General features: G+C 29.1%; 1 protein-coding gene across 1 annotated transcript; it reads left to right on the top strand.

Moving 5' to 3' along the window:
* The first annotated feature begins 15,611 nt into the window (after positions 1-15,611).
* Positions 15,612-110,885, top strand: LOC107437247 (alpha-2C adrenergic receptor-like). Its single transcript, XM_071188108.2, has 3 exons — positions 15,612-15,973; positions 74,261-75,212; positions 106,589-110,885. The coding sequence occupies exons 2-3, from the start codon at positions 74,296-74,298 to the stop codon at positions 107,448-107,450; spliced, it is 1,779 nt and encodes a 592-aa protein (XP_071044209.1). The 5' UTR covers positions 15,612-15,973; positions 74,261-74,295; the 3' UTR covers positions 107,451-110,885.
* The last annotated feature ends 19,177 nt before the right edge of the window (positions 110,886-130,062 follow it).

Raw genomic sequence — 130,062 nt, forward strand, 5'->3', positions numbered from 1 at the left:
TTCATGTGGGGCCCCCTTAACCGTCGGGGCCTCGGAGCGGTGCCCCGGCGTAGTTACGGCCCTGGAGCGAACTAAAATGAACTTACGCGTACCGGAATCTTTCAAGAATGATACATATTTAAAATATTTTAGTAATAAGATTGCCAGATTACAAAATATGAAAACAGAAGAATAAATAAAGTGATATCTTATGGCACGTTCTTACTGCAATACTGCAGCGCGTCTAATTTGTTAGTTACCTTGGATGGGCCCGAAAATGGATGTGTGCAAGGTAATAATATTATACAGGATAATTTAAAGTTTGTAAAAATCCTAGTTCTTTTTTTTTTTTTAAATAATTATTAATTTTTCAAAATTATTTTATATCAAACTTATTAATTTTATTTTATTTTATGACCGCAGTTGAACAGTCGACCGATTTGCTCGTTTTAATTGATTTTTAGCAGGCGGCAAATTATTATTACTGTTGAAATGCAAAAATTAGGCTCAAAGAGCAATGCCCTAAACACACGAAATTAGAAAACCGAACTAAAAACGGAAACAAAAAGAAAACGAAAGTAAGTTAATAGTAGATATTATCAAGCGCTAAAGCTGCTTTAAATATGATTACTATAACATAGCACAATAAAAACAAAACCGAACTAAGAACGGAAACAAAAAGAAAACGAAAGTAAGTTAATAGTAGATAATAAGTGCTAAAACTGCTTTAAATATGATCCCTATAACATAGCACAATAAAAACAAAGAAAAAAACGAAGAAAATTAATAAATAATTATTAATTTTCTTCGTTTCTCTCTCTCTCTCTCTCTCTCTCTCTCTCTATATATATATATATATATATATATATATATATATATATATATATATATATATATATATATTATATACACGCACACGGGTCTTGCACAAATTATTGGAAACACTTCTATACTAATGCATTTTTTCATATTTCTCAAAAAATACTGAGAGAATCATTTTATAACTTCAGAACTGTTTAAATCAAGAGATTTCTCAAACATATTAATGAAGTTTAAAGCCTTTAGAGGCTTCAGGGACCGACAATAAATTACAAATGGAAAATAATGTTTTTGAACACCCTATGCCAAAAAATATAGCAATAGATTTTTAACTTATGACAGTTATTTTGGTAATTATATGCTGTAATTACACAAAATTTTGTAAGCCTAGCTTAAATATATAAGGAGATATAGACATTTTTATAAAAAAAAATATTTTTGTCCTACTTTTTTTTTGCTATAACTCTAAAAATATTCAATAAAATTAAACAAATATTTTAGAGTAATTTTCAATTTATAATTAAAATAGCATTTTTAAATTGGAAAAAAAAAGTTCGTTTAAAACTGTGCAATATATAAGTGTTTAAAGTAGCTATTTCATATTACGCATTCGCGAAAAAAAAATGAATATTTCTTTTTGCATAATTTTGTAATGAATCGTATTTGGCAACTAATGAAAAAAGTTCAATTTAAATATCTGAAAAATTTCAAAAGTTTCAAGCAATTTTCTAAGTATTCTTTGTAATTTTTGAAAGAAAGCTCAAAATGATAAAGGGTTTTCTACAAGTATTACTTTGTATTATAAGACAGAATTTAATAATGAATGATAATACTTTACAATAAACATTCATACATCAAAATGTGATTTTTAAAAAAAAAAGAAACCAGAAGAAATAAATTATACTTTTATGGGAATTGATTTCCAACAATGCCGGTGTCAGGTTTGATAAATCTCGCTTAATAGTTTGAATTGAATTATGTGGAAAACCCCTTAATATTTTGAACTTTCTTTTATGAAGTACGAAAACTACTTAGAAAATTGCTTGAAACTTTTTAAATCTTTAATATATTTAAATCTGCCTTTTTTATTAGTTGCCAAATACGATTCGTTATAAAATTATGAAGAAAAAAAAACTAATTTTCCCCATGCATGCGCAGTTATAAAGTACTTATGATATTATACTACTTTAATTACTCATATCTTGCTCAGTTTGAAACAAATTTTTCTCAAACTTCAAAGCAATAATTTTGTAATTAATTCTGTATTGCTCCAAAAAATCTTTTTTTAATTTTATTGAATAATTTCGAAGTTATAGCAAAAATATGTGCGACAAAAAAATTTGTTTTTTTATAAAGATATCGACATCGAAATAAATATTTAAGTTAGGCTTACAAAATTTTGTGTAATAATTGCATATGATGAACAAAATAAATGTCAGAAGTTACAAACCTATTGTTACTTTTTTTGGCATAGGGTGTTGAAAAACATTTTTTCCGTAAGAGAAATCACATACCCTAAGCAATTCTAAATTTATACAATGATTATAAAAGAATGTTTTGAGGAACATCAAAAAATGTTTTAGTATAGTAGAGTTTCTATTATTTTGTCCTACCCCTGTATAAGCAGATAAATGCTGGAACAAAATAATGGAAACATTTCAATATTAATACACTTTTTTCTCATATTTCTCAAGAAATAATTAAAGAATCATATTATAACTTCAGAAGTGTTTAGATCTTGCGATTTATCATACTTCTCAAGGAAGTTTAAAGCCTTTACAGCTTTAAGGGACCGACAATAAATTACGAAAGGAAAATAGTGTTTTTGAACACCCTGTGCCAATAAAGTAGGAATAAATTTGTAACTTGAAACAATTATTTTGGTTATTATATGCAATAATTGCGCAAAATCTCGTAAACCTAGCTTAGATATTTATGGAGATATGATCATTTTAATAAAAACTATTTTTTTTTGTCTTACGCTTATTTACTATAACTTTAAAAATATTCAATAAAATTAAACAACATTTTTGGAGTAATTTAAAGTTAATTACAAATTGATTACTTTAAAAAGTTTATGAAAATTCGTTAGAAACTGCTCAAGATATGAGTAATTAAATTAGCTCTTTTATACTGCTCTTGAGCGGAAAAAATGCAACACTTTTTCCTCACAATTTCGTAGTGAATAGTATTTGGCAACTAATGAAAAAAGTCCGATTTGTATATCTTAAAAATTTAAAAAGTTTCAAGCAATTTTCAAAGTAGTTTTTGTATCTTTTAAAAGAATCTCAAAATTATAAGAATGAATAATTAAGAATTAAAAGAATAAAATATTCTACAAATATTATTTTGTATCGTAAAACAAAATTAAATAATCAATGATAATTCCGTACAATAAACGTTTTTACACTGAAATATGATTGATAAGGAAAGAAAACAGGCAAAGGAAAAGATGCTTTTATGGGTGACGATCCCCAACAAGGCCGGTGTCCTTTTATATTAAATCTTGTTTAATAGCACAAAATGAAATTTGTGGAAAACTCCCTACCATTTTGAGCTATATCTTAAAAAGTACGAATACAACTTAGAAAATTAATTGAAACTTCTAAAATTTTTAAGATATTCAAATCAGACTTTTCGTTATTAGTTGCCAAATTCGATTTTTTACAAAATTATGAAAAAAGTGCTAATTTTTTCCGCACATGCGCAGTATAAAAGAACTACTTTAATTACCTATATATTGCAAAGTTTTTAACAATTTTTTTTTCAAATTTTAAAGTAAAAATTTTGTACTTAATTTAAAAGTTATTAAAAAACGTACGAGAAATAAAAAATATTTCTTAATAAAAATGTCCATATCTTCATAAATATTTAAGCTAGGTTTACGAAATTTTGTGCAATTACCGCATTTAATAATCAGAACAATTGTTACAAGTTACAAATTTATTCCTACTTTTTGCAATTGGGTGTTCAAAAACACTATTTACCGTTTGTAATTTACTGTCTGTCCCTCAAGCCTCTAAAAGCTTTAAACTTAATTCAAAAGTATGAGAAATCGCATGATATAAGCACTTCTGAAGTTGTTAAATTATTGTCTAATTATTCTTGAGAAATACGGAAAAATGTTTTAGAACGGAAGTGATAGGTGGGAGTTTTTAATTACGATGGAAAATTATAAAAAGGTAGAAATTCGAATCGAAGTAACCTTCAATTCAAGTAGGACAGTTAAATGGCATATAAGTCAAGAGGATTTTGTTTTTCCTGCCACAAATTTGAAAAAAAAAATAAATATAAAAATATTCTACATTAGAGAAAAAATAAATAAAATTTATCATTTCTTACGTAATAACTAAAAAAGTTAATTAAACTTAATTTAGTGAATTTAATAAAACTTTTTATTTTACTGCATTTATGAGTTTATTTTTTTCTAAGTAATATATTTTTTAGTAAATATCAAATTTTTTGGTATTATTTAAAGCTCAGGTCTCAGGAAGTTAAAAGCAATTACCTCCTGAGACCTGATTTAGATTTGCATCATTAACTAAATATAAAAAAGATTTGTATCCATAATTAAAGACAATTCAAATTTGTGCCCAAAACCCAAAACAATAACAAAATATAATATTATAATCATTTCAACGTTTTGAAATTTATTTCATTATACTTGAAAAATTGAGTAAATTTCGTTAACTACAAAAGCCCTTTAAATAAATAAACAAAAAAAAAAATTAATCAAAATAAACTTTAAAAAAAGAACAAGTATGGTTAACTGTGAAAAGAAGTTTAATGTTAGCTTTTAGCTTAAGTACATTTTTCAATATTATTTCCCTAATTTAGGGAAATTCTAATAGTTTACCTAATTTCATGAAAATATTCCAGAAATTTTTTTTCTAGTTAACTTATGAATGATTTGAAATTACATTAGTAGACAAATTTGATTTATTGATAACATACAAATGGTTAAGTTACGAAGGTTTTACTCTCACATGGTAAAGTAAAATTATTTCTAAAAATTTAGCAAAAATGTGCCAAACTAGCTCCGAAACAATTATGGTCGAATTTAAAATCTTCATGTTTTCCTTATTGATTATTTCTCACCGATCATGTATTCATTATTGAGCCTGTCACTACATTCAATAATGAATGCATAGGCTTTTCAAATTCAAGATTTTTCAACTAAATTTTTTTCGTAACTATTTTGACGCGTGTTTGAAAAATTCATATTTTTCAGTGCATATGGAAATATTTGAGTTCTAAATAATAGAGATCAACTTAGTTAACTTTTGAGGGTATTAACAAAAAGTTTTATCTCTGATAATTACACATTTGAAGAAGTATAGTTTCAGGAGAAGAAGTGAATCGCCCAAATAGGGCGTGATGAAAAGAATTGAAAGAACATTATCGCCGCTATTTTTGGTCACGAATCATCGATCCAGAAAAAGATTCTTTTGCACACACACCTACTTCAATGAGTGTTTCAGAACAAACAAAAACTTTCACAGGCCCCCAACTTCAAATAAGATCTCCCAGTAAACAATAAAAACACGTATAAAAAATATATATACTTTAAAATTAATGTTGCGATTTTATGCATTTCTAATCAAAATTAAAAACATTTCATTTATGACTTTTTTCTAAAACATAATTTTTAAAAGATAAAACTAAAAATTTCAGAAATAAACAATAATTCTCACAGATAGTAGTAGCTTCATCCTCCGAAATTCAAATCAATAAAAATACGTTTGAAATACATTGCTTTCAAATAACATTTTATATGCGTTTGAAAAATTTAAAATAATTTTTCATACTTTTCTAAATAAAATTAAAACTATTTCATCATTAATAATATTTTATAAAACATGATTTTTAGAAGACAAAACTAAAATTGTAGAAACGAATAATAATTCTCACAGACAGTAGTTACTTTAAACCCTAAGTACAAATAAATTCTCTTTATTTCAGATAACAATAAAAGCACCTTTTCGTTTAAAATAAAAATTAAGGCTACAACTTTTAAAACACTTCTAGGCAAAATTAAAAATAATTCATCCATGATTTTTTTTGTAAATTATAATTTTTAAAAGATAAAACTGAAATTGCAGAAATAAACAATAATTCTCACAGATAGTAGTAGCTTCTGCCTCCAAAATTCAAATTAATTCTCATTTCATTAATCAATAAAAACAGGTATAAAATATATTGTTTTGAATTACATTTTATACGCGTTTAAGAAAATTAAGATCATAATCTTTTATACTTTTCTAAATAAAATTTAAATTATTTCAGCATTAATAATATTTTGTAAAACATGATTTTTTGAAGATAAAACTAAAATTGTAGAAATGATGAATAATTCTCACAGACAGGAGTTACTTTATCCCCCAAGCACAAATAAATTCTCTTTATTTTAGATAATAAAAACTTCTCTTTATTTTAGATTTTAAAAAACAAATTAAGGCTAAAATTTTTGAAACACTTATAAACAATTTATAAGTGTTTCAAAATTCAAATTATTTCATCGATGATTTTTTTGTAGAACATAATTTTTAAAAGATAAAACCGAAATTGCAGAAATAAACACTAATTCTCACAGATAGTAGTAGATTCATCCTCCGAAATTCAAATAAATTCTCAATTCATTAATCAATAAAATCACGTATGAAATATATTGTTTTGAATTACATTTTATACGCATTTAAAAAAATTAAGATAATGATTTTTTATACTTTACTCAATAAAATTAAAATTATTTCCTCATTAATAATATTTTGCAAAACATGATTTTTCGAAGATAAAACTAAAATTGTAGATTATAAAAAAATAATAAATAAATAAAAGCACCTTTAATAATATGTAAAATAATAATTCTCACAGACAGTAGTTACTTTATCCCCCAAGCACAAATAAATTCGCTTTATTTTAGATAATAAAAACACCTTTTTTTTAAAAAAGAAAAAAAATTAAGGCTACAATTTTTTTTAAACATTTCTGAGCAAAATTAAAAATATTTCATAGTTAATAATATTTTGTGAAAGCTAATTTTTAAAACTAAAATTACAGAGAATTAACAAAGCTAAAATTTGTATTATCAGAATGTAAGTGGGAGGGTAGGTGGAATAATCAAAAACAGTTTTTAACTTAAAATTATCAAATTATCTGAAAGTATCTATCAAAGTTTTTTCTTTACTTAAGTTTATTTTTATTTCACTGTAACCACTATAATTTTTCTTTGTATTTCCCTAAAAACAATTCGAAATAATTTTATTTGCACATATATTTTTTACTTTTTTTAGTCAAAATTCAATGTACCAAGCGCAAAATAAAAAACGGACCACACGTAAAAACTTTTGATCTAATGATTGGATCTTCACGTTCTAAAACTCAATTTTAAAGGTTCGAAGGGGTAACCTTAAATATGCTAATTAATTCGTGCGGACGATTTTTTTTAAAACACGAAATCTGACACGCAAAATCGTGCTTTCTATGAATAAACATATATTTTTTCCCGACTGATTCGAACTTCTAAAACCCGTAGAGTAGCCACAATCTGAGAAATATGGTCCCAATAGTTTGGTCAGGAGAGAGGTCCAAAGTTTGAACCCCTTAATGTTAACTTTACCTTTGGCGTATTTCGCCATATCACGAGAACTTCTTAAGCGAATTGAACAATTTCTGCTCGCAATTATAAAATTCTTTTATTCAAAGATAATTCCATACAAAATGTAACTTTTCGTAAATATTTATTTTTATTACTTTATTTAATAATAGTCGAAAAGCTTTTGAATTGTAAGGTATGTAATTTTTAACATAATGTAAAAAATTGTATAGGGTAAACTAACCAGTGAAGGAACACTTAAGCTTCGCTTGCCGTTTTAAAAATCATATTAATTTCAAAATTCGTAATTTTAGTTAAATGACAGTGTCAATATATTTATTACTAATTGCAAATTATGTAAAAAAAATTGTAAAGAACTTACACAATGTTGTTTTAAGGTTTTGGAGGTTCAAATAATAAGTAGTAAGAAGACCAAGTGAAGGAACAGCTCTTACCAGTGAAGGAACACAAAATTGCCCAGTAAAGGAACACTTAATTTTGGTTATTTTTTAATGCTCTTTATGAATTTATATGCCATACAAATATTTAAAAACAAGCCTTTTCTTAAAATAAATGCTTGGAAAATGTTAACTTTTTTATGTAATCATGAATTGAAAGTTAAAGTGTCAACATATTAACACATACTGCTCATTCACTGGTAAATCTATGCCAAGTAAAGGAACATGCCTGTTTCCTCACTGGTTAGAAGTTTTTTTTCTCGTATTTTTAACATACTTTTGATGCGGGACATCACTAAAGGCACAAGAAAATTAAAGTTTATCATTTATTTTCATTAACTAAGAAGAAAAAACCAGTTAGGGAACACTTGTTCCTTCACTGGTTTTTCATCGTTTGGTGATCCAGTGAATAAGCACCCCTTATTTCAGTACTTTATTATGCTATGATGCTTGAAAAAAATAATAAAACGAAACTTCAATAACTATATTTTGAATTATCTTTTTCCTAGTGAAAAGAATAAAACTATTACATGCAATTAATTCCACTTTAAACATATAAATACAAACAGTTACCTTATAATTTTTTCAAAGAAACAAGGTGTTGCAGAGATAATAACAAATTCAAGAATTTTTCCAGAGAAGTCTATTTGACCAGGTAATCCTAAACATTGCTAGATGACTTCCTATTGTTTGGCAGTAAGCTATTGTTACCAATCAATCTAAAGAAAAACATTCAAATTCTTATTTTTAATCAATATATGTGAAGTGTTCCTTCACTGGTTGGTTTACCCTACCTTACAATTCAATAGCTTTCCGACTATTATTAAACAAGATAATAAAAAATAATAAACATTTACTGAACATTATATTTTACACGGAATTTTCTTTGGATAAACGAATTTTATAATTGTGTGTAAAAAATTTTCTCCCGAAAAGTTCTTCAGATATTTTGAAATACGAAAAAGTAAAATTAACATTAAGGGATCAATATTTTGGGGGGCTCTTCAGACCAAACTATTGGGACCATATTCCCTAGATTGCAGCTACCACCTATATTTTGGTGTTCAGAAATCTGATTTCAACGAGAAAAAAAAGGTATACTTATTCAGAGAAAGTCGAAAGTTTTGTGTCGAATTTATTAGCTTTAAACATCATCAGCACTAATTAATTAGCATTTTTGCAGTCACCACCTTTAATCATGAAGATTGAGTTATACTTCAGCCATAGAGATCGATCATTAGATCAGAAGTTATTCAGGGTGGTTCGTTTATTTATTTTATTTTTTTTTTGCGCAAAATACAGAAACTTACATATTTAGATAATATTTATTAATAGAACTTATTCATCGAACTGCTTTAAACAGTTTGAAAGCTGTGATGGCTTAAGGGGATAGAGAGCTCGCCTCCCAATCAGGTAACCCGAGTTCGAATCCCAGCGAGAGCTAGTCGACACAAATTCCGCCCCAGCTCGCACCGACCCTGGCTTATGAGTTAAAGTCCCCTCTCCGTCAGGGTAACTATGGGAGGTTTTCGAGGTTTTGCCCTGAATGTAACACGGGTTATTTCCATCAAAAAGTCCTTCACGTAGGCAAATCTCTCCCAATACTTAATACTTCCCTCATCTTCTGGATTGGTCTCAAAATTACAAGCTACGGAGTTAAATATTAGTAGCGTAAACTCAAAATAGGGTCACCTGTTCAACGACGATTACAGAAAATTAAAAAAAAAAAAAACAGTTTGAAAAATTTCCATACTGAGTTATTGTTCGTCTTTATTCTTACTTTTTTTTAATGGTGGGTAGTTAGGTCTATTTCTCATTGACCACAGAAATGCTAGAATTGCTTACTCTTATCGGTACCCAGTGGGCACCAGTGGCTAAGTCACGGTGGGGTAGCGTCGCCCACATCATACAGCCACAAACCCGTTTAATGGGGGGTTACACTCATACAATTCCTAGAAAGAACTAAGAGAATAAATTACAATATTCTGATATTTTAAAAGGAAATGAAATGGTATAATCACAGTTTAAAAATAGGAAATTTGGGCTATATAGAGAATTAACTAATTAGCTATTTTCACAATTGACCAATTGTCTTAATCTAGCACAATTATTTTCAAACTTAGCATATTAACAAAAGTAGTCTTCAATTTACTAGTATTGCGAACTAATTAAACTAAAATTTTGTTTATAATAAAAGCAGTTAAAATTATGAAGTTAAAATTAGTAATATGTTCATTAAATTTCAGTCTCACTAAAAGGTACTTAATCGTCGTACCGGAACATTACGGTCTCATACTACGCCCTTGAGAATGAGTTGTCGTGAGTGGCATATTTTTTCTTGAATTGGAGTGGTGGCATAAACATGGTTTGTTTGAGAAAGTGGAAGTATTTGTTTAAGGGAAAGTATAAGCGAGAAATATTAGAATAGGGGGAAAATATTTACAGTTGAAGTGGGAAAAATATTTGTCATTATCATTTTCGATGCATCCTTAGGCACTTAAGAACAAATATTTTGAGAAACGATGTTACTACGCGTTGCTCTCCCACTAAAACACTGATTTTAAATTTGCTTGTCTGATTTTTTTTGTTGATTTTTTTTAATTTGAGATCAAGCAAAAATAGAAAAAAATTTCCCTCCAAAAAACATTAATTTAAAAAAAAAAAAAAAAAAAAAAAAAAAAAAAAAAAAAAAAACAGTTTCTGTTTAATTTAACCCCTGGTTATAAATGAACTTTTCTCTGTTCTTATCCTTTTCTTGTGAAGTAAAAAATTAAATATTTAATATTTCTGACTAAAGAAAATAGCCTCGCAAAAACTATTTTAAAATTAACCCCATACAAACATTAAAAAGTATTGTATCGAGTGCTTACTTGAAGAACCAGTTATCACAAAAAATGACATTGTGTAAAAAATGTGTACCGCAATCATGGAAGCAAAAGGATATGCAACGAAGAATTAAAAAAATACTATATTTTCTTACCTTAATATAATTAATTTCAATAAAAGCTTAGGAAAACAGAATTGTCTCGAAACTTTTGATTTAAATTTTTAAAAATCTCGTTTGTTTAATAAATAAAAAATTTCCACATCTATTATTAGTTGCTTCCCATGTAGTATGCTAAAGCTGCAAGTTGCTAATTAACACCAGCAAGACATTTTGCTTACAGAGGCACATATCATCTCCAAACTTTTGCGCCCTACTGTATTTGCTTAGGATTTCGCTTGCTTTGAACGAGCAAAAATGTTTTATATATATAGTCAATTAGTATTTTTAAATATATATGGCCATATTCTGATCATATTAAAATGAAACCGGTTTCCAATAAATCGAGGGGAGCAAAAAAAAAAAAACAATTTTGAAAATTTATAAGTTATCCTTTTTATTACTGCTGTGTCTGCATGGAAAAAAAATTCAGGTAAAATCACTGTGTAACCGTAAAGAAAAATATATCAAGAGTGGTAACACAACAGTATATGTAAGTGGTTTCAAGAAATTGAAATATTTTTGAATTTTGACTAAAATTAAGAAAAATAAGACCATACGAAAACTGCAATTTCCTTAAACGGTCTCTTTTTTAAGTGTTAATAAGAAAAAAAGTGCGAAAGCTAATGAATAATTTATTTATATATAGCAAAAAAGATAAAAAAAATAACAGTGCGTATGAAGAAATCGAGTAAGTCTTTTTCTATGCAAAGTAGTTTTTTTTGTTACTATAACATGAAAAATCTTTAATTATTGATTAATTTATTCTTCGGAATTTAGAAAATATTTGAGTAATGACAAGCGTTGAATTTCTCAAACATGACTTTTTCAAATAAACCTAAGGGAAATGAGTTTTTTGAGTAGTTTTACACTAGATTTATTACACTGGTTATCATAAACTAAGGAAAAAACTACAAAAATGATCATATCATAATAATGTGATAATGCACATGATAATGTATTAAATAACATAAAAAGTATTAACCAGACTATTATGTTGTTACAGAAATTGGCATATGTAGGAAATCAGATATGTCAGTTTTCTCTTTTTCTAACCGTCGTTGAACAGCAGACCCAATTTTTTGGGTTTACGGTAACTATTGTTCAACTCCGTAGCCTTGTAATTTTGAACCTAATCCAGAAGACAAGGGATCTCCTGGATCAAGTATAGGGAGCCTTCGGGGAGGACTCTCTTGATGGAACTGACCCGCATTTGTGTTGCATGGAGAGGAAGACCACGAGCTTCTCCCACTGTTAGCCTGATGGCAAGGGGACTCTATCCCATGATTCGTCTACCACTGAGGATATTTCCCGTCAATTACTGTGGTCAGCAAGAGCCGGGTGCGGAATTCGAATCGACCAGCTATCGCTGGGATCGAACCCGGGTCACCTCATTAGAAGGGAAGCGCTCTGTCCCCTGAGCCTCCACGGTCAGGTCACATATGTCATTTTGGAAAAGAAAAGGTATCTTCAATATGGATTACTTCTAGCAGCACATGCAGCGACGATTGATGCGGTTTACTAGTTCCGCTGGAGGTGATTGTTCTTGCAAAGCAGTAGTAAGAAAGGGTCTGAAAAGGAGAGTAGTTATACGGCTTTCTAAGGCATCCCAACATTCTCGATAGGATTCAATCCCGATGATCAAGCTGCCCCCCCCCCACGTACAAAATTGTTTACTGCTGAAAATAATCATGCAAGATGCAAGCCTTAAGCAGCGTCGCGTTATTGTTCACCTATTGAACCAGCGTAAGGGCTCTCATAAAAATCATTGATATTATCTCCTTGCACTTGAATTTTCACGGTTGCACGTGGAAAGACATGCGGTCTGTGTGTCCACCGAAAGAGATACGAACCTTACGAAAGATACGAAACCTTACGAATGCCGAACCTGTGGTTAGAAATTGTTGCCAACGTTTATGAGCCTCAGAAGGACTAACATTTAACCATCTGGCCACTTCCGTCTGATTTTGCCCTACCTCTTGTCTTCCAATAGATCTCCATCCTAGTTCTTCGGACAAGGAGGACATTGTTACAAATTGGCTATCTCAAATTTCTAATTTCCAAAACACAGAAAAATTCGCTAACTTTTGATCAAACATTCAATTTATGCTCATCGCAGATAATTCCATTGCAGAGTCACTAATTTACATATTGAAGTTTTACTTAGCAACTCTTATTTGACGACATAGTCAAATTTCATTGGATTTGGCTTTTTTATGGGAGAGTTAACACTATTTTTGTAATTCTTCCTTAATTCGTGATAGCCTGTGTATTAATAAGCAAATTAAAATTGAACATTAATTAGTTCATGTTTATTAACAATGGTTAAAAAGTTCATTAAAATAAAATATAATAAAAGTATAAATAAAAGCCTCTAATGTTTAATAAGCAAAACTTAAACTAATGGAATTTTTCAAGTATAAATAGTATTTTCAAGAATTTGAAAAACCGGATTAAAAATTTTGAAAGGTAAGAAATAAAGGGTGCCTGCCAATTTAGGGAAATATGTTGCTATATGTTAATGGATTAAATGTTTATTTAAGCATGAATAAAAGCATGAAAAATTTGATCATCAAAAATATATTATATAAAGCAAAACTGAATCAAATTATTCTAAAAATTAGTAGTTTTTTATGAATTAAAAAGAAAATCTTTTAAAATATTAAAATGCAAAGGAAAAAGGATGTTTTCCAGTTCGGGGGAACTTTATAAAATGAAAAATATGTTCAGGCTTCTGCATGAACAAAGCTAAACGCATGCAAATTTGATCAGCAAAATTATTTTTTTTTAAATTTAAATTTATCCAATCATTTTAAAAAGCAAATCGTTTTTTTATGAATTCACAGAAAAAAATTATGAAGTAATAAAAAACAATCGAAAAAAAGTACATTTCAAATCAAGAGAAAAATTTATTAAATGAAATTTGCGTTCAAGTCACTCACGTGCACTAAACTAGGAATATTAAAATTTAATCAGCATAAATAGTTTTGATAAATTAAAATTAATCTAATTATTTTAGAAACCAAATATTTTTCATGAATTAAAAGAAAGGGTTATAAAATAATACAAGAGAGCAAGAAAAGACACTTTTCAATGAAAGGGAAAATTCATAAAATGCAAATTGTGTTCAAGCATTTGCATGTTCGAAACTAAAAGTATTTAAAATTATCTGCAAAGACAATTTTTCATAAATATAGGATAATGGAATTATTTAAAAACTGAGTAGTTTTTTATGAGTTAAAAGAGGTTATAAAATAATAGAAGCAAAGCGAAGTAAGTCTTTTTTCAATCAAGGGCAAAATTTACAAAATTAATATTATGTTCAGGCATTTGCATGTATGAACATACTTTTAGCATGCGAAATTTGATTTACAAGTACGAAAATAAAAGTATGTGAAATTTAATTTGCATGAACGAAACTAAAATTTTGTAGAGTTTGGTCAGTAAATATATTTTTTATTATCATAAATGAATTATTTAAGAACTAAATGTTTTTTTTTCTAAATAGTTTCGAAGAAAAAGCTATAAAATATGAAAGTATTATAAAATGTATACAAGAAATATTATTAAAAATAAAGAAAGGCTCTTTTCAATAAAAGGGAAAAGTTATAAAATGTAAATTATGTTCAAGCATTTGCATGTTCGAAACTAGAAGTATGCCAAATTTATCTGCTTAGTGACTGTTTTATAAATATAAGATAGTGGAATTATTTAAACTGAATAGTTTTTTATGAATTTGAAGAGGTTATAAAATAATAGAAGCAAGCGAAGTAAGTCTTTTTTCTATCAAGGGGAAAATTTACAAAATGGAGATTGTGTTCAGGCCTTTACATGTATAAATATACTTTTAGTATATGAAATTTGATTTACAGCGAAAATAAAAGTATTGCTCGAAAATAAAAGTATGTGAAATTTAATTTGCATGAGCGAAAGTAAAATTTTGTAGAGTTTGGTCAGTAAATATATTTTTATTATAAAAGCTAAATAGTTTTTTTCTACATAGTTTCGAAGAAAAAGCTATAAAATATGAAAGTATTATAAAATTTGTACCTAAAATATTATTAAAAATAAGGAAAGGCACTTTTTAACGAAAGGGAAAATTTATAAAATGTAAATTGTGTTCAAGCATTTGCATGTTCGAAGCTAAAAGTATGCCAAATTTATCTGCTTAGTTAATTTCTTATAAATATAAGATAACGAAATTATTTAAAAACTGTATAGTTTTCTATGAGTTTGAAGAGGTTATAAAATAATAGAAGCAAGCGAAGTAAGTCTTTTTTCAATCAAGGAGAAAATTTACAAAATGGAAATTGTGTTTAGGCCTTTACATGTATGAACATACTTTTAGTATGTGAAATTTGATTTACATGTGCGAAAATTTAATTTGCATGAACGAAACTAAAATTTTGCCGAGTTTAGTCAATAAATATATTTTTTATTATTATAAATGAATTATTTAAAAACTAAATAGTTTTTTTCTAAATAGTTTCGAAAAAAAGGCTATAAAATATGAAAGTATTATAAAATTTATACATAAAGTATTATTAAAAATAAAGAAAAGCACTTTTCAATGAAAGGAAAAATTTTCAAAATGTAAATTGTGTTCAGACATTTACATGTAAGCTAAAATCTTGCGAAATTTGATTTACATGTACGAAACTGAAATTAAATTTATATATTTTTTTATAAATATAAATTTATGGGAATAATTAAGAACTAATTTTTTTATGAATCCAAAAAAAAAGAGTGTTCTAAAAGGTGAGAGGGTGGGGGAAGATTTATAAAATGAGGATTGTGTTCAGGCATCTACATGAACAAGAACATTGAAGCAGTGCGCTCCCGATCTTGCGGGCGCTTCCATCGATCTGGAGAAAACTGGATCGGCATTTCGGAGCAAACGCCCTGCATAAGCACTGGCGCTTTTCTCACGCATTATCGTCACTGTGAATTTGTCAATTCCATCGTTTAAATTCCGATGCACATTTAAATGATTTTAAAACGCCACAATTTCAGATTTTTAGAGCAAAACCTTCTATGTGTGAAAAATGTATATGTGCTGCGTCAATGAAAAACATCATGATATGAAAGGAACTTAAAACTGCAAAAAGCGATGCATATCACTTAGAAACTTAAAAATGGGTAAGTATGCAATTTCTTTTCGAATAAATCTTATTCTACTTCATGTTTTTTGTGATGTGCAGCTTTTTTACATTTGAGCAACCCGCTGACATTGCTCAAAAACTGATAAAAGTTTTGCAACAAGAAAATCTCTTAAGTGTAAATTCACACTTATTACTTAATATGCAATAAAAATAATAATTTTTATCTAACACATTTTGTATATTAATATATTTTATTCAATATCCAACAAAAATAAAATGTTTTAAGTGACAAATTTTGTAAATTAAAGTTATTTAATAAGCACCGACACTTAAATGTTTTATAAGTCACATTTTGTAAATTAACATTTATATTTCATATGCATCAACAATGAAGTGTTTTACGGGAAAAGATTTAAAAGTTAAATATTTTATAATATGCAGCATCAATAAAATACTTTATGTGCCGCATTTTGAAAACCACAAGATTTTTTAATGAGCAACAATAATAAAATTTTTATAAGTCATATTTTGTAAATTAACATTCATATTTCATCTGCATCAACGATGAAGTGTTTTACGGAACACGATTTGAAAGTTAAAAGGATTTTATAATATGCAATATCGATAAAATACTTTATGTGACGCATTTTGAAAACCACAAGATTTTTTAATGAGCAGCAATAATAAAATGTTTTATGTGACGCATTTTGATAAATAACATGGTAATTCAATGTGTAGCAACAGTATGATTTAGACGCTATATTTTGTAAATCAGCGTTTTCTTTAATATGCAATTACAGTAATATGTTTCATGTCACACATTTTGTTAATTAGCATGGTTATTTAATATGCAACAACAATGATATGTTATATATGACTAAATTTTTGAATTAAAAATTTTTTTAAAAATTTAATTCCAATAAAAGAATTGTGTATGTCCCATTTTATTTAATTGACACGGTTATTTAATTTGCACCAATGGACAATTGGTATTTTGAAATTTAATTAAACAGATTATATGCATTTAAGAATATAAAGAACAAATACTGAATAGCTAAAAATGATAAGAAACGAAACAGGTATAAGATTTTATATCAAATAGCGTCATTTTCTTTTTTAAACATGAAAAGAATTTTAAAGCAAAAATTATTATAAAATGATTAATAGCCGCGATTCGTTTCTTACCACGCATGAAGGCGGAAATACGGAATTTTTCGCATTTATATATTGACTTTCAGTTTGCATAAATTGCTTACAGAGAAATATAATGGAACTCTTTTATAACGAGCTTTTAAGGACCAAAACAATTCGTTTGTTAAATCTAAAATAAACATTTATTTCAAGTTTCAGAGATATTAAATATTGGGCTTTTGATCTAAATTTGATAAACCTTTGTTCTAATGGTCTGATTTTAACGAACGGTGATGTCATTTTAATGGTTCGGAAGGTCTGAATGGTTCAGCTGACTCTAAATATGCTAAATAACTTTTGTAGACAATTTTTAAGTTATGAAACCAGACTTAATAACGTATTTTATCTTAATAAACATACTTAATTTTCGTCAGATTCAGATTCTTGATCTTCAAAATAAGAAAGGGGTTGCTACTATCCGAAAAATATAGTTTCAAGCTGTCAAAAGTTCGGACGCCTTATTGTTAACAATTGCTTAAATTGTTACACATATATTAAATTTTCAAAGTGATTAAATAATCAAATAAAATAGTATAGAATACATTTCTATTGAAACCTGCCAAAAATTTTACGCTACATTTAATAGAATAACTGCTAAGTAATAAAAAAACGGTATTTCATGTGAAATAGAATTTCTTACTTAATTATAAGGACAATAATCATTGCTAGTTAAACAAATTTTACTTAAAAATGTATGTTTGAAATAAGGCAGAATTCAGGCATTTTATTTATTTGAACGATCAGTGTTCTTATTACAACCATACATAAATTGAATAGACAGTTCATAATTACAGAAGTCAGAATGGGTTCTATTGCGCCAAACATAGAATTCTAGACAAGCTGGTCAAAATGCAATAAACTAACCATGACGCCAAAAGATAGGAAAATGAAGAAAGGTCACTGAGCTATCTGGGCTATTTCTGACTTGATCACGAATGTTCACTTTTTGTTTGGGCAAATTTTATACAAAAACTTCGTTGATTTAATGATGATAAATTAATTCGTTATCAATAGTAATTTTGGTAGTATTTCAAACTCCTAGTATTGGCAAAATGTATGCTTTAATAATTGATTTCTAGTTTTTAAAAAAAAGACATTCCTAAGATAAAAGACGTTTTAAAAAGGCATTCCTAAGATTAAAAATATTTTTTTTATCAATCCAACAGTCTCAGAATTTATGCTTTAATAATTGACTTTTAGTTTAAAAAAGTGCAAGACATTCCTCAGATAAAAATATTTTTTTTTCATCCCAGTCGTAGCAAAGTTGTTGTTGTTGTTTCTAATGCTACATGCCAATACCAGCAAGCCTGCTTTTTCATTATAAGAGAACTATTTATATGCTCATAGCTAGCACAATTTTAAACAGATTTTTCTTACAATTTTAAAATAATAATTTTGCTTTAAATAAAAAATTGTTCAAAATTTTTTTGAATATTTTCTAAAAAACTTAAGACAAAAAAATTAGTTCCTCAAAAATTTCCATATCTCCGCAAATATTTAAGCTAAGTTAACAAAATTCCGTGCAATTATTGCAAATAATGAAAGTAATAGATGCAATTTACAAGCTTTTTTCACTATATTATGGTATAGAGTGTTCAAAAATACTTGTTTTCGATCATAATTTATCGCTGACTCCTCTGAAAACTTTAAAATTTATTGATAAGTATGCATAATCCAAACACATTGAAAGTTATAAGATAATCCTCTAAACATTTCTCGAGAAATTTTAAAAAAAAGTTGAAACTGAAAATGTCTCTTCCATTATTTTAGGACAATATATGTTTAGTATAAAACAAACAATTTCACTCTAATTTTTTAACATTTACTCAAAAATGCATTTCAATTTTTGTAATTTTATCATGTAAGAAATTTTTAAGCATGTCAAAAGGCACTTCAAAATTTAACAGATGCCAGAAAACATTACGCTTTAAAATATTCCTAAAAATTAAATTCCTAAGCATTTAAAGTAAAATTTGACATTTATATAAAATCTTAAATATTTTCGAAATATTAAATATATTTATCAGTGAAAAACCCTATTTTCTTCTAGTATGAAAAGCAATTCTCTCCTTTTATTTCTCTTGAGTTTAAACAAAACAAATAAAACATTTTTCGCTTTTATTCCTTCTCGAGATTTCTATTCGTAGTCAGGAGAAAGAATTTGTTTTATTGATAATGTTAATTACTTTCGACGCATTTTTGTAAATTTAGATTTACAAAGAATTTTCTGCATTTAATGACTGTGAAAAGAAAATGACGACTACTTACGCAATTATAATTACTATCCTTTTCTTTTTCCTAAAGCATTTCTTTGTACAATGTTTTTATTGTATTTTATAGCCGTCGTTGAACAGCCGATCCAATTTTGGGTTTACGATTACCAATGTTCAACTTCGTAGTCTTGTAATTTCGAACCCAATCCAGGAGACAAGGGAACTCCTGGATTGAGTATCGAGGGAAATTTGCCTTCGTGGATGACTTTTTGATAGAATTAACCCGCATTTGCGTTACATGGAGAGGAAAACCACGAAAACATCCTACGGTTAGCCTGATGGCAAGTGGATTCTAGCCCGTGATCCGTCTACAACTGAGGATAGTTTTACGTCAGCACTGTGGTCGGTGCAAGCCGGATGCGAATTTCGTATAGATCAGCCATAGCTGCGATTCGAACCAGGTTCACCTCATTGGAAGGCGAACACTATATCCTCTGAGCCATCACTGCTCGAGCAAAAATGTTGTCAAAAGGACGAAATAACTATCATCAATAGTAAAGAAATATTTCGTCATTTTATTATTCTCCAAAGGAAAAAAAAAACCTCGTTGGGCCTACACAACAGGGGCAGATAGAAAAGAACGATAAATTACACCCATGCTCGAAACGGTATTCGAACCTTGAATCTTACTAGGATGTGACCAACTCCGTTGGCTTATTTCTTCACTTTATTTTCGATTGTCTAGTCTTTATTACCGTTCGGTCATTCTAGTTACCAATCTTTCACAATGCACTACTATGAGGTTTGGAGATGAGGAAATATTTTCGTCATATATTTGAAAGTTCGAGCTTCGTCACAAATTACATGATTTTCAAAATTAGCAAAAGGTTGATTCACAAAATTAATGAAATACTGCTCCAGAATTGCTGAATAGTAAACAGTGATAGTTTTATTTCTGAGAGTGAGCTTGTTTAATTGCAAGGAGTTAAAGGGCAGTAACTACAAAGATTTTTCATCAGGAAATCAGACCAGTTTTGTCATTCCCCCCCCCCCCCCAACTTCTGGGTTCGACAGATTTCGATGATGGCGTGTTTCTTCCTTGCCTAAATACTCTTATTTCTTTCCTTTTTTTTCGTTCTTTCTTTTCTTTTCTTTATTTGTTTACTTCACTTATGACAGGAATTCTATTATTATTATCTTAAGGGTAATAATTACAGGGCCTATTTACGTTTTAAAAATTTATTTTTGTCAGAAATCATATCGTTCTTTAACAAAAAAATTTTAAAATAAACTACAAATGTCATTTATAAATATAGATTCAAAAAAGGGGAAGAAAGTCGTTAAAGTTATTATAGAAGTCGAATATTTAAAATTCAATTTCTCAGGAACTATTCGACAGAGTTCGCTCAAATTTTGTATTTTGCCATGTAAAACGTACTTTAAAATGATGTCAGAAACTGTTTACTTTACAATTCGAAATTTTTCCCTCTATTATTTATCAAAATAATAAAAAATAATATTTATTTACGAAAAACATTTTTTAGCAGGTGCATTTTTTTTGCATTTGTTTATCTAATTATCTTTGAATAAATAAATGTTATAATTGTGTTAATTGTCAGATTTCAAAACTTAAAATATTGCCTACTGTAATTAATTAGCATATTTGAGGTCACCTCCTCTCTGGAACCTTTAAGATTGAGTCCTAGAACGTGATGATCCGATCATCAGATTAAAAGTTATTTATTAAAAAGATATTTATGACTTTTTTTGGCACCCTGTGCATTCCCAGGTGCTAGAAAATTTTCCAGGGAGGGCAGGTAGTTGAGATGGTGGACGGGGAACTTTTTTTTATATTTATTTTTTATTTTATTTATTTATTTATTTGCCGGCTTACTTGCAGGTTTCTGCATAATTTTATGGAAAAATTAAAAGCATCAAGGAATATAATTTAAATTAGTATAAAAAATTTAAAAAGTTTTTCTTGTTGTTTAAGTCTGCGTAACTTAATATTTAAAGACAATATTGTACACGAAAGATCGTCTTGTATTTCAAAAGAAAGAATTATATATCGGCTGCTCCAAACTTCTTATGCAATATTTTAACCAACGAAATAAGAAACGAAAATGTACCTTTTTTGCATAAATATATCGTTCATACCGTTTTTTTACAGGTTCAAGATTTTGACTCAATAAAAGAGGGTTGACCGTAATCTGAAAATACGGTGTCTTAGTTAAGTTAGGAGAGCGGTCAAACAATGAGACTCCTTAATATTAATGTCACTGAAACTATTTATTCTAAAAAATGTTTGCACAAAGTTATAAAGCTTGCTTATCTCATGAAAATTCTATGAGAAAAATAATTATTTTATTATTATTCATTATTTATTTCACAAATGATAAAAAAATTTTAAAGTATAACATCATTTTTGGCTATATTTGTCTTAAATAGCAAGGACAAAATGAGTGGACTAATTTTTCGGCAATAAAACGTCCATTACATTGTATTTTTAAATTTAATTTCTTTGTTATTTCTCATCTTGTCATTATTTTGTCATTTAAAATGACATTGAAATGATGGAAGTATCAATTTGGATACTGTCTAATGAAAAGGTTTTCGATATTATTACTTTAAAAAATAATAATAATTTTACAGGAAAAAATACTTTTTGTCTAGACTTATCTTTTAATAAGCGAGTTTTGAGATAGCGTACAAACTTTTTTTCAATTCTCTTACCAGAGATACTATGAAATACGTAAAAAGTAAACTTTCGACTGCTCGCTTAACTTAACTATTGCAAGCATACTTTCCAGATACTGACCAAATGTTTTATTATTATTCATTATTTATTTTATTAATGATAAAAAAAAAGTTTTAAAGTATAGCGTGCACAAATTTTTACACTATTTTAATCTAGGTAGTCTTAAATAGCAAGGACAAAAACAGATTTTTTCGGCAATAAAACGCAATTACATTATATTTTAAAATTTTTATTTCTTAAGAACTATTCCAGCAATCTTTTGTATTTTGTCATTTAAAATGACATAGCTTGGAATGATGCAAATAACAATAATAATAATTTTACAATGCAAATGATGCAAATAACAATAACAATGATGCAAATAACAATAATAATAATTTTACAATTGGATACTTTTTAATAAAAAGGTTTTCGACTTTATTACTTAAAAAAATAAATAATAATAATTTTACAAGAAAAATCACTTTTTGTGTAGACTTATACTGGGATAAGTGAGTTTTGCAATTGTGTACAAACGTTTTTCAATTCTCTTACCAGAGATATGATGAAATACGTAAAAAGTAAATATCCGACTGCTCGCCTAACTTAACTATTGGGAGTATACTTTCCAGGTACTCCCCAAATTTTTTTGGATTAAGAACTCAATTCTATCTATTCCAAAAAACATACGCTTACTCAAAGCAATTTCGTAACTTACAATGTCATCGCAGGCAAATTTTATTGAACGAAACAGAAAATAGATAAGTTCAAAAGTATATAAAATTAACATAATTCATCACCAAAATTATATATCCAGTCCAGGTGATTAAGAAGACAAATACTTAATAAATTTATAAAAGTAAACAGGAAAAAAAGCCACGGAGAATTATCATATATTTATACGTATAATATACAGATACAGACATGCAGACATACAAGATACAGACATACTGAAACTTGTACACACATATTTGAAAACTAAATATATACATACTCAATAGGGTGTAAATAAAACAATGATTATAAGAAGTATAAAATATTGTATATTTAAACAGTATTTAAATAGTATAGCATTTAGCATAGTGGCAATTTAGCACTTAAAAAATCAGATGATTAGTTCAAAAAAGTTTTTAAGATGTTCATTTTTCTACTCACATTTGTCCCTCTCTCACTCTCAGTATATATATATATATATATATATATATATATATATATATATATATATATATATATATATATATATATATATATATATATATATATATATATATATATATATAGATAGATAGATAGATAGATATATACAACAAAATAAATAAATTCCAGAAAACACGAAGGAAGTTAAGAAAAACAATAAGTTTCTTTACTGCGCATAAGCTGAAAATGAAGATAAAACAAAGGAAAATTATAGACGTATGCAAAAGGGGGGAGGGGAAGTAATAATGAAAAAAAATATCAAACAACTGATTTTTTTTTTAAAAAAAAAGGCTGAATTTCTTAAAAAAACCGGAGAATGAAAGATATAATCTTTTCATCAGCCCACAGGATTATATCCGCAAAAAAAGAGTGCTTTCTGATATTGTATCAATATAGCCAAAGCAAAATATATTAATACAATAGTGTGAGGAGCACTAAAAAAAATTTTTATTTACAAAAATTACAACAAATAAAATAGAACACAATAAGTAAAAATAACACGTAAAAACAGAAAATAAAATAAAATAAAGAGAAAAAACAGTATAAAACAAAACAAAAACTATAAAGCGAGTAGCGAAATCAGATGTACTTACTTGAACGGGAAATTTTTTATGAATGATTTAAAAATATTTCCACAACAAGATTGCCAGATTACAAAATATGAAAACAAAGGCGCAAATTGAGTGTAACTATAGGAATTTAAAGTGCCGTTCTTACTGCATTGCTGAAGTGATTTGTTATGCTGTGCATTGATTTGTTAGTGACCTAGGATGAACCCGAAATCGATGTGCGCAAGGTAATATTATACTGGATAATTTAAAAAGTTGACCACAAATAATATTAGAAAATAAATATTTATTTAAGAAAAAATAGAAAATAGAAAAGAGAAACATAAATTGCATGTTTTGCAAATAATTTTAGCCACGGATTTGCCCGAAATGGATTTGCACATGGAAAAATTATATAAATTATCAAAGAAAAAATTTTAGTAGATAATTTTAACACGAATTTACCCGAAATGGATTTGCACATGGAAAAAATAATACAGAAATTTTTAGTAAATAATCTTACCCACGGATTTGCCTGAAATGGAGCATGGAAAAATTATAAAATTTAACAAAGAAAAACCATTTTAGTAGAAAATTTTGGCCACGGATCTGCCCGAAAAGGATTTGCACATTGAAAAATTATAAAAATTAACAGAGAAAATATTTTAGTAGATAATTTTAGCAACGGATTGGCCCAAAATGGATTTGCACATGGAAAATTTATACAAATTAGCAAAGAAATTATTTAGCAAATAATTTTGGCAACGGATTTACCCGAAATGGATTTGCACATGGGAAAATTATATAAATTAACAAAGAAAATATTTAGCAAATAATTTTGGCAACGGATTTACCCGAAATGGATTTGCACATGGGAAAATTATATAAATTAACAAAGAAAATGTTTAGTAAATATATCCACAAAAATATACGATTAATTCAATGATTTTAATTAAAATTTTATTACTTTAGTTGGGTATCCATTGTTTTTTATCAAATTTTGAAAGAGTTTATGGATTTGTTTTTTGGATAAATAAATATTACTACATATTCTTTTAATTCTGTTCATTTCATTAAAAGTGGTATTTAAATAGATGCTCCTAGAAACATTAGAATTCCAAGTAATTAGTTTACTAATATTAAAATCATTTCTTTTATCGTATAAATCAACAAAGCAGATATTTTGAACTTTTATAATACCCAAATTCAAATAATTGAAATTACTATTATCATCATGATTACGAAGCAAGATTAAATCCTCAGGGTAAATATCATTTAATAAAATAGTATAATCTTGAAAATTAATGATAATTAAGTCATAAATATATCTAAAAACAAATTTAATACTAAGAGTATAATTTTTGTCATAATAATGCAAAAATAAGTTAGCTAAGAGAGATGAATAATTGGATCCTTGTGGTACTCCATCAATTTGAAGAAAAATATCCTTTCCATTGTAAAGATAATTACTAAAAAGACAAAAATTAATCAGAATTTCCCAATAATCAAAATCGCAACAAAGGATATTTTTAAAATCATGGTAATAATTCAAAAGGACATCTTTTAGTTTAGAAAGGGGACTGCTATTGAAAAGATCCTGGAAATCAAAAGTCGCAATAGAATTAATTTTATTATGTTTAATGAAATCTAAAATCGGTTGATTATTAGTGATAATCCAAAAGAAACCTTCTTTAGAAATATTGTTAATAATTTTATTTAAGAAGTTAGAGAAAATGGAGCCAGGTTTAGTTAAATAAGTATTAGATCCACATGTGATAGCTCTGAATTTTACAGGATTTTTATTAAATTTAGGACTGATAATTAAGTAAGGAAATTGTATATTGCTAATTTCTTTTTTTAATCTCTTATAAAAAGCTAAAAAAATTTTTAATGACAATATTATTATTGAAATTACTAAGTTTAAAATTTTTACTATTTTTAAATTTCGTATTTAAAAGTTCAGCATAGAATTTTTTACAGAATATATCGTAATTATTGTTAGCTTTGTCTATGGGAGTAATTACAAAATTTTTGTAGTTGCTTAATTGATTGAACAATATTAGAAAAATTTATTGGATTGTTACTCTTATTTAAATTATCCTTATTATTGAAAACAAAGTTTTTAAAGTAATAATAAACTCCCCATTTCCATTCTGTTAGCATACCTAAAGGTAAGGAGAATCTATTTGATATCTTTAAGCAAAAACTATTGAGATCATTAAGAAAGTATTTTAGAATTTTATTGATTGATATATGGTATATGGGTCTAAATTTTGTGCCTTTTATCATTAAATTCCTAAGTTCCAAGTTTTCTATAATATTTAAAATATCAGTAATAATATATTTATGATGTTTATCAACGAAATCAAAATATTTCTCTTCCACACTGTGACATTCATAATCGGATATCTTAATGGTAGACGGAAAAAAAGGTCCCGGAAATAAAGGTACGGAAAAAAAGGTCCCGGAAAAAAAGGTACCTGGAAAAAAAGGTACGGAAAAAAGGGTCCCTGGAAAAAAAGGTCCCGGAAAAAAAGGTCCCGGTAAAAAAGGTACCTCCATAGGGAAAATCTGTAGGGATATTTCCCCTCTCGCTTTCTGGGCAACATGAATGCATCTCGCTGTTTCAATGAATATTCTTTTTATCTGTAATAATTCAGATTAGATCATTGAGGTAACGAGAAGGGTAAGGGGGGGGGGCACTTATAGGCTGGTTGTATTACGCTTTTTTTTAAATTTTATTTCACTTATTTATTCTTCTTTGATTATTTTTTAAAGCAGGAAGATACAATTTAAATTTTTCAATAATATTTTACTTTTTTTTTAAATTTTTTTAAGCGAAAAATGTGTTATTTTCTATTTTAAATTATATTTTGTGAAGAAGTTGCTAATGTGGGGCTTAAAGTAGCCAATCGGGGAAGTTGGGAGGATTTATGTGTTGGATGGTTATTCGTGATTGGAGGTGTAAGTATTGGTGCCTTTTAATTAGAGTAGCGGTATTTCTTTTTTTTATAAGCTGGGTATGTTTAATTTCTCTATTTATTTTATTTTTTTAGGGCAAGATTTAATATAAAATATGCTATTTTTTTTTCATTTTAAATGATATTTTTTGAAAAGGGTGTTGATATTTATATGAGCCGATTAAGGAAGGTGGGTGGATTTCTGTGTTGGATGTTTATTCTTTAATTGTGGAGAAAGGAAAGTATTGCTCTTTTTTAATTAGAGTCACGGTATTTCTTTTCTTAGAAGCTGGATGTATTTAATTTATTTATTTATTTTATTTTTCTAAGGGGAAGATGCATTTTAATATGCTTAATGTAAAAGATGTTATTTTTTTATTTTAAATGATAAATTGGAAAGAGGGTATAGATATTCATATTAGCCGATTGAGGAAGGTAGGAGGACTTTTGGGTCGGATGCATTTTTTCTTTCTTTTTATAAGATTTTAAATTGTTATAAGAGGTTTCGTCTTTTATTTATTTATTTATAGGTTTTTTATTTCTTATAAGAGATACGTTTATCTCTATTAACTTATTTTATTGTCGAAAATTCTTATTCGGATGGTTGGTGTCATGGAAATATTTTAAGTTCATATTAATTGATATTTAGTTTTGCTAATTGAGGTAAAGGAGGAAGAACATTTAAGCACAATGTTACTTTTTTCTCCTTCCTTTATATGATAGAAAGACGATTTAAATTTTTTGTTGTTGTTTCTGTTACGGAATGTGTGTTATTCTTTATTTAACTAATAGTTTATAGAAATAGTTGACACGACGCTAACGTTATGAATAGTTTTCTTGCCGTTTCATAATTTTGATTCAGATTCGTTAATTAGTGCAAGTAGGAGGAGGAGGGATTTGATGCAAGAAATTTTTTTCATTTCTAAGAAGGAGTTTCTTAAACTAGATATTTTTTTGTTAAATATATTTCTTTTCTTAATTAAACAAGGATTTTTTTAAAACATATGTCAGTTTTTAAGTAATTAGTGGAGATACAATTCTCTGCAAAATTGTTTTCACCCTATTTTAACAGTTATGATTCATTTATTTTGGTAAAATGAGGAGTCTTTTACCAGATAGGTAGTCTTTTAAGGGATTATTTTAATACTGAATTTTATTAAGAATATTTTTTTGTTAATACATTTCATTTTAACACGGTTAAGATTTAATTTAAGATTTCGGCATAAAAAAAATTTAATTTCAAAGAACTTATTCAAACACGCGTTATTTTGCGCTGATAAATTACATTAAATAGCCTGTAACACATTTCTCAGCTATTTTTAGGAAATATATAAGTAAATTTCGCTTTGTTTAAAATCTATTATTTATTATTATTTCTGTTAAGAAATAATAATAAATAATAGACATTTCTGTTCTGTTATGTCTATTTTTATTCAGTTTTAAATATTTTTTTTTATTTCATTAAAGACGGTTTTATTTTTAATTCTTTTTAAAAACAGCATTCATGAAACTACATTTTTTAATAAAAAATCACTTTCTCTATGCACTTTCATTATCAGAGAAATGTTTTTAAAAGGACGATTCTGTTATAATGGTCTAAACAGGGGTTTCCAACTTACATGAGGCCGCGGGCCACAATTAAAAATTCAAATCAAATGGTGGGGCCACAACTTTATCAAAATTTTATGAAGGACTTTTTCATGTTTGAAAGAACATTAAATATTATTGTCAGATTTTTAATAAGTTGTACAAAACAAAAGTATTGAATTACAAATTAAAATAAGAAGTAGATTTTTAGAAATATTTAATTCTTATTAATAATATTTTTAAAAATATTAAATAAATAATAAAAATTCGGGCTACAATAACTTAGGTTTTTATTAAAACTTACATAGTAGCACACAAAATATTCAATGAGAAAATTGAGATTTGTCTGCTACAACCACCAGAGAATAGATATTTACATTTAAAATTTACAAATGTGTGTGCAAATATTTTCGTCCAAAATGAGTGGTCTCAAAAAGTTAAATCGGATAATTTCTTCGAGAAAATTTCTGATACGCACATGCTAAATTATATTAACAAAATGCAAAAAGAACTGAAATAAAATAGAGCTACATACATGATTATTTTTGCATTTGAATAAATATTTTCCTGGGTGTAAAACCTGAGAAATAAATTTTTTTGCACAATTGGTATGTTAAATTTCACAGATACGAAGTAATTAGGTTTTTATTAACGAGAAAAGCTTTTTAAACCCATATTGATTCTTTACGAAAATTGTCCGCAAAAAAATTACAACTAGTAAAGTTTAGTCCGCGGGCCACAAAAAAAGGCTTCGCTGGGCGGATGCGGCCCCCGGGCTGCCAGTTGGAAACCCCTGGTCTAAAACAAATATCATTTTAACAAAGTGAATAATATATATTATAAATCAATGATTATCAAATTCAATAAGGTATGTTACAGATTGAATCATGTTAGATGCACTGAAGTGTGCCTTTACCAAAAAACAAGCATTTGTGGCTATATTAAAATTTTTGCAAACAAAAGGAAATTGGTGTTATAAAAAAGGAAAGATGTTTATGTACTTTTTTGTGAGTCTACTGCTAGAATCAGTGCATTTCATTAATCTTGTAAATTTCTGAAGATAGCAATTACTTTGACGTATGTGTACATTAGTGTACTGCAAATAGATGTCCTTGAGGTTTCTTGAATACACCTACAAGAATAAGAGGGGGTTTCACTCTAACAACCCTTTCAACCTTTTTCTAAGAATGTTTCAGCCATTCTTTGTATTTCAGTTTTTCATTCTTTGTCATTCTTTGTATTTCAGTTTCCAGCAAATCAAAGCTGGAGTGCATATCGCACATAGAAAAAAGAGGAGCTATGGAACTCTTCAAAAAAGGTTGAAAACACTTTGCGTTAAGTTTTTAAACCAAAATCTAGACATCCCAGAATTTTTAAGTTCAATAGCTAATAATCTAAGAAAGAAAAACATGTAAATTTAAAAACTAACTAAATTTAAAACCCCTAAAAACTCAAAATTGTCAACATACAAAATTTTCATTCATTTCCAATTTCATATTAAAATCTGTATTCATTACTTTAGCTTATTAATTTTTTTGAATAGCTAAAAATGATACTACATGGCAGTTTTAAATAAAGCAAATTTTATATTTAAATATTCCTAAATATAAGTTTTTAATTTTCTTTAACATCTAAAAGACATACCATTTAAAAAATTTATTAGATATTTTAACGATGATATGTAATACCTTTTTTGCAGAGTTTCATAGCAATGAACTATTTATGTTTTTGTATATTGTATATTTGTGAATTTGTATATTTTAAACATCGAAATCGTCATTATTTTACAAAAAAATAAAAAAATTTCCTCTAATGTATTCCAATCAAGTTATTTTTTAATTTTCTTGTGTTTTCAAAAAATAATGTCATAAAAAATGATGTTTATAAATATATTGTTGTAAGCAGAAACAAAGTTCTCCATATACGTCTAAGCTGAAGTTTTTAGAGGAATAGTTAAAAAAGTTGTCAACTACGTCATAAAAGGTTTGTGATATATTTTATTTTAAATTGAAAAAACTGATCTACTTATAAAACACATCTTATTTAATTCAACTTTATAAATATTAAAATAATTTAAATCCAATGAAAATGTAATAAAAATAATTACATATTTCAGGCAATATTACTGTATTATAAATTACTTTCTAGCAAATGCATAATGGATGCAAAATTTTTGTTCAAACTAATTGGAAATTGAATATAAATGAATCACAAAAAAATAAAGAAAAATACATGAAAAAAAAAATGAAAAAAAAAACAAATCAAGCATACTAATTTTTTTTTATTTACTTATTAAAAAAGCAATCCTACTTTAATGAATGGTTTCTTTTTTTCTGGAAATTTCATAATTACAAATTAAAATATGTAAAAGACCAGATATTATAATACATATATACATTAAATGACTAATATATATTTAAGTATTAAAATAACATTCGATTCAATACGAAACAATGATATTTTCAAAAAAACCAGCTGACTTAAATCATGATTAAATCAATGAAATCCTGCTAAAAATATTCAATAAGGTTTGCTTCTGATAAGTTTCCAGCATTTTGATTCTAATTTGCTCTTAAATATAGTACATTGAATAAATGTTAATTGTGAATGTAAATGAATGTGAAAAAAAATTCATTAATTATAATACTACGTTGTAATGTAACGTTAAATAACCTTTTACGCTTCAATTAGTAAATTAATTACTAAAGATGTAAAGTAATTAAAATGATAGTTGTTACTGTTTAGATAATTTTTTAAGTTGTTCTTATTGCCAATTAAATAAATAAGAATTATTATCTATTTAAAGAGAGAAATAAGCGAATAACACCACCATTACCACCAATCAAATGCTCAAGAGCCGCACCGGGTTCGAATGCCAGAGCCGGCGGGTCAATATGAAGATGCAATCAGTTCGCACTGATCACAGTACCAATGTAAAATATCCTCTGTGGAAGACAGATTATGGGTTAGAGTTCACTTGCCGTCAGTCTAACCGTGGATGGTTTTCGTGGTTTGCACTATATGTAACGCACATGCTTTTAAGTTCCATTGAAAAGTCCCCACGAAGGCAAATTTCTCCCAATGCTTGATCTAGGAGTTCTCTTTGTCTTCTGGTTGAGTTCACTTTTATAAGACTACGTAATTGAACATTAGTAGCCTTTTAAAAGCAATTAAGACATTACAAATATTTATAATTTTTAACAAATTTCAAAAAATAATCGAAAATAATTTTTAGATTTATTCACTAAAATAATGAAAATAAAATATCACTAACAGAGAAAAAATCTTTAAGAGAAATGGCACCGAAAATTGAAGTTTTTAAAACCCAAAATATAAAAAAGAAAAATATGCTCTCGAATTCGATAGCAAATGATATTTAAACATTAACCAGATAGTGGATATAGAATGCTCTGCCTTGTTTATTGCAATATCTTTTTAGAAAAATTATAATTTTGTCATATTTTAGGGTTTAAATTATAAATTCAATAGTTAGGGGATATTATGTTTTAATAAATCAACAACTTTAAAAAAAATTTAAATCAAAAACTTTTTTTAAACTTCATTTTTTTCCCCAATATCGTAAACAAGAGGTGGCAAACAGTGGGTCAAGTAAGACCGTCAATGCATAAACCGATTCCCAAACATGCCATTGGTTAACTGAAACGGTTCTGTGCTATGTTATCAATTGTAACTTATTACAAAATAAAAAAAAGCGAAAAATGAAAGAAAATGACACCTGTCAAAAAATACCTGTCGAAAAATTTCTATTAGAAGCGTTATAAGCGAAACACATTAATTTTACTCCCCCTCCCCTAAAAGTTTCATGTAGCCTGATAACACTTTTTCAATAGATAAGAGTCAAGATTCCCGGTAGAATCATGATCTTAGAAAATAAATAAACAATTTTATTGAACATTTTCATATTTAATTAACTTTTTAAGAATAAATGCATAAATAAGAAACAAAAGTTGGATAAAAAGCTCTTTGAACACGCGCGACACGCAAAAAAACATGCACGGAACAGCAAAAAGCGCTTCAATCCAATCTTCTCATTTAAAATATTTTCCCCTACAGAATTTTCCCTACACAGGTACCTTTTTTACCGGGACCCTTTTTTCCGGGGACCTTTTTTTCCGTACCTTTTTTTCCGGTACCTTTTTTTCCAGGTACCTTTTTTTCCGGGACCTTTTTTTCCGTACCTTTTTTTCCGGTACCTTTTTTTCCTAGAATCATATTAATACTCCCTAAATTTTTGCTTATATCTTTATAATTAAATATAGTTCTACCAAGAGATTTATTATATTTAAAACTTTTAATTATGTTAAAATCTTTTAATGGAAACAAAGCTTTAAAATTTTCAAAAATCTTGCGAAATTTGATCTTATCGAAAATAGGATTTTGAAAGTTAATAACGAAATATAAATTATCTAAACTTTTCTCTTTAGTTTTATTTTTATTTGACTAAAATTTTGCTCATTTTGGCTTTTATGAGATCGAAACAAAGAATTTTGAAATTTAAATTAATAAAAGAAAAGTTAATAATGAGATCGTAGAACTTATATACATCATAACTCTTAAGGGAGAAGACAAAATCTTTAATTGATTTAATGTTATAATGTTTATTAAAATCTTTTTCCATATTAGAAAGAAAATTTATATTTAATTTGTCACTATTAAGAGAGTTTCTACTACTTCTTGAACCCCGTTTACCTCGATTTGTACACTTATCTTTAATATGAAAAAGTGAATAAATTGAGGGGTTATTAAAGTTAATCTGTGTATGTTGGAAGGTATCGTTTAGCCCATACGGCAAAATTGTTTTGCATAAAAGCATGTCGTAATTTTCTTTCTGTAGTTTTAAATCTAAATCTTCTACAATATCTAAAATATTAATTTTGACACTGTTAAATTTATGTACTCTAAAATGATTCAATTCCAGGTTATTGATAGTCTTATTACTGTTTATATCAGAACGGTGTTGATTAATTCGAATGATGAGTGAGTTACTGGTTTGTCCAACATATTTCATATTACAGAAACCACAGGTTAGCATATAAATAACATTTTTAATTTTACAAAAGGATTTGGAGCTAACGTTATAAAGAAATGTATGTTTTTTGTCAATATTAGGGCAAGTTTTTCATCTTTTGTCACCACACGCTTTATAGGACGGTAAAGTTTCGGGAATATATATATATATATATATATATATATATATATATATGTACATCAGATTTCAAATTTAGAGACGTAGTACATCACAGTTTTTAGAGTGTACCACAAGTTCATAAAATAATTGAAAAGGGGTAGAAATTATTTTTAATAAAACTAATATCACGGCTATTTTTCTACTTTTTTTTTTAATTTCTAAGTTTTTTTTATTTAACACCACTGATTTTTTTTTAAAGCTTATACTTCGATAAAATTACACTTTAAAGAAATTAAGCATATCTGTTGCTATTTATCGTAAGAAATGCAACCAAAGTTTATTTGTCTTTTTAAAAACAACATAATCTGAAGAAAATTGAAAACAGTCAACTTCTGTCTTTAAGGCTGTTCATTGAATCCTCTGTATAAACAGTTATTTATGACCATTCTGATTCGTTAAACTTAACTTCAGACAGTACACTCGATGATAATCATTAAAATGTTGCAAAATGTCTTGATGAAGAAAAGCTGCAATTTTATAGGAATGTGACACGTTTGTAATCTAATTTTCTAATATTGTAAAAAAGTACTGCTTGGAATCATTAGTGCTATACTGCTTATATTTCCAAAAAAAAATTTATAATAAATAATAATAATGGATTGCACTGCGCTGCAGGGAAAAAATGCCCTGAAATCATTGTCGCTAATTTTAATACAATGTCTCAGGGCCATTCCCCCTACCTTCCATTGAATTGTGACTCCTATTTTTTCTCCCAAATTTGATAATTTTGCGACTTTGAAATAAATTTGAAGTGGGGATTTTTTAATTGCTAATTGTCTTTATTGGAACTCGAGAGATGAAAGGTTCCAAAACAGTATCAGCAAGGAGGACAATTTTGAAGGATTTAAAAAATAAATTATTTAAAAAAATCTTTTGTGTTTTGGAGATTAAGGAAATATTGGAAAATTTCGATGGTTCACAAAACTGACATATTTCCTATATTTATATTACAGGTAGCATTTGCATTTGAGCAGCTTGATATAAATAAGTTCATTTGCAATGTCTTTCGATGTTTTTTCTTCCTAAATGCTCCAAAAGGACAGGAAAAAAACTTTGAGTTTTGGGGATTAAGGGTATATTGGAAAATTTTGACGGTTAACAAAAATGGCATATTTACTATATTTATATGCCGGCCCGGTGGCCGAGCGGTTAGCGCACCTGACTGCGCTATAAACGGTTCCCACCCTATAAACGGTTGCCCACCCTATAAACGGTTTTGTGGCAGTGTGGCGTGGGCAACGTTGCTCGCCTCCGTGACTTTGGTTTACAGGTGCCCACTGGGTAACGCTAAATGAGTAACAATTCCGGCATCTTCATAGGCAAAGATTCAAATTCAGTGCCTGCCATTATTAAAAAAAAAATTATGGAGATTAAAATGGAGATTAAGGAAATATTGGAAAATTTCGATGGTTCACAAAACTGACATATTTCCTATATTTATATACAGGTAGCATTTGCATTTGAGCAGCTTGATTTAATTAAATTCAATTGCACTGTCTTTCCTTGTTCTTTCTTCCTAAATGCTTCATTCAAATAATCATGCAGTTCTTTGTTAAGAGTCACATATAATTTAATAATTAAACAAAAATTACTGAATATAATTCCTTTGAAGTTAAGTGTTTTTCAGAAATCTGCTAAAAACGCATGATATTATCTTTTTTTTATGAATTTAACGTAGTAATGTCTTAATGTATTTTTATGAATTGCTAACCTAAGAAATTTAAAAAAATCGTTAAGCAGAATATTATTTAAAAAATTTTTTTCCAATGCCAACCTGGAGAATGACCTAGGTCATACAGGCATTTACAGGGCAGATTTGTTGGCCACTCTTGCAGGGGCACCATATTAGGTGGGCCAACATTGCTCCCACGGTACAGAAGAGGAAAGAGCATCCATACTTTGCACGGGATTCGAACCCAGAACCTTTCTGATACAAGGGCAGTTCCCTAAACCCTACACAGGCCGGTGGGCTTATTTTTTAAAATATTCTATCAAATATTAAGCAAATAGATACTACAAAAAATTTAGCAACCTATTAACTATAATACTTCTTGCAAAAGGTCTTTGCTTCTTCCGCTAAATGCATTAATCTGCAGGCCACTTAGGAATTATAAATCTTTCCAACATTTTCTTTAAAAAAAATCAGTCTTTACCCCACTGCAACTTTATAAGGGTGATTCTCACCAAGTACAACAATTTACTGCAACTGTCACAGAAATCTAAAACCATACATTAAAATGATGCATTTTTTTTACGATATACTATTTTCTATTTATTTTTCTTGATATATATTTGTATTTTCCGTTAAATTGATACTCACTTTTTTATATAAGAGAAGTGTCAAAAGATTTCCTCATTACAAAAAATTATAAAAAATTTGCAAACTGTCCGCTTTATGAAATCGATGCATACGAGGCCTGTCTAAAATGCATCCGACCTTTGGCCAGAAAAAATATTTCGAATACCTGACGGAGTTGGGACCCTAATCCCTTTCAAAGTAGGCCCCTTGTGCTTGCACACACTTAGCCCACTGATCCTTCCACTGCTGGAAACAAATCAGGAAGTCTTCTTTTGGAATGGTGTTCAGCTCCGTCGTCGCGTTCCGCATTATCTTTTCTCTACTCTCAAAACGGGATCCTTTCAGTGACGTCTTCAATTTTTGAAACAACCAGAAGTCGTAAGGAGCCAGGTCTAGAGAGGTTGGCGAACGGTTGTAATTCCATGTTTGGCTAAGAAAGTGTGGATCAATCGGGATGAATGTGCAGGGGCGTTGTCATGATGCAGGAGCCAGATGTTCGCTCTCCACATGTCTGATCTTTTGCACCGAACTGCGTCACAGGGTCGCCTTTGTACTCCTTTGCCACTGTTTGTTCTTCCGGTGCGTATTCGTGATGCACAATTCCACGGACATCAAACAAAACAGGCAGCATCACCGTGATTTTGCATCACACCTGCCGCACTTTCTTCGGCCTTGGAGAATCGGAAAGCGTCCATTGCGACTTTTTGTTTCTGGGTCGTACCCGTACACCCATGACTCATCTCCAGTTATCACGGTGTTTGGAAACCCAGGATCAGTGTTGGCGGTGTTCAGAAGATCCTGCGCAACGTCAAAACGGGGGACTTTTTGTTCCGGAGTCAACAACTTGGGTACGAATTTCGCAGCAACTCGGTACATGTTAAAATCTTCACTCAAAATTGCATGTGCAGAATATTTACTAACTTCAACCTCTTCTGCAAACGACGATCAGCCATCACTAAATTTCGCAACCTCTCAACATTTGCTGCACTCCGAGCAGTTTGGGGCCTACCACAACGCTGCTCACTCTCCGCTGATGTGTGGCCATCTTTGAATCGGTTGAACCACTCCTTAATTTGTATTACACCCATCGCTCCTTCTCCAAACACCTGCTGAATCTTACGAATTGTTTGGCTTTGAGAATCACCAAGCTTTTGACAAAATTTGATGCAGTATTTTTGCTCAATTTTACGAACAGCACCTTACTTGGCGACCACCAGCCAGCATGTGCATTAAGGTTCCTCCATCCACTGTGCATTGTGGCTCCGCCTTAGAATCACTACTTTGTGCGGGAAAAATTAAGGTCGAATATTTTTAGACAGGCCTCGTTCTGAAACTAGCTTGTTTTGGACAATACAAAACTTTTTTCTTTTAAAAAATTATTTATTTTACCTGGCATATATTTGTATTTTCTGTTAAATTGACGCTCACTTTTTCATATAAAACATGCTACAAAAGATTTCCTCATTACAAAAAATTATAAAAAATTCGCAAACTGTCCGCTTTATGTTATGATTAAGACTGGGCGATATTAGAAATTATGTATCGTGATGCATCGTCAGTTTTGCATCGCGATATAGCGATGTATCGTGATATAGTATTTTTGAATTTCATTTACTTGTAAGGCACAGAAAGTCAGATTTCTATCAAAACTCCATACTCAGATTGATTTAAATCAATTTATAAATTTGAAGATATATATGTTTTGCTTAAGAAAGATATTAAATAAATTGTCTACAATGTACAAATCTTACTTAAAATATTTGTTGAAAAAATGTTTGTAGATACAGAATGAAATATTGGCACCTCTTTATCGTTTATAAGGTATTAGCAGTCTTAATTTAAATTAGATACTTTACTAAGCTTTTAACTAGAAATCAAAGAAAGTTTAAAACGATAGGTTTATGAATTATTTGGAAATCAATTAGTTTAAACGAATTAAATTTTGAAAAAAAAAAGTTTAAAATCATAAAATTTTACTAAATGAGCCATATAAAAATAACTTTGATAATTGCATAATTATTAAGTTCGATTGTAATGTTCAAATTCTAAATGAAAAAGTAAATGCAAGTTTTATTACATTTTCTAAAAATGATCACGCAAATAATGAAAGATTTCTTATTTCAAAAATAAATAATTAAAAAATTTATAAAATTGAAATTAATCAATATATTTACCTAACAGTATAGAAAGAAAATTTGAAAAATAAGTTCGTTAAAAATTATTTGTATGTTTAAAACAAAGTGCTAAATAAATTTTAGATTTTTTTTTTTTTATAAAAAAGCGTTTTTTTTTATTATTATTATTTTACATAAATAATTAAATTAAATTGAATAATGACCGAATTATGAACGAAAAACAAAGTAAGGTTAAATTTCTTAAAAATAAAAACAAAAAAATTGTGATATTCGATAATATATTTAGCTAATTAACTAATAATATTAAAAGAAAATTTTAAAAAAAATGATTATACTCTCTAATAAAACGAAGTGCTAAATGATTAAAAAAAAAAATTGCAAACCTTTCAAATTTTTTTGAATAAACAAAGTTGATTGACTTATGCCCAAATCCAAGTAACAAAAAATAAGTTTTGTTTTAACTTTATTTCTAAAAATAAAAACAGCTCAAGATTTATAAATTTAAAATCAGTTATAAAAACCCATTAAATTATTAGAAGTTTTATTCAAAAAGTTTTTAATAAATTCAAAAAAAGTAAAAAAAAAATAACCTAACAAATTTAATTACTTTGTGATTTAATTCTTTATGGGCTTCTTAAACTAGATTTCCGATAATTTTCCCATTTAAGAATTAAAAAGAAGTTTTGCTAAAAAAAATTACCTAATTAATGAAGAAACTCTTCTTTATACAGGGTGTTTCATATTGAATGGGACAAAAAGAAAACATGATTGTAAGCGTTATAATTAATATATTTAGAAAATTCAAATTTACTTAAAAACTACATTTATTCAAGTTTCTTCAGGTGTTCAATATGTGCCCCTCCGGTGACACGACAAATGTCTACACGGTAATCAAGCTCCTGCCACACTCGTGATAGCATATCCCCTGTGATGGAGTTTCTTTTCATCCTGGGCTTTTGTTCTTGCATAAGCAGCCGGTATCCTGGAACTGCTTCACCCACCTGCTTATGTTATGCTGATTCGGTGGTTCTTTATGAAATTTCGTGCGAAAAAGTCTTTGCACAACAGTTACCGTGGAGGTTTTGGCATATTCGAAACCCAAGTAGCACCGAATATTAGCTAACATCAGAAAATAGGTAAAATCTAACGTTATCTTACATAACCTCTAATATTAGAAAGATACAAAAGGTCGCTGTTTGCTCAGCCTTATATAATATTAGATTCTATGCAAACTAATATTATCTAGCGTTCGCCATATTATTATTTTGCATTAGTTTTGATGCTATATAATATTAGATTTTGTATTTTCTGATATTATTTTGCTTTGCTTTTTATTTTTTTGGAGTAAGCAAGAGGAAGATATGGATGGTAGTAGAATAATTCGGCGATATAATTTTACTTAATTTTCTGTATTGTTGCCAAGCACTAAAACATAGAACAATAGTTTTATGTCATTCCATGCATTATTTACTTATCAATACAGAAATACTAAATAAAGTTATATTAGCAAATTCTGCTACCTTCCATTTTTCTCCTCTTTACTCCAAAGTATATCTTATGTTCAGCTGATTTTTTTTAATATTTCAAACTTAATTAGGAAATATTTTGTTGCAACTTTTATTGATATTTTTTTTTTTCATTTCTTCATACAATGGGTATTAAAGCAAATTTTATATCATTAATAATTTTCAAGTCCCAATTTAAAATGTATTCTTAATTTTTTTTTTTTTTTTTTTTTAAAAAAAAGAGCCTATTTTATCAAAAGCTCAATTGAATTTGTTAGTTTGTAATATATATATATTTTAAAATTCGTAATTTAAGCCATTTGTAATTTTACAATTATCAATCATTATTTATATTCTGAAAATGTAAATTAAGAAAACCACACTACATAATTCCTAAGTTAAATTTACATTTAAATTGAGTTGAAAATTTACCTGAATTTTTTTTTCTACTAGTATATAACTAAGTTATTCATTTCCAAAAATATTAAAATAAAATTATATCTCAAATTTTTAAATTGTTATTTTTTGTAATAAAGAAAGAAACGGAAATACACAATAAAGAAAATTGAAAATTATTCAAATTACTTACTTGCATAAATTATTTCACTTCTATCATTGAAATTAAACAGAGAAATACTTACGTAACTTTATCCTTTTACAATCTGAAATTTTACTTACGAAACACTAGAATCAAAACCTAAAGGCACCTGTAGAAATATTATCAGGGAGTGGAAACAAAAAGAGCTTTTATGAATTTTAATTAAAAAAATTTGCAATTATTTTTTGTAATGTAAAAATAATTTTACATTGGGACATCAGAAATTTTTAACGATTCAATAATTAGTTAAAGGTACTATGTACTTTTATTTACTTGAAGTTTAGATAACATTTATGTCAAGACCAAAAAAAAAATTAGTAAATATTGTATTTTATCAGAATTAAATTTTCACAAACATTTAATTGCATACAAGAATGAGACGAAAAAACATAACATACTTTTTTACTATAAGTTGCTTTTGTATTGATCCAAATTTGACTGCCATCAGTTACTTTTTCAAAACCCTGCTATCACAAAATTTTTCTTTAAAATCAACTAATTCATTGTTTGTATTTCACTGATAAGAGTTTATGCTTCATGAACATAGTAAAAACAAACATAACATTATAGGCAAATGTCTTGAATGAGACTTTAAGAAAAAAAAAAAAAGAAGATGCAATTCTACACGTTTTCACAAAGAATATACAAGACCTTAAAGATGAAAGTTTGAGCAATATTCTTTTAGGAATTTTAATCATGATATAAATGTTATTCAGTCAAAAGAACTTTTCACGATTATAATTATTTTACAATAATATGATTTTAAACATGATAAAAATAAAAAAGCATAAATTCTTGTCTCAAATTTCAAATAAATAAGTATGTGAAAATTTCCGAAATTAAAATAATAAACTCAATGTTGATAATGAAAATCCTCAAGAGTTTCAGTTATACTTTAAAATCAGCATTAAAAAAAAATTGCTTCCGATATCATAAAGAAAGATTAAAAAAAAAAAAAAAAAAACAACAACAACAAATTTTAAATATTCAACTGTTACAGTAATTAAGAAAAAAGAAATCCATAATAAATATAACTATTTCACAGCATAATACTTTTATTTAAAAACAAAACACACTGTAATATAAATTTCATCCAATTATAAATGTAATACATTACCTTTATTGTTCAAAATTAACGTCGACTACTTTGTGGTAAAACAAAAGTTAAAAATACTTAATTGTTATTAATAAAATCATTTTCTTTTCATAACTTTAAACTGTTTGATACAGTTTGAGTTCTAATTATTAGTCTATATTTGCTTAAAAATATATTTCCAAGTGGTCGTTAAATGCTTTTATGAAAAATTCAGCAACAGTTTTTGTATGCACCACAAAAAAACAGGGATGAACTTCACAAGTTTCCCTCTTTCTCCAAACTTCAACATGACAGCATCTTTCTTCAACATGATGACTTAAATGGTAGATTTAAAGTGGTCCTTGCTGAATAATCACTGTTAAAATCATTCGCAGTAAGGATCGAACTTAATATTCCATCAGAGTGTGCCATTTCCATTTGTAGTGTCTTGATAGTAGATTTCCTTGAAGATGAAAAGCTATACTGAAATTTAATAAGAAAATACATCAGATTTTGCAATAGAAAAAAAAATTTATAACTATTAAACATTGAATATTTATTTGATACTTTAATTATTTAATTTGAAAATGTTTTTCAGAAATTGTAATATCCTTTATGAAATTAAATGGTTTAATTGCGGTATCGATACCAGCGTAAAAAAAATTTCTTTAGTGTCACACAAAAAATAACAGTGTGAGAAGGAGATCAACAAAAAGAATTTAGCTCAAGCACTCCCAAGCAAACTATCATATATTTAAAAAATAAAAAATAATCAAATTGCAAAACCTTTCAACTTCTTTTATTACAACAGAAAATAACTACTCGCTATGTGGCAAATCAACAAAAAGAGTGCCGAAAAATATTAAATAAACAAATGCTTATTTTAAAAATCGTATAAGTACATAAATGTAAAAAGATACTATGAGAATTACAAAATCATCAATTTATGGTTGAAAAACTCATGTAGAATGAGAATTCTTTAACAATTCACATATTTCAAAGTTGTAATATATATATTAATTATATTTTGCCCTCCCCATTAATATGTTTACATAACGTTCTTTAAAAGTCAATATGCATAATATTTATATTTTATTGTTTAGTTAAATTTTTAATCTCAGATCATATCTAATAGAAATTTATTTAAAAACTTTATTAAACAATAATTATTTATTAGACTAATTATTATTGTAATAATTATTTAATAAATATTTATTAAATTAAAAGAAACATTACAGAATAGGACAAACTCGAGAGGTATAACTCCGGGCAAACATATACATATTTTTTAAAAAAAAATTGCAAGTTTAAAATCTATTTGGCGATTGCAGTTGGCGGGACAGATCACGATACTGAAATATCCCCAAGAAATTTAAATAAAAATGTTTAATTATTTTTTTTACAATATTTTAGACATGAAATTTTAATACGGTAACAATATTGTTTGTATTGAATGTTAAACATTCCAGAATGTAATGGTTTAAACTGAGTTAAAAGTAGCTGATCATTAATTTTCTAATTGTTTTAACTTGGCTAATTTGTTTACAGACAACTATTTTTATCTTTTTCATTGTTGCAGAAAAACTTTGTCAGGGTCAAATTACTTAGCAAACATTGTTTTACAAGCATATTTTGAACCAATTACATTACTTATTATTTATATTTAAAAAAGTGGTGAAAAGTGTTAAATAAACAATTGCTTATTTTCTTCTGTTGTATAATTTAAAATCTGATTAATGTAAAAGAACATCAATGTAAAAAGATACTATGAGAATTTAAAATCATCAATTCATGGTTGAAAAAATCACATAGAAGGAGAATTCTCTAACAATTCACATAATTCAAAGTTGTAAATATATAAAATATAGTTCGCCCCTTCCCCCAAATATTTTGACATAGCATTCTTTAAAAGTCAGTATGCATACCCAACATTTGTCAAATATTTTTTTCTTATAGTTTAACTAAATTTTTACAGCATTAGATTATTTCTAACAGGAATTTATTTAAAAAATATAATTTAATCAAAGCTCTACATTCACCATAATCACCATTTTGAATAGACCATATTATTGTTCATTTTTTAATCATTTACAAATTAATATAAATAATGATACATCAAAAATATACAGATTAGCCTATATTCAAATAAAAATCAGTCTATATTTAAAGAAAAATGCTTAATTGATTGTTGTACAATATTTTAAGCATGAAATTTTAATATGCTAGTAATATTGTTTGTATTAAACATTCTACAATAGTATAATGGTTTTAACTGCGCTAAAAGTAGCAGATTATATATATATATATATATATATATATATTTCTTACTTAACAAGGCTAATTTATTTACAGACCATTACTTTTGCCTTTTTCATTTTTGCAGAAAAACAGTGCTTATTACTTACAGCTAGACAATACGTTTCAACAAAGAAGTCAACAACTACGAGTGAACAATAATAATCACAATATAAAATATTTACTGACCTTATTGAATACATGATCAATAAATTAATTCTTAAATGTTTTAATTTAGCGGTGAAGTTTATTAAGTAGGTACACTGAATGTTTCTACAACATCTACAATCTCAAACATATTGTGCTTTAAATTACTTTTCTAGCTGATTTTTAACTCAAGGAAAAAACATTACCTACATAACTAAACATAACTACGATACTAATTTATCATGTAACCATCATTGACATTTATAAAGTTTACAAAAAACTACTAAATTATAAATACCTTAAATAGTAGAAACGAAAGCTCATGAGCGGAGACAAGATCGCCATCTTGTCGTCTTGTAAACAAGCAGAAGGAGCAGCAGACAACTCAACAGAAACAGTTGAAAAAGTTTTTCGAGTTTAATCGTTCGCAAACTACCACTAATATTATCTGCCATAAAATAGCATTGGCTGAAAATGATATTTTAAGTAATATTTAATTTATCGTTTTCTGTCATAAATAAATGTTTATTTATTAATAATATGGGATAACCTTTCGCAAAAATGTCGCGCTGGACCAAAAGTAATGAAATAGATGATAATTTTGAAAGTTCGAATGTTAGATCGAATACTTTTTAATTTTATATAATATTAGCTCTAATATTAGAAGATAGGATTCAATAGTATTGCGTTTTCTAGCACGGCAGTATTATACTGCATCTTTCTAATATTAGATCATATCTTTTTGCTACCTGGGAAACGCAGTACGCTTTCTCCTGCATGGATGACATTTTGTTTAACAGCGCCTCTAGCGGCGAGTTCGTCATTCGATGATTTTTCCCTGTTGCCAAATAAAATTTGTATAATTGTAGTTGCAGAATAAATTTGTTTCGGCTGAATAAATCCATTACGGCAGTCACACTGTGCTATTCTTTTTGTCCCATTCAATATGAAACACCCTGTATATTCTTTTCAATAATAGATTGCGTTCAGAACAAGGTAACAGCGGCGATCACGAAGTTAATCCCACTGAAAATGATCTTCAAGAAATGTCCGAATTATTAAAATGCTTTTAAATTTTATCTGTGCTACAATTAAACTTGACGTGTTAGTATTTCTTGTTTGTATTTTCAGCAATGAATGTGGTTACGAATTATTAAATGCTGAAATATTTTCCACTCAATTATATAGTACATAGCTTTCAACTCAGCTCTTATTAGCGACATAATATGGATTACTGCATTTATTTCAATGTTGAGCTCTAACTAAGGTTTCTCTTGCAATCAGTAAAAAGGTCTCTCTCTTCTCGACCAAACTTAATTGTCGAAGAGTTGGCGATCGAGTAGAAAAATTCTAAATATGCTTTTTATCTGAATAAAAAACTAGTGCCCAAATTGCTAAGATTTTGAATAATTCTCAGCTAAAAATCGTTTTCCCCCCTGTAAATAAAATAAATTTCACCACTATTAAGAACCCTGTTGCTAATAATAATAGCTGGGAAATTTATCAAATTTTGTGTCTAAAGTGGTCTTGCGTATATTGGACAAACATAAACATACGCTTAAACTTCGACTTAAAGAACACGAAAGATATGTCCTAACTCAGAACATTAACCAATCTTCCATCGACTTAGTTGTTGTTCTAATCACATGGATATAATATAGTTGGGAATTCTAATTTCAGTTTTCTTCCGCTAAAATCATTCAACACTGCTCTTCATCTACCAAATTTGATTTCTGGGAATCATTCCATAACTCGAAAAAAAATCTAATAATTTAGTTAACGATCTTTCTAATTTACCACCGTTTCCCCATTTTTGGTAATCTATTCTAAATTATTTATTTATTTATTTGTTTATTTACTTATTTATTTTTTCTTTATTTATTTACTTTTTTTTTTTGGGATTTTGGCATTTTGGGATTCCCTGCAATCTTTCTAACACCTGTTTCTTATCTCGCTTCTTTGATTATGTGGTTCAAACTTGTTCCTTCTATTGTTTTAACCACTTTGCACGCGTTTGTCTTTATTTCTCGACTACCATTTGGTGTTTAAACACTGAGGAAGGTTCTAGTTTATAGAACCGAAACTACAGTATGTTTTTTTCTGCACTTTCATTTGTACTTCTTTCACTTTTGTTTTAGTCTACATAGCACCTGGATTATTTTAATCCTCTTTATTTAATTTTTACTAATAAACTGATGGTAAATAATTACTCTAGTAGGTAATATCTTTCAATTCGTGTAAAATATAAGGCCATCACCCAATCAGAACTTGAGATATTAAGAGTGTGTTATTTCAGATTCTTTATTTATTTTTTCTGATAAAATTACAATAAAAGAATTCTGAAATGAACAGTTTTTTAGGCTTTTAATAAATATCTTTCCTTTTGAGCAAATTGACGTTAAAAGAATTTTTCAGCATCATGCAAATCAGCTTTCATTGGTTCAAACTATAATAAAATTATGTTTTAAAAATTCTAAAAACTGACAAATGTGTAGTTTTAAAGGACTTTGATGTTCTGCATCGTCCACAAAAGTACTAATAGCTCAAGTATATTTCTTATATATCTAAATACTATGAATCTAAATTAAGTGCTAATAAGGGCTATTATTAAGCGCAATTTTTTCTAATCTAATAAGGGATGTTCTTGCCATCTTGTTTCGATAATTTTGTTGCATTGAAAAATAAATGATCTCTTAATTTTAAAATACTAAAATTTTGTGAATTCGATTAAATGATGCATTTTTACTTGACGATTAATTAATATGCGAATTTGATTAAATAATATTATATATATATATATATATATATATATATATATATATATATATATATATATATATATATATATATATATATATATATATATATATATATATATATATATATATATATGAAAGGGTAGCAGTCATGGTGAGTGTTGTTAGGCCACGCAGATAGCAGTTGGAAGGCAAAAAATATTTTATTAGCTTCACATAGTATATTTAAGGCATTTTCTAGCAAAGGCGGAGCTCAAATTCGCACTCAAAAACTGTGTGCTTAAGTTTTTATCTTAGGGAAAGTAGCAAAGGAATTTCCCTCTATTTTATAATATTTGAGGGGGAAAGGGAAATCCCAAGGATTACTATTGGTTTATGAAAGAGATCGAGCGTTTCCCACACAGAGCAAAGGGAAATATGTCCTGCTCTTAATTAAATGCATAGTTGAGCCAAAAATAGATTTAAGAACAGGATGTGGCTTTTAAAAGTGTGAGAAAGAATTTCGAATAGAATAATTAATTAGTAATAAAGTAGGAGTTGTTTTATAGCAAAGAAACTAACATAAAAAGATTAATAGAAGCTTTTTATGTTACATCCCCCCTCGCCGAAAAATTTTAACTAACATCAAAAAAAATTTTAAAATTATCCCTTTGCAAAACTTTCCTTATGATGACACAATTAAAATAATAATAATAATAATAATAACATTTGTAATATCAACAAGATATAAAGTAACATGAATTATAAAAAAACACATTTGCACACTATGTAAAAAAAAATTTTCATACAGTGTTAGAGGAAGAAAAAAAATTTGAAGTAGCGCTACTATCAAAATGAAGTGTTAGATCTCCATTTTCAATAATTTTTTGTGCTTAAGTTTTTTCAGTCCTTCTTGATAATCACAGTAAATAAAGTTATTCCTCATACTAACACAATTAAAATAAACTTTTCACTTAAGACAAGAAAATCTCTAAAATTTTTCTAAAAGATGTAAATATTCATATTCAACAACATGAAAGATAAAAAAGAAAAAAGTAGGAAAATGCAAGTTATATTAGATATAAAAATACAAATTGACACTTTTTATCAAAAAAATTTCAATATAAAATTTAAAAAAGTTTGACACAATGGTCTTTAATCTGAAGTTTAAGACTTCAGTGTTATCATTTCAATGAGAGAATAAAAAGTTTGACACTTGGTCTTTAATCTGAAGTTTAAGACTTCAGTGTTATTAGGAGAAATTGTTTTGCTGGATTAGGGGCTGTATTCCCCAAAAGGAGGAAAACAGTCCCTAGTCTCAACAATAATGTGCTGGAAGATCCTAGATTCAACAAGGTGCATAAGTATTTATTTTTTTGGTTTTCACCGCAGACAAAAACTGCTATCGCCCCATATCCTACTAGATTTGGGTAAACGTTGAACTTGAAGAAAATTTGAAAGGTCGGATTTTCCAGAAAAAAAAGGGGTCCACATGTTCATTGAACCATGTGTAATGTTGTCATATTTGGTGCTTTTAATTTTATTTTCATGAAACAAAAAAAAATTGACACTGGAAAATTTGATGGTTATTTTACCCTTTGAGGTTCAATTTTTATTGTCTCTATAAACTATTTATTTTTAGCAAAAATATCTGAAAAATTTCTTAAAATTCCTGAAGCTGGAAGTTTTTTTCATTATGTTGAATTTGCAAAATTCTGTCAACATGATCTTGACAATGCGGCCCCACATTATCACAATCAGTCTCAAGAACACTTGAAAATTCAAGATTTTTTCAGTTTTGCTATTTAAATCTTTATTTTCAGTCTATCTTTTGTTTTATTTTTCTTTAAACTCACTTTGTTAACATTTTTCTTTTTACTACTCTTTTTTTTAATATGCCCAAACTTTTATTTTCTTCCTTTCTTTTTGTTTTTCTTAGATTTGAAATTTTTTTCTTTTCTATCTACTTTCTTTTTTGGTACTTTTATTGCAAACATTAACCAGGATTTCAGGAAAAAAATGTGTAAAAACAAATTGCTTTTATAATCCGAAGAAGTGATCAGTTTTCTCCGATTTCACATTACAACCCGTTTAACACAATTAATTATTAATTGAAATCCAAAACAAAGCTCTCAAATTCAATATGGTATTAGGTAAATCAGTTTTTTAAAATTTGACTGACCTAGCTATTTTCCTTATTTTTAATTTGAAGTGCAAGTTAGGTTAATTTGCAAATTACTTTTTGTTTGTTTTCATTTATCTTTTTTTTTTTTTTGGACACATAACTTTTCGAAAATATTTGTTGGGTTTATTTTTAAAGTACCACCTGTGTTAGTATTTAGCAAGATAGTTTTCTTAGTCATCATCGGGTAGTTGTTACTTTTATTATTTTTATTTTGAATGTATTTTGAGTGTATCCGGATACTATTCATTGTTAATTTGTTGTTTGGTCACTTTATGTTGGATTTGACTCTTTCTCTTATAAACTTGATCTGTTAATGCGATTGCCTGAACCTTCTCCGGGTCTAACTTCATTTAAATTCTAATTTTGAAAAATTTTGTATTGATTTTCAAAATTATTTGTTGTACTATTTTTGATTACCATCTTTAATTTGTAATTTTTTCCACTCCGTAAGGGCATTCAAATAATCAAAATAAATTTCAATAACTAAATATAACATTTAGAAGGAAAAAAAAATTTAAATTTATGAATAGCACATATTTTGCTTTTTTAAGCACCATAATAAAATAAAAATTTAAATTTATTTTCTACAATCAATATAATATACACTGTGATATATAATGCAATATAAAAAGTGATTCCTTAAATAATAATTAAAACTATAATCATACTGAATCATAAGTGGAAAAAAAAATATGTGATAGCACTAAATTTTAATATCATTAATTAATTTAAACAAATAATATTATAAACCATTGAATAATAGCATCAATAAATGGAACTATTATCAAAATATAAATATCAATAGATAAATATAAAATTACTGAAATAAATATTTGGAACAATAAACATAAAATTATATGTTCCTATTTCAAGATATGAGCGTAAATGATTCAAAAGTATTCACGTTTAGAAAGTTAAACAGGTATAGAAAATTTTGAGAGTAAATACCAATCACATCTGTATTTAATCACCAATAAATCACTTCTAATATTTGATGAATCACGCGCACACGCGAGCGGAATCGTAGCCATCACTTGAGATCACATTTTTGGTCATCTTCCGTTCAGGGAAACACAGAAGAACACTCGAGAAAATCGCCAAAAAACGAAATCAATTCGATCATATGCTGAACCTTTATCAACCCTCAATGAGACCGACAAGCAGCAATCAAGTAGGGCAACACAGCAAGCACCTGCTGTAAATCAGCAAAAGACTATTTGTTGATGGTAACACACGGTAGACGAAAATGAAACAAAACAGCGATGACATCAATTCTCTAACGGCGATTCCGGTACAACGGTAGAGGCAACGTCTGGATCCATTATGAAGGAAAGTCCCGAAATTCTCTTCTTTTAATTTTATGGCATCATATTCTTTTAGTCAGGATAATATCTGTTACACGAGCAACGCCGGCATCTACCAGAACTTCACTCGATTGTTTTCTTCTTTCATTTTATATTTATATATTTTTTTACTTATTTGAAAAAAGCATTTTTAAAATAGAACCAGTGAAAAAAAAAATGCCAAACCAACTGCAAAATTTATCCTGCAAGGCTTGGAAGGGTAGCAGTCATGGTGAGTGTTGTTAGGCCACGCAGATAGCAGTTGGAAGGCAAAAAATATTTTATTAGCTTCACATAGTATATTTAAGACATTTTCTATCAAAGGCGGAGCTCAAATTCGCACTCAAAAACTGTGTGCTTAAGTTTTTATCTTAAGGAAAGTAGCAAAGGAATTTCCCTCTATTTTATTATATTTGAGGGGGACAGGGAAATCCCAAGGATTACTATTGGTTTATGAAAGAGATCGAGCGTTTCCCACACAGAGCAAAGGGAAATATGTCCTGCTCTTAATTAAATGCATAGTTGAGCCAAAAATAGATTTAAGAACAGGATGTGGCTTTTAAAAGTGTGAGAAAGAATTTCGAATAGAATAATTAATTAGTAATAAAGTAGGAGTTGTTTTATAGCAAAGAAACTAACATAAAAAGATTAATAGAAGCTTTTTATGTTATATATATATATATATATATATATATATCTATATATATATATATATATAATAAATAAATAATAAATACAAGAAAACACTAAGAAAGTTAAGAAAAACAATAAGTTTCATTTATTGCGCTTAAGCTGCGAATAAACAGCACTCATTAGATAAGTTCAAAATGAAGAATAAAACAAAAAAAAATTATCGACATGAAAAAAGGGAGGTGGGAAATAATAAGTAAAAAAAAATAACAAACAACATTTTATTAAAAAAAAAAAAGATGAAATGAAATGTTAATTAAAAAACCGGAAAAAAAGCCGGAAAAAAAAGATATAATCTTTTCTTCAGCCCACACGATTATATCCGCAAAACAGAGTGCTTTCTGATATTGTATCAATAAAGCCAAAGCAAAATATATTAATACAATAGTGTGAGGAGCACTCAAAAAAATTTTTTATAAAATAACTACAAATAAAATAGATTATAAAAAGTAAAAATAACAAGTAAGAACAGATAATAAAATAAAATAAAAAGAAAAAACATTAAAAAGGGGGGACTATAAAGCGAGTAGCAAAATCATAACAACTTACATGGACGGATATTTTTCAAGAATGATTTAAAAATGTTTTCGCAGAAAGATTGCCAGATTACAAAATATGAAAACAAAAGATGAAAACAAAAGCGCAAATTGAGTGTAACAAGAGGGTTTTAAAGTGTCGTTCTTACTGCACTGCTGAAGTGATTTGTTATTCTGAGTTTTGATTTGTTAGTTACCAAGGATGGGCCCGAAATGGATGTGCGCAAGGTAATATTATACTGGATAATTTTAAAAATTGATCATAAATAGTTTTAGAACATAGATGTTTATTTAAGAAAAAATAGAAAAGAGAAACATAAATTACCTGCTTTGCAAATAATTTTAGCCGCGGATTTGCACGATATGGATTAGCACATAGAAAAATTATTTAAATTATCAAAGAAAAAATTTTAATAGATAATTTTAACACGGATTTGCCCGAAATGGATTTGCACATGGAAAAATTAACAAAGAAAAATTTTTTAGCAGATAATTTTATCCGAACTGAAAAGACTTAGGTAGTTATAGCACCCTGTGCGAAAATTGTTCAACAACTTATCTCTAGGAATAATGACTTTCATATGAAAGAAAACTTTAGTAACATTAATTGAGTTTGTACTCTCTATCACTAACGCTTATGCTTTGGTGCCCTCATAAAATAAAAACAGAGTGGCTAATCTTGTGTTGATAGCCACAGACAACACTTGACATAACTTTTCATTAACCGCATTTTTAAATTATTCATTCAATAACTGCAATGTCACATTATTTAAGATAACTATAATACTTTGAATTCATAAATTTTTTAAACATATCCTACACCTCCTTGCAGAAAAATATCGTACTTTCTCTACTTTTTTATTAGTAAAAAAAACTGAGAATAATTCATTTTGATTTTAAGTTCCTTTTGAAAATAACCAGTACTATAAAAAAGTGCTTGTTAAAAGGTTTAGCTAAAATCATCGAAGATAGATATTATTAAAAAGAGAGAGAATCAATCATAATTGCAGCGACTCGAACCATAGCCACCATATATTTCTCGGTGGCTATGTTCGAACCACGTTGCTCATCCAGTATGTTGATAGAAACGCACATGCGCCAGCACACGGCCCGCTATAGCTCCCGAATGGAGAGCTACAGGATGAGATGCCACCAACAAGATTAGTCTAACTCTGAGTGCCTATCGCAACAGCTCCAACACAGCCACTGTGTAAAAACCGCTCCATCAATGTTACCTCACTTATGATAAGTAAATATTTTCAATTTCGCTAAGAATAGGAGATTACAAACAATTATAGTAATACTTTTGACGTAGTAATAGAAATGTAAATATTTATTTATTTATTTATTTTGGAAAACTGGGACTCTTGCTTCCTAATAGTTATACAAGAAAACCAATCTGGTGGCCATATCAAATCATTTATAAAAATTAATGGCCTCCATATTGTTATACATAATTAGTTTCTTTCACCATTATAGATATCATTTGAGTCATAATGGCTCAGGGGATAGAGTGTTCGCCTTCCAATGAAGTGAACTGAGTTCGAATCCCAGTCATGGCCGGTCGATACGAATTCCGCATCTGGCTTGCACCGATCTCAGTGTTGACGTAAAATATCCTCAGTGTTAGATGGATCATAGGTTAGAGTCCCCTTGCCGCCAGGCTAACCGTGGGAGATTTTCGTGATTTTCCTCTCCATGTTACGCAGATGCGGGTTAGTTCAATCAAAAAGTCCTTCATGAAGGCAATTTTCTCCCAATACTTGATCCAGAAGTTCCCTTGTCTTCTGGATTGGGTTCAAAATTACAAGGCTACAGAGTTGAACATTAGTAGTCGTAAACCTAAAAAATTGGGTCAGCTGTTCAACGACTGTTATAATATAAAATAAAATGTAGATACCATTTATCTTGGAATTTATATTTGTTAGTAAATTCGACTTTACGTTTTTGCCTTATCTGGGTCAATTCTGAAGCTCAGATAAATCGCAAAATTTCGTTTTTCTTTTCCTTCTTTTCCTTAAATACCAGCCATTCTGTGATCATTTTTTAGTCCAACTTATTAGTTGAAAGTCACCACAGAAGTCAAATATTGTTCAAAGTTTAGAATTCTGTTTAAAACTTTATTGAGAATAATTTTATAATGATGAAAATTCATTCATTATTATTTTTTTGCTCTGCAGTATAGTCCCATGTTTAATTTAATTTAACAATTCAATTTAATCAATTTTTTTGAATGCCAAAAAGCCTAACCCCATCCCCAGCAAGCAATCTGAAGAAGTCATCAGCTCACTGGGCTTATTCCAACATCTTTAGCTGTCAAGATAAGGATAATTGCTGTCAGGTGCGTTTCTGGGTATCCATTGTCACCCCCTAAAAAGAACTTGGCTTATTATTCTCTTGGCTATATAGCCATTTTCTCTAGGAGCTTACCTGATAAAGAGGTTGTTATATAGCCTGGCATAAAGAATGATTTTTTCTCTCAGCATAGAGAGATTAAACTGTTAGATTTAAAAGGAAATTTCTTTCTCCAAGAATTAGCAAAGCAAAGGAACAATTACTTTATTTTGACTACTAAACACCATTTCATGAATAGCTAGCTTTTCTCGCGAATCAAGATGGATTTATATATTGTTTCTGCCATTTTAAATAAGCATTGGAATTAAATAAAATTTAAATTATGAGAAATTTTTTTCTAACTATTAAAAATATTTTGACCGAAACCGTTAAAACCTTCAATTATTAAATTAATTCAAATTAATGAAATCGATCGTAATGTTCTTCTTATTTTAATTATAATTATTAATTTTAAACTATACAGTTCATTATCTGTATCAATGAGGTTTAAAAATCAAATACGCATAAGAATTTAACAAAATAAGGTGATTTCATGGTAAAAACATAATTAGAAATCAAAATTTTGTTTTAGGATTTTTATGTGATTTTGAATAAAACTATTTCTATATATTGATATTTAAGTCATAAATCTATACTTGTGAAAAAGTTTTTAAGTAATAAATTAATTTCATATGTCTACAGTGCAGAACTATAAAATCACCCAATAGTCTTAATTGAATTAGCAAAATATTTTCATAATAATTTTATTTATATTTACTATTATTAAGTACAACATTGTTAAATGTGGTTTTATAATCAACTAACTTTTTTTTCCAAACGAGTTTTTTTTTCTTCATAAGTCTTGATTCTGAAGCCTTCCTTTTTTAATCTTTGCTTCTTTTTTAGAAATGAGTTTTTCAAAAATTTATTAGCCTTCAGAAAAATCTACTTTAACTGCAAAATAAGTTGAATATACTTGTTTAGTTTTTATAATAATTTTATTTATATTTGCTATTATTAAGCACAACATTGTTGGAATTTTTTGCAGGCATATTTGCAATTTTCAGTAAAATAAATTTTTTTTTTCAGATTAACTTAAAAAATATACCTTACTATTAACTTAAAGATCATTCTAATTAGTCCCGACCTATTTTTGAATTGTTACACGGCTTACCAACACAATTAAAAATCTCAAGTCAAACATAAGTCGAATATTTTTGAATTTTTATTTTTAAAATTTCTTGGCTGAAACTGAGTAGTAAATATTTTTGTTTGTTTGTTTGTTTTTCATTGTATTTATCTTTCTTTACAAAAATATGCAATTTTATAAAGGTTAAAGCTACTTATATTTCTGGTGAACAAGTACAATGAATTTTTTGTATCCTGCTGTTCATGCACATTCGAACCTGTACTTTAATTTATCTACATAATGTTAATTTCATTCTCTCTAATAATTGTCGATAATTGTATACTAATAAGGCCAGAAATAACTAATCAAAATTTACTGATTTGGCTACCTCATTAACGATCTTTGCAAGTTAGTCACCAAATCACTAAACAGCTTTTTTTAAAGAAAATTATTACGAAGTCTATAATCGAGAAGTGCCGGCGGATGATGTCATTGCCAGCCGTGGGCAGATTTTAAAACATTTTTTTATTTGTTAAATATTTCTAAGAAAACAAGTCTATAAATATTTCAATAAAATATCCATGCACAACCTTGATATCAAACTTCAAGTGCTTTTTTTTATACATTGCATAGTATTAGTTATAGCAATATTGACTTTCACTTAAAAAATATTATTCCATATTTGATGTGTTTAAGTGTTAAATCGCTTTCATTAGTCAACTGCACATTTTCATCTCTTTTTTTTAATGTTACTACACTGATATAATTGTAATATTAAGTCGTGTACTATAAATCAGTATTGATATATCTTTTAATAAAAGTATTTATGGGTGATTCTCACGAAACATGACAATTCGGACCCAAAAATTTCTTCAAATTTAAAGTCTTCAAAATAATCTAAAACTTTTTTTTCTATACTTCTTTAGCTACACTTATTAATATCTTATAGACAGCAGTGTAGTTTATTGACATTTGCTCGAAAAAAAAAAAAAAATAGAAATTCACCAAATCTTGAATGCCAGGAAAATAACATATTACCTTAGAAGTTTGAAAAACAATAATTTTAAGTTAATAGTAAGTAACTCAACTTAAGCCTTTATGTTGGATGTACCATAAATAGCTTAAATTAATTCTTTTTTACCACTGTAGAAATAAACAAAAAATATTTTGTTGCTGATATGTGCAGAATAAAATTGTGTACAATAATCAATCATTAAATAAATAAATAACATCTAATCATATTACAATCAAACATAAACTTGGTATTAGATTAATATTTGTTTTCCCCCTTTACAGTATTAGCAGTTAAAAAGAATTTCTGGTAACACTTCAATGTCCTGGCATTCATAAGCCAGGAAAATGACAGCCAGGATAATGACAAATTCGCCATTTTATACCATATAACTTTACTTTAATTTAATATTTTGGCCGAAGACGTTTATATTCTGCAGAAAACAACAGTATTTCTTAAAATAACTCAGATAAATCTATGTAGTTTTTGTTATTAATGATTTCAAGAAGCCAGGAAAATGACAGCATTAAAACCTACTCACCTTGAAAAACTTTTTGAAATAGATTTTGAGCCAGAAAATTGATTCTTTATTCATGCAACAAGACATGTTCAGATAGGAGGGTATCTAATCAATCTATTAACATAAGATATTGATTCCTGGCGCTATCTATTTTGGTTATAAATCACTATATAAATCACCCTCTGCGTATATTCTAGAAATACTTACATAGGATAAGATAAAAAAAATTAGATTTTGAAAAATATATGGGAAGTTTTGAAGATAGTTATTATTAGAAATATTGTTTGGGACATGCCAGGAAAAGGACATTTTGATATTCAATTAAATTTTTTAAGTATACAAAACAGTCAATGCTAGTGCAAAGTCATTTTGAAATGATTAAAAGCAATGCTATTTATAAATTTTTTTTAAAAAAATGTTCTTTTAGTATTATAGTATTAGATCTTGGGGCAAGGGACAGTGCATGTCATGTTTCGTGAGAATCACCCTTATGTTAGTCATGCATGATGATTATTCTAAGATTTGAGTTTTAAAGTGTTGATTTTGCTCAGTACTCTTTTAATATCACAAGTCTTTAATATCACTCACCAACCTCCGGGTTGCTTCGTCTGCGAAGACGTCAGATTTCAGCTGAAGTTTTCCGTTTTTCCTTAGACCAGCAGCTTACTGATCGTTAAGATAAGGTTCCCAGACGAAAATCGAAGTCAAGCATCATTGGTTGCGGTCAGTAAGCAGGTAGGTGAGCACTTTGATCAGCCAGCGAAGGGACAGCGGGTGCGTGGGATCCCTTATGAAAAAGTCGAGGTATAAATGAGGTATAAACGAGGTATATTTTAAAGGTATAAGGGAGGTTGTTATTTAAATACGTCGTTAAGGTTGAAAAGAGTGCAAATGAATACCTCAAAATCAACCTTAAATATACCTTAAATATACCTCCAGAGGTATATATGTTTCAACCAGAGGTGTTTAATTTTACATCTTCGGAGAGGTAGATATTTACTACTTTAAAGTGTTTCATTTTCAACCATCGGTTATTACTTTTCAGCCTGAAGAATATTTTTTTACACTTGTGGAAGTATTTATTCAACAACCTACGCTGTGTCGTTTTACACTTCTGGTTGTTATAAATCAACCTCAGGTGTATTTTGTTCTACCTCAGGTAATTATTTTTCAACCTCAGGTATATAATTTTATGCTTGTAGAGGTATATATTTATCAACCAATGGTGTGTCGTTTTGCACTTCTGGTTGTTATAAATCAACCTGAAGTGTATTTTTCACACTTGGAAAGGTTATTTTTATTAAAGTTTATTATGGAAGGGAAGATACCTACCTTAAGTTATTATTTCGTAACCTGAAGTATATATTTTTGTATTTTTAGAAGTATTAATTTATCTACCAAAGATGCGACATTTTGCACTTCAGGCTTATGTAGCTCAACCTAAAGCTGTTTTTTCAGTACTTACGAAGGTGAGGTGTTATACGGACCACCTAGTTGATTAATTTTTAACCTCACTATATAAAATATATAATATATATATAAAGATATTATCTATATTATATGAAGAAGTATGTCATTACATTTTTTCACTAGTAGACATCTTCATTTATCAATCTGAAGTTTTTAATATTAAACCATCGCAGTAATTGCTTCTTTTGTTAAGCTATAAAGGAAAGTTTCAAATGCATAATTCTTCTGTAATTTTAATAGATTGAATTAAATCATCTTAAAATTACACTTACACAAATTCTACAATTAGTAAAAATTATTCATGGGAACTCATATTTTTAGAAGATAGTTGTCTAATGTGCTTGAATTTCTTAAGCTATAAAATTACAAATTTAAATAATTAGTCAGCTGAAATTCAAATACTTTTATTTAAAACTAAAATTTAATTTTTTTACAAATCAACAAAAGTATTTTAAATACTGTTTCCGTCTACCTGTTGAAACTTGTAATTATTGGAACCTAAAAGAAAAAAAATGAATTAGTAAGAAAGTCATATTTACAATAATAGTGGCAGGTTTTAAACTATTAAAATATTACAAATTATTTTTTTCATGATTTAAAGTAACTGGATGAAGTTAATTTTCTTTTTCAGATAAATAGTAGTACTCTTCTGCCATTTCTATTCAATCCTCATAGCTAAAAAGCATGGCAGGTACGACAGCCACAAAATAAAGTACACTGAAGTCAGTACTACCATTAACAGATTTACAGAAATTCAAATATATAATTCCAATCTTAATATGCCATTTTAACGCTTCGTATTTTTCTATACATTTGGTATCATTATGGTACTTGTAAGTTTGATAATTATATTTTCTTTTTTTTTTTCTTACACATCTTTAAACTCAATAAACCTAGTCTATATATTTTTATACTTTTTGTCAGACATTATGAAACTAATAGCTTTTTTATAAATTTTAGACGCTGATTCTGAAAAGGACTTCTGTTATTGTCAATCACATAAGAGTTTCTTAAAAAATAGTTATTTTAATATTTTTTAATAAATGTAATCAAGAATCAACAATCGTTTAATAAAATTAAATTTTAATGTTATGTACCAATTTTTATATTTTTTTACACTCAATCGAATAGAAGAAATTACAAGTTGATAAGGAGCATTTATTTTAAAGTTGTGAGTAATTTTATGTGAGGAAAATGTCTAAGAGAGAATGATTTGAAATAATACTTTTAAAATAAGTTGAATACAATATCTCCTATATAATTTATAATACCAAGCAGAATAAAACTAATAGTTAGTTGTTACAATCATTTGTTTAAATATAAAAACATATCCCATAAGATGAAATTCAAAAAATTGCGTATTACTTTCAACAATAAATGACTTTATTTGCAATTGATTTTATTCAATTCAGCATTAAAATTGCATAAGAAACTATACTGACTTATTTCTAAAAATAATTTTTGAAGTAGTGAACCATAAACAGCTGCATAAAAATGCTCATAACCTTGAAACAAATTGTCATATAAAATTGAAATCGGGTTTAATTCGATTCTGTTCAATATTTTTAAAGTAATAACAATCTTCTTAGTAAATAATTAACGTGGGAAAATTGAGAAAAAATAACACGTAGGGAATTTAATAGCATTAATAGCAGTGTGATCAAACATAAAAAAGTGAGCTAGTACAGCTACCAGTTTACAATTATCAAATATCTAACAAACTATTGTTATCAACAATTGAATAAATGCAGAAGTTTATTAGGAGAGATTACTTTTTCTTTATGGTATAAATTCAGAACTATTTCCTAGGGGAAGGCTGAGCAGTAACTTGCTAGTCACTTCTTCATCGCTGCTGCGCATGTGCTATTTACAGCCTAGGTCATCTCAGCAATATCAGGGAACAGTGGATTAGCTCTGTAAATATATATATATATATATATATATATATATATATATATATATATATATATATATATATATATAGATGTAAGAAAAAGAAATTGCATGCTAATCAGATTTAAAATGCAGTGTTATTATACATATTTTCATTCATAAACAACAATATAAACTTTGCAACAGATACCCAAGCAAACGATAAGCATACTACTATAGTAGAATTTCAAAGCAAAATTGCTATTTTGAAGATCTTTCAATTTTCAGTGATTTATTTATAAGAGAAATTCTGAACATTTTACTCAACTAATCAGCTTGCATACTGCAACGTTGAAACATATACATTTAAGCAAAATAAAAGAATAGTTATATTTGAATAAATTAGAAACAATAAAATATACTGTGCATAATCTGCTGTAACGATTCACCAGTAACGTTACCCTAAACAGCGATGAGAAATATTTCGATTGTTCTCTCTTATTGCTAAGCCTACACCAATAGCTTCTAAGAATATCCTCCAACTTAAATTATTTAAGATCAGGAGGCGTCTTTAAAACAAAAATAATAAAATTTAAGTTTGAAAATTAAAACATATTTGTTTAAAAGTGATAAAAGTAAATTAATAAATGTCAAGCACACTTACCGAATTTCGAATAGACTTTCGATTGTCAATACACAAGCCATTTGCCGGTTCACGCGGAACTCTGGGAAGTGAGCTAGTTAATATGAAGTGTACTTCAAACAACCTTAAAACAAGCTTAGGTATAAATAAAATGACTTCATGCACCTCAATAAATACCTCACTCTCGTTAGTTGAAATAAGGTATATTTTTTATACCTCGTAAATACCTCACTCTCTTTAGTAGAAAAGAGGTATATTTTTTTTATACCTCGAAAATACCTCACTCTCGTTAGTTGAAATAAAGTTGATTTATTTATACCTCATAAATACCTCTTTTGTTACAAGTGTAAGAGAAACAACCTCGTATGCCTTAAAAATCACCTCATCAGTCTGGTTGATTTGAAGTGGATTTAAAACTACCTCAAAATAAGCTTAGGTGTAAATAAAATGACTCCATATACCTCAATAAATACCTCACTCTCTTTAGTTGAAACAAGGTAAAAAATTTTATACCTCAAAAATACCTCTTTTGTTACAAGTGTAAGAAAATAAACTTGGTATACCTCAAAAATCATCTTATCAGTCTGGTTGATTTGAAGTGAATTTTAAACAACCTCAAAACAAGCTGAAGTATATATAAATCAACCTCGTACACCTTAATTACAACCTTTACGAGGTATAGTTTTTATTGCTGTTTTCTCTGCAACCTTAAATATACCTCAAATATACCTCAAATCAACCTTAATACCTCAAAAATACCTCAAATCAACCTTAAATATACCTCAAATTTTCGTAAGGGATCTGTCATCGTTATACTGTTTTACAGTAAAGTGCTCCATTTCTCACACAGGTTGTCGGGCTACTAAAGCAGGGTAGCCATCCCCCCTGCAGAGGATCAAAATTGCAATGGCATGTCTTCTGATTCTCCTCAAGGATGTTTCTCAGACCATAGCCCATAACCCATTGCGCAGCTCTAGTGCAACGTAAATAAAGTGTCTACCGTTTTTTACTGACTAGGGCTCGTTCTATGGACATTTTCTGTTAGTTCCCTAATAGTAAATAGAAAATTTTCACTAATTCCATGTTAAGTCACGTTTTCGAACTAAAATGAAACTTTTCTCTTAACTAAGTAAAAACGATCAGGAAAACCACAGAAAAACATTAATTAATTTCAGAATATAATTTCACAGTGTTGTCCAGTGACATTGAGTAGGTAGGGGGCGAAGATTAATATGTAATTTAAGAATTGGTTTTTGAAATATTTTATGCCAAATTGAAAGTTGTTGCTGTTTTTTTTTCTTTTTTTTTCTTCTTTTTTTTGCACTCCGAGCTATTTGCTACAGAATTATGCTGTTTTTTTACTTTGTTAAAATTTAAAATTAGTTTTGGAGTAATTGAATTGTGAAGCTGTATAAAGCTCTATATCAAACTCTAAAGTTCTATATCAAGCCAATATATCAATCTATTCCAATGTATGCAACGAACCATACGAGTGTTTAAAATTAGATAACTCAGAAAATATTCAACCGATTTCACTCAAATTTTGTATTTTGTCATTTAAAATTACATGCTTTAAGATAATGCAAAATTGTGCATACTTTACAATTTAAAATTTTTAAACTGTTATTAAATAAAATATTGAAAAATAATACACAATCATTGAAAAAACTTTTTTTAGTGGAGTTGCATTAGATAAACCATCTTTATAACTTTGGACAAAACTTGCCATGTAAAATTACATTCTTTGAACTAATGTAAAAAATTTTATACTTTTCAATTCAAAGTACTCTCGACTATCATTAAATAAAAAAAATAAAAAATAATAAATACTTATTAAAATTTATTTTTTGCGTGGAATTATCTTTGGAGAAATTAATTTTATAATTGGGTGCAAAAAAATTTTTAGTTCGCTTAAAAAGTTCTCGATATATAGTGAAATACGCAAAAAGTAAACTTTGGGTGGCACTCCTGACCTATTATAAGAACCATGTATCTCAAATTGTGACTATCCTCTATGTTTTGGGGGTCAGAAATCTGAATCTATCGGAAAAATTGTAACTTTATTCTGAAAAAATAAATTTTTGTGTCTAATTTCTAACCTAAACTATCGTCTTTACTGACTAATTAGCATATTTGAGATCACCCTTTCGAACCATTCAGATCTATGTCCAAGAACGTGAAGATCCGATCATTAGATCAAAAGTTATTCAGAGAGATTTGTTTATTTTTTGCGCACAATACATACACATGTATGTATGCATTTTTGAACTTACACACACGTATTATATACACGCCGTATGTAAATACTTACATACGCTATATAGTATGCTATATAAGTACGCTATATATAAATACTAATGTTCACGCGTACTGCACTGGATGTAAGTTCGTACATATATACGTAGGTACGTTGTATTCACATATGTAAGTAAGTTGTATGAGCATACGTATGCAAGTTGCATGCACAGTGAACAGAAAAAAGAGCACCCCGTATCACTTACGTTCTAATTATTGGATTTTCACTTATTCAATCATAATGATTCGAAGGTCTTACTTTAAATATGCTAATTACTTTGTAGATGATATTTTAAGCTTCGAAATCAGACACAAAAACGAACTTGCGCTTAATAAACATATACTTCTTTCGTCTGACTTGGATTTATGACTATCAAAATAAGGGGGAGAGATTGAAACAATCTGCGAAACATGATCCTAAAAGTTTGATCTGGAAAGTGGTTGAAAGTTACAAAATTTTTTAGAAAAAATACTACATTTATTCACATTCTTGGGCGCTACAATTAATGAAGGATCTTGGCTTCCCCCACTAGACATCTCTAAACTTTTCGTTGCTCAGCTTTCTTTTTGTAGCTTTTAACTTGCATGCTTTCTATGTCTCGTTCAACATCCTCAAGCTATCGTTTTCTTGGTCTTCCAAAACTTCTCTTTCCTGTCCTTTTTTCCCCAAAAGACACTTTTTTAAACTTCGATACGCATTCATTTTTATTGAGAGGCCCAAACACTGTTACCTTTTATGATGTTAATTAGATCTAAATCTTTACATAGTTTCTCAGTTTCTAGACTCGATCACATTGTGTAGTTGTCCAGGTTTCATATCCGTAGGCTATAACTTGTCACAATATTGCTTTGTAGATTTTTAGTTTTAAGCGTACGTGATATACAAGATGATCTAAATATTTTTTGAAATGAGTAAAAGCATATGTTTCCTTCTTCCTGCTAGCCTTAATTTCAATTTTAATGGAATCATCTTCTGCCATTATAGATCCCAGGTATTTAAATTCAGTAATTCTTTTAAACTCTTCTCCATTATTGATCTTTATAATCGATGAAGCTCCTCTCTCTTCCTGTCCATCAGCGTGTACTAAATTCATCAGAAATACTAAATTTATTTTGAAATGTTTAATATGAAATATTAAGTGCGATAATTACATAACATTGTGAAAAATTATTAAACTTCGAAAAATTATATTCAATAATTCTCCTTTTATAAATTATACACAATTTTGCAAAAGAACTAAACAACAAATATTGAATAAGGTATAAAATCAGTAAAAAAAATGTCTTTTATTTGAAAAGAATGCTTACTTGCCATATATGTAGGATCGATTCTTCTTAGAATTTTTATTTCGTTGTATTTTGCCAACTTCTACGACTTTCAGTAAAAATTAAGAATTTTTTTTCATTAGGTACCGTTTGCTCAGTTCATAAGCAGCATAAATCTGATTCGAAGTTCGAACCCCTTAATGTAATTTTTTTAATTATTTTCCCATATCTCGAGACTTTTTTAAATGAATCGAAAAATTTGTGCTCACAATTATCAAATTCATTTGTCCAAAGATAATTCTTGAAAAAATAATTTTAAACAAGTACTTATTATTTTCTACTATATTATTTAATAATAGTCGAAAAGAAATTTGATTAATTAGGTATAAATTTTTACATCTTTTTAAAGAAAGTAATTATGAGGCAAAATACGAAATTTGAATGAAATCAGTTCAATAGTTCCCGAGAAATTGAATTTTAAAGAAGTTGTATATTTAAAATTCGATTTCTCAGGAACTATTCAACCGATTTCGTTTGAATACTGTACTTTGCTTTGTAAAATTATATTCTTTAAAATGTATATGACTTTTCGACTATTATCAACTAAAACAATAAAAAATAATAATACATTATTGAAAATTCCGCCCCATTTTTGTTATTCAATAACAGTGAAATTTATAATTACTGTAATATATGATACATATAAGAGTCAGTTATTTTTACGATACAGTGCATAATAAGAATCAATAATTTAAAATGCCTATATGCGATCAAACGTACACACAGCACAGCGAGAATATTAATATGAATTCAATGTATAACAAGAATATACAATGTATAACAAGAATCATTAATTTAAAACGCATATATGCAATCAAACGTACTCACAGCACGGCGAGAATATTAATATGAATTTAATGTATAACAAGAAAATTCAATGTATAACAAGAAAATTCAATGTATAACAAGAATCATTAATTTAAAATGCATATATGCAATCAAACGTACACACAGCACAGAGAGAATATTAATATGATTTCGAACTGAGCTTAACAAAACCGAATCGGATGTACAAGGATATATAAATGAAGCGGCGTTCATTCAATGGATAGATTTCCGCAAATCTTGTTATAAGAATATAATTATCTTTATTCACAACTAAAAAACGTGCATGCCGTTGTAAAAGTTTACTTCTGTTTCAGCGGTATGTTCAGTATCGTGCGGGGCTAAAACAAACCTTCTCGTTCTCAAATTGTAAATAATATCCGTTGGCGTTCGTCGTCGGTTTCGTACAAATTGGTAAGAATAATTTATGAGCGGAAAATCTTTCTCTTGGGTTCCTGGTGTGAGCTTTCTTATTTATTAGTGTTTAGATATAACTACACGCTTTAAGTATCTATGAACGCTCAATACGGTATTAACTTGAAATAACACACTATTTTTTGAGTTTTAAAACACCGAATTCAAATAGTTATTATCACACCATAGTTTTCGCAGACTTCGTGGAGGACTTTTTGATGGAACTACCTGTATATCACGCTTGTGTTGCATGGAGAGAAAAACCATTAAAAACTCCTACGGTTAGCCAGACATCAAAAGGATTCTAACTCATGATTCGTCTACCACAAAGGATAGTTTATGTCAGCATTGTAATTGCTATGATCCGAGAGTAGTAGTCATTTCAACCAGCCAATGCTGGGATTTGAACATGCGCCACCTCATTAGGAGGCAAACGATTTATTTCTTGAGCCACTGCGGCTCTTTTGTTGCCTTAGGAACCTTAGATTGTAAGAAACTATAAAATGCGAGAAATGAATTATTTTTTTCTTAACGACAGGCACTGAACTTCTCGTTCTTTGTCTCGGAAGATGCTGGAAGTGTTACTCACTTAACGTTACCCGGTGGGCACCTGTGAACTTAACTTTCAGAGGCGACCGGCGATTACATTACCCATACCACACTGACACAAACCCGCTCATAGGGGGCACCACACTCACACATCAGAAGACAATATACAGAGATAAACATCCATGGGATACAAGTCCGCAACCATTGGTTTCGTAACCAATCTTGAAATCCTAGATTATATCAGGATTCAATAGTCATTTCCATATATGGCAACGTTACTTTAAAAAGTAGCGAGTAAAAGTGCAAGTATTTTTAAAAAAAGTAACAAGTAAAAAGTTCTTATTTTAAAAAATAACGAGTAAAAAGTACAAGTACTAAACAAAAAAAGTAATGATTTAAGAGTACATTTCTAGGAAATCGAAAATTCAAAGTGACCTAAAATTTTATTGAATAATATTCTAATGTTCTTTAATGTTTTTGCAACATTTTTGTTATTTATTTAATTATTTTTAATTTTGAAAGTTATGGACATTAATTTATTTTTAAATTCGGAAGAATATTATAATATATTTTTATAATATAATCGTATAATATAATTTTAAAATCAAATGTAATTTTAATATCAAACTTTTTATGGATTTGCACGAAAAAGGAATTCTATCTATTGATTTTAATTTTTAGTTTATTATTTTTATTTATTTAAATTACCATTGATTTAAAATTGCTTTACTCTATAGAAACGCGTTTTAAAAGAACAAACATAAACAAAGCAAACACGGCGCTTCAGGTAGCTTTGGGATCTTTGAGCTAGTAAAAAATAATTGAATGTGCAGAATAAGTTGAAACAGAACAGTCTACAGTTTTATTTGTAACAATGGCTAATGCTGAAGTCATGCCAGAAAATCATTTTCCAAACATTTCTGCTTAACGGAATAATTAAAGTTTTTATTTTATTTTATTTTATTTCTAATGGCAAGGCAAAAGGTACAAATAGAAAGATGAAATAAATAACAAATACAAATGTACGTAGGATAACAAAGAAAGAAGACCGAAGTCATTGCCTTAAAAATTCTCTAGCTTCCCAATATCTTGAGGACTCAGTGTGTCCATGAAGGGCCCCACATAGAAGCAGGTGGTCCCTGCCCAATTTCTCTCCAGATTTACAAAGTGCACAAAAAGGCGTCGTGGAAAGGCCTATGCGGTATAAGTGAGCAGAAAGACAGTCGTGGCCTGCATATATAGCAAGGAATTGCCGAAGGCTGTTGATCACTTAGCCGCAGAGTGCACCACGAGGAGGTAGATCTACGTTGCACTCCAACAATTAAAGTAAATTGGAGTATTAAAGTAATATGGAATTAAAGTAAAGTAAGGTGGAAATCCTATAGCGCAATATCGGTTGAGTATGGAGGCTTGTACAATACCTCCATCCCAAATCCATTGATTTTTTACAAGGTTCATCTTCTCCATCAATGCTAATCAGAAAGATTAAAATTATTGAATTTGAAATTTGAAAACTGCTTCAAAGAAAGGAAATAAACTGATTAAATATTTACGAGCAAGCAAGTCCCTTTAAAATATCGTTGGCGCGACTTATAGTACACAATTATAATTAATAAACCTCAATATAGTTGATTAATGAGAAACGAATATCAAAATTTACGGAAACGACAGTTTTTTATTCTTTCCCTCGTCTTATTAACTATTCCCTAGCCTATATTAACTTAAAGAGAGTCTTTTTTTTTATTTAAATAAAAATTTCTATTTGCTGACTCAAAATAAACATTTGTAAATTTATTTAAATAAAAAAAAAGATAAAAGTGGTAGAAATCATATTATTACGGAATGAAATCTAATCCGAATGTTAAGTGAACATTTAAAATACCCAGAAGCCAAACCAGAAATCAAAATTATCTGTTTACATGCAAAAAGGAGCTTGGATTTATGTTAATTTTGGAACTATACAATCTTTTTTAAAATTTTGTTTTTATTTTCGGAAACTTTATTTTATAAATACAACAACCTTGTTCGACAAATTTGATAAACATTATAACTTATGTTAGAAAATAAATTTTAAAAAAATGCATTCATATACAAGAAACTCCTATAAATCCAATAAACTACAAATTATATTTTGCTTTTAAATATAAATTTTTTTTTATTTTAAAATATTTCATAATGGTAATTTTTGGGTTTGTAATAACGATGTGCAATACTAAATCCACTCATAATCAAAAATTATGAACAAAAGTTTTATTTTAAAATTTTATGATATGGATAACTAATACGTTTACGTAATAGCATATATGCTACGTTTAATGTAATTCAAGAAAAAATATTTTGTTGCAAAATAAAAAAAATTATAATATTTAAGATTTTTTTTAATGCATACTACATTTCCATTAAATAAAGCATTGTTTTTATAATTTATTACTTTAACGTTAAAAAATGTAAAACTTGTGCCAAAATTTTTTGTAATAGTAATATGAAATTAGTTATTTAAATTATTTAAAAAAAGCATCCAATGTGGACACATTGTTAACAAAATTTTCAATTAACATATTTAAATGAATGAAAAAATTTTCAAATAAATATAAAATGTTATTTTATACATAGAAAATAATTAGATATTAAAATATTACTTACTTTTTTCAAAAAAGATGAAGTCTTCTTAAAGCGAAGTTTCATAAATAAGGAATCTCAATCTATGCACATTAGTCCAGATCTCGGCGAATAAAAAGAGAAACAACGTTTTTTCTTTTCTTCTTTATGGTTCATTTTTTGGAGGAGTAGCAAAAACCAAAATAAATCAAAGTATCTTTGTGTCAATAAGACATCAAAGATACAGTTCATTTGTTATTTAAACAAAACTATTTTCTAAGAGGAAAAAAAGCATGTCCCCTTCTAAAAAAAAAAAAAAAAAAAAAAAAAAATTCCGTCCCATTTGGTGATAACAGTATTCATATGGGCACTTGTTCATTCCTACCCTCCAAAACTTAACGGTACTATTGAAGATTATTTCTTAGAATTTCATCAAAGATTTTGGCTTGAAACAAAGAAGGACGTTTTAGTGTTTGTAGAAGCATGCCACCGTAACTATCATTCACATTCAGACTATCACAAAGATAACGATTCAGGTGTCAAGATAAGATTCAGGTGGTAAAATAGCCTGTTCACGGATGTCAGAATAATTAAGGCCTTCACACATTTGAAGGTTGGATGAATTATTTTTCTTAAAATCTTATACATTCATTATACTTGGTTTACAGAATTTCAAAGAGCACTTTTTACCATTCTGAAACTTTTTCTTGAGATGAAAACCACCGGTATTCAAAACCTTTGCTATTCATGTCATCCTTTATCGCAGGCAATTTTCAGAAGATGAATAATGACTGTTCTGGACACACAAATCTGGAGAACTCTCCACTCACAATGATAGTTGCAGTCAAAAAAAGATCAAAAGAGCCGTCTTTTCCCTTTCAGGAATGACAATTTTAAAAGGTCAAGATACTTAAACACGAAGCTAGCTGTGAATGCATATATATTGCACATTAATTTTATAAATTAAAAAAACATAAGCATTTTTTTTTTAATTTAATATTTTTTCTTTTAGAAAGCTTACCGAGTTTTAGAAAAAAGTAACGATTTTATTCGACATTTCCGCTGCAAATACTTGTACTTTTTCCCTAAAAAAGGAACGAAAGTACAAGTAAAAGTACGAAATTCAAAAAGCAACGAAGTACAGGTTAAAGTACGTACTTTTTACTTGTACCGGCGGTACAAGTAACGAAAGTAAAACTACTGCCATATATGGTCACTTCTAGACTTCATATTGCGTACGACTTTATGCGATTTTTCAAACAAAATAAAAAGTGAACCAAAAGATTGGTTGGTTCAATAAAACAAAAAGCAGGCAGGAATATTTTTTTCAATTGATTTTACAACATATATTGTCACTGAAAAATTGCGGGAGTTGAAGATACTATATGCGGGAGTTATACTAACGATCAAAGCAATTTTTCAAAAATGCTCTACAAATCAAATCTTATTTTACGTCAAAGAGAAGAATGTTTCCTCGATGTAGCGATCCATTCGAAATACATCAAATTTCTCTAAGGAAAGTCTCGACAATGCAGTTAGAGAAGGAATTCAAACTGGTATAGAATAACCATGCCAAGTATTTGCTTCCTTAAATCGACAAATATTTTTTGATAGCACTGAATCTTCAAAGAAGATGTTTACTTAAAATGAAAGCATTATATTTCTAGAGGTTATAAAAATTCTTTCTGAATTATTTTTTTTCTGAGAAAACAAATGAAATTCTGAACTATATAGGTCATTCGCCTCGTCTTATCGTTTGCTACCTATATTTCTCTATATTAAAAAAAAAGTTACTGTTAGTGTCACTTGCTGTTTCTGAAATTGTTCGCCTCACACGTTTTTCACTTTCAAAGCGTAAAAACTGTTGCATTAAAAAAATATGACATTTTTAACATTTATAGAAAATTTAAGGAACACTCTAATATCGAAATGTTAGTGGTGTGAATATTAGTTTTTTTACCCATTAACACAGAGTTCTTGTATACTTGTTTAATATACTTGTTACAGAGTTCTTTTATACTTGTATACTTTTATACTTGTGTTATATTTTTTTATACTTGTTTACATTATTTTGTATTTCACTCCCTGGCCAAATTATTAGACTCACTATAAAATTCTGTGCAAAATCTTAATTATCGGGTGATACTATACAACTTCATTGTTTCTACATTACTGAAACCGGTTTGCACTTGTTTATGTTCGTGTATTAATTGGTTAAATTAGACGATATATTATAAAAATATAGAATATTTATTATGTCAGGTATTATGTTAGTATATTATAATAATTCGACCAAATTATTAGACGCACTAAAGTTTTTAATAATTATATGCTTTTCGCGAGTTTATATGCAATGCTTTTATATTTAAACATACATGTAATGGGCTTTTATTGGGGTGATTTTTTATATACTTCCTATTTGTAATTATTTTTAACGTATTACATTACAATGCAGGAACGTAAAGAAGTGCAAACTGGTTTTAGTCGTGTAGAAACAATAAAGCTGTATAGTATCACCTGATAATTAAGATTTTACATAGAATCTTTAGTGCGTCTAATAATTTGGCCAGGGACTGTAATTTAGATCAAAGTAAGTGAAAAATCTTATATTTAGCTTTTTAATAATTTATGCTTATAAAATACTGCATGAAATGCGGGTGTTTCTTTCTGAATTAGAAGGGAAATCTTCCATACGTGACCCACTTCCAACAAATTTATTTCATTTACAAAATTAATTATTAATAAATTATTGAATATGAATGAAAAAAATCAAACAAGTTTTTTGGATTTATATTTTAGTACAAATATAATTCCGGTAATCTAACATGTCTTTTAGTAACTATTAGACTGTTTTTTTATAATTAAAAAGCACCAATATATATTTTTGCTTGTAATTCGAGCTTCAGAAAAAAATTTATAAAAGGCACACTGGTGTTCCTCCTGCGTCAAAAGAATAGTAAGTTTAAGTTCTCCTTTATAGTTATTTTGCAACCAGCATTGAAAAACTGACCTATTTTTTAGTATTCGAAGTTTTGAGACTTGATTCAACAGATGTTTATAATCATCTAAATTTCTATTACCTCAAAAAATTGTTTATGGCTTTATATTAACTCGATATTTACCTAAACATCTTTAAAAGATTGGTGTTGTACAGTGTGTTTTCTGTTTCTATGGTTGCTTTTTATTATTAATAGAAAACAATAATAATGCTTTATAAATTATTTGCCTCTTCAAATCCGAGAAAAAGGGAAAAATTCGCTAGCTAAAAAGATTACATTCAAATACATTTAAAACACTGTATAAAAACAAAAGACTATTTTCTGTTTCAATCAAATAAATGTGTTTTCGACCACTAATGAATTAAATAATAGAAAACAATTATTAATTTTAATTTTATATGAAATTATTTTTGGATAAAGTAGTTTGAATTAACAATAATTTTGGAGAAGAGCTGAAAACGCAAGAATTAAAATTTATATTAAGGGGTCCAAACTTTGAACCCCACATCTGATTATTCGAACCATATTTTCCAAATTGCGGCTAATCCTTATATTATGAGAGTGAAGAATCCAAAACCGGTGGAAAAAATTTTATGTTTGTTTTAAGAAAGTACGCTTTTCTGTCTAATTTCGTAACTTAAAATATCGCTAGAATAACTTAATTAGCATATTTATGGTCAATAATTTTAAATCATTAGAAGGACATGTTAGTAAGTAAAATCTGATCATTAGAACAAAAGTTATTTAGGGGCTCCTTTTTTATTATGCGCACACAATATACAATTCATTTTTAGAAATTTTAGATCCTTTCAGAATATTTCAGCAATTTTGTGAAAATGCTGTTCTTCAATAAATATTATGCTATCACTTCTTTAGTTTTATTCTAAACGTATGAATAAAACTAAATAACGTGTAAAGAACGTGGAACAACGACAGACATATTATGGTTTCGTTTCAATTATAAGGAGCCTTTATTTTTTAAGAAATAAAATTGATTAGAAGTTTAGCTATGTAGGGCGATGAAAGTATGTAATATCTTGACTTTAAACGTATCTTTCAAGTAATTCCTCTCTTTCAAATGTTTTTAATTTTTACATCTTGCAACATCTAGCTAACCAAACTTGTTTAATTTTCTTGTTTAAGTTTGCACTGCTTTTTTCTTTGAGGCAATTTATTTATAATTTTTTTTGTTTCCCCCCCCCCCACCTTCTTCATTCGTTGTTTCGACGCTGAGAAAGATTCAGTCCTTAATACAAGAGAACTTGAAGATTAAGTACTTAAGCACTTGATGCATTTTATAATCGAAACTTATAATATATCTGTTTATATGTAATGTTGTGTTTTCTCATTGTTTAGCTTTATTCATATGTAGAACAAATTTCTTTTACTTCTCTCTGTTTTCCGCCTTTCCTTCTGTGTTTCAACGCTGAGCAAGATTGAATACTTAATATAACAGAACTTGAGATTTAGTACCCAAGCAGTTGAGTACTTAAAAGAGTTTAGAACCGAAACTATATGTTAGTTTATATGCCATTGTTTATTGTGTTTTCCCATTATTTAGCTTTACTTATATATAGCACAAAGTTAACCTTTTCTTTAATTGGATACTGTATATTTAGTAAGGAGTAGCGTAGCCAATGGGGGAGGATTAGGGGTTAAAACTATTGGCGTAGAGTGAGGGCAGCACACTTTTTGTTTTTAGGAAACTGTTAGTCTAGATTAAGTTTTATACATAAATTTATATATAAATATATAAACATGAAGAAAAAAAATAATATGCCGTCTATATAAATAAAACTTGAAATAAATGTATAGTTTTCTAAAAACAAAATGTGTTCCCGCCCCCCGTCACTCTACGCCTCTGGTTAAAACTCCTCTCAGAAATCATTCATATCAATTAATTCTTTTGCTGATCAATCATAAAAGACTACATTATGATGGCACAGAATGTAATAAAATGATGTTAATTAAAAAAATTAATACAATGGAAATAAACACAAGAGTTTTTTCTCACGAAATTTGCAGCATCTCTCCAGTGCTTGTACTTGTATAAATTTTAATGCATTAAACATCACCAATTTTGAGCTGGATGACTTAAAAATCTTGCAGTTTTTTCAATTATCCGATAAAGTTTCTTCTGAAGCTGATCAAAAAAAAATTCAAAAATTTTATCGGTTAGGTCTCTGTAGAAAAAGAAAAAAAAAACTCAAGAGTTCAAAATAAAGATAAAAGTTCAACTAGATAAGTTAAAAATTATATCTAGTAAATTATGTGCATGCTCTCCCCTACATATTAATTCATAGATATTATTCAATAATTTTATTTAAAAGTAGCTAACTGTTTAAAAAGTTTCCTATTAAAATGATCGTGTATTGAAAATGTATAAATATTAAAAGTACCAACTTTAAAACCCCACCCAGAAATACTTTCTGGCTACACCAATAGTAACACTAAGAAACAAATGTTTTGTTGCATTTTTACAAATGCTTGATCTTGCCTAATTCAGGTGTGAAGATTTTAAATCTTAAATTAGTTTTGCTCTTAAAACAACAGATTTTTTTAAAATGGCATTTTTAGTCTATTTTTTGTCGGAATGGACAACTTTTAAAACGTTATATATAAGAGGAGGTCGCGTAAATGTTGCGACTAACTTCTAGGGGAGTTGGGGCACGTGAATAGGTTTAAAACTGCAATGGAACTCATGTCCGGCAATGTCTTCGTTTGCGAGTAGGGCCGCTTCCCTATTATTACCTGTTCAGAAGACACGAAGAAACACTTCATACAGGTACGCCTCCGTAGCGGCGTATGATGGTTTTTCCGGCCATGAATTCCCATGCAGTTTTAATTCTGATGATGCACCCTAACTCCCCTTCAGATTCATTGCAACATTTATGCGATCCTCTTTTATATGTAAACTTTTTAAAACCGTAGATTTCGACAAGAAATAAACTAAATATGTCCCTTTTGCAAAAACTGTAGCTTCGAGAAAGAAACTGATCTCAGATTTGAAATCAGCGATATGAAAGTGTCTAAGATCCGTAAAAAAATATTATGCAACGAAACATGAAAAAAATTTGTTCCTCCAGTGTAAGTTTTGAATTCTTTATAAATGAAAATTACAAGAATTAAGGAATGATTGATTTTAAATTTCAGGTAAAGAAGAATCTTAAGATGAATATGTGGAAGAAATGATCACTACTCACAAGACAAAGAAACCTTTCTTGAAAATGGAATCAAACTATACAAACAGCAGCAGTATCCATCCTATCGAATATTACTATTTGACCGAAGCAAATACAACATCATTTTTAAGCTTCAGAAATGTGTCTGATGAAGAAACTTTATGGAACTGGGAATCATATCCTGATTGGAATGGCTCCCAATATCCCAGTGGATATTCCCAAGTTCGAATCATTCTAACAGCTTTCTTTGTGACAATTATTATGGTCGTCATTGTGGTAGGCAATATGCTGGTTTGTATAGCAATAGCGACAGAGAAAGCTTTGAAAACCGTTCAGAATTGGTTCATTGCCTCATTAGCAGTATCTGACTTTTTAGTTGGTTTAATAATAATGCCATTCTCATTAGCTAAAGAGCTAATGGGTTATTGGATTTTTGGTACCGTTTGGTGTGAAATACATGCTGCTTTAGATGTTCTTTTGTGTACTGCTTCTATCAATAACTTGTGTCTAATTAGTTTAGACCGATATTGGTCAGTGACTCAAGCAGTTGAGTACTTAAAGAAAAGAACTGCTACACGAGCAGTGCTTATGATATGCTTTGTATGGATTCTATCAGCATTAATATCATTGCCACCTCTATTAGGTTGGAAAAAGGAAGATAAACAAGAAGACCATCCTTCATGTTCACTTAGTGATGATGTAGGCTATGTACTATATTCAGCACTAGGTTCCTTTTATATTCCTGCTATTGTTATGGTATTTGTGTATATTAGAATATTTATGGCAGCAAGATCTAGAGCTAGAAGGCACGTTAAAAAGACTCGAGTGACAAATGATCCTCCAAGAGATAAATCAACTACCACTACCACATGCACGAGCTTCAGTAATCCTAGTCCTCCAGATAAAAGATCAGATATTTTTAGGTGAGTATATAGAATTAAACTCTATTTATTTTTATCCAGGAGAAAGTAAACGAAATTAAATGTGCAGGGTTAGCAAGAAATAAGTTTTCCAATTCAGAAGATTCTAGAATGCGTTGTATTGGTCCAAATGTGATAAATTTCGAACTTTAGATATTTATTTCCAATGGCTGAAGCCATGAATAATAGGAACAAGAAAAATTTAAACGAAGAAATTAACAGCAACAATAACATCGAAAAGTTAATGGGATAAAGTTACGGCCTAATAAGTTTTCTCACTTTCCAATATCTCAATGATTTCGAATCTCTATGGAGAGCTCCCTCGGTACTCAGGTGATATTTGTCAATAGGCTCGTTTCATTTGTCACATAGGAACTAGGATGCCTCAGTAAGAATACCAATGCAAATGAGTCGGACAGCAAGGCAATCGTGCTTGGTAAATAGACGTTAAGCTGCCACTAGCTCCCGTCTAGGTTTGCCAGGTATTTCTAGATGACAATTATTTCTTCATATCTGATTTCTGTTTTAGTTGAGATTTCATCATGGCTTGTTAATCAGATATTTTATGTATCTCGAGTAATATTTAATAAATTCAAAGTTATAGCACAAAAATCCACCAATTTATGGTGCTACAATACAAATAAGATTTATTTGCGGATATATTAATAGTTAAATATTTTTTGCATTTCAGCACATGCTTATTAAAATAATATTTTGCGGATAAAAAGATGTCGGATTCTGTAAGAGCATTAATTATTGCTCAACACATCATGCCTTCGCTGTAAAAAAGGCGCCACAAGGTAAAATCGTTTCACAAGAGCCAAAAGTACTCCGTTACAATTGTAACAAATTTCCTTCATATAAAATGGATACAAAGAGATTCGACGTCTGAATGTGTGTTACTCAAAATAATACAGAAATTTGAGACAATTAAAATGTTTAATATTTACGTAGTACATTAAAGTATACTAAATTCGTATAAGTTTATCACAACGTTACATATCGATGGAATGCAGAGCTAATTATTTTAATTTTTTTCTACAAATGCCTATTCCATTATTTAAATTATCTTTATTTCAAATTTTATCTCATTTCGTAGTGGGAAACATATTTCTTGCAAACACTGTTTTTTTTAAACTTCGGAAAAATTGCTGAATGAAACATTAGTGTACTTTACTGTACTATTCAACCTATACAGTAAATATTAATAGAAAAATACTAAACTAATGTTTTTAAAGGACCATGAAGCTTTCCTTTGATTTACTCTGACTTGATGACAGATTTTCAAAAACATATTGTATCAGATTTTGAAAAACGTGGCCAACAATGTGTGACAGAGGTTATTGCGTTGGCGTTTTAATCAAGTTTCCCGGGTTCGAATCGCTGTGATTCCTGTCCTTTATTCTCATTTTTTGTCTTTAATTTTTACTACAACTTGAGAGTGTAATTTTGAAATAGTGTTAACACGCATCATGTCATATTAGCTCAATGAACAAAAGATGGCAATCTTCAGAGATATACTCTAGTTCAATCTTCTACAACTTCAGTACAGACTTCTTCAGCTCAACAAGTTCTCGGAGCAAACTTTTTCCATGATAAAAACGGCCTCAATTAATGATTCTTTAACGAATAATCTAGTCTACTTTTAGCATTTGTTGTAGTCCTTAAAGAAGTCAACGTTGAAGCCCACGTTGAAAATCCATCAACGACAGGGTTTAAAGCTTATATGAACTGGTGTAAGAAATTAAGAGAATTTGCAGGCTTGGACAATTATCTCTAGAACTATTGGGCCAATTTTAAAGAAATTTGATATGTACATACATTGATACAATTCAAAACAAATAACCTTAAACAATTGTAAGCACGCGCATGATCACGCTTAATACTCGTTGGAATCAAAGGGTATGAAACAGTGATTGCGAAATAAGCAACAACAAAAAAATGGATTAATAGCGGGTATGGTCCCCTCTTGGAGATATACAGGCCTTGTAGCGTGATTTCATATTTGAAATAAGGCAGTATATAATTTTCTGTGACAATGGGCCAGAATTGTCCTGTGGCAATTTCATACCTTCCGACTCCAACGAGTGTTAAGCATGATCATGCATGTGTGTTAAAATTGTTGAATGGTTATTTGTTTCGTATTGTGTCAATGTGTGTACATATCAAATTTCATTAAAATCGGTCCAGTAGTTCTAGAAATAATTGACCAAGTCTGCAAACTCTCTTAATTTCTTACACCTGTATATATTAAAACAGAAAGGATCAAAAACCAGTAAGAAAATCATTTCATAATAATGTGCTGACATTAAATTATTTCGGTTTTTTTTTAGTATGAAGTAAACGAAAAATTAACTTCATTTAGTCAAATACATTCTACTCTGTTCGATGACCTTTTGTGATCTTTTTGGTAGCTTTATGATTCTATGCTCAAAGAGCTTCTGATTCTTATCGGCAAAAAATCAAGCAAGCGCGATTTGAGCGCATCGTCAGTGCTGAAATTTTTACTATTTAAAATTTTTGTAAACTTCAAAATAAATGATAGCCTGATAGTGCACGGCCAGGGCTATATGAGGGATGTGACATCACTTCCCAACCAAGCTCCAATAATTTTACACGAGTTGCTAAAGATGTGTGAGGCCTCACATTGTCTCGGCGAGACATGTTACCTTTATGATTTGAAATCCCCCTTATAGCCTTGCACGATTTTATCATTTATTTCAGTGTTTACGAAACTTTTTAACTGGTAAAAACTTCAGTAATAACGATGACCTCAGGTTGCACTTGATTGAGTTTTTTTCTGCTTTTAAAACATACCAAATTTTAATAAAAACAATATGCTTATATACCAAGCTTCATTTCACTTCTTTTACAGGTCTCACGCTGCATGGCAGTTTGACCCGAAAACATCTTCCTTTTTTACAGTATTCCAACCATAAGAACGATTCTAGATATATCCTTGAGGCTCTTCTCCCTCTGGTTATATTATTTAAACTAATAATTTGCGCATTTTTTGCCTCACAATTTCTTTTCGACAACACATATCAATAGGTAATGATGCTAAATTTTTTGTAACCAGAAACCACATCCGGCAGCAGATAAAACAGCAGATAAACGATATCAACAAATAAAATTCTTGAATTAACATTTATTATTTAAATAAAATTTCAAACATTACTTCTCAAAATTAAAATTAAACATTAAGTCATTTAAAAATTAACACGAAACAATGCGTAATTAATCTTAAAATAAGGGCGTTCAGTAGCCACTGCTAATATTTAAAAAGACAATTATCGTTGGTCTCGCTATCATTTAATTGTTGTTCGTGTTTACAAGACTTGGCTACTTCAGCCTTTTTGGTGTATTTGAATTATTTTTGAAGTTTATAAATTCCTGTCGTATTTTTTCTCTCATTCGTCATTTACACGTAGTTCAGAGAGGACCGGTTTTTGCACTTTAAAAGCATATGGTTTCAAATTTTACTCGGGATTTGCACTTTACAAAGGAATGGAATGTGTTTTCAAGGAAAAAACTCTTCCAGATCCATACAATTATTCTTATTTATCCTTCATTGCAATTTATAAAATTTAAATGATTCATTAACAATATTTCTTTTTCAATTATTTCATTCTTATATCATTAAGAATGTTCATTGATGCAAATATAGAATTCTTTTTATACTTTCTTTTTTCCCTTGATTTGATTTTTACCAAAATTATTTTGTTTTATGTTTTATAAGTATTTTTTTATTATTTTCTTAATTGTCTTTGAAATGAACATTGAAAATAGACTAAATTGGGAAAATTGTATAAGTTAAGTTTTGATGAACATTTGTTATATAAACTTCCTTATCATGGGATATAAATCAATAAGTCACTAACACTGATATAAAGGAAAAAAATACTACACAAAATGAGCAAATGCGCAAAGAAATAAATAATTATAAAAAAAAAAAAATACGTTGATCTGTTTTAGATATAAATATTTTCTTATTTACTTTTTAACCTAATTAAATGCCTCTTTTAATTGAATAAAAGGTACTAACAATGATATAACTATGCAATATTGACGGGTATGATTAAAAAAGACAATGCTCTAACTTCATCAATAAATTGTAACTCACCTATTCAATTTATTATTACATGTTTAAGAATTGCACGAATAACTCTTTTTTTTAATTCTCAAAATAGCGAGACCTAAATACAATCAAGCAAGAAGACATACCTTTCTTATTTACTCAATAGGAGCTGTTCACCAACTCAATCATCATTTTTATTTCTTCCCTATAAACAGATTCTTAATTCAAAATTATTACTTAAAAAGATCCCTGTTTTTTTATTTTATTAACACTGATTCAGCTCCTGATTAATTTAGGATAAAATTTATATCTAATCATTGCAAAAATTTTGTTTTTTTAAATTCTTTTCTTTTTATTACTATGAAAAAATCGTTAAGTGTTTTTAGCCAAAATGAATGTTTAGTAATGGTGCGAAATGTTATTAATAATATTCTTTTTTTATAATTTAATATATTGACTGGGCATAGTTTTACATTAAGTTTATAAACTTATTTACTGTTCAGAAATTGCAAAGGGGTTAATAAGTTAGATACCGTTTTAAATTTGTTTATCACTAGGCACAGTTCTACATAAAGTTTATAAAGCAAATATAACTTATTTACTGTTCAGAAATTGTAAAGCGGCTAATAAGTCAGATACCGTTTTAAAATTTGTTTATCACAAAATATTGCGTAATAATTAAAGTACTATTACTCATAGAATTGCTTTATTTAATATTAATGAACTAAGAGAATTTTATTCCTTTTTAATTGTAAAATTAGCGTGATCTTGATAAAACAGAGAAAGAAAGCATAGCTTTCTTGAATCGCAGGTAATAAGAAAAGTTAGGGCTCTTCTTCAGCTCAATTCACCCACCAACCCCCACGATTACAAAGCAACTAAATTTTCGCAGATTAGTAAATTTTTGATCTGCTAATCTAACACAGATTAACAGATTCTTAGATTCTATTGTGATAAAAGTTAAATCTCGTACCAAGTACGAAAAGTTAGTTCCTAATGTTATTCAATTTTAAATTCATATGTATATTGACTGGATAGAGTTTTACGTAATGCTTACTGAAAAAGCAAATATTAGTCACATACTGTTTAGTAATTGTAGAGTGGTTAAGTAAAAATAACGTTTTAAAATTGCTTATCACAAAATGCTACGTAATAAGGTTAATAAAAATGCTTTATAATAAAGGAAAGTTGCGTATATTTTGTAAGCTAAAATAAAACGATTCCCCTTGATGTGTTTGTCTCATATTATAGCGCGTTGAGTGTTAAAACTAATATTTAGTGTCATATCTATCATTATAATACCTCAGCCTATATTAGATTACAATCTAACATCTATAATAAAATTATTTTAAAGGTAGTGCTAATAGCAGAAAATTATTTAAATTTAAATAAATTAATAAAAAACCAATTAATGAAAAATTAATAAAAACCTACCGACAGTGAATTTAAAATTGATCCAAATCATTGAAAAATTTTAAAAGTTTTAATCCTGATGAGACCCTTTGGTCGTGTATAATGATATTGAGTTTTCAAATACACTGTCAAACGGATGGTATTTTAAATAAGTCTTTTATTAGCATTTGACTTTCTAGGTGTTGAAACACTCAACAAGTCGCAGTGAAACCAGAAGAAATTTATGCTAAATATCTTTAAAAGAATTCTTACTACCTATACTCCAAATTATCTATTAAAAACTACAATTTAAAACTTCAATGTAATTTTAAAAAAATTAGCTTATTTTTAAAAAGCGCGTAATTTAATAACTGGAGCCATTCAATGTTTTCCGTTACTATGACAGCAGTTTCTTCTTTTTTAAGTGTATTTTATACAAGATATTTTTATAGATTTGCTTAAATGCCCGCTCGACAACCAACTAAACAACATTCTTTTCAGCTAGCTTCGTTATTTGATTTTGACTCTTCTTCCCCTAAGGCAAATGATGACGACTTCACGAGTACAGTTTTAAACAAGAATATGTTTTTATTTAAAACTGATTTTAAAATATGCATATACCTGGCATCTACGGCTATCCTACTTAATTTTCATTACCCGGTTACTACCTAAAACCGGTTATTAATTTCATTTCCCGGTCAATTTCACCAGGTGCCAGGTAATACTGAGTTATGTTTGATATAATAGTTCTACTAAAATTTGTCATACTAACCAATAATGTTAAAATTATTCATAAAAATTATTATAGTTTTTAAATCCATATAGTTAAAAAGCTTCTTTATAAATCTTAAGGGCATTAACATGCAGAGATGTTAGGACATCTGGGGATTATGATTCTCTTCGATCATATGCTCTTGAAAAAATGAGCACTACAAGAGTTAAAAAATGTGTATTTACATTAACATAAATCTATATTTTAAAACCATTTTTTAATAAATGCAATCAGAAACTATTCTACGATAAAAAACTTATTATTTTAAAAAGAATATTTAAATTTTTTTATTAAAAGTAAAGAATAAGTAAATTTGAATACCTTGAAACTTCATAATAAAAATTTTTTGCAGATCATACTTTCTTCTTGATAAAATATTTTGCTCGAACTACTTACCCATGAAAAAGAACTTTTCACCTATTATAAATATTTACCTATCGAAACAAAAATTAGTTTTTAAAGTTATATATAGTGTCCTTGGTTATCGATTGGCTGCCACCTTTGGTTGGATACCTGTGGCTGTTTCCCCCTTCATCCCTCTCAGCTCGTCACGGGATTTAGGGACCATATATTCTACTATTGTCTAAAATGTTAGTAGGTTGATTCGATAAAAAAATAATATTTTAATCGACATTGGAAGCAAAAAAAATTATATTCGCTACAGTAACTTATTAAGAAGGAGAAACCGGAATTTGTTTTGAACCGCAAACTCTAATTTCAAACATATAAAAGAAGCAAACAGAAAATGAATAAATAGTAATATTGCAGTTTAAAATTTTAGTATTGCTTTTTTAAAAGTAAAATAAACAAAATAGTATAAAGGAAAAAGATTTTCTGCGGGGAAAGGAATAAAAAACTAAGGGCTCTTTTGCAAATATAACTTATCACGACTTTTTTTCTGGAACGATAGTCAATAGAATAGCAACGCTTATTAACATTTACCATGAGAAACTATTTTGCTTTAAAATAATTGTATATTCCTGTAAAAAGTGATAAATAGGTTAACAAAAATTTTATGCATGTTTTTTTACGTGGCAATGTTAACAAGTTAAAATTAACTTCCATTAAATTAGTGAATGTAAGAATATATATTTTTTGTATTTAAATTAGTAGGCTAAAGTGTTAATGTATGAAGGAGAAAGAAAATTAGAAACACAACAAATATTTTCTTACAAATGTCACATTAATTATTTTGTTACTGTTACTAAATTGATTTTTTAGTAAATAAAAGCGCATGTTAAAATAGCTTTTATTTATAAATAATATTTACAAACAGAAGATAGTTTTTATTCTTAAAAAAACGAACTTATTTTTATTCTAAAAAATTTATTTTTACTTAACAATAACTAACAGCATTTTATTACATTTTCAGTACTGTCTGATGTTGTTGTTGTAGTCGAAGGCCATTAAGGTAAGGAGGGCGATTGTTCTAGACTTCCGGTGGTGCCATCTATGGCCAAGAATTCGACTTCTGCCCAGCCGTTTACAGGGCGGACCCATTCATGCATCATCCATTCATTAATCCACAGATCGTAATTTTGACCTGAAACAGAGAACGATCAATCTCCGATTCAATACCTCCAGAGGTATAGCTTGTAATGGGAACATGGAGGACTTTGTGACCCGACAGATCTAACTTGCACCAGTCACCATTTACTACACGGAGAGTCTTCGATCGGACTGGATTCGAGCTTCCGTTCTCACGAACGTGAGTCCAGCGCCCTGCCAACCAGGCTATCCCGATCCCAGTACTATCGTATAAGCGCTTCTATTGATCAGAAGCATGCTTGAGTGAAATCAACAATCGATATCATTAAATTTTCTTTACATATCGCATTTCTTACTCGCTGGCAGAATAATTTCAATTTCTAGTCAGGTTAGAGCTCTCTTACCGTCGTGATCACCGTGGGAGGTTTTTGTTTTTGTTTTTTCACCCTGTAACGAAAATAACAATTCGTTCCAAATAACAAAGTTTTACGAAAGGGAATTTGCACCTATTCTTGATCCATGTGTCACAAAATTACTAGCTTTCGGAGATAAGATCATAAAAAAGACGACAAATCCGCTACGTGCATCTTCTGTTCAGAGCTGGTAGTAAAATAAAATTTCTATCTCATTATCGAATAATTTAAGCGCTGGTAATAATATAGTTCTTTTTGCACATAAATTACGTTTGTAGTTGTTACGTTTACAGTAATAAAATTTATATCCTGACAGTCAAAACACTTTTCACTCACTATACCGTTGCTTTATTAAATATACTTAAAAAATGTTTTATTAGAAAGTTGCATTATTAAATGTTAAGATTTAATTAAATCAGATGAAAAATTAACTATGCAATTCATTAGTAACAGATGCTTACATAGCAGTTTTACGTCAATCATTCTACATGCGACCATTTATCTCAATTTTCTCTAAAAAAGTTCTTTTCAAAGCGAGTTCAAAAATTAAAACATATATTTTTATTTATATACGAGAAATAAACTTGTTTAGAACTGTATCTTGTAAAATATTTTATCATCAAATTTATTAAATCGAATCATTAATCTGATTTTTTTTCTCGGAAAAATCTGGATTAGTTCCCCGTCGAATTCCCGGGCCAGGTCGGATACTAAATCAAATTTAAATAGATACCGGAACAAGCTAGGTAAGAGAATCAGTTTATGCCAGAGTCGGTACACTAGTATAAACTTATGAAATCATGATGAACAATAAATAAATAATGAAAATATCATTAATAATATGATATATATTTTATTATACCATTAGTAATACAATTTCCAAAAAATATAATTTAAAATAATGAACTTTGAAAAAAAAACTAATTTAAAATTAGAGTATTCTTTCAAAAACCGGGATTTCCTCGCCCTGCTCGGTATCGCGCGCAAAACTCCTGAAGCTGCTATAGCTATTTCAACTATTAAACTATTTCATTTAACTTCGCTTGCTTTTTCCATCTTGGTCCTGTTTTAGTACCCTACATTAATATCTTTTAAACTTTATTCTAATTATATTAGAGGCTACATCTTCTGCTCGCTGCAGTACATCAACCCTTTAAACTGCTCGCACAGTGTTTTTTTTTAAATCTCGTCACAATTTAGAGGATTACTGTTAAAACAATCAAACTTTTGAACTGATTTGTTTATAAAAAAAACCTGACTTGACAAGTATCAACTATATGACAAGTATGACTCTGAAACTAATTCAACATTTTAAAAAAGATCAATAGTTTTTCTTTTCTTTTTTTTTCTTTCAGTCATTAGATTATGTGGCTGCAAAAAAATAAATTACTGTTTTACTGCTATTAGTTTTGCGTTTATATCGAAAAATCTAAAAAACCGGTCAATATAAACTATTTAATCACTCCTAAGCTAATTTAAAATTTAAACAAAGTGCAACGTGTTACACATTTCAAATATTTGAATATGTGGCTGTAAGAAAATCATTTTCACCCTGCTAATAGTTTTCAATATACTGAATTACACGGCTCAAAAAAATAAATAAGAAACTTTCATTGATAAAAAATAACTCAAAAATGAATGACCGCATCAACAACATATTTGTTCTTTAAGCATTTTTCTAGAAATGAGCAACATTTCATATTGTTTTCAAGTTAGGACAGGAAGTAGCACGTTCTGCTAAAATTTCCTGAAATGGTGGTGACGGCATCAGTAGTTTTTTCTTAAGGATATGTATGTTTCATACTCAACCAATATCATACTGAAACCAATAGGAAACGTCATTTCCATTTCCTAGAAATTGCTTATGTTATCGAACCAAACTTTTCCGAAAAATCAGGTTCTTTTTCTATTTGCATTCTATTTTTTAATAGCGAATAATTTTTTAATAGCGACTGTGATATTCCAGTACCAGAAATACTCGTTGTTCAATAGAGTACTTGGTTTAAATCTCCTAACCCAGTACAACTTCATTTCGCGTTTCAATGCAAGAACTGATCGCTCTTATCATCGATAGCTTGCAACGCCATCTTTCAGTATTTTTTGTAACTAATTTCCAAAATTTCTGTAAAACTGATTTGCAGCTTTCACAACAAACATGCCATTTGTTTCATTCCCCTGTCACCTCTTGTTTCCGAGATGTTGACACTCAGTAGATAGCAATGTCAAAGTATATATAAATACAAGATTTTAAAAAAAGTGCATTTTATACATAAAACAGTTTGCTTATCGTGTTTCCTATAATTTGATTCACAATGAAAATAAAATAGTACTTCACTTTTCAAGCTCATATGAATGCGCAAACATGAATGTTCATTCGTATCAAACATTGTATATGAAATATGTTTACTTTTCGTAATTGATTTTATTCCATTTAGTTGAAATGTGCCACGAACTTTGAAACTCGAACTCGAGATCTGTCAAATTACTCGTGCGAAAGACAGAATGAAAACAAAGCGATTGTGATTTCCTGACCGAACTCGGAAAAGTTTTTAATAATTACATTTCAATTTATCTTAGTTTTCTCCGGAAATCAAGCAGGTTTGAAGTTTTTTTATCTCTCTTCCTTCACTAATAGTTCAAGCGATTGTTTATTTTCCCCCATTTAAGACCCAGTTTAGTTTTAATCGGGCAAATCCAGATGGCTTGGATAGTTGACATTTGATTCTTTTTAATTGTTCTTTGTGTAAAATTATTATTCCTTAAGAAAAATATTTTTTTTATCTTGAAGAAAATGCACTTGAAGCTTTGGGGAAGTTAAAACTGAAGGTCATCAAGCGTCTGGCATTTTTCTGGAAAAAACACAATGATTTAAATATGCCAGTACTTTTCGTGCCAACAGTCAGCACCTATTTTGTGTTATACTACTACGTTTTGTGTTCTACCACAACATTAACACAAATTTTGTGTTCTACTACTTTCACACTAACTATCAGAACAAAATTACTTTTCATACATTTTTCTCTTACACGTACTTATACATTTTCTTCTGCCTAATTATTTTCTTCTGAACAGTTAAAGGCTTTTCTGGAGTATGTTCTCAAGGAATGATTTCCAAAACAATTCTGTGAAAATAAAATTTTCAGCCAAAAATTTTTAAGCCACACGTCATTTTCCTAGCTACTTGTTTTCATTGCTCTATAATCTATATAAAAAGGCGCTAACGTTAAGTAGTTTTGTTTAAATGTACGATTGGCAAGTCATTTCATTAAAATAAATCTTTCAGTAAAAACAGAGAAGAAAGTTTCAGAAAAAAAGAGCTTTTGAAGAGATTTTGAAAAGCAAGTAGGTTTTTCTGTTGTTATTTTCCTGCATTCTTAAAATCTTCAATAACGTAAACAAAATTATTCTGTCAGCGCATTTTTAAAAAAAATTTGTTGTAGTAACACAAAGTATAAGTGTCAGACCTAAAGGTAAAAGGACACAGAAGTAAATAGCTGTAAAATTATTAAATGTCATTATCTTGGCTACCATTTTTCTGGCACTTGAATGCCAGTATGGTGAGCTATAGATCAAGCCTCAGCTAATGGGTGTAGGGTAGGTCCAATTAATGGGTGTAGGGTCTTTCTCTTTATTTGTGAGTAAGGAACTAAGGAGAGATTGTTTTTCGGAGGCGTGATCTATAAATCTATGGTAAAAATTGAACATTGCTAAAAATCTACGCTATTCCGATACAGTTTTAGGTTGGGGAAAATCGGTAATTGCGGACACTTTACTAGATGAAGGAGCAATTCCATCGGGAGACACTTCAAAACCTAAAAATGTTAATTTTGATTTTCCAAACACACATTCTTCGGTATCACACACATTTTTTAAAACGTCATCAAGGTATACGAAACAAAATTCTAATCCCCTTAAAACAACATGCATGAAGCGTTGGAAAGTTTGTCCTGCATTGCAGAGCCCAAACATCACTTTGGTGAATTCGAATAAGCCAAAAGGGGTTATAACAGCTGTTTTTTCAATGTCTGCTTCCGCGACAGGGATCTGATGATACGCTTGAACAAAATCTAACTTTGAATAAATTTCTGAGTCATTTAGGCTATAAGCGAAATCATGAATGTGTGGGAGAGGGTATCTGTCTGGTATTGTAATGGAATTTAACCGTCTGTAATCACAGCATATTCTCCAAGTGCCGTTTAGTTTGACTTTGGCACCATATGAATAGGACTTGCCCATGGGCTACTTGAAGGCCTGCATAAGCCGGTTTTTAACATATAATCAAATTCTTTTTTAGCGGCTGCAAGTTTATCCGGTGGCAAACGTCTAGCTTTTGCAAACACCGGAGGACCTGTAGTTTGAATATGATGCTGAACATCATGAGTTGAAGTGTTGAAAGTTAAGTTATTTGTACATATGCGAGGGTACTGCAATAATAATTTTCGATAAACAGCATCTTCTGCAATAGTTGTTAAACCCAAAGAGAAAGTAGGAAATGTTTCCTCTTTAATACCAGCGTAAGTTAAGAAATCAATTAACTGACCGTAAACTGCAATTTTTGAACCATTAGCAGCATAAATATCAAAAGATTTATTAAAAATCAAATTTTCTGCAGATGTGTTTTTGGAATAACTGAAACAGAAGCCCCGGTGTCTATAAGAAACTGGCGGTTGATGAGCCTGTCGTATACAGATAGGCGACTCTGACTAGGACCTATATCTGCCGTCGCATGAACAGAGGGTCCAATCAGTTTTCCGAATTTTGAGCGCAATTGCAAGGAGGAATGCATTTGTTAGCTTTAGTACCGAATTTATAGTGATACCAGCATAGAGGTCTCGCCACAGTGCGCTGCGTCGACCTTGAACGAGAACCTTGTCTACGAGTGCTAAATTTATTTTTATTCCGATATTGTTGTCTAGACAAACGTGTAACGGTCTCGGAAAATTTAGGAATTTCATCCTCCAATTTTTGAAAACGCGAATTGTCATCTGTCACATTTATAGAATTTACTGTCAATGAATTTTGAGTTACCTCCAAAATTTTATCGGCTTTTTCGGCTAGGAGAGATAAATTTTTCTCACCTTTTTCCATGCAAACTGGAAGAATTTGTTGCACGGACACCGGTAAACGCTGAAGAAAAAGTGAACGTAAAATTTCTGAGCTTATGGAATTACCAGCGAGATCTTGCATGGAGCGTAATAAATGCGAAGGTCGTTTATCTCCCAACTTTAAGTCTTTAAGAAGCATTTTCAAATGAGTAGTTTCGGAATCTGCATAGTTTACAATTATTCTATTTTTAATTGTTTCGTATTTATTATCAGCAGGTGGCTGCCGAATAATATCCGAAATTAAGGTTAGAACGTCTCCATCTAGAGCAGACACAACGCAGTGATATTTTGTGTCGTCGGCTCTTATCCCAGATACGACAAACTGAGATTCCAATTGAATAAACCACACTTCTGGATTAGCTCGTCAAAACGGGGGTGCTTTAAAAGCGACGCGAGCAACATCTGCCACGCTTTCAGAAGTAGGAATTTCGTCTGGCATTTTGTTCATATGAGCGAGTCAGAGAGCAAAAAGTAAAAGGCATGCACAATAAATCACAAATTAAAATTTCTAAACGAAGTATATCAAACATAAGTTAATAAATGCATTTTGAGAAAGAATGCAAAATACAGTTGAAGAATACTTCATTTTAAGTTAAAATTATTGTAAGTGATAAAGTTGAAGCTAATTAATTGTATTTCTTATACTCTAATTAAAAATTCATTGGTTTTTACACATTGTAATTGAAATTTATAGTAAATTAAGACTAAAGTAACAACATTTACGAAATTGAAAAGTAGTTATTAAATGTCAAATATAATGATAGAATATTTTAAAAAGTTCAATTAACTTTATAGAAATATTAAAAAATTTACATTATTTTAAGCATTTATAAATTTAAATTTCATCTAATATTTGAAATAAATAACCACATTTATGTCTTAGAATAAGCTTACTAAACGCCAGTTGACACCACCATGAGAGAAACTCATTCTATTTGCAGACTGTACGCGTTCTATGTTCAAACGGGTCACCACTTTTAGGCCCCCCGAGTCTTCGAGGGTCTATTGAGCGCTATGCATAAAGAAATAAATATCATTCATACATAAACTAAATTTATTAACTAAAACAAGAACACAACCATCTGATCTGACGGCCGAGGGTGAGAAGTAAAGCTGAAAAAATGAAAAACCAAATTACAACTACAGTTGTCAACCGAACGTTGGCAACGGTGTTAAATAAACTTAAAGCTTTAAATAAAGTTAGGTGAGGCTAGATCTATAGCTCACTATACCCAGGACATGTTTACAAACTGCATGATGTCTATAAACTATTGACTCAGCTCTCTATGAAGTATTAATTATGGTCATTAAACGAATATTTAAAAAAAACTATTCTCAAGATTTTAAATTTTTAAAAAAATTATATTTTTCCTATTTTTTGAGAGTTACTCAACTATTGCTCTTCTGATCGGACATTCACGTATTAAGTGTCAATTTAAAGGGTTGAATAGTGTTTGTGGTCACTCTAATCGATAGCTCAAAATGTCTATTTTTCTCAAATAACAACACTGGTTTGCAATGGACTGTAGTACTTTATTTTTCAAGACACACGGACTACGTCCGCCATTTATGAAGTTCTCAAGGTATATATAAATCTTTTACAAAAAAAGGGTGGCGCGGCAGTCGCACATGCGCGAACATGCCGCCCGGCATTGCAATGTTTCAACATTCAATTAATATATAATTTAACAAAGCACAATTTGCATTATTAAAAAAATCTTTACAAAGAATTTAGATGATAATTAGTAACATTGATACAAATAAGAAAAAAAAAAACAAATTAATGATACTTTACACTGCAACCGATCTTCTCATACAACAAATAATCAATTCAAAATAAAATTAAACATAAGAATATTTTTATGAAACAGGTAACAAACATATTTTAGAAATAGACCTCTTGAGGGTCCCGTACTGGGTTTTCACTTCTACAACTCTGATTTTCTTATCAGTGCCGTAAAACACTTTAATTATTCTACCCATTAACCATTTATTAGCTGGTAAATTATCCTCAATAATTAAGACTAGACTACCGATTTTGAGATTGTCCTTTTCGAATCTCCACTTGCCACGTTGCTGCAATTCACTTAGGTAGCTTCGTTGCCACTTTCTCCAAATTAATTGTACTAATTTGGTTATTCTTTGCCACCTGGATAACCTATTTTCCTTTAAATTTGTCAAATCTGGTTCAATTATGGTGTTCATTGTTCTCCCTATCAGGAAATGCGCAGGAGTTAAAACTTCTAAGTCGGTTTCATCCGCGGATAGTGGAGTTATCGGTCTACTATTCAAAATGCTTTCAATTTGAGTGGCTATAGTATGCAATTCTTCGTAAGTTAAAGAGGCATTACCTACAGCTCTTTTAAAATGGTATTTAAACGACTTAATTGCTGCCTCCCAGAGACCACCAAAGTTGGGGGCTCTAGGCGGGATAAAGCTCCACTCTATTCCTTCAGCGGATAGATAGTTAGCCAATTTTTCATCAGGATTTTTGAATAAATTTAAACTTTTTTTAACTCCTTGTTAGCGCCAACGAAATTCGTCGCGTTGTCTGAAAACAGTTTGGCACATTTGCCTCTACGCGCGATGAATCTCTTCAACGTGGCAATTAGAGACTCGGATGTCAAATCAGAAACTATCTCTATATGCACTGCTTTAGATACAAAACATATGAATAAGCAAATATACACCTTTAGAGAAATTGCTTTTCTTTGATGTTTACATTTAATGAAAAACGGACCAGTTAGGTCAACACCAGAGCAATTGAATGCGAAATCTGGCACAACTCTTTCTCTAGGTAGATTTCCCATTATTTGCGTAGCAGCAATGGGTTTATTTTTAACACAAACAACACAATTATGAGTAATTCTTCTACATAGAGAACGGCCACACAAGGGCCAAAATTTTTCTCTTACACAGTTTAATAAACCATTTGGACCAATATGCAAATATTTAAGATGATATGTCGAAATAATAACAGAAGTTAAAGGACTATTTTTAGGGAGTATTGCAGGATGTTTTTTAAGAAAATTCAATTCAGTGTTACCTAATCGTCCTCCAACTCTTAAAACTTCATTTGAATCTAAAAGAGGGTTCAAATTTCTTATCTTACTCGTAGGAGACACCTTCCCGTGCAGTTTGAGACTCCGAATTTCTGATCCAAATTCCTCGTTCTGTATTACTCTCAACAGGAACTGCTCGGAGGCGTTGATCTCCTCATTGCTCAGAGGTCCTGAAGCTCCTTCAGTAGGATTTCTGCAATTCTTAGAAAACCTAAAAATATAACTTAATACACGCACTATAGTAAAATAATTGTTACTCAAGCCAATTAGTTCATGCAAAATTTTTGGATGTTAATGTAAAGGCTTTTAAGGGACCTTCAATGTCTAAGCTTGAAGGCTTTTTAAGTTCACTTTGGAAGACACTCAGTTCTTGCGACACAGGAAAGTTTAGGCTAGGATACTCATTGTTATAAAGGAAATTAGGGCCTTTCCACCATAAATTTGTCTCTAAAAGATTCACAGGGTCCAATCCTCGGGATATCAAGTCCGCGGGATTCATCTCGGATGGCACATGATTCCATTGGGACTTTAGCGTCAGTTCTTGTATAAGTGCAATTCTATTTTTCACGAATGTCTTAAGACTCGTTGGCTCCTTTTGAATCCATGCTAGCACAATCATGGAATCAGACCAAAGGTAAACTTTGTCTGTTTGCAATTTTAATGCGGAAAGTATCTTTTTCATTAACTTGGACAACAAGACTGCAGCACAAAGTTCCAGTCTGGGGATACTTAGGGCTTTAAGTGGGGCAACTCTAGATTTGCTAGCAACTAATTTCACATTTATGTCACCTGCAGAGTTGAAAGATTTGCAATAAACGACCGCTCCATAGCAACTCTCCGATGCATCAGCAAATCCATGAAATTCGATTGTTTTAGACTGTTCTATTGTAATGCACCTATCAACTTTAATGTTGTTCACACCTTTCAAAGTGGAAATAAATTCGCTCCACTCCTGAGATTCTGCAGCAGGAAGTGGATCACCCCAGTCAATGTTCAATTTCCACAATTTCTGCATAAATATTTTGGCCTCGGCTATGACAGGGCCGGCTATCCCTAGGGGGTCAAAAAGTTTTGCAATGGTGGACAGAACTGACCGCTTGGTAAAAGTGTTGTTCTCATCCACTGATATTTTGAAGGTATAGCAGTCCTCTGATGGTCGCCAAATGACTTCTAAAGTTTTTGTTTCATCGGCGCTCGAAAAGTCATAATCGGTTTTACTTGGTGAAAGTTCCGGATGGCTAGCAGACCATTTATGTAGACTCATACCGGCTTTATCGAGAATTGAAATCAGTTGCCGCCGTGTTTCCTTCGCTTCATCCAGAGAGGGTGCTGAATACAACACATCATCCATATAGAAGTTGTCACGTAGAAGAGGAGCTGCCAAAGGAAAATTTATGCCCTCGTCAAGAGATAGCTGATTCAAACACCTTGTTGCTAAAAAACTAGCACTCACGGTGCCGTACGTGATAGTTCTCAATTCATAAGCTTTTGTTGGGCCATTCGCATGATCCTTCCAAAGGATTCTTTGAAGACAATGCTGCTTGGGGTTCACCAAAATCATTCTGTACATCATCTTTATATCCGCTTGAAACGCGTATGTGTGCCTTCGAAAGCTAGTCATTATGCTAAATAAGTCTTCCTGTATACCCCACCATTATACTGGATAGCGTTAAATGAGGTAGCATTATGCGTCAAGCTAGAAGCGTTGAATACTACGCGAAGCTTCGTAGTACTCTTCTCAGGACGATACACGCCATGGTGTGGCATATAATAGGAACTTTCCGGTTCTCCTTCATCTTTAACTTCACTCATGTGACCAAGCTTCTCGTATTCATCAAGAAAGTTTTTGTAAAGTCTCAAATGTTCTTGGTCCTTTGATAACCGATACCACAGAAAATTCAGCCGTTTAAGAGCAATATCCCTTGACTCGCCTAAACACGAGGGTTCTTCCTTAAGGGGTATAGTTACTACGTATCTACCTTCTTTATTACGGAAATGTGTTTGCTCAAAATGTTCCTCGCAAAAGGTCGTTTCTTTACTTTTCGTTAACCCTACGTCTAAATTTTCAACTTCCCAAAAACTCTTTAATGTTTTGTTTAAATCATCCTCTAAAATTAATCCGCAATGCACATTGGTTGTATGCGAATCAATTAAACTACCACTAGCTACGTATCCGAAAACGGTATTTTGTAGAATTAATTTTGATTCGTGTAAATATATTTGTCCCGACCGTAATAATTCATAGAATATCTCCGCGCCTAACAATACGTCAATTTTATCAGGAATGAAAAAGGTTTCGTCAGCTAATCTAACATTAACAGGAACCTTAACTGCTGCGTTAAGAAATTTCGACGGCGTAAAATCAATTATTTTTTCAACTACTAAAAAGGTTAATTCCTTTTCAAAACTCTTATCTTTATTTGAAATCGAAGTCCTAACACACCTATTTATATTCATCGTTGAATCATTCAAACAAGAAATTTGTGTGTTCATTTTTTCGTAAGGCAAATTAAGATTTTGTAAACAATTGCGATTAATCAAACATGATTGGGAGCCTGAATCTAGCAAGCACCTAACTTCCTGCCATAAGGAATTTTTATCCTTAATAAAACACTTAGCCGTACTCAAAAGAACAGTTTTCGTGTTTAATTTATTTTTTCATAACTGGTGGCGACTACAGACATATTTCCATTGGCGCCGTCTTGGGAGGAAGGGGGGATGGAATATTCAAAACTCAACTGTGATTCTTGGTTAACCATAGCGGGTGATTTATTATTTCTGTTTACTCTTGGAAAGTGGATCATTTTATTATGAGGTTTACCGCAAAAGCAATCCTTAAATTTGCACGTTTGAACCGAACATTTGGCGGATAAGCATTTAAAACATAATTTGTTACTCTTGACTACTTCTAATCTTTCATTAATGGACATATTTTTAAATTTCGAACACATATACAAGGCATGCTCATTAGATTTACAAATGACACATTTAGGATAATTTATTTCGGATAAAAACACATTAGAAATATTTTTATTAGAACGGAAGTCTCGATTCCTTTGGGAATGGTAATTTATATCTTGTTTTGATTTAACCTTGGAAGAAAGATAAATATCGCACTCTCTTCCTAGCTCTTGTGGTTTGAAAAATGATTCTCCCTGCCTTACTGCAATATGAGTCATTAATTCTCGGTCAAGTAGACCAAACATCTTATCCGAAATAATTAATTCGCATAATGTTTTAAAATCGCTAACCTTGCGTAATTGGCAATAGTATTCGAATGCTGCACTCAATCGTGAAGCAAACTGAAGATAACTTTCATGAGGCATTTTTTGCATTTTATTAAAATTGTTAATACATTCTCGAGGTGTTGGTTGAAATTCCTTCAACACGATTTCTTTTAGTTTATCGTAATCTGCTAATTCTTGTTCACTTATATAAATCATTAAATTTTTCGCTTTTTCACCTAACAAATTTAGCAGTATTTCGGATTTGAATTCTTCGGGCACATTTTTCGTTTTAAACGCTTTCTCGAGGGATTGAAAAAACAAATTAAATGCTTCAGGTTTAGAGGGAACGGATATGGTAAGGGTTTTTATACTTTTTATTAAATCTTCGAGACGGTGCGGCGGCTCTGGCTCGCTAATAGTTTCCGATTTCGAAGAATTGTGCGATTCTTTTCGCGCATTAGATAATTCAATTTCTTTCTCTAACTGAGCGAGTTTAATTTTTTCTAACTCTAGTTTTGTTTGGTTATCTTTCTCTAACTGAGCTAATTTAGTTTTTTCTAACTCATAATTGTTTTTCTTTTCCTCAAGAATATTATCAATCAAACTCTGAACGAAATCACTATCGTTTTTATAAATCTCACTATTTTCAATTAGCTTCTTTATATCAATAACTCTTGCCCCTTCTTCAACTTTTAAACTTAACTCGTCTGCGACGACTTTTAATTCGTCTTTTTTTAGTTTATTAAGGGACATTTTTTAAACACACTAAAATAACTCAATGTAAATAGACAAACTGAATAACTCAAAGTAAATTTTGCACAGTGAATGAAACAAGGGAAATTGCTCTTACCTCAGAATTTCGGCTTCTTTTTTATTGTCACTCACTAAGTATTTCTCTCAAAGATAATATAAATTCCATTGTTAAATAACACGAGCATTGTACACATAGTTCGTTCGTTTCGGTATGCACTTTAAATGATTTCCATAAATCACTAATTCGCTTCCGGGTGACTGGACCACATGTTTGTGGTCACTCTAATCGATAGCTCAAAATGTCTATTTTTCTCAAATAACAACACTGGTTTGCAATGGACTGTAGTACTTTATTTTTCAAGACACACGGACTACGTCCGCCATTTATGAAGTTCTCAAGGTATATATAAATCTTTTACAAAAAAAGGGTGGCGCGGCAGTCGCACATGCGCGAACAAATAGGTTGACCTATTATATGTTCATTGCTTAAGGCTAACTAATGAGGCTAGGGTGAATAAACTTGATATTTCTATAAGTAGTCATTTAATTCAACTTAGAAAGGTATATCTAAAGCCAAAATGAAATTATAGTCCCTGGCCATATTATTAGATGCACTATAAGATTCCATGTAAAATTATAATTATCAGGTGATGCTGTACAGCTGTATTGTTTTTACTCGGTTGAAACCGGTTTGTATTTTTTTACACTCCTGTATCAATTGGTTAATATTAAAAATAAATACAATTAGGAAGTATATAAGTATAAAAAAATCTCCTGAATAAAAAAACATTGCATGTATGTTTAAATATAGAAGTATGTTTTTCAAGAAAGTAAAAATATTGCAGTTTCAAACCTTTCATCCTAAAAATATTAAAAATTATTTTTAAAGCTTTTTCAAAAAGTATAGTCACTTTTGTAAAACGGTCACTAAGGTCCATAATGAAGTTTTAGCTGACATCATACTAGCGATAGGATCAAATTGCATTGTCCATTAAAATTTCATGAAAGGCGGATTTTAGCTGAGCATACAAGACGTTGTGAAAAGAAACATTATAATTACCAAGATTTAAGATTATTTTCACCTTAGGACTAGCTTTATTCAAAGATTTTTTCACGCTTGGAAACTCAAAGACAACCTCAATTTAAGGTTTTTATATAGAAGGTTGTTTTCCAAGGTTTTGGATTAAAGTAATGTGAGTTGAATAAAGCAGATTATCACAGATCTAGTTTTAAGATTAGCAGGTTTACACATAAACTGCATAAAAAAAACCTTTTAGTTTACATTAAAAGATTTTTGCGGAGTGAAAATAAACCTTATTATGCTAGAAATGAAATTCAGAGTAAAACATCTTTATTTTTTGAATATCACTGTTTCAGTTACTGATAATTACAGATTCCGTAACTTATTTAATTTTTCTTTCTTTTGCTTAGGGGGATGTCCATAAATGGGATCACACTTTTTTCACACCTATTTTTAATCCCATCCTAATCTTCATCGCAAAGTGTCGATTTTCACTTTCCATTGTCCAGTCTGCTTTACATAAATATATTCTTGCAATTGAAACAAAGTAGATTATATTCCAAATATTGTTTTAAACTTTAATTTTAGTACTGCACAAAATTATAGCCTCAAAACGTTTATTTACACTTTAAGTACAATTATGTGAATTAAAGAAAACTTTGAATTGATTATTTCAAGCAGAAAGTTATAAAAAATTCTCTACAGCTAACGGTTACACATTTTTTTTCGACATATAAAGCAAAAACAATTATTCAACAGCAATACTTAGAAGTATATGTTTAACTGATAGATAATTATAATGCATGCTAAGAGAAAAAAGCTGAAAATTACGTTGCTTGTTTTCGTTAGAAAACATATGTTTGCATATTTTAAATATTAGGATCGTAATTTAAGAAGCCATAAAAAAAATAGAGTATGGATCAAAATTCTGAATACAGACTAAAGCAATCTGTCAATGATTCAAGTGGAAACGAAATTCCTCAGATGTATCTTGACTCACACGACAAATGCATATCTGTAAGCTTTAAATTAATGCTTGAGCTAAAATTAAAATTTATTAAAAAATAAAATGTTTCTTAATGCAAATTTTACTGAATTTTCTGAGGTTTTTTTTTTTTTAAAAAAAAAGTCAAAAAGTATACCATTTATGTTTCCACCAATAAAAAATGAATTTTCTTTAATGCTTATTAAATCAAAATGCAATTCTGTGAATCGGAGGGACAAAAAAAGTGTAATTATAACTAACGATCAATATTACAAGAGGAACATCAATGATACTTCAACAAAGATTTTGAGTTAAAAAAGGAAACTTTGTATTTCATGCATTTTAAAGAATATTCTTTCTAGAATATTACAAATAATTTCAAAAAAATTAAGAAAACTGTAAGATACAGAAAATTTTCTAAACAAATACTTATAATCATAGATAATAATGCATTTAAAACATAGAAGACAGCAATGACAAGGACAGATGCAGCATTATCTTGAAAAATAGCATTTTGATTATAACTAGGTAGCTTGAATAACCTCATTACGTTTATTTTGTTGTAATTAAGCTTTATAAAGATTATTAATTATAAAATATTAACTAATGAATTAAAATAAAATAACATATTGACAGAAGAACGACAAATAAAAATGAGACGACAAATAAAAATGGTTTTACCTTTAAGCTCATCTGGGTGCAAAAATGTTTTACTTATGAGGAAATTTATCATCTTTCACCTATATACTGTTAGAAATTTCTCGGAAAAAATATTTAAATAGCAATTTATCTAAATGTTATTTTGCCACATTCAAACAAAACAGTCAAAAAGCTATAAATTATATGGTATTCAAATTATTAGCTGGGAGAAAAACCGTTTATGAACTGCTTTCACCGAATACGGTTAAAAGATAAAAATTTAATCGCATCAACTAAGCCCTCCTAATGAAGCCACTTAGTCCCTGGCAGCTGTATTATTGTCAGTCTTAGGACCGGGGTTCGAGTCCCAGAGTTGACGCCACAACATTTCTAATACTCTTCAACACATAAGGAGTCAGAGGCCTGCACTCCCTAATTTGCTTCCAGCCCTCTCCAATGTCCATTGCCTAACGAAAAGTCTAGATCCTATGTCCAGTTAAATCTCTTTTTTACGGTTTCATTAGTATACTAGTCGTAAATGAATAAAAAAACGTATAGTTTTGGATTCATGGTTTTATAACCAAACTAGTTGTAAACGGTTTCAAAACCGTATAGGTAAAAAAATGCTCTTTACCATAAACTTTACGGTTATTGTCAGGATTGACAGACCTGCGCAGGTTATTTTATTCTAATATCAGAAAGAAAATTCTAACAGTGTATGAGAAGGGTAAGTATGTTACTCAATAAGGGATATTCTAATGGTCTGGTTAATAATATTTATTGCAAAGGATATTAGTAGAGTACTAAGGAACAAGAACTGTTCAAATACGTAAGCATATTTTTGGAAATCTTGGACTCCCCTCCTCCCTTGGCAGCAAAAAAAAAATAATAATAATAATACGTTTCTATTCATCTTAAAAATTTTGTATAAAATATTCTTCAGAAAATTTGTTTGTTTTCCTTTTGTATTCAGAACTGTTGACTTCTAAAACTCCTGGAGGAAATGTTTTTCTAATTTCTTCCTTTCCCGACTCTAACTTTAATTTCAAATTTAAATTTTTCCATGAGCACTTTTTGCCACTTTTTTTTTTTTTTTGCTTTTTAAGAAAATTTCTGAAACAACGGGTTTTTAGAGGCATTTTTCTTAAAATATAAAAAAAACTAAGAGAAACATTTACAATAACCTTAACATTTAGCAACAAAAATATAGACAATATACATATAACATGAGGCGCGCGGGCTCAGGGGATAGAGCTCTTGCCTCCCACTGAGACACCCCGGTTTGAATCCGAGCGATGGTTGGTAGATACGAATTCCGCACCCGACTCGCACCGACCACAGTACTGGCGTAAAGTACCCTCAGTGGTAGACGGATCATGGGTTAAAGTTCCTTTGCCGTCAGGCTAATCGTAGGAGATTTTCGTGGTTTTCCTCTCCATGTAAAGGAAATACGAGCTAGTTAAAGGAAATGTGACAAAAAAAGTCCTCCGCGAAGGCAAATTTCTCCCAGTACTTGATCCAGGAGTCCCCTTGGCTTCTGGATTGGGTTCAAGATTACAAGGCTACGGAGTTCTACATTAGTAATCGTAAACCTAAAATTGGCTCGGCTGTTCAACAACGGTTATAAAATATACATATATATATATATATATATATATATATATATATATATATATATATATATATATATATATATATATATATATATATATATATATATATATATATATATATATATATATACACATATATTTATATATATATATATATTTATATATATATATATATATATATATATATATATATATATATATATATATAATATATATATATATATATATATATATTTATATATATATATATATATAACATGTAGTGCGGTGGCTCAAGGGATAGATAGAGAGCTTACCTCCCAATGAGATGCCCCGGGTTCGAATACCAGCGATGGCTGGCTGATACGAATTCCGCACCCGACTCGCACCGATCACAGTGCTGACGTAAAATATTCTTAGAGGTAGTTTTGAAACCGTGGGAGGTTTTCGTGGCTTTCTTCTCCATATAACACGAATGTGGGTTAGTTCCATCATAAAACAGTCCTCCACGAAGGCTAGCTTGTCCCTTGTTTTATAGGTAGGGTTCAAATTTACAAGGTTCCAGAATTAGATATCGATAATTATAAACTCAGAATTGGGTCGGCTGTTTAAAGCCAATTATTTAATAAAATATATGTAACATGATTTGTAACAACATTGAAAATTTACTTTAGCAAAAACTGGAGTGACTTGCAGAAGAGAATCAATATTTTATGCATTCAAATTGAGTCATGACATTTCAAATATAATAAACTAAATCCTTTTAATTGTACAAGGATTTAATTTATTATTTTTAGTTCAACTTTTATGATAATTCAAATTATGAGAAAATACCATTGTTATTTTTTTTCTTAAAACTGCAAATGAATAGATTAATAAATAGATTTCCTTTTAAGTATTAACTTTTAACTAGTACCTGATTTAAATCATAAAATGTTCCTGGCTCGATCATGCGACATAGCGTGATGAAATTCTTTCTTTCAGTTTGTGTCACTCAAATAGATCAAGTGGTAACAAGATTCATATTATCATCCAATAATTTTTGTAGGAAATATAACGTTTTCTCATGTTCATGATCGTTTATTAAAATAAACTTATTGTAAAATTTAAATAGCATGAAAAATGCAAATTTAACACTAATTTGATAATTAAATAGTCCGTTTGAAAAGCTTATGAACATCAAGACTTTAATACGGAAGCACTCTTTAGTGGCGTTCGATGACACTTTAGGCCATGGGTTGTTATAAAATTCTCAGTCTTAATGATGTTCTTCATCTTCTTTTCAAGTTCGTAACCACTTATAAGCAATTTCAATTCTTATGAATTCTACCTCACCTTCAAGTTTGTAATCATGTAATATCATGTAATGGATCACTCTTTATAATAAACTTAAGGACCACTATTCAAGAAATAAGATTCGTAAAACCATTTCGAAGGTTCAATTACATCAAGTGTTTTTCTTAACATAAGTTTAAGATGTTTGTAATAACTTTTCTAATGATCTGAATAATTTTAATATGCCTTTTAATTTTTTGAAGCATTTATAACATTGCATTACGGTAGGAAAAACTTACTTTTTTTTAACTTTCTTGTTTGTTTTTCATCTTTTTTAATAAAATGTTCTTTAATTTAGTTTCATTCTTAAGAGTGCATGTTTTAAAATAAAAATTAAAAATTTTTTTACTTTTGCATTTTATTATTTATAATTGCATAGATAAAAATGATGTAAAAACCTGTTTAACTTACAATTCTCAATCTGTTGATAGTTATTAAGTTAAATAGCAAAATTTAGAAATATATATATATATATATATATATATATATATATATATATATATATATATATATATATATATATATATATATATATATATATATATACACCCTTGTGCAAATTAATTGAAACAAACTTTTTTTTTCGTGTTTTTTAAGCCCGCAAAAGAAGATGTTTTGGGGTTTTTTCGGTTACAATGGGGTTGGACCTTTGCAGCCTATTGACGGTATGATGCGTTCTGAGCAGTACATTACTATTTTGGGTAAAAAAGTTGTTCCAGAGTTCAAGAAACGATACCCTGATGGAACAGGGATTTTTCAACAGGATTTAGCTCCTTGCCATACGTCCAAAATTGTCAAGTAATTCATGTCTGAGAATCAAATTGAGACATTGTAATGGCCAGGGAACTCTCCGGATATCAACCCAATTGAGAATCTCTGGGCCATATGCAAGAATCGCCTATTAAATACGGACTGTACAACTATGGAGAAGCTAATCACGGCGTTAATTCATGTGTGGTACAAGGACACAAATATTATAAATGACTGTAAAAAATTAGTGGAATACATACCGAATCGTGTCCAAATGTTAATATAGTGTCGTGGAGATCATATTATGTATTAAAAATTTTTGAATTTGTATAAATTTAAATAAAATACCATTTTCTCTTAGTTTTCTGAATTTATTGAGCTTGTTTCAATTAATTTGCACAAGGGTGTATATATATATATATATATATATATATATATATATATATATATATATGTAATACAAAAGTTATAAAAATACTTTTGTATTAATAAAACCATTGAAACTTTTTCGTGTTCATAAAATGCAGATACTCTATTTTGGGACTTCAAGGCTAAAAACATGCCAATGAATAATAATTAGATTTATATTTCAAAAGAGAAGTTATTTTAAGATTGTTCATTTCCATATAAGGAAAGATTAAACGATTTTCTATGAGAAATAAATAATTTTGATGAGGCGTAAGAATACAGAAAAGGCAATATGACTGGCCTCTTCGCACTTTTTAATCATCCTATAAAACGCAGGACCGAAGGTTTTTGCGTGGCTTTTTGTTGTTTATAATGCCTAACTAAACTACGTCAGTTTAGACGGGATATGGGTCTCCCCCTCTCCAGCTTGGAGGGGGCTGAGAGGTATGCTTTCACCATTGTTAGTAAATAAAAAAGATTATGTAGAAAAGGACTTCATTTTTCCTGTGTTGTGGACAATAAATCAAATAAATATCGGGGTTGTTGCCCTGGTATTTCAAACCGCGCAGGATACTGTGGCTTACGGAGGAAACTAGCTTAAAGGAGCCTGGCTGCAACATAGAAATTTTCCCCATCAGCAAACAACACCGGAAAAAAAGTTAACGATCAGAAGTAAGCGGATTCGAAAAACTCATTCATTCACCCACCCGGGGGAAAAATTGCTTCATCGGTGACCAAAAAAATATCTCCATTATGGAAAGACAGTGTGAGGGAAGGAAGGACGATTTTCCACCCTTACTATACCAGTTAGCGGCAGCAGTATAGCGGTACCAGTTCCGGTACATTCGCGGCTACTAGAATGCTGAAATTGATTAAGGTTTTTGTGTCACAGCCATGAAAACGTGTGGTGCCTTAAGTGGGAATAAACATTCCATTGTAGTGAGTCGGCACCGAGTGATAAAGAAAGTGTTATTGTGAAAACAAAATATAGAAAAAGAAACACCAATTATGTGCGCGATTTATATTAGAAAAATTAGAGGAGCCTTTGCTCCTTTAAGGAAAATTCCTTTATAGGAAAAAGATTTTATTTTCTCCTTCGAAGTGTGAAATAAGTGCGTATTTTTTTTACTACAAAAAATAAATCCCGTGCAAATCTGCATATTTTTTTTTCTCCTCAATAATGAATAATTTTTATTGCATATTTTAGTAATCTAAATTTTTTATTATTACGAATCTTTGAATGAGTAATTATAGTAGAATATGAAGTGCATTTTTGTGTTTATATTGTTATTTTTTATGATATAATAGTGTATTTATACGGCTTTTAAAATGTTTTTAAAAGAAATAGATGTGGTTCAAACGTCAATTGAAGTAGTGAAGGCAAACAAAATTAAGTTTTTTTTTAACTTTTATTTCCGGATGAATTATCACGTTTAAACCGTAACAAAATTCTAAATTTTTCAGAATTTTCTTTTGAACCTAACGATGATGAATTTTCAAACAAACTGAAAGAATTTTGTGATAATTTTAATTTTTCGGAATTAGTCAAAATTTCAGACATTCTAAATATTTCCAGTGAGGGAAATAAAAATGAAATCGCAAAACATATTTTAAATTGCTGGCCTTTTTACACTTTTTAATTATTCTATAAAACGCAGGACAGAAGGTTTTTGCGTGGCTTTTTGTGTTTTACGTGTGCTAACAAGAATCAGTCAGATTTGATGGGATCTGTGTGTCTCCCCCTCCAGCCATAGGGAGGGGCCGAAACGTCTGCCTTCAACATCTAATACTAAATAAAAAATCAGTGCAGAAAATAGTTTCTTCATTACTGTAATTTTGACAGTTATTACATAAAATATCGGGGCTTGGTCCCCACAGTTATTTCAATATAATATATATATATATATATATATATATATATATATATATATATATATATATATATATATATATATATATATATATACGTAATATAAGAAGAGAGTGAAATGATAACACATAGCCAATCACAAAAGACTTGCGGTTAGTAACGCACAAAACAGCCAACCAAAATTGAGAACGCATGAGTGTGAAAAAGTAATAATTTTTAATAATGCTGTCTGCTGAATTGTTACAACTAAACAAAGTCTGCTGAAATTTTTATTTTGTTTTGAGTATGTCTAATGATGGTGTACCAGTTTTACATTGTTGTCTAATGATGGTGTACCAGTTTTACATTGCTGATGGTGACCGTTTTACATTTATTATTGTTGTGCAAATAACGTTAATATACTTTAATAAGTTACAGTTAAACCGATCGGTTAAATGATTCATAACTTAATGATCAGCTTCATGCGTAATGAGACGCAAGCAAAAATAGTATTTTATATATCCGCCCATTTGGTAAGCGAAAATTTTAAATTACGGTTGTGAACTCATCAAATTTGTTTGAACAATATTTTGCTATAACTACATATTTTTATAACAATATAATTGTTATTTTAAAAAATGATTACTTTGAAAAATTACTTCTGCTTACCAATAGATCTAAATATTTATTATATTAATAGATAATAATATTTGGACGTGGGAAGTTAAGGCACAAGCGTAATCAAACGAATATTCCTTTTCTACATATAAGTTAAGTGAATAATTTTAACTTCAATGAAAAAATTGTGTTCTGCCAAAGAACGACAATAATTGCGAAGCAATTATCGGGGTTGGAGAGTGGAAGCGAGCAGGGGGCTTAGCCCCCTAGTGTGTATATATATATATATAATATATATATATATATATATATATATATATATATATATATATATATATATATATATATATATATATATATATATATATATATATATATATATATATATATATATATATATATATATATATATATATAGAGAGAGAGAGAGAGAGAGAGAGAGAGAGAGGTGGAAAATTGCGAAAATCAACCCAAAAAGTTCTTGAGCTTTTTAACATTCTTTTGGTTAAATTATTTTGATATAAATTTTAATATAAACTTAGTTTTTATATGTAACTCAATAAGCTTTTCAATTTGCGACTACAGCTTAACCCTTGAGGGTAAAAAATCTGAATTCGTCTTTATAAAGTTATGTTTAGAAGAAGTATACTTCTGCGTCTTATTTCGTAACTTCAAATATTTGCTGCAACTCATTAATTGGCATGTTTAAAGTTTAAACTCAAACAATTGAATTTTAGTAAGTAAAAATTCAGTCAAATTATATTCATGTTTGTTACATAAGGGTAGAATGAAAAACAAATTGTCAACTACCATCAACTACTAAAATCTTGTGACTGAATTGTTCTAATCTTCCACCCAAATAGGCCAAAAATTATGAAAATTAGACTAAAAATTCTTAAAATTAAAAATTTTGAAAAAAGAAAAAGGAAACAGAATTTGTTGATACGATAGCGCTTAAAAGTTACTATTCCTAAACAATATTAAATATTCAAGATTTTCGAATTATAAGTTGATATTTATTGCCACCTTAAGGGCTCCGAATTCTAGATATTAGGCATACATTATTTTTAAAGAATGTATATTTCTCTTACTTCATTTTATGCTATCAAAATACAACCATTAATATCCAAAATTCGATGTTAAGAAGATTCCTTTAAAGAATCATTTTTAAATTTGTCAACAAAATATAAGTTTGTTTGTTTTTTTAATTTGAAGAATTTTTTGACTAATTTTTATAACTTATGAACCGTTGAGGTAGCTAAAGTTATCAATTCAGAGTTAGTTTTATTTACTTCTTACGATGTTCACATAATAGCAAAATTTTAGATAGTTTTTCATCCCGCTTAGATGAGCATGACAAAAAATATTTATGAATAATAAAATGTGTTATACTTGATGATTCAAAAACTTCATTTGTTTAAAAATTATAAAAATGGTAATTAAATGCTAAAAAAATCATAAAAATGGTAATAATTTGCGTCGAGTACTCAAAATAGAAACCTATTATCCAGAATTTCCTGATGTGAATGATGAAATAAAAGTGATTTGAAACAAAAAGGTTACCAACAAAAATGTGGAAAATAAGGGTGAAAAACAAACCGCGGTAGTGGAGAATGAAAAAAAATTAAAAAAAAAAAAAAAATACTGGAAAAACCGAAATGGTTAAGAGGGTCAAATAAGGGCAAAATGCATTTTTGATTGCTATGAAGAGGTCCCGAGAAACTCGTGTTGTTGACAGGGGAATCGACATTCATATGAATGGAATAATATTCCAGGATATCAAGATAAGGATGTAATAGGATGGAAAGAATTTTGGCATCAAATTTATTACCTTTAAATTTTAATGCAACGGAATGATATGTTGAGAATTAATGTGTTGTTTATTGTTTCAGGTTTCCAGATATTCCAAAAGTGAATGGTAGCAAAAGAGAGGTATCAAATATGCCTCACATTATTATTGAAGCCTCACAGGAAAATCCTACATCCCCTGCACCTTATTTCACATCGGAAGGCCCATCCATTTCTCCTACTGTTGCTGACGGCATTCCTGAAGAGGATGCTGAAAATGAAGATGACGATGATGGTCGAGATGGTGAAGATGAAGAAGAATTTGAAGAACATGTTACCCATTCCATTGTTCCTAGACGCCTAACAATTTCATCAGACTTAAATGTTTATTCAAATGATGGTATTGTCTCGCCTCAAACCAAACTTCCAATGGTGGCTGTTGTTTTAGCCGAGTCCAATTCACCCCGTTTTTTCCATCAGCAAGTCCGCAGGACATCTATAAAATCTCCTAGATCATCAGGATTTGGTTCAAGCTCATCGTTGACTGAAGGGAGTGGGAAAATAATTGATCCTGAAATGAGTGAAATGTATAAAGTGACTTCGGTGACTTCCTCTTTGAAAAAAAAGGCAAGACTAAAAGGGCGTTTGCCACTACGACCTCATGGACATTTAGCTGCTCGAGCCTTGCCATCAGACGCCGAACGTCAAAAGAGACGATTGGCAAAAGCTCGCGAACGCAGAGCTACCCTCATTTTAGGTTTAATTATGGCAGCTTTCATCTTGGCCTGGTTGCCATTTTTTGTGCTATACGTTCTGGAGGCTTTATGTCGAGACTGTGCTATTGCACCTACAGGTTTTGCAACTGCATTCTGGTTGGGTTATTGCAACTCTGCTTTAAACCCAATAATATACACTATATTCAACAGAGACTTTCGCAGAGCTTTCAAAAAAATTCTTTTAAAATAACGTGAAAATATCTTGTGGTGTGTTACACTGTTTCATTGAAACTATTCTGCACTTCTTCAATACGTTGTCTTCCACGTAATTGCTGCTATACAAAGTGCCTGCTCACGTCCTTTTTATAATAACATATGTCTGTCATAGTACAAAATTCAGGCCTCCCACAATATTTCATTTTACCAATGCCATTTAATTTTGAAATTTCATGAAAGAATTTTTTAGAAATGATGATATTTGAATCCTTCAAAAATTTTAATTTCTTTCTAAAGAGCCTCGATTATCTGAACCAGTCTCATCTGAATAATAAGGTTAAACGAAATGAAATTCTACTCAAGCACGTGGTTTTTCTTTTCCTTCCTTAATTTTATTAATATCATGCTTTAAGTCAACTATACATGATTCCTTCTGAATGAAAAGTATACTTTGGATTTCGTGACTGCATAAAATTGGTAAATTTAAGTGAACTGCATAGTTAGTTGGTTTGGTCAGTGAGTGAAGATTGCTAATTTGATATTGCCAAAGAAATTTTAAATTTATAATCGTTATTTTATTTTTACTAGAGTAGTTTAGATTGAGCATTACGGCCTCCCCTTCTGTTAAAAGCAAATTTTTTATGATAACTGAAACTTTTTATGATATCTTTTAATGATGTATAAAAATATTGCAATGTAGTGCGAAAGGAATAGGGAATGAGTGAAACTTTATGCACGGCAATATTTCAAGTTAATTTTTTTAAAAAAAAAACATCCAAGGAGTCTAGCAAGGTTTTAAAGAAAAATTTAAGGAAGTAGCGTATTACATTTTTGCTTTGTTTTTAATTCAACTAAAATACACGGGGGCCAGAGTTTTAGACAATCTGGTGATCGAGATATTTGCAAACCTCTCTTTATATTTATTTGACAAAAAACATTTACTAAGTGAATATAGCAGTTCAATTTAAAACGACTCACGAATATCAGAGTTTATCGATGCTACCTCTATAATCCGAACATTTTCCGAAGAATGGGAACGGAAGTTAGGTCCGCTGTTTCATATAACCGAGTGCCTACTGTTTTCCAAAAATAACCAGTCTTTCAAGAATAGATCTTCAAGCGGTCAGGAAAAAAATTTATATTCACATAAAAAAAAATTTGCAGAAATTATGACAAATTGAAAAAACTGCTATTTAAAAAGAATTCTATTTTTTAGGCTTACTAACAAATTTTGTAGTGATACAAATGACATCATTTCAGTTCTTCAAACTTATATCTATGAATGATTTCAAGGCAATTACATGTTGTGGGAATACTGAAAAATCCTTTTTCAAGGAGTGTCATGACATTTAATTTTCATTATTTAAAATGCCCTACAAGTTTTAATATAGAAGAAAATAGTACTTTTTAAAATATGTCGTTTCTCCAGAATGTTAAGGAGAATATTGAACCTTAATATCGTTAAAAATTAATGCAATCTTAATATGTTGGTTCATTTAATCATATTGTATTTTTCAAACTTGATTACACACAATACTTTGGTTCAGTTTTGATGGTGCATTTAATACTTTATTAAGGTTGAGCAAATTTCTCCCATATTATGGTTCAAAGTAACGATATAACAGTTAACATTGAATTGATATTTTTCAAGAGTGCGTAACCCTGTTATTAAAAGTGGGTTCATCATTGATAACACTTATGTAATTTGCACGTTTAAGAAATTATTTCATTCCAACCATTATAATATTATATAATTTTTTTAAATTAATCCCCTTACACTACTATTTCTTTATTACCTTGATTTTTATTTGTAAAAAAAATTTAAGGACTTTGTTTACTGAATATAAGAGACTACAAAAAGGTGTGTGATAAAATTGGTTGAGAATTTTCAGCCAATTATTTAATTCAAAATTGATCAGAGTGTTGACATCCTATTCAACATGCACTAACATGAAACGTCCCAAGTTTAGATTTATTCTATTTTTTAAAAGTCCAATCGACTCGTTACGTTACGTTAGAATGAATGACATCACTTCCATCATATCAATTAAAATTAACATTTCTTCCTCTTCTTGGGCACGACAGCCTATGAGAGGCCAAGGCCGTCCCAATAAGTTTTTGCCATCTTGATCAAATTGACAGTTATTAACACATTTTTAGGACTCAAAATTCCTCCTAACTTAACAGAAATTATTTTTTGGCATAAGCACTTTTTAAAGATTCTGTTCTTTTAAATATTATTAAAAGCAACACGTATCTGGCATTTGCTTTTTCAAATAATTTTTCTCTTAGTCAATAACAAAAGCTTTTTTTTTCGTTACAAATATTTTAGTAAATGCATATTAGTGATAATATTCTTTCCTGGTATCTCAATTTCAGATTGTGGCTTATTTTTTGACATTTTTTTTTAACTTCTTGAAACAGATTTTCGCTACTTCAAGAAGAATGCTAAATTTGTTTAAAAATTTATTCGTATTTGGCAAATATTTTAGTAAATGTAAATGGGAGAATACTTAATTCTTGGGAAATAATTTACTTTTAGAATTTTACTGTTTTTGACATTTTGCTTCACGGGCTAAAAAGCTACAGATTTGTTGACTTTTCAAATAGTTTGTCACCTTATCAAGCAGACAAAAGAGCCACGTTTGTTTAATTATTTATATATTCAAATAATGATTTAGGAAATACAATCGTGAGAATAATTTTTATTTAGGGATTCTCGCATCATTTCAAAGTTAAATAATTTTTTGTCACTTAGGATTGCGTCCTACAAATTTACAGACTTCTTGAAATTTTCAAATAATTTCTTACCTTATCATATAGAAAATTCGTTGAATTAAGTATTAGCTTATTTATTCGCATTCATCAAATATTTTAGTAAATGCAGTTTTGAGAACACTTTTCTTTCCTTGAATATCATTCAATAATAAATTTTGACATTTTGCATTGCGCCCTAAAAATGCATGGATTTTTCGACTTTTTAGAATAATTTTTCTCCATGTCAAGAAGAAAGAGCTGAGTTTGCTTAGTTGTTTATTAGTTTATTTAAAAATTAAACTAATATTTTAGTAAATACAATTTGAGACTACTATTTTCCTGAAATATCACTTAATTTAAGATTTAGATTGTTTTTCGGAACTTTGCGTCCCATAAAATTTGAGGAAATTTTGAAATTTTCAGATAAATTTTTGCCATGTAAAAAAAAGAAGTGCTTATTTTACAATTGTAAGGAAGAAAAGTTTATCATAAAGAAAATTCGTTGAATTAAATACTAGTTTATTTATTCGCATTCATCAAATATTTTAGAAAATGCAATTTTGAGAACACTTTTTTTTCTTTGAATACTACAGAATTTCTTTGAATATTACAGAATTTCTTTGAATATTTTCAGAAATTTTGAAATTCAATTTATTTATTCAATTTATTCAACTTAATTACAGATTAATTTTTGCCACGTAAAAAAAAGAAATGCTATTTTTACAATGTAAAGAAGAGAAGTGCTTAAGTAACTTTGTTTTAAAATTTTGGCGAGATGGGCATTACAAAAGGAAATAACTTATTAATTCAGGAAAATCTTGAGCATTAAAAGATATAACGAAATAATTTAAACTTAATGTTTCAATTATTTCGTTATATCTTAAACTTAACTGTTATAAACTAAAGTAGCAGTCAACGAAGTAATTTTTTCACCTATTTTTTTTTCAGTATCAATTATTTTTTTTATTAATTATTTTTTTATATCAATTAATTTTTTATTTTAAATTCAATATTTTGCAACTTTATTGATGCACATTTTAATTATCTTTGATTATGAGTGCATATAAGAAAAAAGGAATGGCAATAAACTTAAAAAGCATTCTAAGAAAATAAATACCTTATTTTTTCAGAAAAATAATATGTGGCGTTATAATTATTCACGAGTAAGCCTCTCATGACTTTATGGAAGCAACTCCTGATTAATTTAGAATTGAATTAAAGATAATTTCAATTGTGATGCAAATTTTAATTGTACTTAACAATGGAGGCACACTTTTACGTAACGTAAAAGTGTGCGTATTACGTAAACAAACCTTACGTAAACAAACCTTAATTATATTTGGTAACAAACCTTAATTATATTTGGTTACATTCTTAATTACGTAAACAAACCTTAATTATATTTGGTTACATTCTTAAATCTCAATTATGATCAGTTAAGGATGCAAATCTTATTTTCTTTTACTTATGTATGTAAATCTTAACTGCCTTAAATTATGCATTAAAATCTGAATTATCTTTAATATTGGATGCAAACTTAATTATATTCAACTATGTATACAAATCTAAATTTTCTTATATATTGATGCAAATTTTAAGTATAATTTATTACCGATAAAAATCTTAAATATCTATAATCAATAGTGCGAATCTAAAGTACCTTTAATTATGGGTACAAATATTAATTATATTTGAATATTAATATAAATCTTAATTATAATAAATGCAAGTTCTAATTGCATTTATTATGGATGTAAATTTTAAATATATTTAATAAAATATGTAAATCTTAATCACATTTATTATGGATGTAAATTTTACAAACATGACAATTACGGTTGCATACAGCAGGGAACAAAAGTTTTAAGTCAATATTCTTTCTGTTCTAATGTTTTCTGTAAGCAAAATTTCTAACTGATGTAAATTAGTAATTTGTGGCTTTAGTCATTCTACATGAGGGCAGCAAAGAATGGACTTATTATTTTTAATATAACAAACACGAAACAAAAATTTGAAAAAATCAAAATCAAAAGTTTTGAGACGATTCAGTTTTTCTAAATTTTTATTTTTTTTTATTTTATAACCGTCGTTGAACTGCCGACCCAATTTTTGAATTTATGACGACTAATGTTCAACTCCGTAGCCTTGCAATTTTGAACCCAATCCAGATGACAAGACAAGGGAACTCCTGGATGAAGTATTGAGAGAAATCTATTTCGATGGAACTAACCCTAATTTGCGAAACATGGAGAGAAAAATCATGAAAACCTCCCACGGTTAGCCCGACGACAAGGGGACTCTTACCCATGATCCGTCTTCCACTGAGGATATTTTACGTCCGTACTGTTGTCGGTGCGAGCCCGGTGCGGAATTCGTCTCAACCAGCCATCGTTGGGATTCAAACCCAATTCACCTCATTAGAAGACGAAAGCTCTATCTCCTGAGCCATCACGCCTCCCTAAACTTTATTGAAATTAATCCTCCTAAAATAAGAAAATACAGAAATTTTTTTAATTCTTCATCGCCCTTCCTTCCTTTTGCTTTGATGACTGCGGCAAATCGTTTTGGCATGGAATTAAAGATGCCTTCTAAAGTGGACTCCGCCCATTCAACGCCCTTTTCGCCCATTCCGGGGTGACGGAAGATCCTGAAAAAGTGCCTTTGAAGAACACTTCCTCCCCTCGACTTTTCTTCTGCTGAATTCCCAAAGGTGTTCATATATATATATATATATATATATATATATATATATATATATATATATATATATATATATATATATATATATATATATATATATATATATATATATATATATATATATATATATATAAGTTAAAAGTTTTCAAGTCAAATAATAGTTGCTCCCCTTGTAGAATGACTAAAGCTACAAATTACTACTTCACATGATTATGAAATTTTGCTTACAGAAAAAGCAGGAGCAGAAAACATATAGTCTCAAAACATTTTCTCCCTACTGTATCTTAATCATATTCAATACTTAATTCTTTTTTGATACAAGTCATAAATTATATTTATTATAAAGGCAAATCTGAATTGCTTTTAACTGTAGTGACAAATCTTAATTATACATAATAATTAGTGCAAATTTGAATTATCTTTCATTATGGATACAAATCTTTAATTTATTTAGATATAGATGCAAATTAATAATACTATAATTACGGATGCAAATCATAATTCTATATTTAAATATATTTATTATATGTTGCTTATAACTTTAGTTAATATTTTTAATATTTCATTTAAACTGATATCTTTATATTTAATTATGAATGCAAATCTAAATCCCATTTAACTATGAATGCAAATCTTAATTAAATTTATAATGAATGCAAATCTTAATTGCCTTTAACCTCCTGAGACCTGAGCTTTAAATAATACCAAAAAATGTGATATTTACTTCAAAATATGACTTAGAAAAAAATAAACTCATAAATGCAGTTAAGTAAAACATTTTATTAAATTCACTGAATTAAGTTTAATAATTTTTTTTTTGTTATTATGTAAGAAATGATTAATTTTATTTACTTTTACCTAGCGTAGAATATTCACATAGAGAATTTGTTTCAAACTTATGGCAGGAAAAACAAAATCCTTTTGATTTAAATGCCATTAAACTGTACTACCTGAATCGAAGGTTACTTCAATCGAATTTCTACCTTTTTACAATTTCCCATCGTAATTAAAACTACAAGCAACAAGAATAAATCCCTTGATATTTTTATATAAGAAAAACGCTTTGCAAGGATAATAAAAGATATAAAGATATTCTCTTCTAAGTAATAAAATGATAGAAACTGTTGTCTGATGTATTGGACACTGGGTCTCAAAAGGTTAATTATCTTAATAATATTTAATAATGTAGGCAAATTTAAACTGTCTTTCATTTTTAAAAACAAATCTTTATTATATTTATATATGATTGCAAAGCTAAATTATTAATAATCACAGATGCAAATTTTCGTCTCTTATTATGTATATATATATATATATATATATATATATATATATATATATATATATATATATATATATATATCAACAGAACAGGCGCTTCTGCAGACTCAAAATCGGAACATATATGGGTGATTTTCACGAAATATGACATTTTAGTCACTTGCTCCAAGATCTAATACTATACTACTAAAAGAACTTTTTCTTTTAAATTTTAATAAATAGTATTGCTGTTAGCATTTCAAAATGACCTTGTACTAGCATCGACTGTTTTGTATATTTATAAAATGTAATTGAATTTCAAAATGTCATGTTTCTGGTATGTCACAAGCAATATACCCAATAATTACTAGCTTCTAAACTTCACATAAATTTTTAAATATCAAATTTTTATAATCTCAACCGTTGTAAACATTTTTAGAATATACGCAGAGGGTATTATTTACAAAAACTTTATTTAAAACAATTTTTTCTGTCAATAATTTGTTTGCCACATGAAAATCTCTCATTTTCCTGACTACTTTTATTCCGTGATTTATAACCAAAATAGATAGCTCCAGCAATCAATATCTTATGTTAATAGATTGATTATATACCATACTATCTGAACATATCTTGTTGCATGAATAAAGAACCAACTTTCTGGTTCAAAATCTATTTCAAAAATTTTTTCAAGGTGAGTAGGTTTTTATGTTGTCATTTTCCTGTCTTCTTGAAATCCTTAATAACATAAACTAAATAGATTTATCTGAGTTATTTCTAGAAATCCCGTTGCTTTCTGCGGAATGTAAACGTCTTAGGCCAAAATGTTAAATTAAAGTGAAATTAAATGCTATAAAAGGGCAAATTTGTCATTATCCTGGCTGTCATATTCCTGGCTTATGAATGCCTGGACATTGACGGGTTAACAGAAATTATTTTAAGCAGTTTACTGTAAAGAGGGGAAACAAATATTTACCTAATAACATGTTTATGTATGACTGTAATATGCTTGAATGTAATCAAAGTTATTTATTTATTTAATGATTGATTATTATGCAAAATTTTATTCCGTACATATCAGCAACAAAAACATTTTTGATTCCTTCTAGAGTGGCTAAAAAGAATTAATTTAAGCAATTTATGGCCCATCTAACATAAAGCTTAAGTTGAGTTACTTACTATTAGCTTAAAATCACTGTTTTTTAAACTTCTAAGCTAATATTTCATTTTGCTGGCATTCAAGATTTGGTGAATTTCTATTTTATTTTTTTCTTGAGCAAATGTCAATAAACTACACTGCTGTGTGTAAGATAATAATAAATTTAACTAAATAAGTATACAAAAAAATTTTTGATTATTTTGAAGACTTTAAATTTGAAGAAATTTCCTGGTCCGAATTGTCATGTTTCCAAAGAATCACCCATATATCTAAGTTTGTGTGAGGAAATAAAAAAATTTTAATGAATTTTTTTTGCAAAATAATGCATTTCAATTCACTGAAACTACTAAACAAAGGAAATATATATAAAACGTATGTCATATTTTCAGGAAAATTAATACGAAATTGAGACGCAAAGAGAAAAACAAAAGAAGAACAATGAATAAAAATAATACTTTAAAAGAATAATAGCGTAATTTTTGTGCAATTAACTCAAAATTTCCGATATATTAGTTACATGAGTTTTAAAATAAATTTTATTGATTAAAATGTAATAACAAACAGATTTCTTAACTTCTTAGACAAATGTTTTCTTTCCCTTAATTAATGACTTTTTAAGTTCCGGATATGTCAAAATAAGTCCACATGTAATATGTGTCTTTCGTGCAGGATCCTGCAATGCACTTAAAATTATGCAATTAAAGCAATACATTTACATAAAATCTGTTTATAATAAATATTGTGAATTTTATCATCATCGCAATTTAATATTTATTCTCCAGGAAGAGCAAAAGAAAAATAATACTGTTAAAGACTTTGTACCTAAAATTCCTTATAAAATCTCCACTTTCGGACCACAATATAAACTTCAAAGTTATATTTTGAAAGAATTTTGAGTATAAAAGGTGTTTCGCATTGGCTGCCTTCAATATATATTCTTAGAATTCTTTTTAAATATAAAGTCAAAAAAGACACAGTTAATATTAAAATTCGTCTACAGTTAATATTTAAACTAGGAAAAACACAAAAATATCGAAATCTGACGAAACATTACTGAGAAAAGTGGGACATCAGTACCTGTTTGATTGCTAACGCAGAAAAATGTACAAAACATCGCCTGGTTTTATTAGGAGATTAAGCCAGTTTATCAACCCTCTCTAGTGCTCCTACAAATATCGATATCATTTTCTAGAGACTTTTTTCTTCTCTGGACTGTCAAAGAGAGAAAATGCTAAGTATGCAAATAAACTGATGGTTAATATTTATTCGATTTGTCAGCATTTTTTTTAAAACAATCGAAATATAAGGTCGTCATATAATCAGAATATGAGATTGAGATATTTTGGGTTCTGTATTCATTTTCACTTCTACCGATACAATTCTACACTCAGCATTTTTCAAAAAGTATTACACATTTGACTGAATGTCAAATGTGTAATACTTAATAACGTCATTAAATTGGAAAAAAATTTTTAGAAATATCCAAATCGGTTTTCATTTGTTATAACTATAATAAGACAAAATTTTAAAGAAACCGAAAACTGATAAAAATGTTTTAAATTACTCAAAATTCCAAACCGCTTAATGTTATTACTTTACATTTTTGGAAAATAAATTATCAATCATTATTTCTATTATATAAAAGTAATTTTTTTATTTTTTCAATATTATCTGAAAGGTGTGATCAAAAGCTTATAAAGTGAGAAAAATATCAAAACTTTTGCCTAAAATCGAGCAAAGAAACCTCATAGATAAGGATTCTGAAATTTCATATTAAGGGTGGTTAAACTCTGTATATTCTAAAAGTGAGTTTGATTTGATTTTACCTAAAATATCTCAAACTTTCTTTTATTTGAAATATGCTTATCTTCATATTTTCAAATTTGATAAAAATAAATATTGTTTGTTTGCAAATCAAATTTTGATTTTTTCTTCTTCCTTTGATTATGTCCAGTATAATAGTTGGTAACATGTCAGAAAAATTTTCACTACATTCAATGCAATAATAAATATTTTATGCAAACCATTAGGTTGCATAGATAATATATCCCACGTGTGAAATTTTAAAGATTTTTGTCTATATATTTGCCGATGTGATCTTTTATCAAAATAAATATTGTTTGTGTTTGTTCACCTTTTGAATATTGATTTTTTATTGTGTCCCTTGTAAAAGTTCTGCATAGTTGTCAACACCTATAATAAATATATAAAATAAATTTCACGAAACGAAAGATATTTTGTGCAAAACATTGAGTTGCATAAATAATATTTCACTTACAAGAAATTTCAAGGATATGTATCTTTATATTTGAATATGTGGTCATTTATTAAAATAATTTGTGCTTTGTGTTTGTTTGTAATTCAAATGTTGATTTCATTGTGTCTGGTGTAAAAGTTTTGCATAGTTGCCAACATGAAAGAAAAAACTCTAATAGGTTTTATGAAACAATAAATTATTATGCAAACCATTCGGTTGAATAGATAATATTTCACACTTCAAAAATTTTAGAGACTTTTATCTTTATATTATCAAATGTGATATTTTATTAAAATAAATTGTTGTTAACATTTGTTTTTAATTCGAATGTTAATTTTTCCCCTTTTTTTGTTGTGCCTGGTGTAAAAGTTTTGCAAATTTGATGAAACACACAAAAAAAGAGATTTCACGAAATAACTATTATTGCATGCAAATCATTGGGTTGTACATATGATATTTCTCACTTATTTTTTTTTACCTATTAAATAAAATAAAGGAAAATGAGATACAATAAATAAAATTACTAAGGAAAATAATTTTTTTCTATCCAATATTTTTTCTTTATGAATCACATTAAATGAACATGAATATAAACATTTTTAAGTTCATTGCTTTCATAAATTCAAAACTTTTTTAAAGTCAAAATATTTAATTGTTATTACATAGTTGTAATACATGTTTGAAAAGGAAAATCATGATTATCCAATATTAATAATCTTATTTTCTAGCAAAAAAAAATGCTATCAATAAAAAAAAGTTATGTTTTCAAAAAGAAAATCTCAATATTAAAATTTATTTTCAAAACATTTATAGGGATTTTTCCAATAACTTTTCAAATTTTAAGTAATTTTCTAAAATACAAGATTAGCATGATGCAACTGGAAAGGTTATAGATTACTTTCTATTAATCCAAATGCAATAAAATTTGAACTACAGATAATTTAAATGAACAATATGATCTTTGTATAAATAATCTCTGCCGATAGTTGGTACTATTACACAAATGATATTAAATTGCATGCTTTGAAAATGAGAAATATCATTTGTGTTACAACGAATGACTATTAGCAAACCTGTGTGAATTAAAAGGGAAACTGTGAATTCTGAACGAGAATTAGTAACTTTCATTACTGATTCTTCGTTGAAAGAAAAAGCGTTACTGGTAAAATTGTTCTGTTAAAACCAGTTGAATGTTACAATTGTAAAAGAATGCTATCGTATAAAAAAGAATATGAAGAGGTTGAATTAAAGAATATAGAGAGAAGCTTTCCGAATACGTAACTAACGCTAAAAAATGCTCTATGTGAGATTCTATGCCAGAAAAACAATTTACAGGTGGTGCAACATACTCAGATTTAGCATAGTATTATATGTTATACGGTTTAGTGCATCCGCATTTGAAACGAATCAGGATCTACGTCATCTGAACCGGCTCTTGATGGTTGGGTATGCTGCTTGCAGCCAACCGCCATTTAAGACACAAATCATGGTTTCTTTTTGTGAAGTAGGAAAGTTAATTGGGCTTATAGCTTAAACGTAAATATTTGCTGAAACATCGCTCCATGCCTATATAAAGCGGGTTTTAAAGCGTATTTGTCCTTCTCACACAACGAAACAAGCAGAGCTCATCACGTAACAGAACCTGCTGAACCTTTTCCTGGCTTCGAATTTTAATAAAAGAGGAAATATTTACAGAGAAAATGCCCATCAAACTTCCTTCATTCTTTCGTTCCATCTCAGAATGTTTTAAACAGATATATTCCACATGGATGGCATAAACGAATACTTTAAGTCATATCTTAATGAGAAAACATGAGAAAATATTCCTCCTCATACATTCTTATGTCCCAATCTTCTTCTGCGAAGTATATTCTTTAATTCAATGTCTCCGTGTGCAAGAAGTTATAGAAATTTGAAGCAACTGGGCATATCATTTAACTTTTATAAAAGCATATTAAATATTTCTACCTTTCGGAATTGTGTACTAAAATTTTTGATTCAAAAATTGTCAGAAGTATTTAGCGATAAGCCCTTGGAGTGAAACGAAGGTTGTTCATGCTCAACTATTAATACTTTAATAGTTGCAAAATGAAAGATCTGATATAGTTTCGGTTAAATTTGAGTATTCTTTTCTAAATTCAGAAACAAAGAGGGTTCCCTTCAGAGGTTTCAGAAAAGCTGAGTTTTCAACAAAACTAAAAATGAATCTAGAAAAAGAAATATGAGTAGATATATTAAAAGGTATGCATTTGACTGTCGATGGTACTTTATCTTTTTTATATTATTAATATTATATATTAATACGAATTTATTTATTATTATAAATACCCTCTTATTAATTGCAATTAAAATACTTGAGTAGACTTTGAGTGTGAGTTAAATGTTCTTATCTTTATTTCAATAGATTATGCTCCATAATCTTACACATGCATAATATATAAATATTATACTGCAGACAAATAATATATTACTGGGGTGTCATGAGACAATTTTGAAACTCGTAAGGGTGCCACAAATTTAAAAACCCCTGCTCATTGTTTGAAATATTTGTGAGTTCATACTTTATCTCATTGTGCCAACAGTACCTTATAAAGTGATAAATTTATTTCTTGCTAACAGAATATGCAGAATTCAGGAGAATTTTTGATTATAACTAATGAAATCCTAGGTGAGTTTATTATTAATAAAAATTCTCCTTCGTTATTTATTATTAAAGAAGAGAATTTTGTATTAATAAAAAAATGATAAAAATCCAAGAAAATTTCTGATTAAAATTAATAAAATCCAATATCTTTCTAGTAAAGTTGGCAACTATGGTTGTATATTTAAATAAATAGTTGATTTTCACTTGATGTTATTTCAAAAGCACAAAACTTGTTAAAAATCATCTCTTTGAATAACGGCAGCTAAGAGATACACTTTTTCGGCATTTCTACAACATCAAAGTTCCATAATTCACGATTGCATTTTTCATCGTATAAAAAGTGATAGTAAGTTAGAAAAGAATTTGTGTGCACTAAAACACTATATATTTACGTACTATTTATATTTAACTTAGAAAATGGTGCACACTTCAAGATTTTATTCACAGCATATTTTGTGATTTTTAAACATGAATCGAATTTTATGGATGTTCCTTTATGTTCTTTCTATGAGGAACATCGAAATGCTGAATTGTGTGTGTTGCATTTTATTGAAGTATTTTGTTTTCAGTATTATGTAATACTAGTTACGGGGAACATGCACGGGGTTCTTGGATGTTAAGCACCCTTCAAAAAATAAATTATATTATATTTCAGAGTGTGTATTTATTTTCTTTCTATTATGTTTTCATGTGTAAAAACTGTGTGTTAAATAAAGGCCACCCTTTATTTTTAGAATTCTTATTAAATAAAAAGTATGCATATTGGAGATCACAAATTAATAGTTAGGCAAGGAAAAAATACAAATCACAGTTGGTGAATGCATAAAATGATTGCGTGAGTAAACTGAAAGGAGACGATACTTAGAAACACCTTATTGTCTTAGGTTTAATATTAATGAGAGAATCTCACTGCGCGTACTTTATTTCTTTATTCCGAAAAAGATTTTAAAAATATATACATTGGTATAAGAAATTAGGAGAATTCGCTGACTTGGTCGATTATCTCTAAAACTACTGGACCGATTTTAATGAAATTTGATATGTACATACATTGACACAATACAAAACAAATAACCATTCAACAATTGTAATACACACGCATGATCGTGCGTAACACTCGTTGGAGTCGGAGGGTATGGAACAGAGCTTGGAGAATAAACAAAAGAATGGGTATGGTCCCTACAACAGATATACAGATATGCAAGCCTTGCAGCGTTAATCCATACTTGAAATAAGGCAGCTTATCATTTCCTGTTGCAATTAGTCCCACTCGTTCAGCAACGCTATTTTCATTCCATGGATGGTTCTCGGAGGGGGTAGCGAGTTGCAATTGCCCTCCCCAGACTGGATAGATCTGGCTGGCCAATCCACCCGGCGAATGTCCTCACTCTAGAAATTCGTCGACCAGAAGAGCTCTTTGTGACCTCGCGTTATCGTCAATTAAAATGAACTCAGGGCCAACTGCACTCCTGAAAAAGCGAACATAGGGCTCCAAGACTCACACTAGTCACAGAGCCTCTTTCAGAGACCTGGAGAAGTGGGCGGTCGTCCAATATGATGCTTGCCCAGACCATTAAGCCTGTTCCTCCATAATGGTCGATTTCGCGACATTGGAAGGTAGGTAGCAGGTCCCTGGTTCTCTCCATATGAACGTATGGCGAGATTCGGTGTTTAGGCTGAAACGGGACTCATCAGTGAAGAGAGCGGTCACCCATTGATCCATACTCTAATCTCTATGCTCTCTGCACCATGCTGAACGGACTCTCCTGTTCGTAGAAGCGAGAGGGACGCAAACAGCAGGTCTTCTTGTAAACAACCCTCTCTGATGAAGTCGTTTGGAAACAGTCACCCTTGATACACGGGAACCTGTGACTGCATTCAAGTCACTAGAAAGCTGAGAAGCTGTAGTCCCTCTGTTACGCCTGGCTATAATGAACAAATGGCGATCTGCTCTGGTCGTCGTGGCTCTTGGACTACCTTACCCAGGCTTTTTCTCGATGAATCCGGTATCCTGGAGCTGCTTCCATAAGTTATACATGACTCTGGGCGTTAAATTACACTCTATACAAATCTGGACCTAAGAATGGCCTGCTTCTAGCCTCCTCACACTTCGCCACTTCATTCCATCATTTAAACGTTGGTGGTTACTCATTTTTACGGTTGCAATTTGAATTTAACCTATTGATACAAATTAACACCAAAAGATTCGCCGAGGTATGCTAGTGAACGAAATGAGTCTTAACTTACGCTCACTTATAAAGCCTGTTTCTCTGGCTCTGCCTGCACACACGTGTACGTTTATGTATTTGATGTACAAGATTTTCATTTTTGTCTAGAAGCAGAGGTTATACATTCAGTTCAGTTCTTTTCATGAAATTCGATAAAATATGCAAATTCTTTAAATCTATTTCACCAGTGTAATAAGCTCAGACTTTACAAAATACGCTTTATATGCTGGGTGTCCAGTAAAGATTGTCTTTAAGTGGCCTTTCGACCGAACTCACCTGCTGAAGGATTGGAGGTGGAGTAGAAAAAAATCTAAATATGTGTGTGTATTTTTAATACTCTTTAATTAGTTTTCACAAATAAATTTATAGTGGACACTTACTCTATTTGGCAGTATCTTTTAATACAACTCGACGCCCAGTCAAAATTTGAGATATAATGCAGATAATATTATAGATTCTCTATTTGTTTTTTTCTGACAGTATTATACTAATACAATTACTCAATCCGGTAGTATCTTGTAATACAAAGCCTACACCCATTCAAAATTTGATGTATAATGAGTATAATATTATAGATTCCCTATTTTTTTCTAGGAATATTATACTAATATAATTATTCAATTCGGCAGTATCTTGTAGTACAATGCCAACACCCATTCAAAATTTGAGATACAGTGCGTAGAACATTATAGATGCTCTATTTGCTTTTTCTGACAATATTATACTAATACAATTCTGTAATTAACAATTTTTGAAAGGTATGCAGTAAAATAGTAAGCAGTTGTCTATTTTAAGATTGAGAAATTGACATTAAAATATGTTTTTAGCATCATTCAAATCAGTTTCATAAGTTTGAACTGCAATAAAATAAAATTTTTAAAAATCTAAAAACTGACAAGTGATGTCAGATGTGTTTTAAATTACTCGTGTAAGTTTATTGCTTTAAAGGTTTGATGATAATTCATAGAGAAAATTATCAAGCGCTATTTTTCATAATCTAAAATAGTGCCCTCTTTATTTTCTATCTTTAATTAAAAGGTATTGTACTATTGAAAAATATCATATCATCAAAATTTTGTTAAGTACAAAAATATCAAAAAGCAGAAATCAAAAATTTACCCTAAAACTCAAGATGCGGAGGGTAGAGGTCACTTAATATCTTTTAGAAACTTTGTAAAACATGTAATAAAAAAAGTATGCATATTAGGAGGGCAAATTACATGTGTACAAAAAGTATGCAAGTATGATTTTTATCGAACATATATAGTCAGATGTGTTATGTTTAAGGAGCACTATTTAGTACAAACTGCTATGAATAAATGATAAGGAGTTTTCGTGAACGGCGAACATTAACTTTCACATATAATAACATATACATAAGCCATAAAACCATAAAACCAGCAGTAAAATGCATTTATTATTGCTTATCTTATTTTGAAATTTTGCTTCAAAAGAAATTCTTATCATTATTAATATAAAGTTTTTCAATTTTCAATTTTTGAACAAGTAGCTTATATGTTTTAAAAAATTACCGCTAAAAAAATATGTGTATGCGAAAACTGGCCAATAATGAAATTTCTCAATTTTGCCCTGTGATATATCGGAGCTTGTATAATTGCCCTATAATATATAATTTTGCTGTACTAATCGAAGAGAAACTCGTGACATTGGTACAACATTTTGCCTGAGTAAATGAAGCAGTCAATCATCTTCTGCCACTAAAAATCGTACTAATTCGTGTTACTCTGTTCAGACAAATTCCTCTCAGCACAATTTTACATTCGCAGTAAATCCTCTCATGTGAACAGGCTAATCAGTTACATGCAGTCAGCGGTACCTTACCTTCTTTATAACCATCAATGATGATGCTGAGTATTTCTAATGCAACCCTTATATCTGCATTTTAAATATAGCTGGGAAGAAAAATGAAAAGACCAATCAAGTTACCTGAAATCATGAATTCGTTGCCAGTGAATTCTTAAATTGTTAGCACAAACCAATCTACCAAGGAGGATTTCCGTGAGAAGGTAGGTTGTTTTTCCAGATTACGCTTTGGATAATCAGTTTATTCTGGAGCAGGTTTGAAATAAGGCCCATGAAAATTTCTTACACACTGACCTCCACAGAAGATTGCTCATAACGAACAATTTGGCCAGCCAAAATGAAGCTCGCCAAAATATTTTATCTGTCCCGTTATTAAGCTAAGCTCTAACCATTAGCATTAATCACTTGCGCTAAAAAGACATGCCACGAATATTCTGTATTACAACATGACCCTATATCACCCCTTAATATTGACCCATAATATTCAAACTAGGCCACGTATTATATTACCGGGTACTAATGTACCCCGCCAAAGGAAATAATTATAGACTTAATATGGGGCCTGTAATGTGGCCCTATAGGTCACTTTGTATGTATATGTATATATAATAGTGTGTTGAATAGCGTTAAAATTAGAAAATTCGAAGTCAATATTCTGTATTACTACATGGCCCCATATCTCCCCTAAATATTGACTCATAATATTTAAACAGGACCACGTATTATATTACCGAGTACTACTGTACCCTACCAGAGGAAATAATTATAGGCTTATTAAGGAGCTTAGAGGCACATTAGATGCTTTTGTCATAAAAATTACCGGGATGTACACTTCGGCAGGTATTTATGGCAGATATTAAAAAGACAATAACATCATGGAAATTATATAGATTCTTACGATTTCTTTAAGACATCGAATACTTAATGTCTAGCAGTGAGTTGCAGTTGACTGTTTTGATAAGCGCATCTGAAAAGTATTTCTTGCAATTCTCTATAATTATTAGTAATACAGAATTGCAAATTATTTGTAATTCTGTAAATTTTTTTCCAGAATAAATGGTTAATATTTATGGACATGACTGCACTTCTAAAAATTCATTTAAAAATTATCAATGGTTTTACTTAAACCAGTTTTAAGGAGCGATTAAATGATCTTCTGGTTTAATATTAAAAAATTATTTTGGCTATTTATCGTTAACTATTGAAATGTTCATTTGGAAGGTATTCTCACTCTCAATTATTGGTACTCTCACTCTCAATTATCGATACTCTCACTCCCACTAAAACGGAAAAATAAATTCAGATACCTACTGGAGATCAGTGTTGTTATACCTATATATTCTAGTTAATTATTTCAAAAATGGATTCATTTCCTCTAATTTATACTAATATCAATTTTGAACCTTTCACCATGTTTAGAAGAAATTTCGTCAAATAATTCACTGTTTAGGCGAAATTCCCTAATCCAAGAAAATTTCATATAATTCTTTAATTATCAAAATGCTCTCTAAGCATGGGACATATCTGAAGGGAAAAAGACTTCTCCTGTATTATGGTTACTCACCAGCTTATATTTCAAAATAATGATAAAATCATCAGTTGAAACTTTGATATTTCTACTTCAGAAAGTATGAAAGTATTTCATGAAAAGAAAACACCTCGCCATGATGTAGAAAGATCTTAGAAATTTATAACTGGAAAACAATTACGATTGGGAAGAAAAAAATTGCAGCAAAATTCATGTAAGGAAGCCTAATGTTCTCCCAAAAATACCGGTTTCAGTTCAAGACTTTTTTGAAACATGGCACTGTTAATCCCTTTTACCATTTTTAGTCCCATTTTGATGCATGAAAATTTTGTTCATATACTACGATTAAGGATGATTTCGAAAAAACTTCAATTTTTATTTCATTAAAAAATTATGAAAAGTTATTATGTGATTAATATTTTTTTTTCATTTCGTATACTTCCATCTCTTTAAAAAAATTCTAAACTAAAAACAAGAACTCTAGGAGGAAAATGTATGCTCTGTCAAATAAATTTCCTCTGAGTTATTTTCCTTTTTTTCTTTCAACTTAACTGGTTTCCAAAAATTGCTTTCTTGCCTATTTTTTGCGTATTGGTTTTTTTTGGGCATCTCGAGAACTTTTTAGACGAATTGAAACATTTTTGCGTCAATTATAAAATTCATTTATTCAGAGATAATTCCATGCTAAAAATAATTTTTCATAATTATTTATTATTTTTAATTAATTTATTTATAATAGTCGAAAAAAATTAATTGTAAGGTATAAATATTTTTAGATCATTTCAAAGAATGTCATTTTATGTGGTAAAATGCAAAATACGAGTGCAATCAACGAAATAGTTTCCGAATTATTAAATTTTAAGTCGTACACTTAACATTTGATTTCACAGAAACTGTTCGTTAAAATTATGCAAAAATTTGTATACATTACGATTCAAAATTCTTTTGACTGTTATTTAATAAATTAATATAAAATAATAAATAATTAATAGAAATAACTTTTTGTCTGGGATTATAATTGGATAAATGTTTTTCTCGATTTCGTTAAAAATTTCCCGAGATATCGCGAAATACGCTAAATGTAAATAAACAATTTGGGATACAAACTTTAATCCTCTCATCTGACTAAGCATTGAAGACGAATTTTGCTCACAGTCTGTATTTTGCCATTTAAAATTACATGCCTTGAAACTGCAATTAAAAATCAAAGTAGTAAATATTAAAAAATAATTATTGAAAACTATTTTTTACGTGGAACTATCTTTAGACAAACCATTTTTATAATTGACATTTTGATTCATTTAAAAAGCTCTCGAGATATAATGAAATACGCCAAAAGAAAAATCGACTAATTTAGAAAATGCATTTTTCACTTTAATTTAAATCTGAGTCATTGAAGACTTAAATGAAGAGTTTTTTATCAAAATGAGAAGAAATGAACTTTTCTTTTAAATTTGAAGACATAAACAAAAGAAACTTCTAAAAAAAGAGTCAACAAAAGTGACGATTTTTGATTTTCTGATAGCCATCGCTAAGTTGAAAGAAATTTATTCATTTTTTTAAGTTAAAAATATTTTGAAAATAGAGTTTTTATTCATCAAATAAAATATCAAATAAAGAATATTTCTAGGGGTGCGCAACCTGAGGCCCGCGGGCCAAATGCAACCACCACATGCACCTCCGACTATTGATGTGCGGCCCGCGAGAGCTTCTGACACGAATGTTTTTTTTTTTTTTTTTTTTTTTTTTTTTTTTTTTTTTCAAATTTTTAAAATGTCGAAAGTTTTGAATAGCATATTTGAGTTATAACTTTTTAATGCTCTCATTTGCACAGATTCTATTCAAAATCTATATGGTTTCTTGATCTTTTTTCAACGATTACTGTTACGAAATTACGCATGGTCTTAAAAATCCGATATTTTAAATATGATATTACGATGCGCGAATTTCGAATTTGAGTAATCGCTTTTCTACTTTCTTTATTTCTGCTGATTTCATCCTAAATCCAAGTGACTTTTTATTTTTTCATTTGTGCCACTTCCATGCTGTTTCCGGTGCATTTTATATGATATTTGACTGGTGAGTTATGAATCGCGCATTTAATTCATTATTTTTTGACGTGCTTTATTTGTGCCGATTTCATCGTTAATCTTTCAATGATTTTTTTTCAAGGTCGTTATTACTACACTTTTCTATGTGATTTTGAAATTCCTGTATTTTTACTGCGATATTATCACGTTACGTGAGTTTCAAATCGCACATTTAAATAACCACTTTTTGATGAGCTTCGTTTTCGCCGATTTCATCGTAAATCCAAGTCATTTTTCAATCTTTTTTTTCAGCAGTTTTCGGGATGCATTCCCACGCGGTCTTGAAAATTTCGATTTTTATTACGACGTGCGAATTCTAAATCACGCATTTAAATAATTACTTATTGATGTGCTTAATTTATGCTGATTTCATCTTAAATTTATGCACTTTTTGTTTGTGGCAATTATTGCGATGCTTTCATACATGTCTTTAACTACGATGTTATTACGATACGCGAGTTTCTAAACGAGGATTTAAATAATCACTTTTTACTACTATTTATTTGTGCATATTTATAATTTTCATCGTAAGTATAAGCTATTTTTGCATCCGTTTTTTGTCAGCCTCATACATTTGTAAGTGGTATTAAGAATCCCGAATAATAATACAATGTTATTGCAACCTGAAAAATTTAAAAAGAGGAGAAAAACGTGAATTTTTAAACTGCTAACTGTTTGGGCTTATTTTGTTTCAAATTTTTTACAGCTTAGGTAATTTTTTTAGGAGACAAATCCTTCTTATTTGAAATTCATAATTCCTGTAATAATTCAAGAAGTATAAATAATATATGAAGAAATGTAATACCAAATAAATATTGAGTCCCTTTTTGTTCTGTAACGGTTCCCCAATATTTATATTTATATATATATATTTAGTAAATCAATTATTGATATAAAAGGGGGGGGGGAATTTCGCTTTAAATATTAGTTTTTTTCATTTTTGAATGAATTCTAATTATTTAAAATATTTAATTTTCTCAAAAAATTAGTGCTCAGAACATAAATGTTTATATAACAATTATTGTATTTGCCTCCAAAATGACTAAATATGCGTGCGGCCCTTTGTTTGTCTACCTACTGTGCAAGTGTCCCTTCACTCAAAAAGGTTGTGCACCCTTTTTATACATATAAAAGAAAGATACTTTTTTCTTAAATTTTGAGACATAAACTAAACCAACTTCCGAAAAAGGAGTAAATAAAACTAATGAATTTTGATTGTTCTGATGGTCAACGTCCAGTCGAGAGAAATTTATACTTCTTAAAGTTAAGAATATTTAAAATATATATTTGACACTTTTATTTAAATCTGAATTGAGAAATACACAAATGAAGAATTTTTAACCTTATGAAAAAAATGAACTTTTCTTCTAAGTTTATTCGTAATTAAGTTAAGAATACATACAGTCCCTGGTCAAATTATTAGACGCCCTATAAGATTCCATGTAAAATCTTAATTTTCAGGTGATACTACAGCTTTATTGTTTTTACGCGACTAAAACCGGTTTGCACTTATTTACCTTCGTGTGTCAATTGGTTAACATTAGCAATACGTTAAAAATAAATACAAATAGGAAGTATATAAAAAATCTATCGAATAAAAACCCATTACATGTATGTTTAATTATAAAAGTATGGCATATAAACTCGTGCAAAACATATAATTATTAAGAAACTACAGTGCCTTTAATAATTTGGTCTGATTATTATAGTATACAAATATAATACCTGATATAATAAATATTCTATATTTATCTAATATATCGTCGAATTTATATCTTTTATCGTCAAATTTAACCAATTGGATACACGAACGTAAACAAGTGCAAACCTATTTCAATCGCCTAAAAACAATAAAGCTGTATAGTATCTCCTAATAATTAAAATTTTACATAGAATCTTATAGTGCGTCTAATAATTTGGCCAGGTACTATAGAAGATAAACTTTAGACTTTTATTCAAAACAGAATCATTTAGAAACACTCGAATAAAGTTTTTATTCATACGAAAAAAAAAAATACTTTCTTTAAATTTTAAGACATAAACTGATCCAACTTCCGAAAAAGGAGTAAATAAAACTAATGAATTTTAATTGTTCTGATGGCCAACGTCCAGTAGAAATAAATTCATACTTTTTTAAGTTAAACTAATTTTTAAAAATACATCTTTACTTCCTTTAAATTTGAATTGAGAAACACTCAA

The sequence above is a fragment of the Parasteatoda tepidariorum genome, chromosome 12, assembly GCF_982258835.1.
Source record: "Parasteatoda tepidariorum strain Cologne lab strain chromosome 12, Ptep-v5.0, whole genome shotgun sequence".
Taxonomy (NCBI): Eukaryota; Metazoa; Arthropoda; class Arachnida; order Araneae; family Theridiidae; genus Parasteatoda; species Parasteatoda tepidariorum.

What these genes read in the sequence shown, in the direction of transcription:
- LOC107437247 (XM_071188108.2), top strand. Translation starts at nt 74,296, where the DNA reads ATGATCACTACTCACAAGACAAAGAAACCTTTCTTGAAAATGGAATCA. An exon ending in AAAAGATCAGATATTTTTAG is followed by an intron (nt 75,213 to 106,588) that starts GTGAGTATATAG and finishes TTATTGTTTCAG; the next exon opens with GTTTCCAGATATTCCAAAAG.